Raw genomic sequence first — 128654 nt, 5'->3', positions numbered from 1 at the left:
TCCGGGTATTGCACAATTTATTGTTTATTTATTGTTTATGTTATTGTATTTATTGTTGCAATTTATTTATTGTTCAATGAGGATTTATTCTGTAGACAATCAAAAATAAATATTGCTAAATGGGGGCTAATAATATTGACCTTAAAATGTTTTTTTTTTTTAATTAAAAACTGCTTTCATTCTAGCCGAAATAAAACAAATAAGAGTTTCTCCAGAAGAAAAAATATTACAGGAAATACTGTGAAAAATTCCTTGCTCTGTTAGCCATCATATAGGAAACATTTGAAAAAAAAAAAACATTTACAGGAGAGTGAATCATTTTGAAATTTCAACTGTATTCCTTTCAATAAAGACTAGATGCATCAATCAAATATTGTTTTGATGTCTACTGCATTATTTTATCACTATGTGTGCTTTAGGGTTTAAACAATAGCAACTTTGCACTCAATCAGTCTGCAGATGAAGCGTCACTTTTACTCTCAAGCATGGTGGCGATCGGTAAGCCTGATGTTGTGTCTGAAGTGTTAAGCCTGGATATCGCATTTCCCTCCAGCGCTTCAGTGTTTGGCTTTTCACCCAAGCTGAACACACCTTACAACAGCGGATGAATCCAAAGGTCTTGAGCTGAGGATTCCTGGCATAACCACAGTTCTTCTGGCAGAGCAAAAAGCCACTTTGTTCTGGTATTGACAGTGGCTTGTTAAATGGCTTGGTAGTGTGTGAGCGATTGTAAAAGCAGGACAAATAATCATAACCCTGCAGGTCACATATGTGATTTCTGCGGGTTTCTTTCATGACTTTGTTAAGGCTTGCTAACATTTCCTGCCGTAAATTCACCCATGAGTTTTTATTCATTGAAAGCATATGAATTATTGTTACACATTTTAAACTGTTTTAGTCATTTCTACTTATTTCAATCATTGTTATATTGTTGTTTCTTTTATTCCTGTTAATGTAAAGCACTTTGAATTACCATTAAGTATAAAATATACTATATAAAGAAACTTGCCTTGCCATTATAGCAATTTTCACTAGCCAAAATGATAATTATTAATCAGGATATTAATTTTCGATATTTCGATTTTTGATATAATATAAAATTTTTGCTAGATATACTACAAGCAATGACTATTTTTTATATCAGCAATTACATTTCCAGAATATAACAAAAAAATTATATATTTATATATGTATAGAACTGTTGCCTTTCTATCAGCTGGAACCAGTATGGCCATTCTCCTCTGACATTAACAAGGCATTTGCGTCTACAAAGAAAAAAGTCGCTCACTGGATATTTTCTCTTTTTCTGACCATTCTCCGTAAACCCTAAAGGTGGTTGTGCGTGAAAATCCCAGTAGATCAGCAGTTTCTGAAATACTACCAGCCCATCTGGCACCAACAACCGTGCCATGCTCTAAGTCTCTTAAATCACCTTTCTTCCCCATTCTGATGCTCGGTTTGAAGTGCAGCAGATCGTCTTGTTCATGTCTACATGCCTAAATGCATTGAGTTGCTGCCATGTGATTGGCTGATTAGACATTTGCGTTAACGAGTAGTTGAACAATGGTTCACTTTAAGACCATTCATTCATTCATTCATTCATTCGGCTTAATCCCTTATTTATCAGGAGGTCGCCACAGCAGAATGAACCATCAACTATTAAAGAGTGTGTTTTATGCAGGGGATGCCCTTCCAGCCGCAAACCAGTTCTGGAAAACACCCATACACTACAGCCAATTTAGTTATTCAATAGCGCATGTCTTTGGAGCATGCAAACACGGGGAGAACATGCAAACTCCACACAGAAATGCCAACTGGCCCTGTCGGGACTCGAACCAGCAACCTTTTTGCGATTATGACTTTAATTGAGATTTTTCTGAATGAAATGCCTACTTTACTACATCTAATAAGCCGAGGCCACTGTTTTCTTATTTAATATATGTTATATTAAGTAATTTATATCTTGTGAATGAATTAAAAAAAAAAAAAAAAAAGTCAAAACTGCTTGCCTTACATTTTCTGACAGTGACTGTAAATGATTGTGAGAACACATGTAAACACAAGACATTTGCTCAGACCCAAAGCTCATTGCTGAAACACAAGAATCAACAAATCTATTGCCAGCTTACATTATCCAACCCCAGAACGTGCGAGTGCTTGTCACTTTCTTAACTACTGATAGTAAACATGGTCTTTTTTTAAGCGAGCCATTCAAATTCCAGCTGCCAAACAACTGCAATATCAAAGTAAAACATACAGTAGTGACTTTAGTAGAGGTTTGTTTATGGCTCTCCGAGGTTAACTCAATGTCATTTATAGTGAGAATGTTAATTTATATTTTGTGTTAACATTTTAACATACCAGAATCAGACTTATTTAAAAACATCAAGTCACAAATATACGGGCTTTCACCAGAAGATGAAGATAGAAATATAGAAAATCTCTGAAGAGTCAAAATGACATTAAAGTCATTAAGACATGCTTTCTGAAACAATCCCCTCTATCAGTGCTGAATGGATGATAATTGTTGTGTTGACTTTATTTAATATATTATTTAGTATTGTTTAGATATTCTAATGAGTCATGAAACCGTAGCATTTATAAGAAACTCCAGACGTATCTGATCACTGTTACCCTGATGAAGGCAGTTCTTTGCCGAAACTCATAGGTTTTTTAAGGATTAGCCATGTAAATAAAGGTATTTAAATATTTCTTCCACATTTGAGCGCCTTGGACTGATTTTCCATGTTTAATCAAAAACGTTTGTTTAAAAAAATCTTGTCATGAGTAAAGATTTTGTTCTGTTTGGTAATATAAACAAAGCATTTCATTATTCTATTTTAGCCATTTTGTGTTTATGTTTTCACTCTCTTTCATTTGTGTGCGCAATTATACTAAAATGTATACATAATGTTTAAAAAATTGTTTATTAAAATCCTATTCTGTCATGTTGCTCTCTAAAATACTGGGTAAAGTTCAATCTCAAAAATAAAGGAACAACTAATTTATATTAAGTGGCCCGAACTGCTACAGTGCATCTGGAAAGTTTTCATAGCGCTACACTGTTTCCACATTTTTTATGTTACAGCCTTTTTCCAAAATGGATTAAATTAATGTATTTCCTCTAAATTCTACACACAATACCCCATAATGACAATGTGAACAATATTTTTTTGAAATTGTTGCAAATTTATAAAAAAAAACTAAAAAAAAAAAAAACTGAAAAAAAAATAAATAAAATCACATGTAACATAAAAATGTAAAAAATGGTATCTTACCTATGAAGTGTTATGCCTTTGTTTATTGCCTTTATGTTTTGTTTGTTTGCTTGTTACTACACCCGTACACAGTGCTAAAGTACAGCATCTTCAGATTGGCTTTAGTCTTGACTACACTCCCAGAAATAAATGTACAGAAGCTGTCACTGGGCAGTACCTTTTTAAAAGATACATATTTGTACCGAAATAGTCCACAAAAAAGGTGCATATTAGTATCCAAATGTACCTAAAAAGTAATTTTGAGGTACCATTATGTACCCTTCAGGTACAAATATGTAAATTTTGAAAAGGTACTGCCCCAGTGACAGCTTCTGTACCTTTATTTCTGGGTGAGTGTGTAGTTCGGAATGACTTCTGTCCTGGGAGCACTGTACAAATATGGCAGCAGTATCGACGCATCCTCAGGGTCTGTATGCGATATCTATGAATGTCAATGAAGAACAGTTTTGGTTCCCAAAATAATTTATTTCAAGTATTTTCAAATTTTAAGTTCAAGGAACCATTTTTTTCATAGTGCAGAAAACAAACAAACAAATTCATAATCTAAAAAACCTTTATAAGAACATTTTGTGGAAAGAAAATCTTAAAAGTTCTTCATGAAACCACTGATGCCAATAAAGGACCTTTATTTTGAAGAGCATCGCTTCAATCATTTAGCCCATAGATGAAAGGAACAGAACATTAAAACATGGAAAGGCTAAATGTGCTCATGTGGTTATTGCTATTTCAGGACCCCCTTCTGTGAGTTTGTACTCAGACTCTCTTTTTATGGATCAAGGGCAAGGCTACCTCACTCTACAGTCGTGTGAATAAGTTAGGACACCCTATTGAATTTCATGGTTTTCCGTATCAGGACATAATAAAAAAACTATATGGTCCTTGGCAGGTCTTGAAAGGAAACACTGGGTATCGAGACTGCAAATGGTGTTCCTATTGCCAACACAACAACAAATGGCAATACAAAACATTGATATGTGGCTGGGGGCGTTTAACCTGCTGTCAGTGTGAGTCCTAATGCCCCAGTATAGGAAAGTGACTCTATACCGTTCGGCGGAGCACCATTTTTTCGCAAGAGATAGAGGTCCTGCTTCTCTGTGGTCGTTAAAAATCCCAGGAGGTCTTTCAAAAGAACAGGCATTTAAACCCCACATGCTGGCCAAATTCAGCATGGTGGCTTTGTGGTTAGCACTGTTGCCTCACAGCAAGGAGGTCGCTGCTTCGAGTCCCAGCTGGGCCAGTTGTCATTTCTGTGTGGATGTTTGCATGTTGTCCACATGTTTGCGTTGGTTTCCTCCGGGTGTTCTGGTTCCCCTCCACAGTCCAAACACATGTGCTATAAGTGAATTGGGTAAAACTAAATTGGCCGTAGTGTATAAGTGTGTGAATGAGTGAGTGTTTTGGTGTTTCCCAGTACTGGGTTGCGGCTGGAAGGACATCCGCTGTGTAAAACATATGCCATAATATTTGGCTGTTCATTCTGCTGTGGCAACCCCTGAAATTTTTCCTCTGCCCATTTCTTCCACTTCCTCTGTCCATCATGGCCTCTAACCATCCCCATATCTTAATTGGCTTCATTACTCTGTCTCCTCTCCACCAATCAGCGGGTGTCTGGTCTGGCGCGATAAGGCTGCCCTCGCGTCATCCAGGTAGATGCTGCACACAGGTGGTGGATCAGAAGATTCCCCCCAGTAATGTGTAAAGCACTTTGAGTGTCTAGAAATGCACTATTTAAATGTAAGGAATTAATAGGCAACCTCAGTTTGCAGTGTATGAATATTATTACCAGTTTCAACTCATCACCAATGCAAGTAGATAACTTGATGATCAATCAAAAGAAGAACATTCATTTTCACGTTCACGATTCAAGAGTCTTTCAGAAAATCACTAGCTTTGCTTTACCATCAAAACACACATTTATTTATGCTATAGTGAAGATCACAGAATCTAATATATTATATACACATAACCCAAGCAGGACAACTGGCAGTCCAGATATATACGACCGCTTTTGGGAATGCGTTGGCCTCAGTGTGCCAAACTCTGGATCTCAGGGTTGAGTGTCAGCCTTTTCAACATCAACAAACCTAACGCTTCAGCACCTCTTTATGTCCCATGACCTCCGGACCACAGTGATAAAAGTAAACAAACACTGTCTTACCTGGACAGGTAACATGAGAGGCGCTGACTTCCGTTAAGAGCTCAGAGCCAGCCAGTCCTGCCATTAAGGCTGTGCCTTCAGGGTGAAGAGCTTTACGGGACAGGTAGATGGAGAGGCCTGATAATGGACTTTACATGCATTAAAGCTGAAAGCAGGAGCTGAAGGGGAAACGGGAAAGTTGGAGAGAAGAAAGGAGATTTAGGACGAGCGTGAAACTGGATGGTTTATGGTAACCAGTATGCATGTAGTAATGCAGAAATGTAAATTATTTTTCAAATATTTTCCAACTACATTTTAATGAAGAGAATTTTTCAACACATTTTTAAACAATTATATACGATATATAATAAAAACTCATTTCTAATAGCACATGTATTTTCTCTTTGCCATGATGACAAATTTTGTGGCTAACAATATTGAACTTTTAGCAGCCAATTTAAAGAAATAAGTGTCATAAGTGTCACTTAAAAACACATATTTATTTACAAACACTCACTTCAGACCCTGGAACCGCATGAATTCACAGGTTGACAATACCGAATGACAATTAAGACCATACAAGTATCTAAACAAACACTGGCATATTTATACATTACAAGGGACATAATGACTCTGATAACACACAGGGGAGGAACACAGGTGAAACTCATGAAACTAACTAGTGGCGGGAAAACAGAACAAAGGAGCACATGATCATAACAAAAGCACACAGAATAACATGCAAGCACAAGGAATAACACATGGGGAAGTCACATGACACAACAAACACAGGAACAGAACGTAACAATAAGACTTTCTCCATTATTAAAATATAATGGAAAAACAGGAAAACATTCCTTGCTCAGTTAAACAGCACTAATATATTTTAAAAATTATATATATATATATATATATATATATATATATATATATATATATATATATATATATATATATATATATATATATATATATATATATATAACTGATTTATTTTGTCTTTGCCTTGATGACAGTAAATAATATTTGACTAGATATTTTTCAAGACACTTCTATACAGCTTAAATTGACATTTAAAGGCTTAACTAGGTTAATTCGGTTAACTAAGCAGGTTAGGGTAATTAGGCAAGTTATTGTATAACGATGGTTTGTTCTGTAGACTATCGAAAAAAATATATAGCTTAAAGGGGCTAATAATATTGACCTTAAAATGGGTTTTAAAAATTACAAACTGCTTTTATTCAAGCCAAAATAAAACAAATAAGACTTTCTCCAGAAGAAAAAATATTATAGGAAATACTGTGAAAATTTCCTTGCTCTGTTAAACATCATTTGGGAAATGTGTAAAAAAGAAAAAACATTCAAAGGGGGCTAATAATTCTGACTTCAACTGTATAAATATTTCACAGAAGGGCTAATATCATCAAAAAATAAACCCTAATATTACAACTGTTTATAGCAAATACGTACCAGTAAATGTTTATCAAAACATCATGTTGAATATATTTGTAAAAAAGTTTATTTTAAAAGATACTTAAGATATTTTAAGAAATTAAACATGTTTTCACCTCTTACTGGTCATTTATTTTCTCTGGATAATTATGTGTTTGAGTACATTAAGGACATTTTATTAAATGTTAAAATTTAACACTAAATCTAATGTAGAATGATCTAAAAATAAAACAAACTATACTTGTTTTGAGCTGTGTTTATTGACATATATAAGAGAATAATAGATCATACACAATTTCAACTTCATTCATTTCATCATTGCAACAGCGGAATGAACCGCCAACTTATCCAGCATATATTTTACAAAGTGGATGACCTTTCAGCTGAAACCAAGTTCTGGAAAACATCGATACATCCATACACACTCATTCATACACATACACTACGGCCAATTTAGTTAATCCAATTAACCTATACTGCATGTCTTTAGGCTCTGGGGGAAACCGGAGCCCCCGGAGGAAACCCACGTAAACACGGGGAGAACATGCAAACTCCACACAGAAATACCAACTGACCCAGCCAGAACTCGAACCAGCGACCCTCTTGCTGTTAGGCGAATTTATTTTTGCTGCTTGGTCAAACTATTCATTTGTTTATTTGAGCTGAAACAACACAACTCTTGGAGGGTATTTTTGAGACAGCTTAATTGTTTTATGTTCAATCAACTTAAAAGTTGTAAAAACTATTACATTAACTTAATTGATTTGTGTTGGGACGACATTAAGGAATTGTGTGGAAGCCAGAATTTTTTTTACAGTGTTTTAAAATGTAAAAATGCTGGGATCCACACAATCCATTTGTGTTGGGACAACATGAAGGAATTAAGTTAACGTATTCGTTTTCACCAAGTTGTCCCCAAACAAACTCAAGAATTGTGTTGTTTCAGCTCATTTTAAATAAGTAGTTTGAACAAACAGCAAATTTCATATTTTGAGAGTTTGATTTATACACATACACAGATTTATTAGTGTAAAATAAAACCAACTACTTATTTTGAATTGTGCGTATGAAAGTATATAACAGAATAATGGAACAAACTAAAATGTAATATACTTTATATTATAAAAAATTATAAATGACAAAGGGGTAAAACCAACTGACATGCAGTATATCAGCTGAATTAACTGTTTGACTGTTGAAAGTGAATACTTTGAAAACACACACACACACACACACACACACACACACACACACACACACACACACACAAGCAGATGATGCATGTGTATATTATACATCCGGTCGTGATGACTAATACTACTACTGTATTATCATGAAATCCAAAGGTATTTCATCAGACCTGTGCTTAATGCACATTCAAATCAGATTTGTGTGATTATCTTGACAAGAGATGATGCAATTATATCAAAACGCTTAGATTATAAGACGTTGTGATGATTAAAGCAGATTAAGTGCACAGTAAATGATGAAAGATCTATTTCACATTTTCACACATACACATGATTATATGTGCTTTGCATACAGTGAGATCATCAACTGCTTTAAATTAAAATAGGAATGCATGAGGGGAAAGTTTAAAAACATTGACATTATTTGCAGTTCATTTCAATTGTTTTAAAATATTTGTGAATTAGCAGTTTTCTGTATTTTGTTATGTCACGACTAACCCTCATAATTCGCTGGAAAACAATCACTTTCACTCGGTCTACAGTTCAAACTTTAATGAACTACAAATGCCATCATGCACTTCACTCACACACCTGGTCCAGATCCCCCTATGATTGCAAACACACAGTTGAAGCTGTTTAGGACTAATTACACAGACAATTTATACACTCTCAAACACATTGCTGAGTCTTGTTTGGTCACCCTGCAACATTACGAAGTGTTCTTCTAGTCTAATCTTTCCGTGTCTGACCCTTGCCTTGTTTTATCATGTATCCTGCCGCCTGTATCGATCATTTGCCTGTGACCTAATTACACTTCTGGATTTGTCTGCATGTGCCCGTTTACCCCTGTGTGTGATCATTGCCTGTACGTCTACTCTTGTAATAAACTGCACGTGGATCCTCAACTCCATTGTCCCGCGCCATTGCATTACTGTACATCATATTATGTTTATGCTTTTGAATTGCTTTATGGGAACTTGATCTTTCCTCCAACATCTTTTCATCTTGAAAAGCTTGAAAATTTGACATTTATTAAATTTTATTTATATTTTGAATATTTTTATATATACTGTAATATATATACTGTAATATATATACTGTTATTATATATATATAATAACAGTATATATATACATATATATACTGTTATTATATATATATATATATATATATATATATATATATATATACATATATATATATATATATGTTGTCTGGAGCTATGTTGTAAATTACGGTACAAAAATCTGGTAATAAACTGCCAGCTGTAATTTTACGTATTTAATTCTCTACATATTATTTATTTATTTATATATCTAACACATTTCCCAGTATGGGTTGCGGCTGGAAGGGCATCCTCTGTGTAAAACATATGCCGGAATAGTTGGCAGTTCAATCCGCTGTGGTGAGTCCTGATAAATAAGGGACTAAGCCAAAGGAAAATGAATAAATGAATATCTTACACAGGATATTGTTTTTAACAACTAAAATGTTTGTTAAATTTTCAGCATCAAATGTCAACAGAGCAGAGATAAAAGTCCCAATGAAATAAAGGGAAATTCATAAGTAAATAAAGGGAAGGCACCAGGAAACTACAAAATAAAAAACTGTTAATTAACGTATATTTTTTTTACATTGTAGTTAACGCAACAAATTACACTCTAAAAATGCTGGGTTGTTTTAACCTACTGTTGAGTCAAATATGAACAAACAAATTTTGGCAAAAAATTTTTTTTAATTGAATTTAAATGACATTTTGGGTTTGTCCATATTTGACCCACACTGTAAAACATGTTCTTATTTTTTCCCATGTATTAATGTTTTGAATTGCATTATGGGATCTTGATCTTTCTTCCAATCACTTTTAACCTTAAAAAGATCAAAAAAGTGACTTTTATAAACATTTATAATAGTTTAAAGGGATATATTGCCTGGGTACAAAAACTTTGTAATAAACTGCCAGTACATTTTCTGATATTTTATTTATATAGACTTTATTTCTCTCTATATAATTTTTTCATTCATTAATTTTCATCCACTTTTCCGGCGCCGGGTCATGGGGGCAGAAGTGAGACTTCCCAGACTTCCCTCTCCCCAGAAACTTCCTCCAGCTGCTCCGGGGAAGATCTCGAGGCATTCCCAGGCCAGCCGAGAGACATAGTCCCATCCAGCATGTCTTCCCTGAGGCCTCCTCCCCGTGAGACATGCATGGAACACCTTCCTAGGTAGATATCTAGGAGGCATACGAAACAGATGCCCGACCCACCTCAGCTGACTTCTCTCGATGTGGAGGAGCAGCGGCTCTACTCCGATATTATTTCAAAGCACTAAAATGTCAATAAAAGTCGCTTTGTTAAACTTGAATTTTCAACATCAGAAGTCAACAGAGCACAGATCAAGCTCCCATAATGCAATTCACAACCGTAAATAAACAGAAGACTCTTGTGAATCACAAAATACAGAAACTATTAATTAACAGATATTTTGTACAGTGCAGCCTTGAGTTAACACAACCCAGCATTGTTTAGTGAGTCTGTCAATTATAAAGCCAATAAAAGAGTTTCTGGACAGGTTATTTTACTGTAAAAAATTCCAAACTAATCCTCCATGTTTTCCCAACACAAATCGATTAAGTTAACTTAACTGTTTTAACAAATTTAAGTTGATTGAACATAAAACAATTAAGCCACCCCACAAAAACCCTCAAGAATTGTGTTAATCTAGCTCATCATAAATAAGTAATTTGAACAAGCAGCAAAAGTTGTATACTCTTTTACACACTTATATCTGGTCATACTAGATACTAGACATAAACAGTAGCTCGTGTCATGAAAGTGCACACGTAATCTGAGGCCTGAAAAGCACAAGCGGCCAAACCACGGACTGTCACACACGTAGCCGGAGCACAGGCCTGGGACAGCAGTGCCAGGAACAGGTGGGCATAGCGGCTGTCAGGCGGGCAGAGATTGATGTGATGGGTGACAGTGCTGTGGGGTTTCTCTTTTCCGCACGGACAGCTGTGCTGGACTGAAGGGAGATGTGGTGTGTTGTGTGTGTTCAACAGGGACGGACTCACTGGAGCCCATACAAACACCGCAGGCTGTTTTGACCACTCAATAAAAATGTTTGCTGTTTGTTCAAACTACTTATATAAAAAGAGCTGAAACAACACAATTGTTGAGGGGTTTTTTTTTTTTTTTGGGGGGGGGGGGGGGGGGGGGACTTAATTGTTTTATGTTCAATTCACTTAAAATTGTAAAAACTAAGTGAAATTAATTCCTTCATGTTGCCCCAACACAAATCTGTTGTGTGGAGCCCAGCATTTTTTACAGTGATCTAAACATGCACTGATAAAAATCCTTCATTGCATTTACTTTTTCAAAGGTAAGTGGATGCAAACAACTTATATGGGCTGGGTTTAAACAAACAAATTAAGTTGAACATTAATAAATGTAACTTGTTTGATATTTGTTTGATTAAATTGTTGAAAAAAGGAAGACCCAAACCAGAAGACTCGACAAACAGAATTCTTTATTGAGACGTGTTGGTTGTTCAGCAGTCAAACAGCATCTTCAAGAAACAAATGAGTCTGACAAAAGTCTGAAACAAGTCTATAATGGGTCTGATTTGAGACACAGTTGTCCAACATCGGCTCATTCTGAAAACCTAGCCCTATATACATATATATATATATATAAATATAGCTGTGTGTACCAGCAATAAAAAGTTGTATTGCTTGATTAGTATGGTGTATGGGCCGTTATTGGTACCTCCTCTTGGCGATTAGTACCACACTTGTCACTTTTTTTAAATATTTCACATTTTATATTTGACATGTTTATTTTTTTGAGGGTTTTCACCTTTAATGTATAGGACAGTAGAGATTATTGACAGGAAAGCATGGGGAGCAGAGAGAGGGGAAGGATCAGCATATGACCGCGATGCGGGAATCGAACTCGGGTCGCTTTGAGCACCGGAGTGCATGTGTCGACGCACTAACCACTACACCACTGGCGCCAACTATATGACTTGTTTTATTAACTGTTTGTTTTTCAACAGTGTAAAATTTTACATTTGTTATAAATCAGGAACTAAAGCAGAGCTTCCCAAACTTTTCAGCCCGCGACCCCTAAAATAACAATGCCAGTGACTGACCCCCAAAGGTGGTTAAAAATATACAAACGTTGCACACACAACAATAGGCCTATATAAACACAAGCATATTGACAACACAAAAAAGTGCAGCAGTCTAACAACCATATCTTTTTATAGTCATTAATTAAATTGTTTAATTTAATATTAACCTCAACTAAAGAGAATGGTGGGCACAATGTTTTCAGCACACGTCTATACTGGGTTTAATTTTAGAGACCGCCAATCAGAGATCATTCTCAATATTCAGTTGTGGCCTGTATTTATTTTTAATGTATTTGATTGCCATAAAGGTGTCGGAAAGGTGTCGGAAAGTTAAACCTGGTGCTATAAAATCTATCGGCTGACACTGTTGCTGTGTTGTTAATTAAACGTTGTAAGAAATGTTTTTTTTTTTTTTTTTTTTTCTACTATTGCGCTCAACAAACAACCAAATGAACAGAGATGGGTCCCATGACTTTAAGGTTAACTTTACACCTTTCTCCAAATTTCAGGAGGTAAAATATTGACCCTCAAGCATGACCATATGACCAGAGAAGGGTCTCAGGACCTTAAGGTTAACTTTCTCCAAATTTAAGGAGGTAGAATATTGCTGTGTGTACCAGCAATAAACAGTTGTATTGCTTGATTAGTATGGCGTATGGACCGTTATTGGTGCCTCCTCTTGTCGATTAGCACCACACTTTTCTCACTTGAATAAACACAAACCATACTAAAACCTTTTTGGTATGCTGAAACATTTTACATACTAAAACTTGGGGCATATTAAAATCACCGTAAACACACAATCCTATATAAAAAAATTATTTAAAGGCTGATGGCTTATCATTTGCTTGTTGTTTTTTACCATTAAAACTAGTATTTTTATCTTCTGTGACTTATGGTTAAAATATGATAATTCTAATAGTTTTGTAAATCACAGAGTGACCCCCTGTCACAAATTGACCCCCCCCCCCCCCCCCCCCCCAAGGGGGTCCTACCCCCTACTTTGGGAACCACTGAACTAAAGGGACTAAAATCAGAAACTATGGGACTAAAATCATAAGGACATAGTCTTCTGAGACTGTTGTTTTCTGGAGAATCTAACTGTATTCAGTAACAGAAATTGGATTATCAAATGTAAATAAAAAACACTGTATCGTCTTAATTGTATTAAAAATTAAATACAGGGCATCGCTGTTAAAGCTACAAATATGATTTCTTATACAGAAATGGATTAAATCAGCTTGAAATCTTGCAGTCAAGCAAATGAAAAGCGTACTCTATTAAGGTTAAACTTCACAATGAAAGTGAATGAATTCGCAATGTTCTGAACTGTGGTGCTGATCCACTATAATCCCGGTTCGATATTGCATATTCTATGATGTGACTATTGATACATTGCGATATCTATGCAGAAACTTTATACTGTGTAGTCGTATGTCTGACCTTGTCCATCTCTTTATGTTCACAGTGCAGTCACCTTGTAAAGGCTATTTACAGCAGAATAAAGTGCCATTCCACAGAGCTCAATCACCTCAAAATGGTTTCTTGAACACGAGAATGAGTTCACTCAATGGTAGAGTTGGGTACAGAAACCCGGTGCCATTATGGCACCAGTACCTTTGTAACTGGTATCAGCATATGAATTTCGGTACGTAATTCCGGTGCCACTAGTGCTGCGACAAGAGTGTAAGAAGCATCAAGGGGTGCATCAAAGGCACACATATTTTGTGAATCACACATGGATTAGCTCTTCAGTATTTGGACTCTCAGTAGTGATTTTTAAACCACACTGAACTGAGCTAAACTGAACTGAACTTAAACACTACAAACTGAACTAAACTGTTCCAATTTACTATGACCTTTTATGTAAAGCTGCTTTGACACAATCTACATTGTAAAAGTGCTATACAAATAAAGGTGAATTGAACTGAATTGAATAAGTACGCGTTGTGTCACATCATCTCTAAATGTTTAATTCTTAACAGCTTTGAGGGATACGGACACCGTCAACGCGATGTCAGGCGTTTGTTCTTGTTGCTTATAGAAGTGAGTGTATATAGTGTATATAGTGTATATAAACAAGATGCAGAAACTGTGGAAACCCGCTAAGTGATGCACTGAGTGTATGCTTTACTAAACAGATAGGTCTTTAATCTAGTTTTGAATTGGGAGAGTGTGTCTGAGCCTCGGACTTTATCAGGAAGGCTATTCCAGAGTTTAGGAGACATAAATGAGAAGGCTCTACCTCTTTTACTCGACTTTGCTATTCTAGGTACCAGAAGCCCTGGTTTTCACTCACTATATCCTTAAGTTAGAGGGCGCTAAACCATAGTTCCTCACTTTAACCAAAGTCCCTTTAAGGCAAGTCATTTTACTCTGCGACCATCTTTGAAACGCCTCTCGGGCAGTATGCTTAGGCATTCTGTTTAAATGGGGAAACATCAAATTCTCCAAAACTGTTTGCCAAGCTTACGATTGAATTTCATAATTGAAATCACCAATAAAATTAAACAACTGTCTTTTTAGTTTCATTTCTAAACGTCCAAGTCACACAAAATCTGCAGAAACTCACGTCTGGTCCGAGCCCCTTCCCCAGAGTATTGTCAGTCTATAGCAATCGATGATTGGCCCCTGTACTAGTAGGTGGGGCTTTATTTACCATATTGACAGTTACACTTTTCCCCATTCAAAAAGATACAAGTGACAGTTGCCTATGGGAGAAATGACTAGAAATAATAAACAGCAGAAAATGGTCAAACTACTCACTCTACAAACAAGTGTTTGCATGACTATACATAAAAAGTAGAATAATATAATAAGAAAAGATGAGTTTGCAACATAAAGCAGCATTACGAGCTGTTTTTAACATCTAAAAATGAATGGACTTGAATGAGACCGGAAGTCTCGAGCCAAAAAGATTCAAATGGCTGCGCCCGCTCATACGCGAAGAATAAGGTATAGTCTTTGCTTTAACATAGGAGCAGTAACAGTACGAGGAAGCACCGGCGTCTTTCAAATCTGCGTTGTGAGGACATTTCGGTTTTGCCATTTAATATAATGCCAATGACAAAAAACGATGAACAAAAAATTACTGTGTGCAAGCATTGTTTTACACATATAACCATGACTGCACATCTGCAACACCATCACCCAGCAATATCACTGTCTGAAGGCAAGATAGCAGAGAAGGCATTAAAGTCCTCCAAAAAACAACAATCCCTTGCTGAATCCTTCCAGCAAACATACCTAACTGGTTCCGGGACACATAAAAATAACAAAGGCAGTGGGGGTGTTAATTGCTAAAGATTTCCAGCTGTTTAGATGCGGGCTTTTGTCATCTTATAAAAGCACTCGATCCGCATTAGACTGCCATCTCACACTTTTTTCAGCACCGAGAGAATTAAGATGGTTTATTTCTGTTTACTGAAGTACAAATATGTTTATTTGAAATAGTCAATTTGTGTTTATTAACTTCACATGTGTTTATTTTTAAAGTGTAGGAATTTATCTGTTCCCCAGTTTGTACATAGGCTACCAGCAGCTGAGATTTCAGTATTAATTTTTTTTTTATACAATACACCAGGAACTAGTGTACTTTTTTGGCTTTTAAGTAAAACAAAGGTGTATTGCCATAAATTGTTTTAATTTTTTCTCCTTAACCTCGTACTGTTCCTATTGCCTAAGCATAGAATAACAAAAAAAAAATGGGTCAAGCCATCAGAACCAAACCGAACCGAACAGAAAACCGTGTTAAAAAAACGAGGTATGTATTGTCCCATAGGCTAACTGTTCTGTTGCATCCCTAATGAACACCAATACTCTGATTTTAATATGATTAAGACAATACTCTGATCAAGAGTCTACCACGTAAACAGTGATTTGCGAAGGAAACATTTATTGGCTGGGGATGCAATGACGTTAATGGATCTATGTGCTATAACATGTAACTGGGAATCATGTGTGTAACATTCAAAAAGCAACAACTGAATCATATTATTGGTGATTGACAGGTGATTAATAATTATATGGTCACAAGCCCCAAACCCAAAAAGGTGTTCCCTGATTTTGATGACAGCCTTTACACAGGTCAGTGGTAAGCTAATGTAATGTTAATAGCATAATGCAAATCTAACAAACAAATGATCAAAAGAAATATATTAATGTCATTCTAATATATAAAATATGAGTTGATGTTTACTTTAAACTTATTATAAATATATATATATTGTTCAATTATGATACATTTTTTTTTTTTTTGTCAAATAATTTTGTGGCTAAAAAGTATCAGTTCAGGCACCGTTTTGTCACTGTTACCATTTTAAAAGTATTGATTTAGCACCGGTATTGAAATAACCCCAAACGATACCCAACCCTACTCAATGGTCTCCACAGGAACCGGATCTCAGCACAATAGAGCATCTTTAGAACCTGTTTGATCTGTCTGTCCATCTATCTAACTTCTCTGTTGGTATGTCTATCTATTTGTTCATCCATCTGCCCCTCTGTCTGTCTATCTAACTACCTATCTGTCTGGCTGTTTATCTGTTAGTCCATCTGTCTGTACCCATCTGTCTATCAGTCTGTCTATCAATATATGTCTATCTATCCTTCTGTCAGTATGTCTATATGTCTGTCTGTTTATCCATCCAGCCATCCGTCTGTCTATCTATCCCTCTATGGGTTTGTCTGTCTGCCTATCCGTTTGTCTATCTATCTGTTTGTTGGTCTGTCTGTCTATCTATTTGTGTATCCATCTGTTTATCCATCCATCCATCAATCCACCCGTCCGTCTGTCGATATATGTCTATCTATCCCTCTGTCAGTATGTCTATAAGTCTGTCTGTCTATCAATATATGACTATCTATCCCTGCTTATCCATCCATCCATCCGTCCGCCTGTCTATCCATCCGCCTGTCTATCCATCTATCAGTATGTCTGTCTGTTTATCCATCCATCCACCCATCCATCTGTCTGTCTGTCTATCAATACATGTCTATCTATCCAGTCAGTTTGTCTATTTGTCTGTCTGTTTATTCATCTATCTGTCTATACATCCATCCATTCATCCATCTGTCTGTTGTTATGTCTGTCTGTCTATCCATCTATAGATTTGTCTATCTATCTGTCTATGGGTCTGTCTGTCCATCTGCCTGTACCCATCTGTCGGTGTGTCTATCAGTCTGTCTATCAATATATGTCTCTCTATCCCTCTGTCAGTATGTCTATATGTCTGTCTGTCTGGTCATCTATCCATCCGTCCGTCTGTCTGTCTGTCTGTCTAGCTATCCATCTATCAGTATGTCTGTCTGCCTATCCTCCTATTGGTCTATCTATCTGTCTGTCTGTCTATACTTTTGTCTATACATCTATTTGTTTATCCATGCATCTATCCATCTATTCATCTGTCTGTCTGTGTCTATCAATATTTGTCTATCTATCCCTCTGTCAGTTTGTCTATCTATCTATCTATCTATCTATCTATCTATCTATCTATCTATCTATCTATCTATCTATCTATCTATCTATCTATCTATCTATCTATCTATCTATCTATCTATCTATCTATCTATCTATCTATCTATCTATCTATCTATCTATCTATCTATCTATCTATCTATCTATCTATCTGTCTGTCTGTCTGTCTGTCTGTCGGTCTGTCTGTCTGACTGTGTGTCTATCTATCTGTCTATTTGTCTATGGATCTATCTGTTCATCTATCCATCCGTCTGTCTCCCTATTTGTCTGTTCGTCTGTCTGTGCCCATCTGTCGGGGTGTGTCTATCGGTCTGTCTGTCTACCAATATGTCTATCTATCCTTCTGTCAGTATATCTATATGTCTGTCTGTTTATCCATCCGTCCTTCCATCTGTACGTCTGTCCATCTATCAGTATGTCTGTCTGCCTATCTATCTGTCTATTGGTCTGTCTATCTGTTTATCCATCCATCCATCTATCCCTCTGTCTGTCAGTCTATCAATATATCTCCTTCTGCCAGTATGTCTATATGTCTGTCTGTTTATCCATCTATCTATCCATCTATCCATCTGTCTATCGGTTTGTTTGTCTGCCTATCTGTTTGTCTATCTTATCTGTCTATTGGACTGTCTGTCTGTCTGTCTGTCTGTCTGTCTGTCTGTCTGTCTGTCTATCTATCCATCCATTCATCCATCCATCCACCCATCCTTCCGTATCTATCTACCTGTCTGTTGGTATGTCTATCTATCTGTCCATCCTTCCATGTGTCAGTCCATCCATTGGTCTATCTGTCTGTCTGTCTGTCCTCTATGCTACACAGTGTTGTGTTTTTAATGCACATTCAAACCTTCTTTAACAGCTTAAATACAAAGTCAGGAAAGCTTGAAGTTATTCCTCTTTGCTGTCTTTTAATTAGCAGTGAAAGGCAATTTGTCCTCAGCTTTGTGATATTGTCTGACAACAAGGTGTATCTGCTATGGATTTAATAAAAATTCCATCTGGTTTCAATCAAAGTTGAAAAGGAAGAAAGTACACAGATGTTTTGCTACTGTAATTGAAGATCACCTCTGGCTTAACCTTCACAATAAACCAGAAGGCCACTGCATAGTGGATGGAATAGAAATATATTAAAACTTATAGGCATAATTGGAAGGCAGCATATTTGTAGAACATAAAGGACAAGCAGAAGAAACGCTTAATGTTTTGATGCTTTTAAACCCAATTTCAGCACCTTGAAAGCAACAAATAACCAATTTCTGTGACATAAACACATCTACACATTCTCGTTTATTCACATTATTAATAACCGGAGTGTATTCATCGCTGAGCTGAAATTAAAATGAATTTGTATACGAGCCAAAAAGACAAAAAAAGAGGGCAAAATAGGTTATTGTAAAAAATTTGACCATGGAGTCAATTGTCTCCATCTGAAACAATTCACCAATGGTTCCCAAGGATTTATAAGACTCGCAAGGATATTAATTGCCATCACAACAGAAGTTGAAGCGCACCATCCTTGGACTTTCATTCAGTGTAAGAAAAGGTGTCTTAAATCGTCAACCCAAACCGGTTTCAGCTCAAACACCGGTTGTATGTACAGTTTTCTTTGTTGGCGTAGAATAGCTATTATCCATCAGGAACCTTGAACCAGATGAAGGTATAGTGATTTTTTTACAGAGCGCGACAGCATGCATTTGGTTTCGGAAAATGGAGTCTAAGGGTTTTAGAAAGCATGAAAGTGAGTTCTGTCACCTCTCTATGTTTTTCAAAAGTGTTTCAGATGTCTTTGAACCCTCATCTTGAAGTCCATTATAAAGTTGAAAGGCAATTAATAGAGTAAAGAAACCCTAAATGCTTGCCCTGCTATATTATTTGAAACAGTTTGCTCACGATTCTTGTACATTCTGTTACTTTGAACATTCAACACACCTCGTGTGAGAAAGAAGAGAGAGTGTAAAAGAGTGGGTTTTTCTGAATTTTGCCTTGATGCTTTATTTTTTTTTAATTAACGAAAAACTAAATTCTCAGAGACATATACTTTTATTTACAGAGTCGTGAAGACAACACAATGCACAAATATTCCAATGGTTGATGCTTTGGATGGCAAAGGCATTGGTGTATTTTAAAATAATAAAAAAAATATTCCTCTCAAAAAATGAGAGGAAGTGTGTGGTAAAAATGCAAGCTTTTAAACAAGTTTTCTTAACATATTCTTTGATTCATGTTTTTTTTCCTATTTATTTATTCTCTTGAATTACATTTTGCGACCTTGATCTTTCCTCCAACAACTTGTATTCTTCAAAAGTGTTTACAAATGTGACTTAAATTGACATTTTTAATAGTTTGAAGTGATAGAATGTCTAAATAGTACAAAACCTGGACCAGTACTTTTTCTGTTGACTTACAGAATTATTCTATCTTATTCTAGAATTATTTGTTGTACAACATGTTGTTTCAAACTACAACATCAAATCAGAAAAAGTTGGGACAGTATGGAAAACGCAAATAAAAAGCAGTGATTTCTAAATTTACTTTGATTTGTATTTCATTGGAGACTATATGAAAACAAAATATGTTATATTTTGTCATGGTTGACTTCATTTCATTTGTAATTATTCATCCTTTACTGTCATTCAGACCTTGCTGACAGATTTTGGAGCACACTATGCCTCCTTTTCCATGCATATTTCAACAAGACAATGCAAAACCACATTCTGCACACATTACAAAGTTCTGGCTGCTGACTGGCCTGCCTGCAGTCCCGACCTGTCTCCAATAGAGGATGTGCATTGCATTTTGAACAAAGCCCCCGTACTGTTTCCTACCTTAACACTTGTTTGCAGAAAGAATGAGACAAAATTACACTTGAAACACTTCACTTGGTGTCTTCAGACTCTAAACGTATCTAAACAAATGTGTAGAAAGAACCAAAATTGGAATAGGTGTTTATTAAAAAAAAAAAAAAAACAACCACAATAAAAATCATGAGGAACACATTAAATAATTTTTGTTGTATTGTCTGCAATGAAATACAAATCAAAGTAAATTTAGAAATCACTGCTTTCTTTTAGGCCTTAGTGTATAAATAGACTTAGTATATAAATATTAATAATCACAGTGAAGTGACCAAAATGACTTTAGATGAAATATAATCACAGAAAGCATGTGTAAAAAAAACAATCAAGCAATCATGTATAACTCATTCATTCATTCAGTTTCCTTCGGCTTAGTCCCTTATTTATCAGGGGTCGTCACAGTGGAATAAACCAGCAACTTATCCAGCATATGTTTTACGCAGCGGATGCCCTTCCAGCCGCAACCCAGTACTAGGAAACACCCATACACTCTCACATTGGCCAGAATTTTTAGTTCATTCAATTCACCTATAGTGCATGTCTTTGGACTGTGGGGGAAACCAGAGCACCCACGGAAAACATGCAAACATGCATGCAAACATGCAAACTCTACACAGAAATGCCAACTGGTCCAACTGGGACTCGAACCAGCAACCTTCCTACTGTGAAGCGACAGTGCTAACCATGCAAACTTAAAAAATATAGAAACTGATCATTTGTATAAAACCCAGTGCTCAAATATGTAGTATTTTATTAGTCTGAATAATAGAAATCACGTTAATCAATCAGCCTACTATATACTGCATCATATTTTGCAGACAGACCGACTGACCGGACATACCAGACATACCATAGCTTAGGTTAGGTTTTGTCTTGCAGTGTTTTTATATCTATTTTCAGAATCTGTGTGCAAAATAACACTACTTGCGAATGAGATTTTATGCATGCATATAACAACTCTCATAAAGTGCCATTTGCTCAGTTATATTATAAAAATAAAGATGACATCATATGCTATGACAACTTGGCATAAACAAATACATCACAACCTGTTTTTTTTTTGTCTTTGTCATGACAACTTGACTTTACCAAGACAACAAACCTGTCAAAAATCTGTCATAATCATGATTGCCATGCCATGATAAATATGTTGTGAATTCATAATATTTTTTGACTTCAACTACAGTGGTACAAGCTGAATTATTTATTATTAAAATGCCATTAAATATTGAGGCTCCTAAAACACAGAGTAATGGCAATTTTTAATGAGACATTTTAATGATAAGTACAGTTTGTTCCACTAAAACATAAGAAAAATATTCATGGCCTCATGACAATCTTTTTTATGACAGATTTATGACAGCTTAAGTTGTCATGACTAAGTTGAAAACAGGATGTGATGTATTTGTTTATGTCTAATTGTCAAATCAAACAATAGCTGTCTCATTGTATGCCTCATGTATTTGAAGCGCGCTGGGTCATTGCGGTGCGAAGAAGGCTGTCTCATTTTTAAAAAAAGAGAAAACTCCTTCACATGCAACCTTAAAATGTGTCCTTCATTTCCCAGATAATGAAGGATTCAACTGGTGGACCCTTGCGGCCTCGAACATCCCAAAATTCATAGGGCGCTGATAACGGCAGGACATTTTTAATAGAAAAATCTGGATAAAATATATGAATTACATTTGTTTTACTTGGATATCTAAAAACATGTTAAAAAACAAAAAGAGTATGACATGTCTCACTAAGAAGTGATTTTATAGACAGTTTACATTTTTATGTGTACATGTATGGATCAAAGGAAATATATTTCCAGCTTTTGTAAACCTTGCTTTGCTTTCAGATCACTTAAAATAAGTTTAAAAAGTCATTACAAATTTTATTACCGCTTATTAACGACAGCTGTTACGCTTGCCTGGTGACGAGATCTGTCCTCTGTCAATCATCTCATTTCAAAATGCTCAGTTCGGCCTGAGTGGACTTTGAAGGACTCACCTTCCTCTGAAATGAGACACAGCTAATGTCATCCTTGCATTTAAAATGACTGAGCATATCACACTTGTTGTTATGCACAGGCATAAAATCCAACCCAGGCTCATTATTGATACATACCCTATATACATTTCTGGAGATCATGAAATACATCACAGGAGCTACAATTTTTTGCAGTTTTTGTTTTTGTGAATCCACCAGAGGTCGCTGTGTACACTTAAGGGCCTACTCACACTATGCTATCTGAACAGTGCCCAGGCCCATTTCCCGGATCATTTGAGAAGTGTGAGTGCTCTGAATTGGGCTCAGGAACGGTTCACTTGGGCGGCCCTGGCCGAGTTGAAAGAGGTGTGCCTGAATGCGATTCACTTGGGCTTTGGCGCGGTATGCTTGTGTGTGAGTGCAAAACGCGCCTAAGCTCGAAACTGAAAGCGAGACGTGACATTTAAGGGACTGTTTCATATAGATTCATTAATCAATCTTACTGTTCAATGAACACAAACTGTCTTAGTTTATTAAAGACGCAAACCCCTCACTGCACGACAGCTGCGCACCTTCAACAAACCTCCTAATTCCTGCAGCGCGAGGACTTTATGACTGTTTATGAGCGTCAAAAGTGGCTGATCTGTTCGGCTATTTGACCGCGTGTCACTTCATCACAAACCACTAAACCGATATAACTAAAGAAATCTCCACTGTGCTGAGCGAAAGCGCTCACTGAACAACGCATCATCGATGATGTAAGCGTGCCCAGGACCGAATGTAATGTGAGTGCGGGCCGTCGGGGGAAACGGGAAGGGGACAAGCGTGCTTTGGCCCAGTTCAAGGCCACTGTACAGTGCGAGTACGCCCTTATTTCTCTTGAGAGTGCTATTCACGTTTGCTGTTCTTGCATAAATCTACCAGAGGGTGCTGTTGACTGACTGACTGACCGACCAACCGACCGATATCCCCACCCATCCCCTTCCCTAAACCCATCTGATAGTGTTTTCAAAACCAATCCTGAAAAAGAAAAGCCCTTGCCTGGTTTTTACCATCTTTTAAGATCTTACCACATTCTCACCCTGTTATTTAACTGTTTATGTTATTTTTTGCCTTTTGTTTTACCTGCTTTCTGGAACCGTTCTTCACCGGACTAGAACCCCGCCATCGCGGTCAACTCCTCTCTGCATCTCAAGTCCACCGACGTACATGGCAGGTTACTGAGCAAACTGGTAACAGCAGTAAAGCCGTCCACATGGAGGTAATCAGTCCGCTGGTAGTGCGAAAAGAAAAAGAAGTCATCGGTGGCATCATACCACCCCGTAGCGTTCGTTTAAAAGATGAAATGTAGCATTGGCAACATAATTCGAGCTCTCCAGAAATGTATACAAGGGTACATTTTCACAATGAGCCTGTGTTGATAAAATCTCATTCACACTCATGACATGATTTTAAAGGTAAAGATAGTCTAATGAACACCCCTTCAGGTAAATAGCTACACAAAATACTACACAAGAATACTCAAAAAGCTATTTTTCAAGCCTTGAAAGGAAAAGAAGGCCTTGGTAGATAATTGCAATATTTATTATAATAAATAAAATGACTTTAGGTGATTGCATAGACTATAAAAATAGTCTCGGCTACTGAGCAAACTGGTAACAGCAGTAAAGCCGTCCACATGGAGGTAATCAGTCCGCTGGTAGTGCGAAAAGAAAAAGAAGTCATCGGTGGCATCATACCACCCCGTAGCGTTCGTTTAAAAGACGAAATGTAGCATTGGCAACATAATTCGAGCTCTCCAGAAATGTATACAAGGGTACATTTTCACAATGAGCCTGTGTTGATAATCTCATTCACACTCATGGCATGATTTTAAAGGTAAAGATAGTCTAATGAACACCCCTTCAGGTAAATAGCTACACAAAATACTAAACAAGAATACTCAAAAAGCTATTTTTCAAGCCTTGCAAGGAAAAAAGGCCTTGGTAGATAATTGCAATATTTATTATAATAAATAAAATGACTTTAGGTGATTGCATAGACTATAAAAATAGTCTCCGCAAGCTTAAATAACTGCATCTGCGCAAAGCATGATGACCAAAAAGGTACCAAAAAGGATTTTATTTCAGCCTAAAAGTCAAATTCAAGGTCAGTACAGTTGATCAACATAAACCACGACCCATTGTCCCAAAATTTGGGACACTTAAAAAAAAGAAATAACATAAAATAAATCCCCATCTCAAAACGACTTGAATGATACTCCATGAACAAAAAAGCGAATGCACTGAAAAGCGTCTCCAATGAATAAGGCAATGTAACCTTGCCTTTCTGCCTCATTCTTCTAAATTGCTCTTTTACAAAAAAGGAGGAGTGTTTTTGGCCCGTCGTCAAACACTTAACATCACTCCACGCTCCTATAAACTGAATCGCAATACGCCGGCATGTTCTCAAAGGCAGAAAAGCCCAACATCGGTTTAAAACGATAGTCAATAGCCTATCCTTCATGTAAAAAGGGGCTACCAAGGTCTCACACCATTCTTTCTTTGTTATCTAGAGATGAAAACTCTCAGCTATTTCAGCAATCCTCTTATTAATTAAAGGAAAAATGCATCTCAAATACTCCAGTGCAAATAAGCACAGCTTCACTTTTTACCTTCCCGCTTTCTCTGTGTTCGCTATTATTTTAGCCTGCAAGTTCAAATCTATACAGTAAAAGTCCACGTTCGTAATAGTCATCCGAAGGTTGTGCTCAAATGTACAGTATGTGAGGAATGTGGTGAAAATAAGTAGAAAACCCACGCAAAGTGAAGTTAAAATGTCATCTTTAAAGTAGTGCGTGATCATACACAGCAATATAGCAATGAGAGAAAATACTAACCTCTGGCGCGTTTTTGTTATGCTTTGTTGTCATTGATAAATAAATCTGCATCAAGAGTGTTTGTTTGTGATGTCATCATCTGCAAGAGCGAGCATCCCGACTTTCTGCAAAAACGAAAACAATTTGACAAATCAGACATTGATTGTTGACTTTGAAAGAGTGATGTGAAATAAACAGGACTGGCGTTAGTAGTGTGTTAGTCTGAAGTGTGTTACTGCAAGAAAATAAAAAGAAAGAAGCAGGGTTATTGTGGGTAACTAACGGGGAAGCATACATCTAAGAGCATTATTTTGTAGTTACTTGAAATAAAATGTCAATATTAACTGAAATGAAATAAATAGCCACAGCGGAATACCCTCAGGGTACTTCGGTTTCCCTCACAGTCCAAACACATGCGGTTTAAGTGAATTGAATAAACTAAATTGGCCATAGTGTATGTGTGTGAATGAGTGTGTATGGGTTGTCACAATACCATAAATTTAGGCCATAGTACTATACCAGCTGAAGTATCAGGATACTAAGTAGTATCACAATTCTGCATTAATTCATAACTCAAATCTAAGAAATATAGCAAATTGTCAGAAACACTATAATACTTATGATTAAATTATGAGTATTTTACTTTTGCTTAACAGTTTGTGTTTGGGCCGCGGAAAAATGGCGGCTTTTTACACACGTCACTTTAAATCAAATGCTATTTGTTATACCAAACAAAATTTGTTACAAGAAGAGATTTTTTTCAACCAAATATGAAGTGAAAAATTATTGTTTTCTTACACTGTAAAACCCAAAAAGTTAAGGTAACTCAAACAATTTGAGGAAACTGATTGCAAATAACCATAAGTTCAAAAACTAATCCTAATGAGTACTGTGAACTTAATCCATTAGAGTAAATGAAGCAATTTGAGCACAGTAAAACCCAATAAATGAAGAGAACTCAGACCAACTGAGTACTGTAAAACCCAATAAGTTAAGGCAACTCAAACCGTTTGAGGAAACCGATTGCTACAAACCATTTGAGTAAAAAAATTATCTATATGAGTACTGTGAACTCCATTTAAGTTGAAGTAATGAGGTATTTAATTAACTCATTACCTTCAACGCTGAGTTCAAAACTCTTTTCAAATGAGTAGAATTGACTTTCAGTAAATTTTGAGTTAACTACTTATTAAAACTACTCATTTCATTTGATAAAGTTGATTGTTGGATTTTACAGTGTAATGTTTCCTGTTACTATTTTCAGTTTTTCTAATCTATTGTAGGTTTACAGTCTTACCAAGTAAGAATCCAACGTAATTCTAAATTTCACTTTAGTGAGTTTTAAGAGATGAGTTCTTTTTAAGAGAGTAGCAGAATAGGAGAATTTAAGAGAATAGGCAGACTATTAACATATTTGTGCCGGCACAAATGTGTGAGCATTTTAGTGACTTTTCCACATGCAACATTAACTATTTTAGAACCGTTAATGACGATACTATTTAAAAAGCACCGCCAGTATTTTGGTGCCATAGTATCGCGGTGCTGCCGAAGTACTGGTAAATCGCACAACCCTAGAGTGTGTATGAATTTTCCCAGTACTGGGCTGCAGCTTGAAGGGCATCCACTGTGTAAAACATATGCTGGATAAGTTGTTGGTTCGTTATGCTGTGGCGACCCCTGATGAATAAAGGGACTAAGCTAAAGAAAAATTAATGAATGAATAAGGGGGACAAAATTATTTAATTTGTACTAAAAAAATTAAATTATTTAAAAATAAAATATCTATTAATTTATTTATCTGATTGCGTACAGTGCATATTATTATACTATGTTATATTATATTATATTATACTATACTATGCTATATTATATTATACTATATAATATTAATCTTATATTTTATTATATTATACTATATTATATACTATATTATATTATACTATATTGTATTATATTATATATTATATTATATTATATTATAATATATTATATTATATTGTATTATATTATATTATATTATATTATATTTATTATATTGTATTATATTATATTATATTATAATTATAATTATTATATTATATTATATTATATTATATTATATTATATTATATTATATTATATTTATTGTATTATATTATATTATATTATATTATATTATATTATTATATTGTATTATATTATATTATATTATATTTATTATATTGTATTATATTATATTATATTATATTATAATTATTATATTATATTATATTTTATTATATTATATTATATTATATTATATTATATTATATTATATTATATTATATTATATTATATTATATTATATTATATTATATTTATTGTATTATATTATATTATACTATATTATATTTATTGTATTATATTATATTATATTATATTTATTATATTGTATTATTATTATATTATATTATATTATATTATATTATATTATATTATATTATATTATATTATATTTATTGTATTATATTATATTATATTATATTATATTATATTATATTATATTATATTTATTGTATTATATTATATTATATTATATTATATTATTATATTATATTATATTATATTTATTGTATTATATTATATTATATTATATTATATTATATTATATTATATTATATTATATTATATTATATTATATTTATTGTATTATATTATATTATATTTATTGTATTATATTATATTATATTATATTATATTATATTATATTATATTATATTATATTATATTTATTGTATTATATTATATTATATTATATTATATTATATTATATTATATTATATTATATTATATTATATTATATTATATTATATTTATTGTATTATATTATATTATATTATATTATATTTATTGTATTATATTATATTGTATTATATTGTTATATTATATTATATTTGTTGTATTATATTATATTGTATTATATTATATTATGTTATATTATATTATATTATATTATATTATATTGTATTATATTATATTATATTATATTATATTATATTATATTATATTATATTTATTGTATTATATTATATTGTATTATATTATATTATATTATATTTATTGTATTATATTATATTATTATATTATATTATATTATATTATATTATATTATATTATATTATATTATATTATATTATATTATATTATATTGTATTATATTATATTATGTTATATTATATTATATTATATTATATTGTATTATATTATACTATATTATATTATATTATATTTATTGTATTATATTATATTATATTATATTATATTATATTATATTATATTATATTATATTATATTTATTGTATTATATTATATTGTATTATATTATATTATAGTATATTTATTGTATTATATTATATTATTATATTATATTATATTATATTATATTATATTATATTATATTATATTATATTATATTATATTATATTGTATTATATTATATTATATTATATTATATTTATTGTATTATATTATATTATATTATATTATATTATATTATATTATATTATATTATATTATATTATATTATATTTATTGTATTATATTATATTATATTATATTATATTTATTATATTTATTATATTATATTATATTTATTGTATTATATTATATTATATTATATTATATTATATTATATTATATTTTATTATATTATATTATATTATATTATATTATATTATATTATATTATATTATATTATATTATATTTATTGTATTATATTATATTATATTATATTATATTTATTATATTTATTATATTATATTATATTTATTGTATTATATTATATTATATTATATTATATTTTATTATATTATATTATATTATATTATATTATATTATATTTATTATATTATATTATATTTATTGTATTATATTATATTATATTATATTATATTTTATTATATTATATTATATTATATTATATTATATTATATTATATTATATTATATTATATTATATTATATTTATTGTATTATATTATATTATATTATATTTATTATATTTATTATATTATATTATATTTATTGTATTATATTATATTATATTATATTATATTATATTTTATTATATTATATTATATTATATTATATTATATTTTATTATATTATATTATATTATATTATATTATATTATATTATATTATATTATATTATATTATATTATATAGTATTGGGTAACACCCATACACTCTTGTATTCAGACACATACACTACGGCCAATTTAGCATACCCAATTCACTTATACTGCATTTCCTTGGACTGTGGGGGAAACTGGAGCACCTGGACGAAACCCACATAAACACGAGGAGAATATGCAAAATCCACACAGAAACGCCAACTGGTCCAGTCAGAGCTCGAACCAGCGACCTTCTTGCTGTGAGGCGACAGTGGCGCACTAGGTAGTGTTGTAGCGTTTGGTGCTCCGGTTAAAAAAATACTTTTTATTTATTATTATTATTCAGCTCGTGAAATATGTGAATTAGCCAGTAATTTTAAAATTATATGTATGTCATTTAATTAGAAAAGTGGTAGTTTATTTATTTAATACATGGAAACAAAAAATGACCTTGAATATAGAAAGTGGTTTTTACTACAGTAAACAGGTGGGCTGAGCCTATCTGGCTTACTCAGAACTCAAATGGTTATGCCTATCTATGTAATACAGTGGAATACTAGTATACAAGTGTATTACTAACAAATTACTACTTTTAAATGTAATATTAGGCTTTTTTTTTTACCTTATAAGGAGCTGAGCCCCCCAAAAATGAAAATCCTAAAATCGCCCCTGCTGCCAACCCTTCACACAACTCCTTAACCTTAACTTTTGTCTGTAATGTAATGATGTGGACTTTTGCTAAGCTGCTTTGACACAATCTACAATGTAAAAGCACTATAGAAATAAAGATGAATTGAACTGAATTATTAAGCTGCTTTGGAACGATAACTATTGTGAAAAACGTTATTTGAATTTAATTTAATTGAGAAAGAAAGAAAGAAAGAAAGAAAGAAAGAAAGAAAGAAAGAAAGAAAGAAAGAAAGAAAGAAAGAAAGAAAGTGTTTTCAGTCATTGACAGTAACATGTACAGTATCTGCTCTGTTCAGACAGGTGTGGAAACCCGAGTGTGAATGAGATGTTATGATGTTTTCTGTATTACATTACAGCTCTTCATTCAGTCCATCTGACTGAGATAAATCAGTTTTGACAGTCACTTGTGCCTGTGTGTCCATAAACGTGCCAAAATGATCTGAGCCAATAATACTCCAATTTCAATCACACATAATTTTGTTACATACAGTACACATTTCAGACATTTTCATGTACAATTAAAGTCAGAATTGTTAGCCCCCTTTTGAATTTTTCTTATTGAAAATTTCTCAAATGATGTTAAACAGAGCAAGGAAATTTTCACAGTATGTCTGATAAATTCTGATAATTGTTTTCTTCTGGAGAACGTCTTATTTGTTTTGTTTTGGCTAGAATTAAAGCAGTTTTTAATTATTTTAAATCCATTTTAAGGTCAGAATTATTATCCTCTTTAAGTTAATTTTTTTTCGATAGTCTACATAACAAACCATCGTTATACAATAACTTGCCTAATTACCTTAACCTGCCTAGTTAACCGAATTAGCCTAGTTAAGCCTTTAAATGTCAATTTAAGCTGAATAGAAGTGTCTTGAAAATATGTAGTAAAATATTATTTACTGTCATCATGGCAAAGATAAAATAAATCAGTTATTAGAAATGAGTTATTAAAACTATTATTTTTAGAATGGGCTGAAACAATCTCTCCGTTAAACAAAAATTGGGGAAAAAATAAACAGGGGGGCTAATAATTCTGACTTCAACTGTAGGTGAAAAGCATTTGGCATAATCATCTACTTGTGTGTGTGTGTGTGTGTGTGTGTGTGTGTGTGTGTGTGTGTGTGTGTGCGTGTGTGTGTGTGCGTGTGTGTGTGTGTGTGTGTGTGTGTAGGGGTGTAGCATCCGGGGGGACGGGGGTTATCCGTCCCCCTCATTTATAGAGACAGACGATTTAGAAACAGGTGATTAATAATTATATGATCTCATACAGCCGTCCCCGCCAATTTTAAAATGTCCGATACGCCCCTGTGTGTGTGTGTGTTGTTCTACCACAACAGAGTCAAACTTTACAAATTCGCTCTTTACAATTACATAGTTTTTCTATATTGCTCCTAAATTATGAAATTATTTTCCTGCTGCCATTAGGAATACTTCATCTGTTGCCTGTTTTGAGAAATCTCTTAAAACTTATTTTCATTTATCTTCAGTTTTCTTTGATTAAGATGGTAATATTTTTTTCTTATTTTATTGTTTCTACTTTTGTAGCACCTTGAGTGAAACAAAGGTGCACTAATTATTCTCATTTATTATTAATTATTTTATTTTTATTATTTTTATTATTGCTTATGCTTCATCGGATTTACTATTTTATGTGGGCTGAGTTTAAACAAAAAAATTAAATTTAGTGATGTTCAACTTTTTGTATTATTATTATTACATAGGACTTGTATAACAACACTTTAACCTGCTGTGATCTTAAAAAGATTTCAGAAGACAAACAAATCAACATAACCAACAGCACCATCTAGCGGTATAATTAAATTTTTTTCGCCGTGTGTAAATATACTGCGCTCAGCACAAATCACAAATCTGTCTTTTAAATTATTATTTTCTATACATGATGTTATACAATATTATATTTGTACATATACATTAGATTAATCAGTACTGAAGGCAAATCTGGAGCTAATCTAACAAAATAACTTACGATAAAGGTCCAAAAACTAGTACAGCCAAATTTATATATTAGGGAAAATACTCCTAAATAACCCCTAAATATTAGTGAAATCGATTGTTTAACCAGTGTTGGTTCCGTTACTTTTTAAAATTAACATATAACATATTATCTTAAGTTGCTCAAAAAAAACCCCACAAAAACAAACAAACCTGCATTTGTTACTTATTTACATTTTAGAAAAGTAATGTGAAAGTATGTGACTTTAATGTACAGTTGAAGTCAGAATTATTAGCCCCCCCCCCCCCCCCCCTTAATTTTTTTCCCTTTTTTAAATATTTCCCAAATGATGTTTAACAAAGCAAGGAAATTTTTACAGTACGTCTGATAATAGTTTTTCTTCTGGAGAAAGTCTTATTTGTTTTATTTCGGCTAGGATAAAAGCAGTTTGCAATTTTTTTAAAACAATTTTAAGGTCATTATTATTAGCCTCTTTAAGCAATTTTTTTTTCTTTGATAGTCTACAGAACAATCCATCGCTATAAAATAACTTGCCTAATTACCCTAACCTGCCTAGTTAACCTAATTAGCCTAGTTAAGCCTTTAAGTGTCATTTTAAGCTGTATAGAAGTGTCTTGAAAAATATCGAGTCAAATATTATTTACTGTCATCATGGCAAAGATAAAATAAATCAGTTATTAGAAATGAGTTATTAAAACTATTATGTTTAGGAATGTGTTGAAAAAAAATCTTCTCTCCGTTTAACAGAAATTGGGAATTAAAATAAACAGGGCGGTTAATAATTCACGGGGGCTAATAATTCTGACTGTATATATTTAAGTATATTTTAGCATTTTTCTAAAGGTTATCGGCTTAAGATTGTAATAATATATATATATACTTTTTGTAACATATTACATTGTTTTAGATTGTAATATATTACTAATGTAATATATAACAACATATAATGTCTTTTGCCAGGTTAATTTGTTCATAAACAAAAATAATAAACTCATTATTTTCTAAAAACGTGATCTGAGCCATATTTGAAACAATGGCACTTTGTAATTAAAACATTACGCTTATGAATATGAAATATGAATATGTGAATATGCAAAATGTCAAAATAACGAATCCAAACTAATAGTACAAACAATGATGGTTTTCAATTATATAAAAAAAGATTAAAAAATAACAATGGACAATAGACAATGTCTTTATATATATGTAAGGAGCAAGATTGCTTAGTCTGTACTAATAAAATTAAATAAATGATCAAATTTAAAAAGAAAATATTTTAGTACCCTAAAGAGATGTTGACAAATGTGTTTGATCATTAATATCTCATATTATATTATATTATATTATATTATTCATTTGGCCTAGTCCCTTATTTATCAGGGGTGGCCACAGCGGAATGAACCACCAACTATTCCCGTATATGTTTTACACATCGGATGTCCTTCCAGCTGCGACTCACTACTGGGACACACCCATACACTCTCACATTCACATACACACTCATACTCTTTGGCCAATATAGTTTATTCAATTTGAACTGTGGAGGAAACCCACACCAACAAAGGAAGAAAATGCAAATTCCAAACAGAAATGCCAACTGTCTCAGCCGGGGCTTGAACCAGCGACCTTCTTGCTTTGAGGCGACAGTGCTGACCACTGAGCCACTACGTCCCCTATATTATATTATACTATTTTAACATTTTAACAGATTAAATAACTATTTTATTAGTCTATTGAATCACACGCATATAAAATAATACAAAATTCATCAGCTGGTACTGTGAATAAATTGTTGATGCCCTGAAACTGTGGAAGGAAAACTGTGGAAAATCTGTGGAATACATACTTAAATATGAATGTATTCTTTCAGATCAAATAAAACGTCAATGAAAATTAAGAAAAAAGCCATTAATAAAAAGAAATAATAATGAAACAACTGTAGCATGTCTTGTAGATTATGTAAACTGACTTTTTCTCCAGCAGAGAGCGCAATAGCTTTTGTTTTTTTATATGGTCACCTTTTGCATTTGTTAATATCAGATTCAGCTTATATCAGATCTAAAGCAGAAACGTTTATCATTTAACAAACGGCCTTACTGCATTATCATCCTTCTGATTTTTGCATTTTCATAATAACGTTACCAGACAAGTTGTAAAAGTTTATGGGTTGGCACAGATGTGATATGCTGTGTGTCAAGTCTATCGATGGCCATATGTTACTGGAAATCCACCGGTCACTGTATGGCATTAGGCTACATTAGGGTACTACTTTTAGTCATTGACTGCTTATAAACGTTCTCAGTCGAGCACTTGTCATGCTCGCGCTGTGTTTATCTGCACACTAACAATAATAGTTTTATACACACACTCACCACAGAGGAACCTTGTCATTGTGGTCATTTTTAAGTGGTAAATTGCATTTAAATAAATCCACCAGAGCTTAAATTATTGTTCGTTCTGCTAATAATTTCTAAAACAAGTTTGTTTTCTAGCTAAGGCTAATTTAGCAAACTTAGCAATACTTGTGTGCAGCGTAAGCCTATGGTAAATCTAAACAATTCAGTAGGCTAATATTTCAGTAATTTGACAAAGTGTGCATTATTTGAACAGATAAAAGCACGATTTTGAGTCGGTGCTGTATATAAATATAATATTTACCTTATTTTTTCTTTGTTTTCCCACAACTATCAAGTCATACACGAAGTAGGCCTACGGATATGGATGTTTGTGGGTACATTTCCGTAGAAAAAAATTTGATTGATCATGTGTAAAAAAAAAAAAAAAAAACACAAATACAAAATAATAATAATATTATAAATAAATAAATAAATAAATAAATAAATAAAATAAGGAAATTTGATAATCTTTTTCTCACAATAAGTGTAATATTTATCTTTGTGTATCATATTTCTTTATAGTTGATAGTTTAATTCATGCTCAATTAAAACTGGATTTGGGACCAGGGTAAAACAATGTTTGAAAAACATTTGACAAAGTAAAAAAACGAGAAAAAAAAACCTCAATATTTATCATTTATTTATTATTTTTATAATATAAACTTTATTATTTTTATGCTACAATTGCCTATAGATATATACCTGCCAAAAAGGAAATAAAAAATCATTATATCGATAAATTAGATGGTTTGCATTACAACAATAACCATAACGTTACGTTTTAATGGTTTGTGTGTTTTGGTTTTGAGGCAATGTGGGATTTAGAAGTTGTGACAAAAAATTACCCGTGAAGACCCATAGGGGTCGTTAAAGTTTTCATTAAAACAAATACAATTACCATAATAAAGCTTGCAAAATTTAGTAAATCTAAAATGAATTAACTGATTTCATTTAATTCATTTTAAAAATGAATTTATTAAATTATTAATTGATTTATTGCAGGATTACATTATAATATAAAACATACTGTTTAATGTATTAAAATATTCTATATTTAACATATTATTTACTGACCTCTGATGAATAAGCAACTAAGCCGAAGGAAAATGAATGAGTTAATATTATTTATTATTTCTATAATAAACAATATTATTTCTAATACAGAAAAACAACAAAAAAATAAAAATTTTATATATTTACAGAAATAGAATATTTATTTTATTTGTTTATTTATTTAACAGAGACAATACACTTGACATTGTGATACAAAGACAACCGATGCCACATACATAGGGCATATAGCACGAAGCATTTGCAGCCATCATCCCTGGTTAGGCTTTACATTCAAAAATAAATAAAAATCCACAAATAAAAAAAATACAACAAAAATGTACAGTATACACAGAGCCACAGACATAAAATGTAAGTCAATCTGCATACTAAAGAGAAATGTAAACCTGACCAACCTGAAAGAATAATACTTAATGTTCACATTGCTGAAAAGATTTCAAAGTTTCAGCTTTACAGAATAAAATGGGAGTTCTGTTTGTAACTTTAAGTCAAAAGGCATGTCATTCCATAGATATGAACCTTTCACAGAAAAGGTTGACTTACCCATAGTGGTTCTGCATCTGTGGATTTTACAATTCCCACTTACTTGCCTTCTAGTCTTTTCCCCATCACTGATGAATAATACAATAAAAATGATAAAAAGAAAAAACTCCAAATCTTGTATATTTAACATTATTTTTCTATCATATACAACATTATAACAAATTTTTAAAATGGCAAAATATTATTAACCATTTTTTTTTTTACAATTGCAATATTATACTATATTCATTCATTCATTCATTCATTTTCAAGCAACCGGAGGATACACACGCCAACATAAGGAGAACATGCAAACTCCACACAGAAATGCCAACTGATCCAGCCGGGGCTTGAATCTGTGACCTTCTTGCTGTGAGGCGATCGTGCTACCCATATTAAATATTTAATACATTATTTTTCTATGATATGCAACATTACTACTAATGCTAAAAATACCAAAATATTATTTACCATTATTATATAATTGCAATATTATACTACCAGTGGTGTAAAGTATCTAATTACAAATACTCAAACTACTGTAATTAAGTAGTTTTTCTCAGGAATTGTAATTTACTAAGTAGTTTTAAAAATATGTACTTTTACTTTCGCTTAAGTACATTTTCAGTGCAGAATTTGTACTTTACTTACTTTCTTTACTTACTTACTTTGGAATACTTTCCATCAACCTGCAGTCACTACTTTGATTTTTCAAATCCCCATAGACAAGAAAAAATTGTCCTGTGATTCCTGTCCAATCAAATTGCACAAAAAAGGCAAAATCGCATTATAATGAACTACCTCAAGACATGGGAGATTTATAATTGCAGCAAACTGTTTGGAAGCATTAAAAGTGTCCAAGAAGATGTCCAAAATCTTTACACACATTGACCCAGAGACTGTTTAGATGCACATCACTGATGAGAAGATAACGGATGTACTGTATCATGACAGAAACAGTCTTAAACACCCAGTACTCACAAGACATCAACATGACGTCAGATTGACGTTGTACCCCAACGTCATGGGGACGTTGCATTTTGTTTGGAAAAGAAAATCTGGTTGACGTCAGAATTCAATGTCAGACCAATGTCAATGTCCAACGTCCAACCTAAAACCAACCAAATATCAATGTCTAATGATGTTACAGCTTGAAGTTGTGTGGACGTTACCACTATGACGTCTATCGGATGTTGGATTTTGGTTGCTATACCTGATGAATAAATGTCAGTATTTGACGTCAATATGACAACAAGATGTTGGCTTCACGTTGGATTTTGGTCACTATCTAACAAAACTTAAAATCAACCAAATATAAAGGTCATTTCACATCATTATTGGACATCAAAATAAAGTTGTCCTTAGATGCTGACTAGACATTGAATTTTAGTCACCTGACGTCACAACCTAAATCTAACCTAATATAAACGTCTTTTGATGTTATGTGCCTGCTGGGCAGTAACTAGATGCACTACAGAATGTTACGTTTACACACATCCACAAATTATTTGTAAATGCATCAGCTATTTACAGCATAATACTCACTACTCACTGCTCTTGAGTACTTTTAAAAGGGCTACTTTTTACTCATACTTTGAGCAATATTTACAAGAGATACATTTACTCTACCTGCACTACATTTTTAGGCAAGTAATGGTACTTTTACTTGAGTATGATTTTTTCGTACTGTTTCCACCACTGTGTACTACATTACATCATTAATATTTACCATTAATATATCATTGTATCTTGTAGAATAAAGTGTTTATGTTTATGTTTGTTTGTTTTTTATATAATATTATCAAATTGATTAAAGATAAATGTTTTATTGTTAGCCTATAATTTACTTCTAAAAGAACAAATAAATAAAAATAAATAAATAAAATAAGTAAATAAGTAAATAAAATGGAAGATGCAACAAAAAATGAATAGATTAATAAAACTTTTCCAAGACATAAAACTAATGATATAAATAAAATAAGTAGATTAAACAAGTAAATAAAATGGAAGATGCAACAAAAGAATCTGATAGTTTAATAAAAACTTTTCTAAGACAAAACTGCATGACTCCTCAGTATCAGTTCCACATCTAATATCCATATTAACAGCCTGACTCTAGAGAGAGAGAGAGCCGTCAGACTGTCAGACTGGTTCAGTGACCGCTTGGTGCCGCCTGTGGGAGAAACACGGAAGAGAAAAGAGTTCATTCAAGGCGGTCGGGGATCCGCGCGGACACACACACATACACACACACGTACACGAGTTTCCCCCGGTAAACATGCTCCCGTGACGCTGCTCCAATGTGCCTTCGCGTTTTACTCTCATTCACCGCGGATTTAAGTGGAAATGTCTGGACACACCGTACTGTATGGACTGATTCTCTTATGTTCAATTCACCCGCTCGTGCTCGCCGAGAAACCGGGTAAGTGAACAATAAAAAAACACTGCAGATGATCGCAAACAAAAGGGTCTGTTTGTTGAGGCGTCAGAGGCTTCTGCTGGAGGACTTTGAGCTGTTTGTGTTTAACAATGTTTTGTGGTTTTATATTATTTTTCAATAATCACACAGCAGCTTCTGGGGAGTTATAATGTGTAAAAGTTTGTTGCTTCAGATTGATAATGTAAGCTCTCTTGTAAGACATTGTAACGTTAGTGTATTCAAATTTATCAAAAGGTGTGTTTATGTGGTACGTTAACATATAGGCTTAGCATGTTGACTTGGGATTTCTGTTTATGAACAGTTTCGTGTTGATTATTTTTTTCTGAGGAAAACCGAAGTAGCTTTTCCAACCAGGAAATCCTATAAACTCATAAAACTTGTATATCGTTAAACTTCAGGTTTGGTTGATTGATAAGATTGTTGGTGTTAACTTTGTTTCGGCAGAAAAATGTTGACTGTTGTAACAGTAGTTAACACAACATGTTGTCCATATGGGAAACTTTCCCTCACCTTCTCATTGGGACTGTGTTGCAGTCAAATGTGGTTTGGATGGTCTGAACTGCATTGTGAAAGAAAATTGAGGTACAGTACTTCATTACTATGGTACTTTGAATATTCGGTCTGAAATTACATGTGAGTATGACTTCAAAACAACATCAGCACTATTTATTTGACTGTAAATATAGTTGTACTTTGGTAGTCATTGGCTGCTATATTTCCCAGTTTTGAATGTGCTAAGAATACTTTTCTGAAACTATATTATTATGGAGAAAGTCAGAATGTGTGAATATAAAACCAACTTTACCTCAATGAAAAATGTTGACTGCAACATGTTGTCCATAAGGGGTACTTTTCATCACCTTCACACTGGGAATGTATTACATTCAAAAGTGGCTTGGATAGTCTGATCTGCATTTTGAAAAGACCTTGAGGTAAAGTGTGTTTTCTAGAGCATTCGTTCGGTGACAACTTCATTACCATGCTACTTTGAATAATTGGTCTCCAATCACAAGTATGAATGACTTTAAAATAATATCAGCACTATTTATTTGACCGTGAACATTGTTGAACTTTGGTAGTCATTGGCTGCTATATTTCCCAGTTTTGAATGTGCTAAGAATACTTTTCTGAAACTGTATTATTAAGGAGAAAGTCAGAATGTGTGAATATAAAACCAACTTTACCTCAATAAAAATGTTGATTGCAATATGTTGCCCATGAGGGCTACTTTTGCTCACCTTCACATTTAGACTGTATTGCAGTCAAAAGTGGTTTGGATGGTCTGATCTGCATTGTGAAAGGAAATTAGGGTAAAGTTGGTTTACATTTGTTCAGCGACGAGTTCATTAGCATGGAACTTTGATTATTCAGTCTGAAATCACATGCAAGTGCGACTTAAAACAATATCATATTTTTTATTTATTTATCATTATTTATTTACATATTATAGTATTTATTTGACTGTGAACAATGTTGTACTTTGATAGCCATTGGCTGCTAATATGATTTCACAGTTTGATATGTGCTAAGAATAATTTTCTAAAATTATATTATGAAGGAGAAAGTCAGAATGCGTGAAAATGAAAACCAACTTTACCTCAATTGAAAGAAACTCTTTTACTGTTGTCTGGGACTTAAGTATGGCTTAGAAGTCTGCTGGGATCTGTATTTGGTTTATTTTGTTACAATTACTTAAATTACCTTTTGGTTGAAAAGGTAAATTAACATATTACTTCAATTGTGGTTAATTTAATTACAGTTACTTATACCCAAGTACTCTACATATACTGAAATAGTTCAGATAAGCAGAGTAGTATATATTCATAAGTCAAAAGTGTCACTTTTTGAAAATTGAGACGTATTCATTATCTGTAAGTTAAGTAAATACGCTTTCCATTGATTTTTGGCTTGATAGGATTGGACAATATTTGGCCAAGATACAGCTACATGAAAATCTGGAATCAGAGACCTCAAAAATCATTTAAAGCTGACCACATTAAGTTCTTATTGATTCAAATTACTAATCAAGAATTAAGTTTTGATATATTTACAGAACTTTTACAAACTCTCTTAATGGAACTTTAATGATCTTTATTTAATGTTTAAACAATCTTTGCAATAAAAGAAAAATCGATAATTTTGACCCGCACAGTGTATTTTCCACTGTTGCCAAAACTATACCTATTCAACATAAAGCATAACATAAGTTTTTGTGGATCATGGACACGATTGCCAAGACAACTGCATACTATATGCTTAAGAAAAAGAATTATTGAGAAATGAGTTCATGACAATATAAGGTAGGTATACATTCAGAGTAATTGCATATACATATTTTGTTCCGATATTTTGTGTTATAACATGATTTTTGGGTGATTCTTTCTCCAATATTTCCAGTTTACATTTGAGTTACACTAGAACTTCATGATTTTGTTCACTAAATGTATAATCACCAAAAACCAACAAAGAACAGGCTCTCAGCACACTTCTGAATGACATCCATGAAACCTGAATGCAACATAGACCAAATACATCTAAACAAACAAAAAACTAGGCCATGATGTCACAATTGTAATAATAAACTGTGTAAAATGCTCTTGTCTTGATATTGCCTGATTAATTGTGAATTAATAATTGCAATATTACTCTGCCTTATTTACACAATTTATCAATTATTAACCTCTCAAATGATGAAAATACCATCACACATATGCAACCAGTGTGTTTAGTCCCAGTACACAGCATTGTTTTACTCACTCAGTGAGTTCAATCACAAAATGTACAAAATAAAAGCTCTTTTGTGTATATCTTTAGGTTCAATCATGTTAAAAAAAGACAGTGTGAATACTAAATGAACCAGGACTAAATGTATGTTTCTTTTTTTGATTCAGAACACATGAACCAGTAGAACCAAACTACAAATGTAAAAACACACTCAAAGTTTACTCATGAATTTGCACCATGAATTTATCTTGAAAACCTGGGCTGATTGAATGAAAAAGAGCAGGAAGTTTTCATTTTGTTTTTTCAAAAACAAAAGAAAGTCAAACTGGTTTGAAGCAACATGGAAGTGAATAAATAACGACCAAATCCTTGTTATTGTTGGATGAACCTTTCCTTTTACATTTCAGTCAAACATGCATCACTTTAATACTTCGTTTAAGAACTGTATACACAGCATTACTTCATGGCAGAATTCATGCTAAGCGCAGTGTTTTAAACCGAATGTTCTCAACTAGTGAGAATCCATATTTGGTGCATGATAGGAGATGGCCGCATTGTCTGTACATGCTGAAATCTCTCTGTTGTGAATATTTGTGTTGTACCCCGAGGCAGACGACAGCCAGGTGTTCCTCAACATGCTGAAAAGCCTGATTTTGAATCACTTTTGCCTTTTTGCCTGTTGGAATCAATACAAAAATGAACTAAATCAAGGCTGCACAATGTTTGAAAAAAAACTGACATTGCAATATTTTGCTTTCCTGCAGTATATTTTGAACTAAGTTCAGTATATATTTTTCACCAAATGCTTTAAATTCTCTATTTGGAATGCATCTAACAAATTACTATGAAAGATAAGTATAGTAGAACAAAGATACAAAGTAAACAAACAGTGCTTTATGGTTTTCCAGAGAGTCTAATGGTACCAAATTAAAATAATCTAATCTAAAATAACACTTCATTGTATAAGTAATTAAATACAGGTTATCTTTGTTAAAGCTACAGAGATTATAATTTCTTTATTTGATTTAGATTTCTTGCCTAAATGCTTCAAATTCACTTGAAATGCTCAGTCACAGGCCTTAAAGATCCTATTTACACCCTTTTTTGCAAGATGTAAATTAATTCTCTGATGTCCCTATAGTGTGTATTTGAAATATCAGCTAAAAATACCACATAAATAATGTTTTATAACTATGCCCATTTTAGGCTTTGATGGTAATTGTTCCATTCTGATGACTGTCGCTTTAAATTCAAATGAGATTGTGCTCTTTTTCAACAGAGGGCGTAGCTACAAATGCCTATGTGTCAGTGTTACATGTTAATGTTTTTATATAGGATAAGACGTAACATTAAGTGAGTTTCTACTGGTGCTGGGAAAAATAAGAGAAAACACAACAAATGGATATGTGAAACAAAAATAAAACTTTTTCATTAAACAATGATATTAAATAATGAATATAGGAATTTAGAATGTAATTTAAATAACTGAATTAAACAAAAAAACAGGAATGTTGCCAAAACAAACACATAAATATAACAAAACAATCTAACTAAACTCAAAACCACTAAACTAACTTACCAAAGAAAAAAGTTGAAACAAAACCGTAATCTTCAGCGTATTCGACGCTTAACTAAACTACTTAACTATTCAAAACATAATTACAGGCATGGCAACTCCTCCGTAAGCTAACTAACACAAAAGACTATTCTACTCAGAATTACTGGAGTTTTCGGAAAGTACATCTTGTTAGTAATTAGCAAAACAAAAGCTTATCTGATAATCCAATTCTCATAAAGATTGTTCGACTTCCGAACAATCAGGTAAATTGTGCTACAAAAAGCATATCTTAACAATAAAGCACTTCAATGAGAGACAAACCAAACAGAAAATAATACGAGCACAAATGGTTGACGCAAGTGAAGAGTTTGGTGTAGAATTAAGTGCTCCTGCTGGAAAGTGCAAGCAAATTCTTTTTAAACAATGCGGACCAGCTCCCGATTGGTGCACCGAGTGGCGTCAATTTGATGAGTGATGGTCTTCTCGACCAATGGTCGCACACCTGGGGAAGAACAGAAAACAAAGCAGGGTAAAGGGAGAGAAAACGAACACAAAACACCACAAAACATACGTGGAACATAACAGTCAACATAGTGGCAGATACAAAACAAGACTACACATCCTATGCTAATGACCGTCACTAATGGGCGGGACTTTCCCCCTCTGATGACACGTACAATGTTTCTGTACTTTTTTTTTACTATTTACCAACTCTTAAACAACTGTCTAAACCCCTTATAAAAGTGATTTTTGCATAATAGGTCCCCTTTAAAAAACGCATGCACATGATATACTTTTACTATATTATGGTTAAACTTTGCAACAACTCCACAATTCTCATTTGTTCTGAAATGTGGTGCTGATCAACTATATCCTGACTCGACATTGCAGAACCTGCGATGGGACTATTGCAAATGCACCAGCCAATACGAATGTTATCACTCTATTGAGTGAATGTTATCAGTGGTTATCAGCTGATATATATATATGGGCCAGTAGGGACCTTCTGCGCCTACTGGTAGGCTCAGAGGGCTGTTATCATCATCCACATACAGCTGCGGCCAGAAGTTAACAAAAAATATTTAGATTATTTATTAAATATCCCTTAATTGTATTTTATTAACGTCTATCCCTACCCCAACCCTAAACCCAATCTTCACAGTAATGAAAAACAGATCTGGATCTGGAGTCTTCTCTATTAGTATAGCTGATTAACCATGTGGATGGAGGATAACAGCCTGATAAAGACCCCTACAGGCTCATATCAGCTGATAACCACTGATACCGCCCATTCAGTCGAGGGATAACATTCGAAGTGGGTGAACGAACACATTGCAATATCGATGCTAAAACGATATATTGTTTAGCCCTAGACTAAAGCTGCTTTGGGTGATTTAGCTTAGATGTTGTTATTGGCATTGACAGCAACTACGTAATCCTGAATTTTGAACAAAAAAAAATTATGATTATTTTCTAACTGTGTAGCCGTTTGTTTGAATGGCCACGATTAGCATGCGATGTCATTCCCCAACACCTGCCCTGAGGTTTCCGTCTGTTCGGGGTTTTTTTAGCACCGACCCAGCCCAACATCTGGATGAAGTTCAGACGCTGCCACAAAGGCCACTGTGTGTCCACTAGTATGTAGCACTGACGTAACACTAGCTAAGGTCAAAGAAAGCTTTTTGTTTAGCGAGGCCGAACTCTCCCTTAGAAACACACCAGCGCTATTTATAGCATTCATTCCTCGTATCATTTAAGAATGCATTCAATGCGGTAAAACTTCTGGGGTCTCTTGAGTTTGTTATGTGCATACATCAGCGCCAAGTTCCTGCGTGACTGTTGGAGACTCAGCTGTCTTGAAGGAAAGGAGTAGTTGGTGGTACCATCACAGGTGTGAGTGCCTTTACCGTGGGAGACAGTGGCATAGCATAACTGCACAGTAGCTCTTGACAATACATGCACAAATGCACATATACATGCACTAACCCCCCCAGCGTGGGAGCTCTTCAGCCTGGGATCTTCCACAAGACTTGTGTCCAGCAGCTGACGCTTTCTGACGCCACCTTTGTCACTGATGTATGGAAGCTTGTTTTTGACACTGATATGGGTCGGATGTAGGGCTGCATGATATATCGAAGAATTGTCATTGGTGGTAGATGCAGTGTGACAATCAGGGGGGTCAACTTTTTTGGCAATGTTAGTTTGTGTAATACAGTACGTGCTTCAATCATTTATGTATTTATTTAAATGACATCTAATTTATTATCATTCATTCATTCATTTTCCTTTCGGCTTAGTCCCTTTATTAATCTGGGGTCGCCACAGAGGTAATGAGGTATTTAACTAATTACCATCAACACTGAGGTCAAAACTCTTTTCAAATGAGTAGAATTAACTTTCAGTCAGTTTTGAGTTAACTACACTCCACTTTATGTGCCAAGCATTTGTGTGCAACATGCTTTGGTTGCTTTTACTGATTAGGACTGCACGATAATAAAATTCTGACATTGCGATATTTTGTTTTTCTGCGATTATATATTTCAATATGAATACAATTTCACCAGATTACTTGAATAGCTCTTTTGGAATTTGTTCACAACTTTCTCTGTGTTTCAGAAAATGGTGACAAATCTGATATATTCTGTGAAAATGCTTTGGAAAATTCAACATTTTCAAAAACTCAACAATACAATGGGCAAATGTACTACCCTTTTGTTATGTTGGTGGCTGTTTTTTCCTCATTGACTTTCGTTATATCAACATATTTTAATGGCAAAGCCATGACACAATATAATCATGCATTCTTGATTGTTGGTGGTTTTTCCTGTTGGGAAGAGGGTTCGTTTTTTTTTTTTTGTACTTTTGGTTTAACTAAGTTCAGCAGCATTCAGGTACAGAAATCTAATAATAAAATGTAATGTAACTGTAAAATTACAGTTGCAGTGTAGTTGTCAGTGTATTAGTAATTGAGTAAAATTAATATTTATTAAAGTTATGAGTTGATTTTTTTTGTGCTTAAACTCTCTTGAAATGCATTTAAAACAATGCAATTCACTCTATTATGATTATGATATGAACTCTGCAATAACTCCGCGGATCCCATGCATTCTGTACTGTGCTGCTGATCAACTATAATCCCTCAATAGCTCAACATTGCAGATCCTGCAATAGATGTGATTATTGTGTATACACGCATTACAATATCGATGCTGAAATCTGACCAGTCGGATGGGGCATTTACTATCTTCATCCCCTCCTCTCCAGTATAGGTGCTTTTAAGGTGAACCTAGAGCTGAAAATAAATATTAATGTTGGGAGACAAGAAAAATGACAACAGCTGTTTTTCTTTGACATTAATTAATGTATTAATTCTTTTGAAGCAGCAGACGGTATTATTCCAGTCGTCTGCGCTTTGCTGTTTGTTTTCTTTTTTTTTTTTTTTTTGTGGGCGTTCGGCATAGTTCGGTTGCGCAATTCTCATTGGGCAGAACAAAAGTATACTCACTCAATTGGCTAGTAAGACTGTCATACACAGACGACAGTCACGCATTTGCTCTGGGTAGGGGAAATTTAAAAAATACTTAAACATTTCATATCGCAGCCTCTTGTGATTTTAGCTAATCACAACGTTTTAAATTGCTGTTACCATTCGATTTCGATTAATCACACAGCCCTACTTGTTTATTTTAGTATGGTAAAATTTTATTATAATTTTTTTTTAATTGCTGATAAAATTGTGTTTTGCAAGTTAGTTATATTGCAACACTCAACAATAATATTACATATTGCATATTTTCCCTGTATCGTGCAGCACTAGTCGAACTAGTCTTTGGCATATAATGAAAAAAGAAAAGTAATACTGATACTTTATTTCACAATTCTTTGAAGTAAAATCTGGATTGTTGCATATAAATTTAGAATTCTGAGTAGAAATGTCAGAATGTTGAGATTAGAGATCCCAATTACCTCTAATTAACCCACAATTACCCACAATGTATTCCTCATTGAAAAGAAATAAACAAACTACAATTTCAAGAAAATAATGTTAATATTTATTTAAAGAGACCATTCACCCAAAAATGAAAATTCTTTAATTTATTCAACACTACTTGTTCAAAACCTATTTAATTTACTTATATCTGATTTACAAATTTTTATTTTGAAGAATGTTGGAAAGCCACAGCCATTGACATTCATAGTGTTCTTGTTCTTATTATGGATTTCAGTGGCGGCTGCTTTCCAACAAAAAAATTAATTTATAAATGTTTAGAAGCACTTGAGTGTGTATAAATGGTGAGGAATTTTTGGGCGAGCTATCATGCACTAAATCAAATCAAAGTCTGTTTTGTTATAATGACAGTTTAGATTATTATATTAAGATTATATTTAGACAAAGATGGCAAAAGTAGACACATCCTTTACTCAAGTAGAAGTACAGATACTCATGTTTAAAATGACTCCAGGAAAATTTGAAGTACTAATTGCACTTTTGTACTCAAGTAAAAGTAAAGATGTACAGCCTGAAATATGTACTTAAGTAAAAAGTATTCATTATACTTCCTGAACCTGAACTCATTTGAAACAAAGGAAATAAATCTCAATGCACAGCGTATTTCTACTTATTTTATTGCTTTAGTGCTATCCGTACAAACGTTTACAAAGTTTTTCTCGCAGTATTATATTGAAAAATCAGAGAAGTACAGTACACAATGGTCTGAATTGGACAAAAGACTTTAACCCCATTTAAATGCCAGACTTGAACAGGAATGTGTCTCTTGTTTTACCTGTGATCCGATCAACCAAAATGCATTTTATTACCTGGTATAAACATGACATTACATCGTGGACTTCCTCTGTCTCATCCACGTTATCCGTTCCCATGGTAAGCATAAATAAACAAGCCTACGGTGCGGAAAAATCAAAAAGCTGTTCAAATTGCGCAATGACAAGAAATAATATAGATTGTGCCACCAAACACATGAAAATGAAAGTAACGAGCCCGATTTATAAATGTAAGGAGAAGAAAGTACAGATATTTGTGTAAAAATTTAAGTAAAAAGTTGTCATAAAAATAAATAGTGGAGTAAAGTAGTTGTACTTTAGTATTTGTACTTCGTTACTTCCCATCTCTGTATTTAGATATTTAAATTATTCGATAATTATAGATGTAGTTTAGATTATTAATAATATTTCCCATATTTGAATTTTTTTCCCACAAAAAAGTATTAAAATAGATGTTAATGTAGCACTATTTTATTTGATGCAAACACAATAATGGGACGTCTCTCATGTCTCTTCTCATAAACGTCGACAAACAGTGGAATTAATTGAACTTTCATGCTGATCATTGAGCATGTGCTATGATAGCGGCGTTTCCTCTCTAATACGAGTTCAGTATCATCTTTTGCTTCTAATTACGAACCATATACTTTTGTCTAAGTAGAGGTTTCTTTCGGAGCTTTGACTTGTCTTAGGGGCATGTACATGTTGAAACATTGCGTTAATTAAACTCTCCGCTAGCTGATATAATATTATTTGGTTCATGTTCGATTGGCATGCATTGGCTTGTCGGGTTCATTCAGTCGTTTGTTGCAACAGAATCAGGCATTCTTGTGTGCTTGGAGTCTAGATGCTGTTACATAACAGGTTGGATAACTATTTGCATGACACAAATAGCTTAACATGTCTGGGATCAATATAATGTTGTCGTTGTTTCTCAACCACGTTCTTGGAGGACCACCAGCTCTGCACATTTTTTCATGTCTTCTTAACCAAACACACCTGTTTCGGATCATCAGCTCATTATCAGAGACTGAAAGAACTTTAATGGGTGTAACAGAGAAAGGAGACATCCAAAACATGCAATGTTGGTGGACCTCCAGGAGCGAGGTTGAGAAACACTGGTCTAAAATGGAAGGATTAAATGTAATTTTATGGTGGCCACTTGTGACGAATTGTAAATATAGGGTGTGCTTTTCTTCAGTGTCATATGATTCTTTTAACAGGCTGATTTGGTGCTGCATTACATGTAAACTAGAGCTGTCCCTGACTAAAGCTTTTATTAGTCCACATTAATTTCTTTTTGTATAAAATTGCATAGTTTTATCTCCGTTTTGGCCTATTGTCCGCATTAAGACAGTATTTTTAGCAAACAAAAGCATATCTTTTGTTGAAAACACAGTCCTAAGGGAATGAAATTTGAAAACCCCATTTTCGAATTGGAAAGTAAATAAATGTCAGGCAGATATCTGAAAGCATTTTCAGTCATTGTAGTTTGGATGATGGAAAAAATTGAAAATGATAGCATTTACATGGAGCTTTTCAGTAAAACAACGTAAGTTCAGTAAAACAACGTAATGCTTGCATGTCACGTCAAAATAAAGGTTGTTTCATTTAAAACATGCTAACAAAAAAATAAATATATAGCCTATACCCGGCCCTTATACAAGAATGTCGTCTTAATGAGGAAAATATGTCTGAACAAAATTCCGTTATCACAAGAAAATAGCTTTTATTACATTATTAAGTGAAAAAAAAAATAGCCTATGGTAGGCTAGCCTGTATGTGGCACCATTGCGTCACCGTAAATGAGTCGGCCTATCTGGTTTTGGAATATAAAAAAAAGCCTTTATTCGTTTTTGTTTTCTGGTGATTTTATTTTTGTTATTCGAAATTAAAAATGAAAATCAAATCATTTTTAAATTTAGCTTTTTCGTTTTTCACCATGAAAAAGAAAAACGCCTCATTTCAATATTCGTTTTTGAATTAAAAAAAAAAAAAGTCTCGTTTTTCAATATCCGTTTTTTAAAATGAAAATCCAATACCCAAAAGATACTCGGACCTTTCACACCTGTAGATTGATTGTTTTGTTCCGAAACTGGGATTAAAGTTGGTTTTTTTTGTTCTTGGTTCGGTTCGCTTTCACACCGCAAAGTTTCTAAACGGACCAAAATAGCTAAAACAAGTCACGTGACAGTAAACTCTCCTCACATTGGTCAGAGTTCCTCGGTTTATTATTCAGTCCCGCTCAGCCGTCATGCATCCTTATTTTAATTTATGACAACGGGCAATAAGACATTATAAGCGAAAAGATGTGCTTTAATTTTGAATGGTGACACCCACAGACATCATCATCAAATATAAATCAGAGGTAAAACTTTCTCATAGCCTTGGCTAGAATTATGCATTATAGGCTTTACAATACATAGAGAAATAACAGGTAAGCCAAGACTGCAGTTAAGTAAATTTTCCTAATGGATAAACAGTTTTCGGTAATATTTCAGCATGCTTTCACTTTCGTATTCGTCATGAAGTTGTAGAAATGATGAAAAAGCGTACATTTAGTTGTAGAAATGATGACTTCCCACCCAAATCATCATTCTCTCTTCATATAGCCATATATATGCCTATTACATATCCATGGTACACTATGATATAGGCTGGTTCGTTGGATCGTATTGCTTTCTCCTTACAATCGATCTGCTTCAGAGTTCATTTCAATCAAGCCGAGACCCCCTCATTCAGCCGATCTCAAACCGATTGTTTTGGCGCAGATCCGAGCGTGGGTTTCACATATGCCAAGTGAACCGCGCTACCCGGGGAAATGAGACGGGTTCCGAAACAAAAGTCTAGGTGTGTAAGCACGCTTAGACAAAAATGCCGTTTTCAAATTTATCCGGATTATTGTAGACTTAGGCTTGGTCAACCAGTAGTTGATAATTAAAACCACTAGTCAACCAGTCTCCCATTTACTAAATTAATTTAAATAGGCCTACTTAAGCAATGGGGAATGATTGAGAAAGGCCTGAGAATGAATGTCGTCTGTAACATTGTTTCATATTGTACAGAAACACAATAATAATAATAATAATAAACGTTAAAATTTGACATTAAGTACTTGCACACGCATACAGCGGCACCAACAAATCATATGAATGTGTTGGGGAAAAAATGACATGTAGATTTGCTAAATATTCGTTAATAAAATGAAAAAAAAAATCAAAATAACATTCAGCATTAACATTCAAACAAATTCCAACGTATGAGCTTTTTACCAATGAAACACACCGTTTCGTAAAGTAAACGCATCCAATGTTTCTCTTTAAAACGATAGACTTTCCATGATTAAAGTATTAAATGTTATATAACGTGTGACACCTGACTGAGTCTCCTAAATGTTTGTGAATTTTATTTATTACTACAAATAGTTAGGGGTGTAGCGATACACCAGTCACAATTCGATACGTATCTCGATACTGAACTAGCGATACAACATTATCTTGATATTGTACGTTGTAAAAAAAACATTTCATAGTAGTACTATTGTTTCTCAATCCTATAGTAAAAACAACAACAATAATATTTTAATATGTAGACCTACTATGAGTTAAAATGTAAAACAATTTTCTAGACTTAAGTACATCCGCTCACATGTGATTTCGCAGCCATTGTGCAACATAGTACATGAAGATGAAATCGACATTTTTGGATGAATTATCATATTAAGCTCAATATTACTAGTCATATCATTTAAATCAGCAATACGCATTGGTGAATTTTTATTTTGTGCTTTTTTTTCGAATGTATTGTGCCATAGCTTTACACCCCTACAAATAATCTTCATTTCTTTTACAGATGATGGCTGTGGTCATTATGTTTTGGGACAAGAGAGTGGTGTCCTGTCCTCCAGAAATTACCCAGGAACATATCCCAACAATTCCTGGTGTGAATGGCGGATCCGTGTACCCATCGGCCACACAATCATCCTCAAGTTTGGAGACCTAGACATGAAGAAGAGGGACTGCGAGTCTGATTATTTGAAGGTTCTGAAGGGATCCTATGGGGTAGAAAATGGTAAATGTTTTCAATCACTTTTGTCATGTGATAAACATTGATGTATTGTTGCTCTCTCAGCAATTGCCCAGTGTTCACTTTATTGTTGGTTTGTTGATGAAAACTAGATGCTATTAGGGCGACTTATGCCATTGCCTTTTTTGTTTTAAGGGGTTCATCTTTTGACAAAACACATCATGGCTTTATAGTTTGACAGTTGATTTGTTGATATGTAATTATTATTTTTTCTTTTCAGTTGAAACTTTAGTCCATTTCTCAACAGGTTTTGCTGTTCAGGAGTAACACACATTGGTTTAATGAAGCTGATGCTGTTGGTTGTATCAGTGTAACAGAATCCTGTTGGAAACAGGGTGTATTTACAAATCTAATTTTAAGTCTATTTGTAATCTCTTGCGCAATCATTTTAGTCAGTTAAAACTCCTCTGGATCACATTACTCTGAGTAAACATGAGTAAAGCACATTTCATCAAAGCTTTATCATGAGTCGCCACCAGTCATGCATTGGTAAGTTTACTGTAAACCTAGAGGAAACCACAAAAGCCAGTTTGTCGGAGGATGTTTCTGAGTTTTTTGTCAAATGTGGACAATCCTGCCTGCTTCTGAAAGGATTTAGTCACTTATCACCTCTTTTTTTTTTAACAAGCTTACTGGGTTTTTTTTTTGTTTTTTGTTTTTTACAAATTTACAGTAAATTGGCAAACAAATGTGTTTGTTTAGAGTTGTGCAATGTTTATTGCCTTCATTAATAAAACAGCTCTTATTTTTGTAAGTAAGTAAGTCACTTTATAGTTATATAGTTTAAGCCAGTGGTGGGCCGTGGATCAGTTGGTACCCAGCCGCAAAAGAAACGATTAATTATTTTAGTTTTATTTATTATTAAAAGTCTGAATGATTTTTTATTTTATTTTGAAAAACCTTTTATTTTGAAAAATGTTCGTTCTTTGTTACATTTTCTGTCAATTGACCACCAAAATTTAACCCACAAGCTAGCGAAATGAGTAAAAAACAAACGTCCTTGGAAAGTTCCAGGCACACTTAGTTGAAAACATCTTCAGAATGCAGCGAGCGCACAATGAACTTGACCAATCAGGAATATATGGAATATACACATTTCGGTAAACTAATTATCTCAGACAAACACTGCAGTGCTTTTTAATTTTCTCCATGAATAAAACTTGTATCAGAGTTGCAGCAATGTTTTGTCACCATGTCATCATCCGAGAAAATGGTTGATGGTTGCCTAGCACCCCCTTCCCCGGGGCATGGTAAAATTATCAAGCATTCAGCGGTCTGTGGTGATAAAAAGGTTGGGGACCACTGAATTAAGCATTATGCTTTGTTTTATTCATCAGCAGACCCTAGTAAAAGTAAAAAATTCACTGAAATAATGTATTATGTACAAAAAATAGGCTTTTCTGTAGATCATGGTCAATCGTTGTACATTTTTATCCAGTTAATGCATATTAATAGACTTCAAAGCAGCTTAGTTATAATTATTGTATATACTTAGGGCCAGACAGAATTTTTTTGATATTTCTGCAAAAAAAAAACTTGATATAAGAAAAGAAAAAATAATACCTTTTTAACTTTTATTTAATTTACAATGAAATCCCAATTCTGTCCACTTATTTGGAAAACAAAGCAAGTCTGTCATGTAATATATCTACTAAAAGACAGAATATATGACTTTACAAACATTTTCATATTGGTCATTAATATTACTGAAATTAACTAGAAAATGTAATAAATTTACACACAATTAAATAAATCGACTCAATGATGGGCTAAAAATCGGCGTAAATAACTCAGATCCAGTGTGGATCCTAGGGGCCTAGTAATATTCGAGTGTATTTTAACCAGAATGTTTCAGAATGGAAATCTAGCATGTTTGTTTTAAAAAAAAAATGAAAATAATTTTTTTAATTTGCCAATGTTTGTTTTTTGCTTGATTTAATTCATCATTCTAATGCCGCAGTCACACTAGAGTTAAAGCATGCGCAATTCGGTTGTATGGTGCTGCAAAAAGGGCAGTGATTAAACAAGATGATTAGACATTTAAAAAAGCAAGCGATTGGTCCATATTTTAAATTTCTGTACAGAGAGGTCATGTTTTGATCTTTGGTTGCTCTTCGTCAGAGTTCACCAAGATTCAACTTTCCAATGCAGCGAACTGCAAAACTTGTCGCACAAGCTTGCATTTCCGGTCAGCTTGTTTACTTTTCAAAAAATGTTAACCAATTGTAGGGCTCCCATTGAAGTACTCATTGGAAAACCCCTAAAGTGTTACTGGGGGTTATTACAAGACTTATGAGAATGAGGGAAGTTACCATATATGGTTCTTTGCCCAATAAACGGTTAAACTCTGTACATTGAGCTTCATGCTTTCTTCTGCAGTTATCACCACACCCTGGTAAAAATTAAAATGCAATTAAAAATATATTTTCCATAATGAGATTAGGTGAATATCTCAATGGTTGATTCTTTACAATCAAGAATTGGTTCATAATGGTCATGGATATGTGGATTGGTTATATTCCAGTGTAATTGAACTAGAATGTGTCGGATTGGAAATCTAGCCTGTTTGTTTAAAATAATTGGAATTTCATTTTTCATTTGACTATTTTTGTTTGATCCAGTTCGACATTCTTAAGCTCATTTACAGTTCAAATATGTTACCCCTTTGAAGGGTACTTGTTGAAGTACCCATTGTAAAATCCCTTAAGTGTTATTGAGGGTTGTTTCAAAACTTTTGATCTTTTATGACAATGAATGAAATTACCATATATGTTTTTTTTGCCCAATAAAGGGTTAAACTCTGTACATTGAGCTTAATGCTTTCTTCTGTAGTCATCACTACACCCTGGTAAAAATGATAATATTTAAAAAAAATATATATATATATTACACAATGAGATTAGGTGAACATCATTTTGCAATGAAGACTTAAAGCATTTCATGTTTTGAGGCAATTAATGCGGATGCTGTGGCAGCTAAAATAGGACTATTGGTTGAGTATTGGGCTTGAATGTGCCGGAATGGAATTCTGGCAACTTAAATTCAATGAGGCAAAGGCGTTTTGAATGAATTCTGTTTCCTGTATTTGCCAGTTTGGTGTTATTTGATCTATTCTAACACCCTAAGCTCCTTTTAAAGTTCAAAACTCTTTAACGCTCTATACATTACACATTATGCCGTCTTCTAGTCATCAGCAAATCATGGAAAATTGAAAATCAAATGAATAAAAACTAATTACTGCAGTGAGATTAAATAAAAGTGGTTTCTTCCACACAATCAAGAACTGATTAAAATTGGATTAATTTCTGTGTGCATGGTCAAATATTGCATTTTAATCATTTGAAGTTCTTTTTATTAAAACATTAGCCATTAGTATGCCCACAGAGAATCTGCACCCAGAGAAATCTGCAAAAAAAACAAAACTCTGCAGTACTCCATAGATGTTTGAGCCATCATTCAATCTATTGATCTACTTATGTGTAAATATATATTTATTGAATTTTGATAATAATTTCATTAATATTGTTTAATAATAATAGTAATAAAATATTTACTTGATTTATTTAGTACAATACAGTTTTTAAACTAACACTTTCTGTTTTTGTAGGTTTATTATACACTGTAAAAATGCTGGGTTTCCCAATTGATTTGTGTTACCAAACAAGTGGTTCAAATTGGATTAGCAAAACCTTAAATAAATCTTTTATTTCTTGTGTTAAGTTTTCAGCTTATATTCTCTCAAAATCATTCTGCATAAATCTGCAGATTTTATTTAACAAAGTTCTACATAGCAATATCAAAAAGGTGAGCAGATTCTGATTCATTGAATTTACAAAAAAATGTTTTAAGATAAGTGGTTGCAAACAATATAGGAGCTGAATTTAAACAAACAAATTAAATGTAGCGATGTTCAACTTATTTTTTGTTTAAATTCAGCCCATATGAATTTGTTTGCAACCACTTACCTTTAAATGATGTTCAATCCAATGAATCATTATTTTCAGTGCAATATAACCCTAGGTTACACCTGTACCAGTGTGTGAATGGATGTTCCCAGCGCCTACTGCTTTTTCAGTGATAGATGGGAAGGAAAAAGGATATTGCGGTTTAGGTGAATGGACTCTACTGTCTTGTTATGCTATCATCTTTCAGCACTGGACCTGAGGGCTTTCTTGGTCATCCTGGCCAGAAAAGAGTGACTGCTCTTTTTTTTGTGCGTGTGTGTGTGCGTGTGTGCGTGTGTGTGTGTGTGTGTGCGTGTGTGTGTGCGTGTGTGTGTGCGTGTGTGTGTGCGTGTGTGTGTGCGTGTGTGTGTGTGTGTGTGCGTGCGTGTGTGTGTGCGTGTGTGTGTGCGTGCGTGTGTGTGTGTGTGTGTGTGTGTGTGTGTTTGTGGATAATTAAATAGATGTGCTAATATTTAATAATTCAATATATCATGATAATGAACATGCATAGTACTGATTTCATGGGCACTTCAAAATACCCTGAATGATTATTTATTATTGAAACCTTTAGAGTGCCTTTTAGCTATGTCAAATTGTCGTATTTGCAGTGGTTGTTTATCACAGCACCAAATGCTTAAACTCTCAGATTATTTTTAAACATTCAAACAAGTTTATCTGGCCTACAGCACTGACAATTATGTGACTATTTATAGACCCATTGTTCATTAACTCTGTACAGTAAGGTTTTATTAATTGATTGTGCTAAAGTCAGCACAATGACAGCTAAAAGCATTTATTAATCTAGATGATGGTCATTGTTTTAATGCCTAATAACGCATTAAAATCAAAAGTTGCAATCTTTTGATTAAATGGAGTTAACTAATAAAATGTATTTTTTTAAATTATTATCTTATCATGTAATTATAATATAGCTAATGTTTACTAATGACTTAAAGTGTTATCTATCATAAGGTGTACTTTATAATCCTTTTGTGATTGTAATTAGTTTAATACATTTATTTATTCTTAACATGTATATAGAATAAAACAATACACCAAGGTTTTTTTTGGTTATTGTAGCTCTTAAAGTATTTTTTGCAGATAAGGTCAATGGACCCTTTTCACGAGACTGGTATTACACATACAATGGTCATCAGTATTTTAAATGCTTAAAAGTTTGAAGTCTTTTTTATTTTTTTTTATTTATTATTATTTTTATTATTTATTTATTTATTTATTTATTTATTTATTTTTTAACCTGAACATTTATATGTATTTATTTCTATAAAGGTTTTTTTTCTACTGGCCCGATCAGGCCAGTTATTCATATTTTACTTGCCCTGCCAAAATTTTCACTGTCTCCACCAAAAAGGAGAAGTTAATAGCTATTTCTTACCCACGTATTTTAAATAATGTGTCAAAAGCCTGTAAAATATATATTTGTATACATATTACATACACTTTTTATTGAGCGTACATTTTCTTTAAATACAACTGACAATTGAAAAAATTACAATTGCGATTTAATAAATTTTCCTAATGGATAAACAGCACTCTGTAACATTTCAGCATGCTTTCACTTTCGTATTCGACATGAAACGCACATTTACCGGTAGGAATGACCTCCCGCTCTACTCATGATTCTGTCTTCATATAGCTGCATATGTGGCTATTACACAACAATAATACACTGTGAAATAGCCTGGTTTGTTAGTTCATTGGATCATTTTGCTTTCATTTTGCTTTTGCTTTGCTTTCACTACTTGTTTTTGTGCAGATCCAAGCGCGATTCACATATGCCGAACAAACCGAGCTAACTGGCCAAACGAGACCGGTTCCCAAACAAACGTCTGGATGTGAAAGCACCCCAAGACTGTATTTGCATGCAGTTGACAAACAGTCGCAGCCAAATTAAACGTTAGTGACAAGGCAGCACTGCCCCAATCAGGCAAGTAACGATCCTGTCTACTGTCCCGTGCGTCTCGCACACTGACCCCAGGCCATCGGGCAGTCCTTCTTGTCAAGCCCTGTTGTAATATATCATCTTTGCATGATTTTACAAAAAACGATTTACTGCTTATGCAAGGCATTTTTAATGCAACATCTATGGGGCAGGACAATAAATTACACATTATTTTCTCTTCTGGCCTCCGTCATCAGTCTCGCACAATTTTTTTCCTTTCTCAGAAAGTCTTGATAACACCATCGTAGAGTTTTTCTTTTATTATTTCAGCAAATAGGATAAAAAAAAAAGTTCCACTCTACCAGCTTTGACGACATCTGCTAATGAGAAATTTGGAAATGTGAAAAGGGTTTATAACATGATAAAACCATATTCTGTCATAAAAGCTTCAGCAAATCCCAACAAGTAAATCTGATATAGGTAGAAACCTACCATTAAATCATTAACATAGAAAGCTTATTCTAGTAAAATAGAGTGGTGTGTGTGTATTTTTAAAAATTCAAACCAATGCATTAATGATCAGTGTACAATACTAACAGCATTAGCAGAAGAGCCTGCAGCACATGAATCTTCCCACTCTGGGTGCTCCTCTGGCAGCCCTTTAACCACAAACGCTGTCATGTTGTCAGAGTCGAGCCTCCGCCACATCCACTGATCAAAGCGTCCTGCCGACGAATGGCTGGAATTCCTCTCCCAGTGATTTTTAAATTGCGGTTGAGAGACGGGATGACTGAAGCTTTGTGGTGGTGCAGAGTTTGACACTTGTGTCATTCACACTTCTTGGTTTGTTGAGCCTTTGGTGTGGACGGTCATAATGATTTATAGATGCAAGTGTTTTATTCTCATCAGTGCTCATCAGCATGTTATTGAGGCTGACTGTGTAATTCTTTAGTGTTTGCACCTGTGTCAGAAAAGTCTTTCAAAGATCATTTATAAATGGATGTTTTTTGCAGACTTGAGGTCACCTGGGAGCTATGCTTTGGGTTAATACTTATTTTTGTTTTAAGTTTATTGCATTTTGACAAAAATACAAAACCCAAATGCTTTTCTTTGTTGAAATACTGTTTTTATTTAGTTTCATCATTTATATGCTGTCAACTTGTAGGCAAATGAATAGTCAAAAAGCAATTTAATTTATTCGTTTTCATTTAATGTAGGGCTACACAATATATGGATACAGCAGTGATATCGCAATGTGCACATCCACAATAGTCACATCGCAAGATATGCAATGTTGAGTCTGAAATATACAGTTGAAGTCAGAATTATTAGCCCCCCCTTTGAATTTTTCTTTTTTGAATATTTCCTAAATGATGTTTAACAGAGCAAGGAAATTTTCACATTATGTCTGAAAATATTCTTTCTTCTGGAGAAAGTCTTATTTGTTTTATTCCGGCTTGAAAAAAAAAGTTTGAAATTTTTTAAAAAACATTTTAGGGACAAAATTATTATTCTGTTTAAGCTATATTTGTTTGTCAATAGTCTCCAGAACAAACCATCGTTATACAATATCTTGCCTAAGTACCTTAAGCCTTTTAATGTCACTTTAAGCTGTATAGAAGTGTCTTGCAAAATATCTAGTAGAATATTATTTACTGTCATCATGGCAAATATATATTAAATATTAGAATATTAGAATTATTAGAATATTAAATATAAGTTATTAGAAATTAGTTATTAAAGCTATTATGTTTAGAAATGTGTTGAAGAAAAACTTCTCTCTGTTAAACAGAAAATGGGAAAAACAAACAAACAGGGGGGCTAATAATTCAGGGAGGCTAATAATTCTGACCTGTAGTTGACAAGGAGCCACAGAACGCATGTCATTTGTAGAGTCACTGCTAAGGTTAACCATAATAGAATGAAGGTTTATCATTTGCATGTGTTTTTAAGGCCTGTGACTGAGCATTTCAAGAGACTTTAGAACATTTGAGCACAACATATTATGGTGTATGGAGGTGTAACAGAATTATTTAATTATTTGCACAGAATTGCTATGAATTATGCAAAAAAAAAAAAAAAAAAGGTTTTCTTATTTCTTAGTCCAAATATCTACATTTCAAAGCGAAAACAAGATTTTACCTACCATATTTGCAGATAATTTAGCTTGTTTTAAGGAAAACCTTAATTTTTCCTCAAAGGTGAAATTTAAACTAAATTTTTACTTTATCTAGGAATTTTTAGATATTTGGACAAGAAATAAGACAAAGCAAAGGAAGAAAAGCATTTTCTGCATTGTGATTAATCAGTTTTTGTGTCTAAATACTGTTAGACTCTCCAACTGCTAAATAAAGCTATTCAAACTGTCTGTTGAAACTGTTTTCCTATTCCAATATGCATCGCAGATAAACAAAATATTGCAATATCAGATTTTTCCAATATCGTGCTGCCCTAATTTAATGTATAATGTATTTTTTTATTTCCCCCGCCCAGAGCAAATGCGTGACTGCTGTCTGTGTTTGACAGTCTTACTAGTCAATTGAGTGAGCACAGTTTCGTTCTGCGAAATATTAATTTTCAAAAGGGGCTGTACTTATTTATCCAGAGCACTGTATCTATATATGTTATATACATTTTTAAATATAAACTGCAGCACACATTATACGTTAAACATTAAAGGAAAATAAATCAAATAAATTACTCATTCACTATACATTTGCCACCAATTTATGTCAATTTCATTCAGATTTTATGTTGATGTTAACTGTTGACTTCCATTGTATTTTTAATCTGGGATGGTATAATTTTTTCCACTGCTTTTGTAATGCTGCGTTCACACCAGATGCGAATGAATCGTTAAGCGTGAGTAATTTACATGTTAAGTCAATGCAAAGACGCGAATAGACATCCTGCGGCGCGAATGAAGAGGCGCGAGTTGAGCGTTTTGCACGTTGATGCGAATCCAACTTCCGAGCAAATCTCATGATTGTTCGCTGTTTGTTCTGTTGTTCTTTGTATTGTTTCATTGTTTTGTCTGTCTTTTTGTCCTTTATTCTCTGTTTGTTTGTTTTCTGTTTGTTTTGTCTGGCTTTTGTTTTGTTTGTTGTCTCTCATTTGTTTTGCCTGTCTGATATTTGTTTTGTTTGTTGTCTGTTATTTTTGTGTTTTATTAGTTCTGCCTGTCATTTGTTTTGTCTACCTGTCTGTCGTTTGTTCTCACTGTCATTTGTGCTATCTGCTTTCTTTGTCATATTCTCGAAGATCTGTCATTCATTCTTTGTTGCTTATTCTTTCTTCTGTATATGTCATTTGTTCTGTCTGTTCACTGTTTGTTCTTTGTATTGTCAGATTTTTTTTTGTCTGTCTTTTTTGTCTGTAATTAGCTTTTTGTCATTTGTTTGTTTTTTCTTTTTGTTTTATTTGTTTGTTTTGTCTGGTGTTTGTTTTGTTGTCTGTCATTTTGTTTTGCCTGTCTGTTATTTGCTTTGTTTGTTGTCTGTTGTTTTTGTTTCGTTTGTTCTGCCTGTTGTTTGTTTTGTCTGTCTGTTGTTTGTTCTGTAATGTTCGTTCTCACTGTTGTTTGTGCTATCTGCTTTCTTTGTCATACTCTCAAATATTTGTCATTCATTATCTCTGTCGCTTATTCTTTTTTCATTTTTGTCTGTCGTTAGTTCTGTCTTTGTCATTTGTTTCATCTGTCGTTTGTTCTGTCTTTGTTGTTTGTTTTGTCTGTCCTTTGTTCTGTCTTTGTTGTTTGTTTTGTCTGTCCTTTGTTCTGTCTTTGTCGTTTGTTTTGTCTGTCCTTTGTTCTGTCTTTGTCATTTGTTTTGTCTGCCGATTGTTTTGTCTGTCATTTGTTCTGTCTTTGTTTTTGTCTGTCGTTTGTTCTGTCTTTGTCATTTGTTTTGTTTGTCATTGATTTTGCAAATTGCTCAAGCTGGAATCTTCAGCGGACATTCTCGCCACGTTAACCAATCATGAGCTTGCTCTATTAGAGGCGTGATTATGACGTAGCGCCTACAGTTGGTGTCCTGAGGGGAAATCCTCTTGCAGTTGCCGGAAAACAGCTAATCAAACTGGCCTCGGCTCAGTCTGAAGCACTGCTGAAAGCTTCCATCATCCAGGTATAGTTTCTGGAGGAGTTTATGAACTCACAGAGCTGGATGCACCTCTGAAAAGATCTCAGACACTGCGCCGAACAAATCAAGCTTTTTTCAGCCTTCCTAAAGCACTGCTACTATCTCAATAAAATCCATGTCAGCCATTTAGCAGCGAAGCTAAAGCCATTGGGCAGACAGAAGCCCTGCCCGTGATGCGAGTCAGCGTCTATTGTGAAGTGAATTTCACATGAGAATGAAGCGAATTTGAAGCGTCAATGAAGCGAGTAAACTCAAAATGTTCACTTGTCAAATAGCATGATTTAATCCCATGTGCTGCATCTGGTGTGAACACAGCATTATACTTCAATATGATTCTGATTACTACTCTTAAATTAATTGCCCTTCACTTGATTTCATTTCTCCTAGTGTACTGGGAATACTGTGGTGATTCGATGGCCAAACCGTCCCAGCTTCACACAGACTCCAATGAGCTGACCATTCGCTTTCGCAGCAGCCAACACATCACTGGAAGAGGATTCCTTTGTCCTACTCCACAGAAAACCACAAAGGTAACCATACTGTAAAAATTAAGTGTGAATCACCTTAACGTAACATTGTATGTACATTTGTAGATTACACAAAGTTTAAGTCAGAATTATTAGCCACTTCATGTCTCTTGATTAACCCTCATGTAAACCTCTGCACCGTGGCTTGTTCCCTTTTCGTTCTTGACATGCTTGTGGATCCTTTTGGGATGTTTCTTGAAACGACATGTTAGAACACCACAGAGGGATGATAAAAAGATAATTGATGTAGAAATGAAAAGGCTGTTGAGGTTTATTCGCCCTCATGTTGTTCTAAAGCTGGATGACTTTCATTGTCCCATGAAATGCAAAAAGAGAGGAATGTCAAGGTCTATCTGTGATCTTCTATCTTTATTTAGTTCATTCTCGTCATTCTGTCTGTCTGTCATTTGTGCTATCTGCTTTCTTTGTCATACTCTCGAAGATCTGTCATTCATTCTGTCTGTTGCTTATTATTTCTTCTGTATATGTCTGTTGTTTGTTTTGTCTGTTTGCTGTTTGTTCTGTTGTTGTTCTGTCTATCTGTCCTTTGTGTTGTTTGTTTTGTCTGTCTTTTTTTGTCTGTTATTTGCTTTGTCATTTGTTTGTTGTTTTTTCTGTTTGTTTTGCCTGTCTGATGATTGATTTGTTTGCTGTCTGTTGTTTTTGTGTTTCGTTTGTTCTGCCTGTCGCTTGTTCTGTCTCTCTGTCGTTTGTTTCATCTTGTTCGTTCTCAGTGTCAATTGTGCTATCACCTTTCTTTGTCATACTCAAAGATCTGTCATTCATTCTGTTTGCTGCTTATTCTTTCCTCTATTTATGTAATTTGTTCTGTCTGTAGTTTGTTTTATCTGTTCTCTGTTTGTTCGGTTATTGTCCTGTTTGTCTGTCCTTTGTATTGTCTGTTTATTTTGTCTGTTATTTGCTTTATCTGTTGTTTGTTTGTTATTCTGTTTTATCTATTGGTTGTTTGTTGTCTAACATTTCTTTTAGTTTGTTGTTCGTAATTTTTTTGTTCTGTCTTTGCCATTTGTTTTGTCTGTCGTTTATACTGTCTTTGTTACTTGTTTTGTTTGTCGTTTGTTCTTCTTTACCATTTGTTATGTCCAACATTTGTTCTCTTTGCCATTTGTTTTGTAGGTTGTTTGTTCTTTGCCATTTGTGTTATTTGTTGTTTGTTCTGTCTTTGACGTTTGTTCTGTCTTTGCCATTTGCTTTTGTCTGCCATTTATTCGGTCTTTGTCATTTGTTTTGTCTGTCGTCTGTTCTGCCTTTGTCATTTGTTTGTCTGTCTTTTTTATACGGTCTTTGTTATTTGTTTTGTTTGTAGTTTGTTCTTCTTTACCATTTGTTTTGTCTGTCATTTGTTATCTTTGACGTTTGTTCTGTCTTTGCCAGTTGTTTTGTCTGTTGTTTGTTTTGTCTGTTGTTTGTTTTGTCTGTCATTTGTTCTCTTTGACGTTTGTTCTGTCTTTGTCTGTTGTTTGCTTTGTCTGTCGTTTGTTCTGTCTTTGTCATTTGTTTTGTCTGTTGTTTGTTTTGTCTGTTGTGTCTGTTGTTTGTTCTGTCTTTGCCATTTGTCCTGTCTTTATCGTTTGTTTTATCTGTCATATGTTTTGTCTGTGGTATGTTTTGTCGGTCGTTTGTTTTGTCTTTGTCATTTGTTTTGTCTGTCGTTTGTTCTCTTTGACGTTTGTTCTGTCTTTGCCAGTTGTTTTGTCTGTTGTTTGTTTTGTCTGTCGTTTGTTTTGTCTTTGTCATTTGTTTTGTCTGTTGTTTGTTTTCTGTCGTTTGTTCTCTTTGACGTTTGTTCTGTCTTTGCCAGTTGTTTTGTCTGTCATTTGTTTTGTCTGTCATTTGTTCTTTTTTTGCCATTTGTTCTGTCTTTATCGTTTGTTTTGTCTTTGTCATTTGTTTTGTCTGTCATTTTTGTCTGTCGTTTGTTTTGTCTTTGTCATTTGTTTTGTCTGTCATTTGTTCGGTCTTTGCCATTTGTTCTGTCTTTGTCATTTGTTTGTTCTGTCTTTGCCATTTGTTCTGTCTTTTTTTCTATCTCTTTTGTTTGTCTGTGATTATTTCTGTCTGTAGTTTTTTCTGTCTGTGTCTCTGTCTGTCATTAGTTTTGTCTGTAGTTTTTTTCTGCCAATTTGTTTTGTTGCCCTCTTTTTTTGTTGCTGGTTCTTTCATCCTGTCTGTTATTTGTCTCAATTATTTTGTCATTCTGTTCTGACATTTTGTTCTCTTGTTCTTTCTATATATAATTTGCTTGCTCTGTTGTTCGGTCTCTGTCTACCACTTGTCTGCCTATTATTATTTTTTTGTCATTCATCTGTTTATTTGTTCTGACACACACTGTTGATCTATCTGTCATTTGCTCTTGATTTGTCATTAATTTTGACATTTTTTTTGTCACTCATTGTTGTTGTTCAGCCTGCCGTTTGTTGTGCATGTTGTTCATTTCATCAATTATTTTTTAAATGATCTGTTCTGTCTCTTCTGTTTGTTTGTTTGTCATTCCTTCCATCTTCCGTTCACGCTACTCATCTGTCATCTCTTTTGCTAATCTGTTTATCATTTGTTGTAAAATTTGTTATAAAATCTCTTATTTTAAAAACCAATCTGTTGTGTATTTTTATTCTGTTGATCTTCTATTCATTTGACAGATCTATTGTCTGCTCTATCATTCCTTTTATTGTGCGTTCTATCTATAGATTTGTCTACCAGGTGCATATACACTTTTGTCCTGTATATAATTAGGTTTTTAAGTGCTTTACACTCTATGGTCATTGTCTGTGACCGTCTCATGTTAGAATGAGTTTGGGTTTAAGTGTGTACATGTTTCCAGCTCAGACGTGGAAGTGCAGGAAGTGGTTCTGTCATCCTGTTGTGATGCTCATGTCCTGTTGTTCTTGTTGTTGTTGTTGAGTCGAGGCCTGTTTCCTTTGTGGAGACACTTCTCATCTGCTCCATTTTTACCCTCATTGTGATTGTGTCCTCCTGCTTTCTCCTCAGAACTGCTGACATGCTTGGACAGAGGCAGTCATTTTACAGCAGCAAAATACAGGTGAGGATATGAAAGAAAGAAAGAAAAAGATAAGTTTACACAAGAGAAATAAGTAAGATAATGTTATTGTTATTTATAATGTATTGTAGAATTTTTATTTTGAATGTATATATTTTAAAACAACTTTATAAAAAAGTAAATATGTTTGATTTTCTTTTTTTTATTATTAAACAATTCACAGTATTACTTTATTGAATTTTTGTATTTTGTATTTCTCTTAACAGGGGTTATTATTGAAATATGCATGCATTTATGTTGTTTACAATAATATGATTATTATTTTATTGTCTTTAAAAAATGCACAGTAATATGTAATTAAATCATATGATGATGATGTGGATACTTAGGCAAATTAATAATAATAATAATTACTATTAATCATAATAATGGTTTTAAATTAATGACACTTAATAATAATATAAAAATATAATATTCATATAATATATTCTAAAATTAAAATTATATTAATAAGTTAATAATAATTGTATTTCTGTTGCTTTTGGCTGAATAAATATTTTTCAAAGCAAATTTTAAAATTAAAATATGCATGCATGTACAATATTTACAATGACATTAAATAATAATAACAATAGTGGCCCATTTCCACTGAGTAGTACAGTACGGTACGGTATGGTATGGGTCGTACGGGTCGCCTTTATCAGGCTTGCTTTGTTTTCAGTCTCCTGGCTTGTGCACGAGCTAGTGACATATCTCTGTAAACCAATAGTGTTCAGCTGCTCGTCTAGTTTCACCTTTTGGTATCTTTTTTGTCGTGCTAGGTACCCTTTGCAAGGGTACCCAAAAAGTGGTTTGGTACGGTTTGCTTTTTGGTGACTTTTGACAGTGGAAACGGCCATAAAAGCGTATCAAACCATACCATGCCGTACCACTCAGTGGAAACGGGCCATAATACAATAACAATACATTTTTATTGTCTTACAATAATACGTAATCAAATCATATGATGATGATATTGATACTATATAGTCAAAAATAATAACAAATAATAATAATATTATTTAATAATATTCTAATTATTAATATTAATGAGTTTCAAATAAATAATAGTTCATAATAATACAGGGCTCGAAATGAACCTTTTTGCTTGGTAGCACTGGTGCTCCTAACTTGAAAAATTTAGGCGCACCAGCCAAAATTTAGTTGCATCCACCAATAATGAGCACAGTTACTACAATATTTATTGCATTTGAAATCAACACTAATCAAAACTAACAAGAAAAAAATATAAATGCATGCGTGAGGAAAATATGACTCAACGAAATCCAGTTTTTCACAAGAAAATACATTTTTATAACATAATTAAGTGACCTAAAGAGACATGGACCGCTCACCGGCCCTGCACACACTGCTTGACATGAATTAATCTGTTAATAATAACTGTGCTGTGTTCTCACGGGTGGTGTCTGATATTGCACAGATGCTTTTGGCATATACCTTATTATTTGCATACCTCATTTTAAATAATCATTTTTTAGGGGTTTTCACCTTTATTGTATAGGACAGTAGAGAGTATTGACTGGAAAGCATGACTGACCACTACACGACTGGCGCTGACAGCATACGCCATTTTAATAGAAATACCGGTCTTTTCATGAGCTGCAATATTAGTTTAATCTTAGCAATGCAAGCCTTTTTGCGATGGTGTACGAGGTGTTACATTTTACATATAGCTGCCACTTGCACGGCTGACAGCGTCTGGCGATTAAATGAAGGATTAAACAGAACCTCTCACGCTTAAAATGTGTAGATGTGGCAAACAGTTACCTGAAAATTCTGTCCCACGGACTTTACGGTGAATGCTTTAGTTATTTTCAAAAGCAGACTTGAAGCCGCTGGAAGTCTTTTATCCACACTTCGAAAAATATAGATGGTGGATTAACATTCACCACATGATCAGTAATCAGATGTGCCATTATTTGTAGCTTTAGGTGGTTTCTAAAACAAAATCTGTTAGTGTTGTTTTCATTCTCATCTTCAGCGCTTTACATTTTCGCGGTTGTAGCTCTCCCTGTCATCTGAAGGCATTGACTAAGGGATTGAGAGCTGATTTTAAACCAATCTATTCGCTTTCAGTTCTAGAGCATTGTTCCTGAGCGCTGCGTTTTAAGTGCAAAGATGCATTCTGCGTGAATGTGTCCAAAATCTGCTCGTGCGGTGAACATTTTGCTGTGAAAACTGGTCGCATGCAACAATTTTATGCACTCGCACAAATGCTCCCAAATATATTTTGAGGTCGCATAGATAAAATTTCAGGCACATATGCTACCAAAAAAAGAGCCCTGTAATATGCATAATAATATACATTTATAATATTAAAATAATATTAATAATAGTTTTTGCTATAATTTCTATTTGTACTGCTATTATTCATATTATTTATTATATTTAAATGTAATTTAATTAAAAAAATGTTATATAATATTGTTATGTAATAATAAATAGTAATATAAATATAATAGTGTAGTATAATATAAGGTCTGGTTAAAAATAGTCCAGGCTCAAATTACAATAATTCATTCACAATTCCATGCATGAGTCAAAAGAGAATTATGAAAACCAGTCAAATGACACACTCAAAAAATAACATGCATTTACATCATCTCAATAGCATGTTTAATATATAGTGAATATTCCACATACATCACACTGAACACTCCACAAACTACTCAGCTGAATTAAATCCAACCCACAAGACATTACATAATAAACAACCTAACCCGAGGTAATAGTCCAGCTTTCCAGACTGTATCTCATCACTCCTTATAATTTAGTTTCTCACTCATCTATTATCACGCACCATCCGCCTGCTTTATCTCCCCAGAGCCGCCAGCTATAATTAACATGTGTTGTAAGCAGATATTTGTCTTTGTTTCTGGCCCGTGTAGGAAGTACTGTCCGGCCGGGTGCGCGGCGCTGACGGGAGAAGTGTCTGGGGACATTTCCCTGGGCTACAGACATGTGAGTAGCGGCTCATTGTTTTCTTCAGGTGTGTCAGACAAGCATCGGCTCATTCTGCAGGAAAACGTTAGCCAAGCTCGCAGGGTTATTTACAGCTTCAACATGCATCCAAGCAGATGCTCAGCGGGGAGCTTCCCCAACAGGTTTCGCATGTAGAGAGTCAGCCAGGAGAAAAAAAAACGGCTTCTTTTGTGCTGCATTATGCAAATCTTTGTGCTTTTCATTTTTAGTGTTTGTAGTCATTTTGGCTTCTAATGCAAACATACAGTTGAAGTCAGAATTATTAGCCCTCCTGAATTATTTGCCCCCCTGGATATTTTATCCTTAATTTCAGATTTTTAAAAATATTTTGTTTTAATAACGGATTTATTTTATCTTTGCCATGATGACAGTGCATAATATTTAACTTGATATTTCCAAGATACTAGTAATCAGGGGTAGAGCTTTCTCTGTGCCGGGTCCTGTTATGGAACACTTTGACCCTTGAGATTAGAATGGCCCTATTTATGTGCCTATTTAGCTTGGCTTTTAATATTATATTAATCGTCCTTTCTACTGCTTCATTTTTTATTATTTCTCATTTGTTTCCCTTGGCTTATTTTTATGTTTTTGTATTCTGTCTTTTTATTTTACTTTGACTTATGTACAACACTTTGGTCAGTCTTGTGACTGCTTTTAAATGTGCTTTTAAATGAATGAACTTGTATTCAGCTTAAGTGCAAAGTTAGTGTAATTAGGCAAGTCATTGTATAACAGTGGTTTGTTCTGTAGACAATCAAAAATATATAGCTTAAGGGGGATAATATTATTGACCTTAAAATGGTTTTTAAAATATTAAAAACTGCTTTTATTCTACCCGAAATAAAACAAATAAGACTTTTTTCCACAGTATTTCATATGTTTTTTCTCCAGAAGAAAAAACATTATATGAAATACTGTGGAAAAAAAAATCCTTGCTCTGTTAAACATCATTTGGCAAATATTTGAAAAGGAAAAGAAATCACAGGAGGACAAATCATTTTGATTTTAACTGTATATAATAAGCAGTCCTTCTGGACAAATTTGTCTTTTGAATTTAAACATTATTATTATTTTTAACACTTGTGCATCCTTAAATTCATTAGGCGTATTCATTTGTCGGAAATATTCCCATGTTAAAAAATAACTTCAATCTCTAGTTGTGTCAATCACGTTTACACACTGCTTGCGAAACTTTGTATGTATACAGAAGTGGACAAAACTGTTGGTAAACTTAAATTTTGTCCAGTCCTGGGTAAAATAATAAATGTTCAACAACTTTGATGTTAGTCTAGGGTAAAAGGAATAACGATAGTGGAAGCAAAAAACAAACAAAAACATAGACAACGGAAAGGCCAACAAAAGTGATTTAATTTAGAAAAGTGCCCAAATATTTACACATAATGAAATAGTTACAAAATGAAAAAGATTATAAAAAGTTCAAAAAGAAAGTACCAAACAAAAATAATAGGCCAACTTGGGAGTAAGGGGACACTTGTGACGCCAAACAAAAGAAAGAAATATAACAAAACAATTCTAACTCGACGTATTCTTCTATTATTTATCTATTGGATAAATAAAAATAAAAGATGGTCTCTTACCTGGTTTTATTAGTTTGTCTTTTTTAATGCTTCTGTTGGGCCACAATTACAAAAATTATTATTTTTATTATTATTATTATTATTATTGTTCGTTTATCGCAACTTTTTGGATGTTTCTGATATTGTATTGTTTTTGGAGGGCTTTAATACACACACACACATACACAGACATACACAAACACACACACACACACACACACACACACACACACACAACACACATACAGCAGGGAGAAAAGGGAAGTCACCATTTTTTCAGAAAACATATTTCTAAAGGTGCCGTTGACTTGAAAGTTCCACCGGATGTTGGTAACAACCAAAGAAATCCATATATTCAAAGAACACAAATCTAATTAATTTACAGATTAAGTTCTGTAATAAAATGAAAAAGTATTGAACACATGAAGAAAGGGAGGTGTAGAAAGGCAGTGAAAGCCCAGACAGCAGCTGAAATCTCTCAGTAGTTCTTCAGCAACCCTCTGCTCTTTCTCAGTGTAAATAAATATCAGCTGCTTCAGTCCAACATCGGTCCAAGATGAAATCAGGGTGGACATTTCAGCAAGACAATGATCCAAAACACAGCCAAGGAAACTCTCAAGTGCTTTCAGAGAAAGAAAATCAAGCCGTAGAATGGCCCAGCCAATCACCTGACTCGAATCCAATAGAAAATACAAATTAAAGCTCAGATTGATAGACGAGACTCGCAGAACCATCAAGATTTTTACACTGTTTAAGTGTAAAAAATTAAGTGTAACACTTTTTTTCTGCATATAAGCACTGTGGTCCAAATTAATGGCAGTCATGGTCATGGCAGTCACTCGACGCAAAAGTATAAATCAGCCTAAACAGTGAGTTAATGAGACAGAATTTTTCATTTTTAGGGTGAACTATCCCTTTAAGAAGGTTTTCCCACAGGTGGACGAGCCTCTGTTGTTTGTATTTTTTCCATGGGAAATGTTTCGCGGGACAATCAGTCGGGGGTGGAATGCACTAATGCCTCGTCCCATTGTCCAACGGCCATTTGTTTTGACAGGGTTTGTGTGTGGATGGCCCGAGGATACGCGGTGACAGATCATTGTACGGCTCCATTGTTCTCTCTGGTCACTTAGTGGGCAGTGAACTCTGAACGAAGAAGTTTAGTAATTGTGGCAAACCTCTGGGTCGCCGCTTGGCTTTTCTCCAGGGATTGGCCGATGGATATTTTGATGTGGAATGAATCATGTGCTCGGGCTTTGAGCTATAATTCAAAAAGTTAAGCATTGTGGTGAAATCTCTTCCTGTTGTGAAAGTTAATCTGGCCGAGCTTTGTGTGTGTCATTGATTTGATTTTGTGGAGGTGCTTGAAAGGATCTTTTCATTTGAATCAGATGTTTTAAAGTATGCATGTGTGGTAGTTTAACCTCTTAAAGGGATATGGTTTTCCCCCAAAATGAAAATTCTGTCATTTACTCTCTTTTCACTTGTTACTGAACCTAATTGAGTTTCTTTCTTCTGTTGAACACAAAAGAGATATTTTGGAGAATGTTGGAAACCTGTAATTATTAACTATTGTTTATCCTTCTATGGAAGTCAATGGTAACAGGTTTTCAGCTTTCTTCAAAATGTCTTTCTTTTGTGTTCAGTGGAATAAAAAAAAACACTTGACAATAAAAAATTAGTACATTTTCTTTTTTGTGTTGAACGATCCGTTTAAAAAAACAAAAGTAGAGTAAAACTAATTACTGAGTGAAGGGAAATTATGTGTTGGTGGTCCGAAAGTGTGAAACATAGTAAAAAATACTTCTGTTTTTCTGTTTTGCATATTTAATTGAATTCTCTTTTATATTATTATCATGTCAAAGATCATTTTAATTGAAATTTAATTGAAAAAAGAAAATATATCAAAATAAAAGATTACACTTACAAATAAATATATAAATTATATAAATAATAAAAGATCAATTTAAGGAGTCAATGTTCCCTTTTTTCAATAGTTACAGTCCTATTAAAGCTTATTTATTTACTTGATATTTTATTTTACTTTACTTTTATTTATTTTATTTTATTTTGTAATTATTTAATTTAATTTATATATAATTAATTATATATATATATATATATATATATATATATATATATATATATATATATATATATATATATATATATATATATTAGTTTTTTTTATTTTCATTTATTTATATTATTTTTATTTTCATTTAATTGTAATTTATTATTTTTTATTTTATTGTATTTATATTTATTTAATCTATTTATTTAAAACATTTTTTATATATATTTTGTTTATATTTATATTTCATTTATTCAATGTTAATTTATTTATTTATTTATTTTTTATTTATTAAATTTTTATTATTATTTTTTAATAGAATTTTTAATTTAATTTTTATTTATTTAATTACATTTTATTTATTTTATTTTATTTATTTATTGTTTTATTTTGTATATTACTTAATGTATGTATATTGAAAAATGTAAATGTATATCACTTAATGTTGTTTCAAACTTTGAGTTTCTATGTTCCGTTCAACAAAAAAATAAAACATTTTGAAGAATGTTAGCGCGGCAACCAGCATTTAAAGCTTTGCCCAGCACTTAAAAATACTAAAAATAAAAAAGTGAATTCCCGAAACACATAAACACAAAAGCCTGCAAAAGACGTTCAGAGGCATATCAGAGCACTACTATCTCTCTGTATTCTCCACTTTTCCTAATGGTACATTTCCAGAGACTAAAGCGATCGTTCTGCCTCAGTTCTCCAAACCCCCATCACGGATCACAGGATTTCAAGAAAGACAACAGACACAAGGCCCCAAGCTAAACACTCACACAACAGGGTCTTAACCCACAATGGCGCGCATTCCACCCTGCCGCCGCCAGCTTTGATATGCGAGCGCGAAGGGCTTTAGAAAAAGCTGGAGCCTTTGATTACTTCACATTTGGCTTTTGTGTAGGGCGGGTGGAGCAGTGATAGATAATGCCGCCTCAATGAGGGTGTGGATCTGCCCACCGCAACCATTCAGCTTTTATTCAATATATTTCCCGCCTTAATCTCAGTTACAGGTTAATCAATGCTTAAGAGTGAATAAATCAAGTGAATCGTATTTGTTTGCACGGATAGCATCGCGTCCTCTCATGCAAGTATATGAAACTGACATTATTTGGTAGCTTATTTGAGATTAAATGTAATATTTATGTTTCAAAATGACTGTTGGAGAACGTCTAAGCTACACTACTGTGATTGTATTCTGCTGTTAGTTATATAAGAAAATATACTACTGTTTAAAATCTAGGTTTCTGTATTATTTTCCAAGTCAGGATGCAATAAATTAAAAAAGGTGAAAAAGTGGCTTAATTTATGTATATTTAGCACTACTTACTTCTTTATGCAAGTACATTGGGGGGAAATAAATGACAGCAGCTTAAAGACTACTCTCGTGTGGAGAATGAAGTTTCATGCATTGCTCTGGTGTGAGTTTTTCACAGACTTCAACAGAGTGTAAAAATCTTGATGATTCTGTGAGTCTCCTCTATCAAATTCTGAGCTTTAATTGTATTTTCTATTGGATTTAAGTCAGGTGATTGGCTGGGGCCATTCTTCAGCTTGATTTTCTTTCTCTGAAAGCATTGAGAGTTTCCTTGGCTGTGTTTTGGATCATTGTCTTGCTGAAACGTCCACCCTTCATCTTTGTCATCCTGATAATGTAGATGTTGGACTGAAACAGCTGATAATAAATTGCAATGAGGAAGGGCAAAGGGTTGCTGAAGAACTACTGAGAGATTTCAGCTGCTGTCTGAGCTTTCAATGTCTTTCTACAACCTCCCTTTCTTCATGTGTTTATTACTTTATTCCTGTGTCAATTAATTTTATTACACATAACTTCGTTGTAAAACAAGTCTAATATGAATTAAAAATAGCTAGATGTGAAATAATATTAATCCGTTTGTATGGCAAATCAGTTGTATTATTGAGACTTGAAAAAAAAAGTAAACCGTATCAACCCCAAATTAAAAAAAAAATGGAGCTGTGTGTCTTTGTTGTGAGCAGGATGTTTGAGTGGTTCCTGTAAGTCTTCTGGCTTTATGCTGTGACCTGTCCTGCATTGAGCAGATTTGACTTAAAACTCCTCTGCTCTCTCCTATTGAATTGGTCATTATGCAAAAGTCTTTCTAAGGACGGTTAAGAATGAGGACTACAGGTTTGCATAAAGAAGTTACATAACGAATGACAGCAATACCAGTCAGTTAATATGCAAATAAGCATCGAAGGATACAAATCTGGATGGTAGTGCTTGCCAAGTTTCTTTGGCCTACTAATGGGCATTCCTAAAGCAATCCCAGTCTAATGGTTCTAGAGATCAAAGGAAAAAAAGAGACAATTTGACAAGATCTTTGTGTATTTTTCACAGCAAAACACAAGAATTAAAGAAAATAATGCTTCATGTTTGGTGTTTCTATTCCTAGCGAAAGGAAAAAAATATTAATGCTGTTTGCCTTATTTAAACAGCCAAATTGATCACAAAATGTAGGCAAAACAATGTCCCTAATGACGCACAAGGATTAAATATATATATTCTGTATACACAGTTGAAGTCAGAATTATTAGCCACCTTTGAATTTTTTTTAATTTTTTAAATATTTCCCAAATGATGTTTAATAGAGCAAGGAAATTTTCACAGTATGTCTGATAATATTTTTTCTTCTGGAGAAAGCGTTATTTGTTTAATTTCGGCTAGAATGAAAGCAGTTTTTAATTTTTTAAAACCCATTTTAAGGTCAAAATTATTAATTCAGGGGGCTATTAATTCTGACTTCAACTATATATATATATAATATATATATATATATATATAATATATATATATATTATATATATTATATATATACATATATACATATATATACATATATATATTATATATATATATATATTATATATAATATAATATATATATATTATATATACATATATATACATATATTATATATATACATACATACATACATACATACAACACACACCACACCACACCACACACACACACATACTGTTGTTTGTGCACCTTTTTTACCAACCAAGTTTGTCTACACCATTAAAGCGACACAGATCACTCTGCCTATTCAAAAGTGATTGACAGGTGGTCATTTGTGTGTAACTTTATTTATGATTTGATTATGGGTAAAACAAAGACCATGTGGGTCAGGTAGTTGAAACTGTAGGCTACAAATAATTAATCCATTATATTAATTCATTATTCATAAATGATTAATTTCACCGCTGCCTACGACGATGATCGTCCATTGCAATGTTTTACTTTAGACATCGTATGCCAAATTGGTCGACATCGCCAAACCCTAGTGTGGATACATCCTGCTACTCAACCCTCCAGTGTATTCATGTTGCTATCTTGGTGTTGTTGTGCTGGAAATATTATTCTGAAGTCTGGATACACAACACGTCAAATGTTGTGTTTACAGCAGACACGGATGAAGCGTCAAGCACGAGTGATTCACATGTTAAGTCGATGCAAAGATGCAAATAGTTTGATGCCAACCCAAGTCTATTGTTAAGTGAATGTGATGTGCTAATGAAGTGAGTAACTCAAAATGTTTGTATGTCTGTTTACACGTGCTGTGTCTGGTGTGAACATGGCATAAGAAGGTGGAATTCAAGCACACATCCACCGATTGTGTAGTTGTCATGGACTAATGGCAGCTCAAAGTTTGCTTTGTTGGGCTGAATCGAACTGCTGAAACAAACTCAAAAATAGCTTAGTTTTGGATGGATTTTGTTCTTGATGTCATTTCAGGTTTTTTCTTTTTCTTTTTCAATTTAATTTGAAGTATGCCTGGGCCTTAAGACTGAATATTATTGAGATTTGGGGTAGAACTTAGTAATAAACCACCCCAAACACAAATTTACACTTGGTATTAAGATGCATTTTAAATTATCACATCCCAAGTAGATGATAGAGACACATTCCCATTTACACCCGCTGTTGTAGTCCTTCTTTTTGTGTTCACTTTCAGACTCTTCACACCTATATTTAGAATCCTCCGCCTGTGATTTAATTGACAAAAAATGTATTCTAATACCAGGTATAACCAGAAACCGCAGACTGTAGCAACATGCTTAAATCCGTACATTGGCATCATTGCGGTAGTGAGTTTTTGCATGGACCAGCACAACTTTAATGCATCATAAATCAGAGGCAGAGACTGTTCGATAGGCCTGTATTTATGGCCCTGACTGGAGGAGACATGTTCAGGTTAATGAAGCATCTCAGTCTGAATGCACAGCAGCTGTTTCTGCTGATAACACACAATACGTCTTCTGTTGCCTCATCACAGTAATGATTTGCTAGTAAGCTAATGAGGCTCAGTGTAAAACACCAGACCACCCTAGAGAAGACTCTGCCCACTTTTTTCAGTCTAGTCTGTAGCTATGTTTCCATCCACCTTTTTTTATGCTCATTTTGGATATGCGCATAATAAACTGTTGATGGAAATGCCAAGACGCACATCCATTTTGAAAAATGCGCATCAAAAACATATGCACATAACTGAGTAGGATAAACTTTTTATTCGATAAAAAAAAATTGGGAATAACTACGATGGAAACACTTTTATTAAACAAATTCCAGTATGCGCATTAAAAAGGTCATGTGATTTTGTTATGAGAGATCATGTGATAATAAAAAAAGTGTGTGAATGGAGAAACCTGCAGCCTGAGCACATTGTAAAGCATCTGAAATGTTGTTTTGGTCATTCTAAAATGCCTTAACCATTTCAGTATTAGTGTTATTACATTAATTACCTCCAGAATAGTCAAGAGCGTCTGTGCTCCGCGTCTTACAGCTTCAAACGCCACCACACGCTTATTGCGTGTTGGCATTTTCGTATGAGGCTTAAGTCATTTATTAAATGAAGAAAACATTCACGCAGCTTCTCTTCGCAGAAAATTCAGTTTTTACTGTATATTTTTGGGGCCCGTTAATCAGGAAATGGTGATTTTTTTTTTTTTTTTTTTTTTTTTTTTTTTTTTTTTTTTTTTTTTTGACTTGTTGGATGGAACGCTGCTTTATTTGCATGTCTTTTATGCGATAAGCAGATTTGCGCATAAATTTAATTCACATTTTTGGATAGAAACATAGTTTGTGTTGTGTGTTATTAGAAGGATGGACATAACAGTAAGATTTTTCTGGTGCTGGATGAAATAAAGAAATAACAACAACCGATATGTGAAACAAAAGTAGTAATGTATTAAACAATGATGGGAGACAATAAATATAAGCATTAAGAATGTAAATTAGTTAGTAACCGAATCAAACTGAAAATAGGAGTGTTGCCAAAACAAGGAAATAAATAAAGTAAAACAAACAAACTAAATCCCAACTAAACTAATTAAATTCATTCATTCATTTTCCTTCGGCTTATTCCCTTTATTCATCAGGGGTCACCACTGCAGAATGAACCGCCAACTTATCCAGCATATGTTTTCCTCACTTTTAGAGACAGACCATTTAGAAACTGGTGTTTAATAATTATATATACGTATACTTTTGGATCTCATTCAGCTGCACCCCCCCACACACACACTATTAAAATGTTTGCTTGGCCCTGAAATGGATCAATAACAAAAAAGCTTTTAAAAGAAAATTGCTGGTTAATATTTGTTGTTATACATAAATTGCACATTGTAGTTGGAGTTTTTTTAATCACTTGTTAAAAGTTTAAAAAAATCTGCTAAATATGAAACGTTTTACTAATATTTGCAGATGAGCAAGTATTATTAGCCCCCTTGTATATATATATATTTTTGCCCAATTTCTAGTTTTAATAACTGATTTTTCTATCTTTGGTAATGATAGTACATAATATTTTACTTTTACAGTACATATAATTGCACTTTAAGCTGTATCGAAGTTTTTTGAAAAATCTCTAGTAAAATAGAGATTTTTCAAAGTACTTCTATACAGCTTGAAGTGCAATTTAAATGCTTAAGATAATTAGGCAAGTTAGGATAATTAGGCAAATCATTGTATAACAATCAGGCTTGTCACAATATCTATTTTTTGTTGTACGATATTTTGCATCAAAATATTTTGCGATAAACGATATTATTGTCATTTTAAGACAATTTTATGTCCTCAATATATAATGCCAGAAGGACAATAAATCTCATCACAATGCAAGTGCACTCTTTCAAAGAACACAAAATATTTCATTCTTAAGAATGTTTAATTGAATTATATTAAATTAATAACAATTAATTAACAATTTAATTTTAACAATTTAATAATTATGCATTAGAATCAGAATGTGAAAACACATATCCTAAATAAATAAGAAATGTTAACAAAAATGCAAAGTAAAAAGTAACAGAGGCTGCAATATCTGCTAGCAGATCTATTTTCAGCTGTCAGACACCTACATAAACATATACTGTAGTAATTGATTGTAAATGCTACAGTGTTTTTAACCATACTGACACTAAGACCTCCTATAGAGATGGAGATGTGGCACAATCAGCTAAAATGTTGCTAGAATTATGTATAGGCGATATATATTGCATCAACAAAAATGATTGGGGTCATGTCCATGTGTTGTGCGATAAGTCCATATTGATTATTGTAGCAGGCCTAATAACAATTTTTTTTGCAGACATTCAAAAACTAATATTGCTTATAAGAGCCAATAATATTGACGTTAAAATGGTTCTAAAAAATAAAAACTGCTTTCATTCTAGCTGAAATAAAACCGATAAGACCAAAAAACAATAAAACAAAAAAATATTATAGGAAATACTGTGAAAAATTCCTTGCTCTGTTAAAAATATTTTGGGAAATAGTTAAAAAAGAAATCAAAATTCACATTTTGACTTCAATTGTACATTTAAAAAAATGCATTCAAAATGTAATAACATGTTTTAAGTAAGTAAATCACAGATCTTTTATTCAGTTGTTGCCTTCACCTCATCTAGCCTGTTGAATAATGAAATCTGAATAAATAATTAGTGGTTTTTGAAAGGTTTTTCATGCTACGGAAGGGTTTACTGTGACAGGTCTAGCATTAGTGGCAGTAGCTGAGAAATGCTAAGAATTTCCATTAGCTGCTATAATTGCTGTTATTTTGGCTTCGAAAGGAAATTATAAAGCCCCCTCAGACTAAAACATGCATGCCATATGCTCTGTCTTTTATAATTATGAAATGCCACAGTCAATTGCATTAAATGCCTGTGCTAGCAGTGTTCTTATGAGCGCTTTATGGTAGTTGAGAATGTGCTCACAACATCAATGCAGTCTTGGTTTTGTGTGTCAGCTTTCCACAAGGACATTATTTGCACGTGTTGTTATTATGCTGAAATTGAAAAATCTTTGGTTTGTGTTTTAGGGATGCAAAATAATAGTATAGAGTAGGGCTGTATGATAGTGGAAAAAAACGGACATTGCGATATTTTGTTTTTCTGTGATTTGTAATGCGATGTGAATAATTTCAGAACATAACTTTAGTAACTATTTGGAGAGAATTCACCAAATACTAGTTTAAATCTAGAAAATTATCCCAAAATACATCAAATCAAGACACTAAAGCACGGATAAAAACAAAAGAACAATGATGAAAAATAAAATAAACAGCGCTTTATGGTTTTGTTGGAGTTTAACAGTATTGAGGTAGAGAAATTCAATGATCAAATGTAAAATAACACCACATGTAGTCTTAAGTGTATAGATAACACAATCGTTCTCTGTAAAAAAAGGCTAAATTTATCATTTCTAGCACCCAAATTGTTCAAATTCACTTGAAACCTTCATCACAGGCCATGATAACGCATCAGAATAAAATATTTCACAGTATTATATTAGGGTTAAACATTACAATCAATCATGTGCTCTGAACTGTCGTTCCTGGTTAATTATAATCCCAACTTGACGTGAAGATCTTGCAATTTGACTATTGCAGATTCGCACATTGCGATATCCATGTTGTTATTTTATTGCATATAAAATGCAAAACTACATTAAAACTATAGTATAAAGTCTAATTCAATGTACTTTTTCTTTAGTTTTGATTATTTAAATGACTATCATTGATATCTACCATTTTGTAATTATCCGCTTTTAGGGAAGCAACGATTAACCCATTTCACTATTATTAACGATTAACCGATTTTCACTATTAAAATCGAATAAACAGTTTATAAACGTTTGTGGTCCCCTGACACGTTTTTGTTGTGGTCTGTGCTGTTTGCAGTGCATTTCTCTATTTGCATGTGTTGTGAGTATTTTCATGCATAACAATCTATAAATACAATCAAGACATGATCTACAATAAAGTGTTTTATCATTTCCCGAGTCTAACAGGATTCAAGTTCAGTAACTGAATGATAAAAATAATTCAATAAAATTAATACAAAGTTAAGGTCACAAATGGTACAATTTATTATGCCTGAATGTTTTTAAAATCATCATACAATCACAGGAATCAAAAACACATGCCAATGATAAATTATAATACAACTCAACATTGCATATCCTGCGATGTGACTATTGCAAATTATCACATTGCGATATCGATGCTGAATGATATATTGTGCAGCCCTGTTGTACACCGAGGCTAATACGCACGCACACTCTCGATTAACTATGGCTGAGGCTATTAACTAAGAGTCATTTTCATGTCACGTCTATAGTTCGTTATTTCTTTTCTTGCACGCATATTGGGAGTGACGTGTACGCGACGCAATGCTGACGATTTCCTGCCGCACCTAGTTGAAAGAATGGTGCGAGCGCACTGCATCACATGGCAAGAACTAATCGATCAGCTTCATTCTTTATATGGACATCTCTACATACAAGCAGCCTTTGACTACATTTGTTCTCTTTAAAAGAGAATAAATATTTAGTTAATATGCAGCTTGGACTTACATTAGACAAATACAATTTTTTTACAATTCATTCATTTTCTTTTTTGGCTCAGTCCCTTTATTAATCTGGAGTGAACCGGCAACTTATCCAGCATGTTTTTTTTTTTGCTCTTCCAGCCGCAACCCATCTGTGGGAAACATCCACACACACCATTCACACACATACACTACGGACAATTTAGCCTACCCAATTCACCTGTACCACATGTCTGTGGACTGTGGGGGAAACCGGAGCACCCGGAGGAAACCCACGCGAATGCAGGGAGAACATTGGCCAACTGACCCATCCGAGGCTCGAACCAGTGACCTTCTTGCTGTGAGACGACAGCACTACCTACTGCGCCACTGTGTCACCCATTTATTTGTTCATTGTTTTGTCATTTATTTTCAGTGTAAAATGATTACTTATGTTTAAATGCCTAAAACTGATTTTTAAGTCTAAAGAGTAATGAACTATTGTTTGTTTTTTATTGTTAATTTGTGTTTTGTTAATTATTAACTGAGCTGCAGTAAATAACACTTTAAAATAATGATTTTTCATGTGAGATTTTTAAACTGGTAATGTTTTGAAATGAATGAAAGCATAATAATTGTGATAACTGTGAAACTGTGATTATTCCTCAGACTATAATTGTACAACAAAAGTCTATAATCGCTACATGCTTATCTATATTACAATAACCTCTAACATATTGTTTCGTTTTTTTTTTCGGCTGTATTTGATTTTGGTGAAAAGCTCATTTCCACCACAGTATAAGAATATAAAAAAAATTAGTTTCTTGTCATATTGCACACTCTGACTGTTGCGATTTGGAGAGGGGAAAAAGGTTGAAAATTTGCAAAATAAACATAAAATATTTACAATATAGCAAACTTTTTACAGATGTATGCTATTTATCCAATATAATCCCGTTCAAAGTATAAAAAGTTAGAAACCCAAAGTTTTTTTGGCAAACGCTGTGAAAACTGACATCAAACTCTGAAATGGAGATGGTGGAAATGGGCTCCTCATACATTTCAGTCTAAAATTAATAAACCAAAAACACTGATTCATTTTAAATGACGGTTTTGATTAAAAACATAAGATAACACTAAACTGACAATAAATCCTGACAGTTGAGGATGAGGGAAAAACCTGCATGTTAAGTCTTGCAGCCTTTGTCTTATCTCTGTCTGTCATTGCGTTATTAACTCTGCTTATTGTCTCTACTTTCTGTTTCAGAATTCAGTTTGTGCAAAGCAGCGGTGCATGCTGGGGTCATTATGGACCAGTTTGGAGGACCAATCACGGTGGAGAATCGTAGAGGGCTCAGTTACTACCCTGCGGTCAGAGCCAATGGCATCCAGTCAAAAGAGTGAGTTTTTGCAGTGGTTTCTGTGGTCTTTCTTTACGCCTGAAGCCTCAGATTTTATCTGCTCAACATGCACATTGTGAATGCTTTCATATTCCAAGCGAGTCAGCATGTGGGCTTTCATTTCTTCTATTAAAGGCGCAACATGTATGTTTTTTTTTCATTGACAATACCAGCTTAACATAAAAGTTCTAGTACATTGAAACAGCATCAGTCCAGTTTTTAGAGTTTCAGGTTTGTTCAGTTCAGTGTGGTTTAATTTCACTGCTGAAAGTTCAAAACACTGAAAAGCAAATCCATCGATGCGTTGCTCCACAAGTATCAAACCAAGAAAGCCAGTGCGAGGGAACAAACTTCATCATTGAAGAAACTGAAGGAAAAAACCTTGGAAAAAAGCAGTGTCAGTTGGGCACTACCAGTTCTCCTCTGGCCAAAATTTGCTGAGTGACACTAAAATATTACTATATAGTAATTTATATTACATTACTAAAAGTTTACTATATTCTAGAACAGTTTTACATACTTTGCTGATTTATGTGCTTGCGTTGTAACGAAATGTTTTGAAGAATGTTTAAATGCAGAGAAATAAGCAATTTCAACTATCGTTGTGGAATGTGTTTCGGATTTAGTTTTAAACAAAACAGAGAAATGCCAAAGACACTTGAATATGTTTAATAAGTCAGAGCAGCAGTATATTTCTGTATTTAGTATGATAAACAGCTCTGCTTCTTCTCCAAGTGATCACGAGTAAACCGGGAAGCGGTTAAATGTGGCATAATAAAAGCTCTACTGCTTTCATCCTGTCACATTCGTCTCTCATCAGCAATTGCTTTAGCGTTCTTGTTTGCTTCTACCACTTTCAGCCTTACTCCACTTCATACTACCATGATAGGATGAAGTGAAAACAACAACTCCCATGATTCCACAATCAGTCAGGGCATCTTTAAACTACACCTTTGTTTGTTGTGAATATGCACCTATAGTGGTGAAAATTACATATTGTCCCTTTAAAACATCTGACAACGTCCGACACGTAAAGAACATGCACCTTGTTATATACAATGCATTTATTTAATTGAGCTTTAGTTGATTTGACTTCTTTGCTAACCAGGTGGCATGTGATGTCTCGGGGTGCATATAGAGAATTCACTAAGAGGCCAGGATTAGGTTGAAAACAATATTTTTTTTCCTCATATATATTTGTTTTTAGTGTAAAAAATATTACCATTACAAGTGAAGCAAAAGCAATGCATTAAAGCAGTGTTTTCAACCACCAATGCAGCATGTTTTGGATGTCTCCTTTGTCTGTCACACGCATTACAAGTCTTTCAGTCTCTGCTAATGAGCTGATGAGCTGAATCAGGCGTGTTTGGTTAAGGAGACATGGAAAATGTGCAGAGCTGGTGGTCCTCCAGGAATGTGGCTGAGAAACACTGCATTAAAGAGATAGTTGACTTAAAATGAAAATTTGCTTACTGTTTTCTTTCCTTCAGTGGTTCCAAACCTTAATAAATCACAAAAAATGTTTTGTGTTCAACAGAGAAATGAAACTGAAATGGGTTTGTGGCAAGTGAAGAGTAAAGGGGTAAAGGGAGGATAAACAAATTATTCTGTTTTAAGTGATTGTTGTAGGATTGCCAGATTAGATTAGAAGAATGGTTAAATTACAGTTTCAAAGCTTGAATTGAAAGTCTGTCTTCTGGTTCCCCTAACAAGTCACAACACATGTATTCCAGGACTTCAGCAAATGGCTCGATGTGACATTGGTTGGTTCTGTACAGGAGTTATTATTAAGTGGTGATTTCTGCTCTCTTTTATTTTTGTGATGGACAGTTCAGATACCTATAAATGTCAGTGACACTCTGTTTGGACAGTTGCTCTTTCACAGGTTTGTCAGTGGGGAATGGGGGGCAGGTTGAGGAGGAAATTGAGATGCCTCTCGTTATAGTCTCTGAGGAGTGCTTGAAGTGTCTATGAGGAGTGATTTATTAGGACTTTCCTACAGCCAGAGATTATACTGCTGTCCCATTTCAAACCCGCTGAAACCTACAGGACAAATCCACTGCATGTCATTTATTTTCTGTTTCTGTTTGCTTTCTTGACGTGTTTGTAGTGCATTACTATGTTGTTTCTCTGGAGCTTGTTTGGGTATTGCTGTACAGTTTCACAAAATGTCTAAAAAAATGTTATGTCCATTTTAAATTTTTTTTAATCATTGTAAGGTCAATATTATTAGCAATATTTTTTGGGATTGTCTACAGAACAAACCACTGTTATACAATTACTTGCCTAATTAACCTAGTTAAGCCTTTAAAAGTCACTTTAAACTCTATAGAAGTGTCTTGAAAAATATCTAGTTCAATATTATGTCATCTTGTCATCGTGGTAAAGATAAATGAATTCAGTTATTAGAAATTAGTAATTAACACTATTACGTTTAGAAAATCTTCTCTCCATTAAACAGAAATTGGGGAAAAATATACAAGAGGGCTAATAATTCTATATATTCTATATATATATATATATATATATATATATATATATATATATATATATATATATATATATATATATATATATATAGATAGATATAGTATATAGTGTCCTTTTCCAAGTGATGAATTTAATAAATTCTTTCAATCTCTAAAATGGCCCAGTTCGGCCCCTTGTAAGCCCTGGCTTACCCCATGACAGCGAAAAAGTGTCTAGTGATTAATTAAAGCCCTGTCATGTGAAAGTAACGCCTCCAGAAGCCAAAAGGGAGATTCCCATTGTCAGTCCTGTTGTGCTGCTAAATTCAGTGGACCTCCCTTAGCGTGTCCCGCATCTCTCCCTGTGACAGCAGATCTGGGGTACAGCTGGGACGCTCAAAAGAGCAGTGTGGCAGTAATTAGAGGGGGAACAGGCTTGGAAATTGCATCTCTGTCAACCATTACTTAAAAAAACCTGTCATTTTCACAAGCTTCCTGGATCTGATTATTTTTTCATTACTTTTATGACAGCCGAGCTGAAACGGTTTCAGAGTTCAGGGTACAAAGTGGTTTTACGACAGCGTGAATAAACCAAAATGAGATACAGGGGATAGTGTGCCAACAAACCAATAAATAAATAAATAAATAAATAAATATACATCTGCATCGTGGGAATATAAGCAATAAACTGCTGGTGACAGAAATACAATCATATAAAAATTAACAATAAAATGTATCCAGTGCTGATCAGAGTCACCAGACTGGAATAACTGTTTACGTGCACGCAATAAAACGTGCAGAAAGCCTGAGATCAAAACCCTGAGTAAATGTAATTACAGGAACTGAACTGATATTGACTGTCGTTCCTGGTAAGGTTAAAGCGGACTCTGAGGATGTTACATTAGTAAAATCTACTTAGAGCGGAGGTGATGGATTTAATTTGACTAATCAATTGGTTTTGGGAAATGAAGGGCTAATCCACCAGTGCAACATCACCAGCTTCATATATGAGATTTTGTAGTGTTTAAAAAAAAAAGTAACACATTGATATTCCTTATATGCCTTAAAGTGATTTGCTGTAGTTAAAGTGAGTGAGTGAGTAAACCCACAGGAAATTTAAATGTATGTCAATTGAAACAATTAACGTACTGTTGAATGCAAAATTAATGGCCTTTCTCTGTTTTTTTATTATTATTATTATTATTATATTATTTATTATTAATATTCTTTTTCAAATATTTCCCAAGTGCAGTTCAACAGAGCAATGATAGTATTTCACTGTATTATATAATATATATAATATTTTACTTAATTATTTTAAGTTTACTTTGGCTGAAATGAAAAAAAAAAAATTGTATTAGCCACTGAGCTATTAGTTATTTAAACGTCTTTACAATGTTTCAAAATATGTTAAAAAAAAATCTCTCTATCAAACAACACTTGGGAAATATATTAGGGTGTAACAGATCACTGTTGATCCGTGATTTGTACGGATCACAACCCACGGTTCAGAACACACGTGACCCATGGATTAATATATATTTTTTTTAAGATTAATTCTACATTTTTAATGATCACAAAGAGGTTGCCTCTCACGTCATTCAAATCACATGTATGAAAGTATTTAGGTTTCCTGTAAAATATAATGATGACGGAAGAAGTTGTGGTAGGTTTTTAGGATGTGGTGGGTTTCTTAGGTTATTAAAGGTGTTTTCTGTCACTACTTGTTTAACCTGCATTGATGCATTCAGTGTAAGCTGCACAATTAATCATTAAAAGATCGTGATGTCAACAACCACGAAGCAAAATTATATATGATGGTGATTTGCATATGTTTATTAATCCTTCCAATCGCTGCACTCAAATCTGTGTTTAAAAACTTAAAAATCAAGAAAGAGATTCAGTCTTTAGTTTACAAACAGTCAAATAACAGAGCTGGGATAACAGTTTATAGTTAAGATAAAACCACTGATGTTTATGGTGAAGATTAAAATCACCATCATATGCATTTAACTTGACGCTCAAAAATTAATTTGTAGGCAGTAATTACATTATTTAACCAATAGGTGGCAACCAGCCATCAAAATGATGCTACTTTAATAATTCTTCAAAAATGATCCATCTAGCAATGAAACATGAAGTTTTATGAGTGAAAAACTGAATCATTTATTGAAAATGAGACTAAAATAAATATGGGATGTACAAATTATGTTAGATTTCTACATTTAGCATCAGCAGCAACAATAGTAGTAACTGTGAATTTTTCATAGACTTAATATTTTTAAATTTATTTTTATTCAGCTGATCATTTCTTCATTTTATTTTTAATAAAATTACAGGTTTTAAGTTCTGTTTGTTAAAACCAAAAGTGTCTTGCAGTGCTGTTTTCGTAATAAATGGAAAGCAAATTACATTTGTCTCCTCCCCTTTTTCTGATCTGTTCAGAAAAATGGTCTGATTCGTGACTCAAACCATTATGTGATCCGAACCGTAGGATTTGTGATCCGTTACACCACTACTATATACACTTAGCATAAATTATGCAAGAAGCGCATTTACAGCTATGCGTTACGTATACAGCACCAATTTTGATTGTTTTGCACAGGAAATTTAAATGCATGTTAATTGAAATACAAATGTATGTATTGTTGAAGGCAAAATTAATAGTCTTCCTGTGATTTTTTTTTTTTTATTTTTATTTTTTTATTTATTTTTTTAAATTAATTAATTTAATTTAATTTTTTTTTTTAATTTTCATTATTTCTTTTGTTCAAATATTTGCCAAGTGCTGTTTAATATATCAAGGAAGGTATTATAAATCTTATTTATTTTACTTTGGCTGGAATAAAAAAAGTTTAGACTTTTTTTTTAAAGCAATTTCAAGGTCAATAATATTAGCCACTTTAAGAAATAGTTATTTAAAGAAAAATAATAATTGAAAAAAATCTCACTGTTAAACAGCACTCAGGAAATATTAAATAATAATAATAATAATAATAATAATAATAAGTAATCCGTTTCCCATAAGGGGCCAATAATTTTGACTTTATCTAAATATTTGGCGCAGCACGACAGCCTGTTAGCTTAGAAGAACCTTAGATTAAGCCTTGCTACTGAAAGTAGACTCTCTTTAGGTCTCCATAGTGGAAAGTAGGCATTACTTTCCCATGACAGGGGCTTTAATTAATCACAGTAATAATGATGATCTTTTTGTGTCTAAAACGCTCACTGATGTCTGTTTTTCTTGTCTTCCAGTGGCTCGTTGTCTGAAACCCTCTTCACATTTGTGACCAACGGTAAGCTGTTTTTTTTTTTGTGTTGGTTTTATGGTTCAATGGTAATGTGAATTGAGTGCACATATTGGTGTAGGATTAATCCTATTATTTCCTGACATGATTAGTTTTCACCACCTGCTGTTATTCCTGCTGTCGCTGTGTGTTATACAGTTTTGTTTGGCTGGTATGTTTGCGCCTTTGTGGAAAAAGGAAGTAGTTTAATCAGCGATTGGTAGCCAACAGGTTTTTTATATATTCATTTCAGATATTGGGAAGCTCTGTTTGCTCTTTATCAGCGTGAATGGACTGAGTTTGTTTTTCTCTGCCCAGTCTGGTGTAAAGCAGTTGGTATTTACCTGTATGGACTTGCCTCATGTGACGAATGAATGATTGTGCTGACTAAATTAATATACACTCAGAAAATTATGTTTGCTGTTTGTTCAAACCACGCATTAAAAATGAGCTCAAACAACACAATTCTTGAGGTTTCTTGGGACAACTTAATTGATTTATGTTCAATCTACTTAAATTTTGAAAATATTATATTAACTCAATTCCTTCATGTTGTCCAGACACAAATCTATTGTGTGGAAACCATATTTTTATAGTGTAATAGTAAATCTTTTTTTTATTGATTGTGTTGATTTTTATTGAAGCATTTCTTTATTTTATTTTAAAAATAAAAAATAATATGTTTATTTTTTCCCAAGTCTGCCGTTTCGATTTTCTTTTATTAAGTTTTTCAGCATGTTATTTTATTGGTTGATTTAATATTTAATAATCAAAAGCTGGTCTAATCAATGAATGTATAAATCTTTAATTTCACAAAATAATTACACTGTAAAACCCAAAAGTTAAGGTAACTCAAACCATTTTAGGAAACCGATTACAACAATCCATTTAAGTTCAAAAACTTATCCTAATGAGTACTGTGAACTTACTCCATTTGAGTAAACGAAGCAATTTGAGCACAGTAAACCCAATAAATGAAGAGAACTCAAACCTACTGAGTACTGTGAAACCCAGTAAGTTAAGGCAACTCAAACCGTTTGAGGAAACTGATTGCTACAAACCATTTGAGGTAAACTAATCTATGAGAGTACTTTGAACTTACTCTGTCTAAGTTATGAGGTATTGTATTTACTCATTACCTTCAACACTGAGTTCAAAACTCTATTTAAATGAGTAGAATAAACTTTCAATAAATTTTGAGTTACTCATTTCATTTGATAAAGTAGACTGTTGGGATTTACAGCGTATTAAATAATTGTAATTTTATTAACATGTTGACAGTAAAATCTGGCCTTAGATTTGTTTCCACCCAAATTTAATTGTTTTAAACTTTTTCTCTGCTGTAATTCAAATTAATGTGCAGATAAAGCAGCTAAGGAAGCCCCTAAGTCGGAGATTACAGAATGTAATGTCTAATGTTAAACCTCTTCTAAATCTGAAAAAATTAATGAGAAATGTATGAAATGAATCCATTTGTAATTAAAAGAAATAATTAACATTTCGAAATAGACATGATCATGTTGTACACACAAGATGTAGAATCGGCCACTCAACACTTTTACACTCATTGAAAGAGGAAGAAAAAGCTATTTGTGACTTGTGGAAGAATATTTTGATGATAAACATGTTTTAGTAGAATTGGAATTTTTAAAAGATATTAGAGAACGTTTTTATTCAGGAAATATTTTAAGGGAAATGTTTGAAAGGTGTCTTCTGCAGCAATTTTAGAAGATTGTATGACTCTTTTTAGTGTTGTTGCTATTTGTTTGTTTTTTTGTACAATGATGTTTGTTAGAAACTAATATGATTGTATGTTATATATTGTATATTTACGTAGTATAGGTTTTGCAATGAATGTAGCCACGCTACTGATATAGCACTAAAACATAAATAAATAAATTAATTAATTCTGTAATTTGTAAATATTATTTTGTTATTTTATAATATATAATATAATATATATAATATATATATATATATATATATATATATATATAATATATATATATATATATATATATATATATATATATATATGTATATATATATATGTATATATATATATATATATATATATATATATATATATATGTATATATATATATGTATATATATATATGTATATATATATATATATATATATATATATATATATATATATATTATATATAATATAATATATGTGTGTGTATGTTTTTCATTTATAATACAGTAATAATAATTACAATGTCATTGAAAAATGTCTAATCATTGAAATTTTTAAATGTATGCAAAATTATTTGGTCTAAAGAAGTTCCCCAAATGTCTTTTTAATTTTAATCGATCGATTTAAAGTTAAATTAAGTTCCTCTCAGATGGTAAATTCTAAACAGGAGCTTTTTTTTGGGATTCCATATTTTGTCCAATTGACCAAAATAAGATATTGAGTATGCTAGTTATACATTACATTTCAGTCTTTTTTATTCCAATTATTATATTTAATACAGGATTGTTTGCATTTGGCTGTAATTAATTGTGAATGATTTAATTGTGAAATCTACTAGCAAATTGAGTGAAATAGTTATTTCTGCACCATCTTTCTTCAGTGTACATTAATTTCAGTCTTTTATTCCAATTTACATGTTTAATACAGTATTATTTGCCATTTGCCTTTAATTAATTGTGAATCTACTAGCAAATGAGTGAAATAGTTATTTCTGCCACCATCTTCTTCAGAGTACAATAAATTTCAGTCTTTTATTCCAATTTTCATGTTAATACAGTATTTGGCTGTAATTAATTGTGAAATCTACTAGCAAATTGATTGTAAATACTTCTTTCTACACCATTTTTCTTCAGTGTACAATCAGTGTCAGAATTGTTTATTGCAATTTTCATTTTAATACAGAATTATTTGCCATTTGTTTGTAATTTTTGAGTTTCTTTCTACACCACTTTCCTTTAGTGTATGTTGGGTGGACAAGTAGGAAGTGATCTTTTGTACTTCTATCAACAACCTGAACACATTAACTGGTTACTCTTTGCTTTAGCGATGCTTCAGTCAGTAGTTGTTATAGATTTCTGTAAGTCTACTGATCGATATAAGCCTAATCTCTTTTGCTCAGAAGTGGACCTGCATTGAATACTGACCTTTGATATATAGCATGAGCTCCTGATAACAGGAGTTGATGGATGTGTGGACATCAGTCAATGCATCTCTATTGATTCCCATTAATTCAATTAGCTTAAAGCACAGCAATGACTGCTGCCGTTACCCACACTAACCCCTAGCTTGATGCTACCGCTCACTAACAGAATGTGACTATGACTCTTGCATTAAAATGCTATTTAAACCTGAAGTCTGCATGTTCTGCGATGCAGTTTTGTTTATGCACATATTTAAAGCTACACTATGCAATTTTGCCACTATCAGAAACTGCATGATTCTTTTTTCATGTCTAATCCATTGAATTATTAATTTGAACAATATAGGAAAATTAAGTAACATTTGGGAAGGAATCTTAAACTGATTTCAGGGAATTTGTTGTTTGATCATTTTTATAAATTGCTGTTTCATTATTTCACCTAATTAGACATCAATTTGGATCGCCAAAATTTAATTTGCAATTAAATATAATCCAGAAACATGTAAACAAAAACAGAATTGAATATCTAAAAAAATATTATTTGGGGAAAAGGTAATCATAAGCTTGCTATCCATTCAAAACGAAATAATAATAATAAAAATAATTATAGCTTAATAGTAATAACTTAAGTCCTATTTTTGGTCATTTTAATAGTGTTGTTAATTGTACATAAAGCCTCACCCAGCATAAAATTTCAGGATTTTACTCAAATTGTCAGGATTACTGTAATGTATTTTGCCATTAATAGGAAATACAAAGCAAGGAATTTGGGAAGTAGCTTTGATTTTATCGATTTAAATTTTTTATTATTTATTGATTTTATTTATTATTATTTTTTATTACATTTTTTACAAAACAGTAAACAGTACAGAATATCATTATAAATTACATGTCATCATAGAATATTATCCTCAATTATTTAATATGTGCTTTCCCACTCCATCATTTAATTAAACTGAAAAGAACATTAAAAATTAATTATAAAGTAGAATACTGTGAATAAAATAAATTAAATGATTAAATACATTTTTTAATTCCTATTTAAAAGGGGCTGCACGGTGGCTCAGTGGTTAGCACTGTCACCTCACAGCAAAATGTTGTTGGTTTGAGTCCTGGCTGGGTCAGTTAGCATTTCTGTGTGGGGTTTGCATGTTCTCCCCGTGTTGGCATGGGTTTCCTCCGGGTGCTCCGGTTTCCCCCACAGTCCAAAGATATTCGCTATAGCTGAATTAGATTAACCAAATTGGCCGTAGTGCATGAGTGTATGAATGTGAGAGTGTATGGATGTATTCCAGTACTGGGGTTGAAGCTGTGGAAGGGCATCCGCTGCATAAAACATATGCCGGAATAGTTGGTGGTTCATTCCGCTGTGGCAACCCCTGATAAATAAGGGACTAAGCCGAAGGAAAATGAATGAATGAGTATATTTTAAACAAAATATTATATTGAATTTCAAATTACAGTCATCTTTGCCAATGATTTTATCCATTTTATCTATCTGATTATTAATGCCCTGATTCCACTGAGCGGTACAGTATGGCATGGTACACTTTTTTTCATCCGTTTCTACTTAAAGGTAGCAAAAAAATCGAACCATATCATACTACTAACTGGCAGAAAGGAGTTCTTTTTTTAAATGCATCTACAGTAAAGTTTTGAAAATTTCATTTGTTGACTAAAAAATCCCATTTTAAGCTGAAAATAAACATTTTAACAAGTGCTGGGCGAAGATTAATTGCGATTAATTGCATCCAAAATAAAAGTTTGTTTTGACATAATATATGTGTGTTTTTTATTTTTATTTGTATGTGTATGTGACACACACTCAAACATAGAAACAAATATATACAAAAGTTACATAGATATATAAATGCATATAAAATATATAAATTAAGCATAATTTGTGAAGATGATAAATATAATAAAATTTGTATTGGCAGCATGTTGGCTCAGTGGTTAGCACTGTTGCCTCACAGCAAGAAGGTCGCTGGTTCGAGTCCCAGCTGGGCCAGCTGGCATTTCTGTGTGGAGTTTGCATGCTCTCCCCGTGTTGATGTGGGTTTCCTCCGGGTGCTCCGGTTTCCCCCACAGTCTAAAGACATGTGCTATAGGTGAATTGGGTAAACGAAATTGTCCGTAGTATTTGAGTGTGTATGGATGTTTCCTAGTATTGGGTTGCTGGAAGAGCATTCGCTGTGCAAAACATATGCTGGATAAAGTTGGCGGTTCATTCCCACTGTGGTGACCCCTGATGAATAAAGGGACTAAGCTGAAGGAAAATGAATGAATAATTTGTATCATATCACATCACACATACTTTATTTCTAAATATAAATAAACATTTCTTTTTTTCTTTTATTTTGGATTTTTTTTTTTGCCCAGCACTAACTTTAATTACTTTAAGTCTAATTTCCGTAAAGAAACATCTTAGTTTAACTATTTTTTCCGTTAATAATAAAACAATATGCTAGTGTTGTTGACAGACTTTTGAAGCCCACTGTTATGAGTATGCCGAAACTTCAATCAGGGATGTTTCTGACCTCACGCAGAGATTCTCCTCTTGTCTTTTCCTCTGTTTCCTTTGCCTACATATGCTCAGCGTGAGGAATGTGATCGCGTTGGCCAAATCGGGGCTCAGCAGCAGCAGGATGCATCGTCTCTGTTATTCTCTCTTTTTAAAGGAAGCGGCTGTCTTTCCCCCTTCTTTTATTGTTATATCGTCGTGTTCATAGCACATGCGTCTCCATTTAACTGTACACATGGTGGGTATTTTAAGAGCTCGGAGCTTCCTGTTGAGTCAATGTACACGTAACTGCGTTTGTGCTCCATATGTGTTTTATTAGATCAAAAGCAAGCGTTAGACACGACTAGAGCTAACAATACTCTCTTTTTAATGTTTTTAGAGCAGGGGTCAGGAACCTTTTTTCAGCAAAGAGCCATTTTGAATTTTTTTGGCAAATGCATTTTTTTAAAGAGCCATTAGGGATATAAATGAAGCATCACATGTTGAGCAAGCCCATGTATTAATAAAGGACAATTTGTAGAATTTCTTTCTTTTCACCACTCATGAACATTGTTTAAATTTTATGGTGCAAAGTTACCATCGAAATGTAAATGGCATGCCCTTTATTGGCATCGCGAATTTAAGTTAGTCCACAGCGCCGCACATGCACATTGGTTGAAACGTCCTTTTATTCTTATTCATTTTTGCTGTAAAAATATACAATAAAAAGGTAATTTTAATTGTATTTTCAAGAGGAAACTGATTTTAGTGACTGTTTTAATTTTTATTGAAGGGAGACAGTTGGAGAGCCACATATTTTTGGTCAAAGAGCCACATGTGGCTCCCGAGCCATAGGTTCCCTACCCCTGTTTTAGAGCAATAGTTCAGCCCAAAATCTTTCATGTTAAGACCTGTTTAAGTACATTTCTGATGAAAACTATAGAAGTTAGCCATTGATCTCTGTAGATATTTTTTCTGAATGTCTATGGCTTTCGATTTTAACATTCCTATTAGAAAAGGGTTTAAATCTCTGAAAGGTTTGTTTTTTTCTATCTTTAGTTGAATTATTTTTTTAATGTTTACCTTTTTCAGATGTGCCACAAATGTGTGTGCAAATAATGCACTATGCAAATAATATTAACTGATAAATACACCAAAATACACTGTAAGAACTGCTGGGATCCACACAACTCCACAAATTGAGCTCTTATTTAGCATCTTATTAATAGTATGTGAGGTACTTGTTAGGTTAAGGTTTTGGGTAGGATTGGGGATGTAAATAATATCATGCTTTATAGCTACTAATATTAGGGATGTCCTGATCAGGTTTTTTTGCCCTCGAGTTCGAGCCATTTTATTTTGAGTATCTACGATGATATCTACTACGATGAATTAAGTTTTCAGTGGAAAACTTAATTCAGTTTAAAAATTATTATTATTATTATTATTATTATTATTATTATTATTATTATTATTATTATCAGTCCAAAATAGAGTATTTTGATTTTCTTTTGTACTGAAGGCGAGGATCGTATCACAGGCTATACAGTAGACATCAGAAGGTTAATTTGTTCTTGCAGAAATTGAAGTCAAAACTATAGATTTAAAAAAAATGAACATTTAAACAGTGGAGTGTTTGATTTAAAATGTACTGCTATATTCTCTCTTTCCTACAGACTGCAGCCAGCAGACTGCTCTTCAACCTGCATTCATTACTACAAGTTTGTCATCACACAATGTCTCCTCTGAGGGTTCTGAAGTCGACTGGCTTCCTAACAGCACCCGACCGGGTATTTCCGAAGACCTCAGCAATAAGCATCCACTGTGGTTGCAGATTGACCTGGGAGAAAAAAGGAGGATCACAAGTAATACTTGCACTCATTTACATGTCTGTTCATAACCATATTCATCTATTAATTGACTGATTGTGTCTTTTTCTTCTTTGATTTTTCCATGTGCAGTTTTGCATGATTGAAAATGAATCGCACTCTAATTCATATAAATATGTCATTTTAAGCACTTCGACGAGACTAATTCTGCACTTCAATGTGGTAAAAATGTCTGTTAATTTAGTGTTTCTTAACCACGTTCCTGGAGGACCACCAACACTGCATGTTTTGGATGTCTCCTTTGTCTGTCACACCCATTACAGGTCTTTCAGGCTCTGCTAATAAGCTGATGATCTGAATCAGGGGTGTTTGGTTAAGGAGACATGGAATATCTGGAGAGCTGGTGGTCCTCCAGGAACATGGTTGAGAAACACTGTGTTAATTAACATTTGCCTGTATTTCGTGTTTCATGGGTGTTTTTGTTTTCTATTTATTTATGTTTTGAAAGTGCATTATGAGATCTTGAACTCAGGTTTGACAACGTTTCATGTGGGAAACATGTAACTGTGCAATAGTATTTTGTGCTCCCTTGTGTGGTTTCAAAGCTTTTTCATTTTCTTTATTTTGTTGAACACAACAGAAGATATTTTAAAAAATAGCACTATTTAAAAAGAATTTATAGTCACGCTTTATTTTAACATCCACTTCTCGCTATTAGCAAAGCATTAACTATGACTTTTCCTTCAATAAACGAACTCCTAATTTGCTCATTATTAATAGACATTAAGGTAGTTTAGATATTGGGTTAGGGATGTAGAATAAGATCATGCTGAATATTTAGTTTATAAATACTAATAAGCAGCCAATAACATGCATACTAATAAGCAATCATTTGATTGGTCCCTAAGTGTTACCAAATGTATTAATTTTGATTGATGGAAAGCTAAAAGTGAAAAAAAAGCAGTGCATCCTTTGTGGTTTTGTACTGTATGTATAGATGTAAAATTACACTGCAAAGTCTTTATTGTAAAAATAATGCAATAAAATGATACTTTATTAAACTTCCAATTGGCACATGGTCTTGTGCCTGAATTCTTTAATCTCTCTCAGGCTTAAACACAAGCAAACTATAAAATTTTACTCCGGTGTGGTTAAAGACTGCAGTGGACTCCACAAATCGAGTTCTGAACTGTGACCCTTGCTCAAACATATCCTAACTCAACATTGCATATCTATACGATGTGACTATGCGGGTGGATACATTGCGATATCAAAGCTGTAACGATTAGGCATGGGCCGGTATACGTTTCTGATGGTATGAAAACTTTGGATAAAATATCCAAGTTTCACGGTATAAGTTTCACGGTATCATGGTATTGGGATTACTGCTTTAAAATATTTTGGAGCAGTAAACATGTCAGCTGAATATTCACAGGAATGATTGATTTCTGCTGCCTTCATTTGTTTCAAAACACAGATTTTTTTTACAACTTAATACGGCATCTTTGGAGCACTTTTCTGCTGGAGATACTGCTGTCCTAAAAAACAAACAAAAAAAAAGGAAATAAAAAATCTTACTCATACCTTAGGAATGGTATAGCAGAAAATGTTGACTGTTTTAAAAACCTTGGCTTTTCCAAACCGCAGTATACCTTGAACACGGTTATTGTCCCATGCCTAGTAACAATATATTGCGCAGGCCTAGTGCTTTATTGTTTTCAAGGCAGTCAAACAGCATTCAAGTGCAGAAATTGAACAATCAAATGTGTAAAAACATGGTAATCATTGTATAAATAATATGATAGTATATTGCATAAGATAATATGTTCAGAAGAAGTTTATTAAACACTTTTATATTAAAAGTACTAAGTGTATGAACAAGTAAAAAAAAAAACTTATTCCCATAACCTTTTAGTTTTAAACAGTTGAAATATTTATTTTAAATCTCAACTTAAATAGTGTAATCAAATTACATTTACAGCCAAAAACATTTGCCACTGCCAGGACATTAACAGTTTGCCAAGTTTGTAATAGAAATTAAGTTATGCTCAGATCTGAGGCTTGCTCACAGTTTCCTTGGCAAATCTCATTGCAATATCAATGCTAAAACCAGGGAGTCCACAGGATCTTAATTAGTCTTCATTTTCCTTTGATTTACCAACATGGTTTATTATCTTCCTTACATCATTACAGTAACATTTGTTTAAAAGTTCTCTATGCATTTATGCATTTTTTTAAAGAAAAAGTTATGCTAATATTATATATATATATATAATATATATATTATATATATATATATATATATATATATATATATATATATATATATATATAGATAGATAGATAGATAGATAGATAGATAGATAGATAGATAGATAGATAGATAGATAGATAGATACCTGTATATATAAATATATATATACATACAGTTGAAGTCAGAATTATTAGCCCCCCCCCCCCTTTTTTTTCTTCTTTTTTGTTTATTTCCCAAATGATGTTTAATAGAACAAGGATTTTTTTCACAGTATGTCTGATAATATTTTTTCTTCTGGAGGAAGTTTTATTTGTTTTATTTCGGCTAGAATAAAAGCAGTTTTTGATTTTTTTAAAAAACCTTTTAAGGGTAAAATTATTAGCCCCTTTAAGCCCCTTTATATATTTTTTTGATAGTCTACAGACCAAACCATCGTTATACAATAACTTGCCTAATTACCCTAACCTGCCTAGTTAACCTAATTAACCTAGATAAGCCTTTAAATGTCACTTTAAGCTGTATAGAAGTGTCTTGAAATATATCTAGCCAAATATTGTTTACTGTCATCCTCACTGTCATCAAAGATACAATAAATTAGTTATTAGAAATGAGTTATTTAAACTATTATGTTTAGAAATGTGTTGAGAAAATCTTCTCTCCGTTACACACAAATTGGGGGAAAAATAGACAGGGGGCTAATAATTCAGGGGGCTAATAATTCTGACTTCAACTGTATGTATCTAACTAGAGTTTGCTTGTTTTAACAAAATATATTAAATAATGGGGCTAAGAAATAATTGAATTTTAATTTTAATGAGGCAAGTAAAAAAATCCACTGGCTATTACAAAAGAAGTCTGAAATTTCATTGATAATGGTCTTAAAAAGTTAAATTTGACTTATTGTAACCTGTAGAAACCCTGTAAAATGATACATTGCTCAGCCCTAGTTTGGAACCTTTTGAAGGTGAGTAAAAAGTGAGTACTATCGGGTGAACATCCCAGACACAAACATATCCGGAAGACCCAAGCCTGCCTCCAGAGGGTTGTTAAGAGGGTTTTTATCCTCATAAAAGGTCTTCCTCGTGATTGTTCTGTGATTGTCCAGCATTACACACTCTGAGAGCACATGAGCATTCACCCCTCCCCAACAACTCACTGCTATCTGCAGCTTTTTGAGCAGTTCCTGGTATTGCATAAAGACAGAGAAAGGCCCTCTCTGTCCATTCACCACACGTTACAAAAGCACATTTAAATTTAGGAAGATGCCGGACATGCATTTATTTTGAGCATGGTTGTGTGTGTAGACAGCACAGTCGAGTTAATTTCATACAGCTCGAGGAGCGAGAGAATGCTCACTTTGTGTCCTGCGGGCAATCTGTGCTTTTGGACACGATGTCCTTAAGTGAAACCGACTCTCCTCAAAGAGGAAGCTCTGTTTTCGTTGAGGCCATGGTGTAAATAAGACTAGAGACAAGGCATCTTTATATTTGTGGGGGTCACTACTCTGCATTCACACGATGCTTTCTGAGAGAGCTTTTGTCAACAAGGATGAAAAATTCATGTTTCACTTTAATTTGTTTAACCAAGTGATTAGAATGAGCCAGGACAGACTTTACAAACTCTCCACAGCACTGAAAGTATTCCCAGATTACCTTAGAAGAAGAACTCGTTCTGAAGGATGAGAGAACTCTGAAACTGAAGATGCTCGCCGCATGTCTGGCCATGATGTGAGATTTTTAATAATAAAAAATAAGGCTAGTGAAAAGGCATCTCTTTATTTGTGTGTCACTACTCTGCATTCACACGATGCTTACTAATACTGTGTTCACACCAGACGCAGCATGCACAAATAAATCGCACTATTCACCCAGAAATTTTGAATATACGTGCTTCGTTCACGCTTCAAATTCACTTTATTTGCGCGTCAAATTCACTTAACAATAGACGCGGATTCACGTCATGGGCAGGGCATCTGTCTGCCCATGAACTTTAGCTTCATTGCTAAATGGCTAACACTGGTTTCATTGAGATAGTAGCTGTACTTTATGTGCTTTAGGAAGGCTGAAAAACACAGTAGGTTCGTTCGGCGCTGTGCTTGATCCACTAGATCCGTTCAGAGGTGCACCCAGCTCTGTGGGTTCAAAAACTCCTCCAGAAACCAGGGGCTCTAGGGCTCTGTCGGGTCTGTGTATATCTACAGCACGGAGAATACAACTGGCCTCTGAGCAAGCTGAGAGAGGATCACGTGAGGTCTTACTGGCTGTCTAACTCCTTTGGCTGTCGCTTAAGAACATCGCTCTTCATTTGCATTAAGTTAAAGGATTCTGAACTTTGTTGCATCGCTCAACATGCCCACCTAGTCGCTAAAGGTCGCTGTCGCTCACGTAGACACGGTCGATTGCTCTCTGTTGAAATGAATAGTTGTTTGTTGCTTTGCTGCTGAGAGTCGCTCGTAGTGTGAATGAGGTTTAACGCAGCATAAGAACGCACACCATAGGATAACTTTGTCAACAAGGATTAAAAAATCATGTTTTTTTCTCTCTCAAAAGACAAACAAAACTTGCATGGTTAAATAGATTACAGTAATCAAGGTAATAAAGGTGCATAAGGTAAAATTGTACAATAACTGTAAAATACTATGGTGTTCTGAAGATTTAGTTGTGATTTCGTAGTGTCAGAATTATTATTATATATTTTGTACTCTCCATCAGAAGTTTCTTTTTGCTGGTGAACACAGAATTAGATTTTATGAAGAGTGAAAGGCACCATTAGCTATGTTTCTATACAAAGATGCAAATTAACTAGAATATTGCATGAAACATTAGCGAATAAAGTGCTTTTTACTGCAATTAGTCAAAATAATCACTTCCCGGTAAACTGGCGAGAAATATCAAAAAGAAAATTGAATCTGCTGTGGTAGGAGAAGGAACTGTGGGATTTTTTTGTTACAGTATATAGTAAAATATTTGTGCCTCAGAAGACAAAAACGCATTAAACCTGATGTGTATTTTGGAGACGTAAGGCTATCTTAGGGAGCGCAGACGCTCAAGACTGAACCACTTTGATGATGGACTTTGGCTGAGGAATTTTACATTTTACATTTACACTCATTTTTTGAGTGCCTTGGACTGATTTTTGCTGAAATAACATTTAAGATGTTTTACAATATGGTCGGTCTGCTCCATTGTCTATTAATGTTGTTCAATCATGCCCTTTTTTGTTATAACATAATCTGTTATATCAAAATCACATGATTTTTTGATGTGTATGCTGGATTTTATTTGGTAAATGTGTTTTCATTGTAGTTTATTTCCATTTTTTCTTATCGGATAAAACGTTATTCCTACTCAGTTTTGAGTATACCTTTTTTATGGGCATTTTCAAAGTGTATTTGCATATTTGTGTTTCCATTTAGGCAGTTTTAAATGTGATATTCCATAAAGCGCATAAAATACGTGAGTGGAAAATAGCTAATGATATCCATAGTAAGGAGGAAAAATTGCTATGAAAGCCAGTGGATAGCAGTTTCCAACATTCTTCAAAATACCTTCTTTTGTGTTCGACTGAAGAAAGAAATTCAAATAGGTTTTGAACAAGTAAAGGGTAAGTGCAAGATTTTTAATGTGAACTATCCCTTTAATTGATATATTTTAGTATATTTAGGGTGTCAGAGATATGAAAGAGTTTGTTTTTCCACAGGTGGTTTGTCAAGTCCACTCGCCTATGTGAGGCACACTCAAGAAACTGAACGTGATTTGCAACTTTATGCATTTTATAATTCACACTAACAGCTCTTTAGTTTCCAGCATATTCATCTTTGTACACAAGAAGAGACCGCAGTGTCTCTTGCTTTGATTTTGTTGCTTTGATTATTGACTTTTCTCTCAGATGTGCTTTATATAGTGGCATCTCCTTGAACTCTTCAAGCTTTTCTCTGATGATCACTAACTGCCTTTCAAGTCCTCACATGTCAGTTTCAAAGCTTCACACTCTAAATGGCTCATATAGTCTTCGCGCCAGTGATGTAGTTAATGTTAGCAGGAGGTAATAACAGGTCTCGGGTCTCTCCAGCGTCTGCTAGGAAACATCCACTTGAGTGTTTCCCTCAGGAATGCGCTTTGTAACTGAAGAGGTTTTCCACTGTGATGCAGATGACAGGGCCGCACTATCAAGTGAACTCTGTAGCCTACATGCTGACACATTCCTCAGCTGTCTGAGCGCTTGCATCAGAGAACGATTGAAATAGCAGATTTTGTAATCGTACTGAGTCATGTTTTTTATGTTGTAGGTATTCTGACCACAGGCTTGACCATCGCAGGCTTTGAATATTTTGTGAAGAATTTCAAGATCGAGTACAAAGAGAGGAATCGCTGGCGGACATTTGTCCAGTATAATAACTCTGATGATAGGGTAAGGCTTTGTCTTAATATTACTCCTTATTCATGTTTAATACAACTGAAAATAGCATTTAGGAAACTATGCAAATTAGAGTGAAATAGAATAATTAGTATGATATCTATTATTAATTGTAATAATATTGATCACATAATATTGGAATAATTTTTTAAAAATGTAATATTTAATGTCATTTTTTTCTATATTATCTATATTAATATAGTTTTTGTTATAGTAATGTCTGTTTGAGTACATGGTGGTGCCATAACAGGAAAGAATATTGTATAAATATGCAACTGTTAATCTGATTGACTTGAATCAGATTTGGCATGTAGTGTCTCTGTCCAAGCTGATGCTTAAGTACTTTGAACTATGCATTTTTGTTCAATGTTTGACCTGATCTCAACCAAAATATGAAGAGAGGGTGGGACACCGTTTAGCTCCTCCCCTTTTTAAAAAGCAGCCAATAGCATTTTGTTTGATCACAGCTCTGCCAGTGAGAGTGGATGAGCTCAAGTACATCAAATGAAAAGCAAATGAGAAGCGTCTTGAAGGGGCGGGGCATGTCAGATACTAGAGAGCATTTGATTGGTTATGATTTGATGGGGGACTGAAGTATGAGGTGATGTGAATAAAATCATTGACAAACTACAAGCGTTACATGTTTATATCAGTTTTATATCTAATAAATGTGAATTTTGTCACTGTTTTGAAGCACACTAGCTTATCGATATCTTAAACCTAAAAATACTGATACTAACATCTAAAAAACTTTATTTTAATTTCACGGGACCTTACATTTGGGCTTGTGTATGTAAAAACCCGGCCGCCATTTGACCACATATTATGCAAGGTTAATGGTGGCCCATTGGAACAAAATTTGAAGTGTATGTTTGACATGTTGTCTTAGAAATTTCTGTGAAATGTCTGAGAAATTTGAAAGGAATCAGCCTCATGGTGCACCATCAAGCCTAACACCTCATATCACACAGCATTTTATGCATTTACACGTACGTCATGATTTTGCTAAGTACGATTAGCATTAACATCTGTGTTGATCCTGGAACCTCATTTTTGCTTGAAATACCTATTCCCTACTCTTAAACCCAACCATAACTGTAAAGTATCCCAAAATCAGAGGGGAATAATAGTTGTATATTAATCATGTAGAAGTGCAAAACCTAAGCGTAAGCCTTAACTTAACATAAACTGTAGACATATCCCTTAGTTCTGATTGGCTGATTAGAATTTTGTTCCAGGATCAACATAGATGCTAATCTAGGAACATGTCTTACTTGGTAAAATCAGGTTGGCGGCATTTACACAATATATTTATAACATGTTAGATCTGATCATTCTATAAAACTTCAAACCTCTGCTGTCAGTTAGATTGTTAATTGAATGAATATTTAAGATTATTAAATTAAAAAACAGTTTCAAGAAGTTAATTGGTGAACTAGTCCTACGTAGGTGTTCCACTTCAAGTCAATAAAACCAGTGCTGTACAAAGCTCTGGTCTGCCTGCATCAATAAAGAAACTGAACTTTTATCTTTGGACAACTATAATAGGGCCATTTACAAAATGGGCCAGTTTATGCAAATGCATCAAAACAAAGTAGTAAATATGAGATTAATGACATTTGGTTCATTTGTACAATGTATGGGCTGCATCCGAAATTGCTTACAACTTGAGTTTGTACTACATTTGAATTAAGATTGACTACACGGTTGTTAGTAAAATAGTATGAATGCGAGTAGTATAAATGGAATTCGTGGCATTCGGGGGAGGCTCCGGTTGCACCTGATCGCTGTTGCCCTGGTAGGGACAGCTCTCTGCTGAGACGCGTAGGTTTTTTTTAAGGATTCGCCATGTGAATAAAGGCTTTTTAATATTTTTTTCCACTTTTTTGAGTGCCTTGGACTGATTTTTGCTGTTTATTCTGATAAATCCCTTGTCCAAAGAGCACCGACACAATATTTAAGCTACCCCTGAGCTTTTTGTTTGATTTTAAACTTGTGAATATTATTAATATTGGTTCATATTTAAATGTTTATTATTTATTTGTATATCAAATTGCACTTTTGATTATATGTTTTTGTTTGCTTAGGCTTTAGACTGTGGGAAGGGTTTCAGGTGAATTGTGCTGCTTGTTTAATTGTTTGTTTGTTTTGTTAGCTGCATGTTTGTTATGATTCATGTACCTCTTAGGGACCCCCTCGAAAATGAGATGGTTCATCGAAAGGGGCTATCCCATTTAAGAAATTTAAAATTCAGATTTTGATACTACATCTTCCATTTGTCATTATCATGTGACCTATCCGCATCAGTTGCGTCGCTTCACTCCTATTTATGAATTCTCTCACGTGGCATTATGGGATCGCGTATAGCGTACATTGACTTTCCACTTCAGAATCATATTGGAAGTAGTAGGTCATCCTGATACTTCTCACCAACAATTTTTTGAATACTATGAATTCCGACAGACTACTGTTCTCGCATACTGTTTTACAGGTTCTATATAGTAGGGTAGTATGCGATCACAGCCATGATTTCCAGAAGTTTGTGCACTTTATTAGAAATTATGAGAAAACGAAAACCGGCATGAAGCCCATAAAGTATTTGAACCCAGTCAGCTATTTATTTATTTATAATAATAATAATAATAATAATAATTATTATTATTATTATTATTATTATTATATGAAAATGGCATCAGAAATTATCGTTTGGCATCATTTCAAATTATTAGCACTAATGATTCACGCACAATGAGAGACCAAAGACATAAACTGTAATTTCTTATTAATCTGTCTAACTCTGTCATTCATCTGTTTTAATGCTTCATGTTGTATATTTCCTCAGGTTTTTGAAGGAAACGCTAACAGCCACCACCCAACGCGCAACACCTTCCATCCCTCCATCATATCACGATACATTCGAGTCGTACCGCAACAGTGGCACCGGACGATTGCCATGAGACTGCAGTTACTGGGCTGCTCGTACATCAAACCCATCCCAGGTATGTTTCTGACTCTTCACAGCCTCATTTTTCTCATTAAAACAGTTGACTAATGCTCATTTTCTCCCTGTGTAGTAAATGCATCATCTCAGGTGACACAGGAGGCTCAGCCTACACAGCCCATCCACAATAACATGACCAAACCGGTGGCCTCCCATGCAGATTTTGGTATGATTTTAAGAACACACACTAACTAGTGCTCATCAATTAATATAGGTTATGTTAGAGATGAATTGAAAGAACGTCAGAGGATATGCATCTCATTTGTGTCATCTCATTCTGTCATTCTCTCTGTTCTGTAGTTCTGTCTGTTGTGTTCTGTCTGTCGTTCTCGGTTGTTCTCTCTGTCTGTTATTCTCTCTTGTCTGTCATTCTGTCTGTCTGTCATTCTGTCTGTCTGTCATTCTGTCTGTTGTGTTCTGTCTGTCGTTCTGTCTTGTTCTCTGTCTGTGGTTCTCTCTCTCTCTATTTCTGTCTGTGGATCTGTCAGTTCTGTCATTCTGTCTGTCATTTTGTCTGTCTATCATTCTCTCTGTTCTGTCATTCTGTCTGTTTTTCTGTCTGTTGTGTTCTGTCTATCGTTCTCTGTTTGTCGTTCTCTGTCTGTCATTCTGTCTGTTGTGTTCTGTTGTGTTCTGTTGTGTTCTGTTGTCTCTGTTGTTCCCTCTGTCTGTCATAATGTCTGTTTTGTCAATCTGTCTGTTGTGTTCTGTCTGTCGTTCTGTCTTGTTCTCTGTTTGTCGTTCTCTCTGTCTGTCATTCTCTCTGTTGTGTTATGTCTGTCATTCTCTGTCTGTCATTGTCTTTCGTTCTCTCTGTCTGACGTTCTGTTTGTTGTGTTCTGTCTGTCATTCTCTCTGTCTATCTGTCATTGTCTGTCGTTTTGTCTGTCTGGCTGTCTTTGTTCGGTCTTATTCTTTGTCTGTCATTCTATTTGTCATTGTCTGTTGTTCTGTCTGTCTGTCTTTCTGTCTGTCTGTTGTTTTCTGGCTGGCTGACTGTCTGTCTGTCTGTCATTCTGTCTGTTGTTCTGTCATTCTGTCTATCTGTTGTTTTGTCCTTGTCTGTCTGTCTGTCTGTCTGTCTGTTCGGTCTTATTCTTTGTCATTCTATCTGTCATTCTATATTCATCTGTCATTCTGTCTGTCATTGTCTGTCGTTCTGTCTGTCTGTCTTTTTCAGTCTGTCATTCGATCTGTCTGTCTGTCTTTCTGTCTGTCATTTTCTGTTTGTTCTGTATGTCTTTTTGTCGTTGTCATTCTGTCTGTCTTTCTGTCTGTCTGTCATTTTCTGTCTGTCATTCTGCCTGTCGTTTTATCTGTCTATCGATTGCTTAGCAGATTTTCATAGTATACATCAGGGATTCTCAATCTCAGTCCTGGAGGTCCGGTGTCCTGCAGATTTTAGCTCCAACTTAACAAGTGTCCAATCAGACACACCTGGGCTAGATAAGCACATTTTAATAGGCTTTCTAAAAACATCCTTGCAGGTGTGTTTAGGCAAGTTGGAGCTAAAATCAGCAAGACCTCCAGGACCGAGTTTGAGAACCCCTGGTATACACCGTGTAAATAAATATAAAGAGTTTTCTTCCTGTTTTTTTCTCTCGCTCTTCTCTTTTTAGTTAATCTGATTGTAATAATTGTGCCCACCATTCTGCTTGTGGTCCTGCTGCTTGTGGCAGTCTGTGTTGTTAAAATGCTTTACAGGTGAGTCAGTTTTCTTTTCTTTTTTTAAATTCTTATTTTAATATTTTCTCCTCAAAATTCCCCTCATTCTGGTTACTTTCAACTAGAAGCATACAAAATAAAATAGAGCACAATAAGACTTTGTATTGACAACATGATAGGTCAGTTTTCATTTGGAAAGAAGAAAGCTTGAACCTTACAAACGTTTTGTCTTTATTCTCTGTTATGTCTGACTTTGAAGGGTGGTTGGATCAAATATGTTTGCATTCATTGGAGCAAAGCCATCTTATCTCTGTTCACTAGTCCTGTTATCAATCTCAGCAGACATGTTTGAGCCCCAGTGATTCCCAGCCTACCTCAGTAGATGCTTTAGATGTGCTGATCCACAATAATACAATATAATGGGATATTAAATATGTTGTTATCACGGGCCAGGGGCATTGACAAGGAGCTCTACTGGGGCACAACCCCCCTTAAAAACAAAAATAATAATGATACAAAAGAAAATTATTATAAATAAAAGTATTATTGTTATTCTACTACAAATATTATTCTAAATAAATGACATAAATTATTCCTAAATGTAACTGGAAAACAATCTAAAGACACAGTTGCAGTAATAATACGATAATTTAAGAAATCTATTGCATGACTATTAATTTCATTGGAATGAAATTCTATAGAATACAAAAATGATTTATAGAATTATCTGTTGTCTTAGACTTGACACATGGCTAAGAATTAGGTTTATTAAGTCTTACCTTCCTGACTCATCATCACTCCTTTCTGCTTCATGCAAAAAATCTATCAGGAGCCAAGATTAGTCTAAATAAGATCATCATATTATTTAAACTTTAGTTTTGTTGATTTTGCTAAATTCACTGCGTGCCGATACCTCTACAAAAAAAGGCTGTTATGCCGGTTTCACAATGTATGAGCATCGCATGAGCAGTGCATATTATTTCATCATGCATGTTCACAACCGGGACTAGACAACAGGAGGTGGAGCACTTGCGTCAGTTTGCTTTTTGATTAAACTACATTACTTTTGCCAGCGTTGGTTCAGTTGCACATAGAGAATAACATCTTTGTTCTGGAATTACCACTCTAAATGAATACACTTGCATACAGGGGTGTAGTGGACATTTTAAAGGTGGGGGGGGGGGGGCAGCCAAAGGTTTACATTTTTAATCACCTGCTTCTAAATGGTCTGTCTCTAAAAGTGCGGGGGACGTATCCCGCCCGTCCCCCTCGGTTGCTTCGCCCCTGCTTGCAAATAAAGTAAATCGTAGCTCAAAGCATTTACTGGGGCATTGGCGATATTTACTGGGGCACGTGCCACAGTAAATTGGGTGTAGTGACACCTCTGTTACGGGCACTACATAGATGATGCTATTAAGGAAATTCATATTGTTATTCACAGTTGTGTTAAGCATCACAGCACCAAACGCTTCAATAGGCTACTTATTTTTAAACATAAACATTTTTACATGTTAAAATTTGCCTCTGACATTTCTGAGATTTTAATTGAAAATGGTCAAATTATGTTTAGACCTATTGTTCAATAACACTTTACAATAAGGGTCCATTTGTTAATATTTCTTAATTAAACTAAACTGACATTAGCTGGGTTTCGATCACCTGGTGTTGATGCACATTTTGACGTGTCGCATGAGAAACAAGTGGTTAAAATGCCAACTTTTGAATAAAAATCTCTTCTTAATTCACAAAAAAGATTTTCTTAGTAGCTTAAGGTAGTTTTGGACTTGCATTTGCTGAATTAACTCTCACATGGCAAATGTTACACCCACATGTGCGCATCTAATTTACATTTGGATTTGTTTTTCTTCTTTTTTGCAAAATTTATCAAGATTCACTTCATGTTCACTGTTGATGTTATAGATCTTACAGTAAAGTGTTTCTTATTGTACTCCACAATCCTTTTGCAATTTAATTAGTTTGCATCATTCGTTTTCCCTCAATATTTACAGTAAATACAATAATTATTTTTCTTTATTACACGGCTGTCTGGAATATTCTCGTTAATAGCAACATTCCAATGCATGTTAATCTCGGATAAAAACCGCTAAATAACATCTTGACCATCAGTTAATACTCCAGCCTCGGGCACCTAGACTGCAGCTCCACACAGGAAGTTTGGCCAGAAGAATTATGGTCCAACAGAGCCTAGTCTCTCTCAAGGTTTTTTCCCTTCACTTCGTCAATTGGTGAATTTTTTTTCCTCGTCACTGTCACCACTGGTTTGCTTGGATCGGGACTTGTGGAGCTGCGCTTCGGTGGATTTTCTCTTCAGTGTTTGAACTTTCAGTAGTAAAAGTTAACCCACAGTGAACTAAACTAAACTGAACTTCAACTCTGAAATCTGGACTTTACTAGAACTTCTATGTTAAGCTGCTTTGACACAATCTACATTAGAAACTACTATAGAAATCAACATTTATTTAATTAATTTATTTAATTAAATTAAATAATACATCCAAATACTTTCATGTGCATTCATATATATATATATCTGCTTATCGGTCACACCACGTTATTTTTTCTTGTGAATGAATAATATATAGGTTAGTAAATGCTTTTTTCATCCAGTAATCACCGGTCAGCTTTGCATTTTTGTGTTTGACGCCATCTTGTGACTGAATAATGCGCAAGTTAGTGTATACTCCATTCAGCTGTTTTCATTTCTGTCAGCTTTGGGTTTAATTAAAGAATTAAACTAAATTATTACGGCTCAAAACTGTGTTTTGTGTCTAATTTTTATCTTTTGTGGCTAGTAGCCGTGTAATAAGCAGGATAAAATAGATTCACCACGGTTGTCTTCGCAGAATAAAGCCACTTCTGGGATATAGACATTCAAAATAATGGCATTTTCTGTTTGTGCAAACTGTATTTCAAATGAGCTAAAACAACACAATTTTTGAGTTTTTTTTTGGGACAACTTAATTGTTTTGTTCAATCTACTGAAATTGAATGTAATTAATCTAATGTTAACTTAAATCCTTCATTTTGTCCCAAACCAAATCGATTGTGTGGATTCCAGCATTTTTTTTTACAGTGAATCTCCTGGATGTTATCCCTAACTTATATTATACCTGCTAAACTAAGCAAAAGCAGCTTATGTGTCAAAACCATGATAGTACAATAAATCATGATAAAACCTACTATCATACACCTGGTTGAAGCACCCTATTCTTTGAGCCTGCCTTAATAGAGTTGCATTCAATAAAAGAGTGAGCGTGAGCTGATATACTCGTTTTGATTCCTCAGCCGCACATTGGATTGCAGTTCAGAAACGTAAAGCATTGGTTTTGGGGGGAATAGAGGAGGTTGGGGGTCAGAGGTCAGAGTCAGGAGATGTGCATTATTCTCCAGAGATAGAGCTCAGGGATGGGGGATTGTGGGGAAATGAGGATGAATGAATGTGAAGCTCTTACGGAGGTGTTTCATGGCAATTGTAAGGCTTCTTGTGTCGTTTAAGACTGATGAAGATAGTGAGAGAGTCTAGACTCAGCCACCTGTGTCTCTAACACTGATGCTTTCCATTGCTTCACAGTAAGAAGACAAAGGAGAACACATACGACTCTGCGGACACACATCATACAGGTAAAACTAACTGAGCATTTAAAGTCCACATTAAATCATATCTAACCAAATTATTTTGTTAGCTCTCATTGCTAGTTTTGTGGTGAACAATTCATCTATGCGTGTCATTAAGAAAAAAAAAATAGTTTGCCCCTGTAATCTTTAATTGAAAGCTGAAAATGCACTTCCTGTTTGTTAAACTCTCAGATTACATCTGTCTGAGGTATTGGGCGTGGCTAACATACTTAACCACACCCCTCCAACTGTCATTTTTGACAGCCAATAGTAATGTGAGAAGGTGTTATAATAACTCTTCCCAAACCCTTTTCCTGATCTTTCTGATTAAAATGCCTACTTTACTTCATCCAATCAGCTCGCAGTAGAAAAAACAAGCCACGCCCACTGTTTTCTCATGTAAAATTCCATTTCTCTAGGAACTGTCACAATATAAAAAAACAGTCGCAGCTTCTGGTTCATGCAGACTTTAATTTTTTCATTCAAAAGTGAAACCCTTTCTTTAAAATGAACAGTTTTTAGGTTTTGTCCTATTAAAGCGATATGATAGCTTTTAAAACAGGCTATGTATGGTTTGATCAGTTTTTAAACTATGATATGCTTTTTGGTTTGTTAGCATAAAGCTATTAAATAACCTGAAGAGAAAAACAAGAAAAGTGATAGATTCTTGGAATATTGTGATCATTATTTTGTAAATATCACGAATACACAAGTCCTCCTTTCCTCTTGCTATATTTGTGTTATTTATTTATTTTTAGTTAAAAACTTTCTTCCTTTTTTACTGTTTTATATGCAGAGTTGGGTGTAACGCGTTACTCTAAGCTAATCACAATTTTGGGGAATGCAGCAGTGTAACGAATTACATTTTAAATTTATGTAGTTTGATTACAGCTACTAAAGTCTGTGTAATTGCGTTACTTGCATTATACATATAGTTTTTAGAAAACAATATATGTTTCTTATATATCTGCAAACATGTGGTATTTTTATGCTTTAGAAGAGTCAAAAACTTATACATATCACCTTTAAGTAACTTACCCAACACTGTTTTATACTGTATTTATAAAATAAATTAACTTGCTCTGTTGAGGTATTATCATTGTTACTATCACTGTCATTTTTTCTGTGTAGGTTCGGTTTTGTGTTTGTTATTAAAGCGTCAACTAAACAAATTTTGTAAAACATTTACCATATTTTGTTAAAAAGAAATCACTCCTGGCATAGAAATTTGGACACAACTCTAACAAACACGTTAAAATACGGCTTGTGTTCCTCTTCCAAACGCACTCTGGTGCTATTTGACTGAAGTGTAAACTCAACACAGACTAAAGACAACCAAAAAAGGGTACATGATGATGTCACAAGGTGGAAAAGATCTTTGTTTGTGTGAGGAATTCACAGACACACACACACCTTGTAAATGTCCCCACAATAATAGCAATACCAGTACATTTTGGCCTTTTGGGGACATTTTTTTGGTCCCCATGAGGAAAAATAATACATAAAAATTGTAGAAATGCAGATTGTTTCCTGTGAGAGATGGGGGTTTGGGTAGGGGGTTATACAGTTTGTACTGTATAAAAATCATTATGTCTAAAGGAAGTGCCCAAAATGATATGTGTGTGCGTGTGAGTGTGTGTGTGTGTGTATGGAACATGAAGAAGATAAAAAAACACCATTTCTCAATGATTAAATGTCTTTTTTGTTTACTTTTATCACTCTCCAAGTTGTCACGAAATGATTTCAGTCCTCATAACATATCCCTTCTTTCAAATATATGTTGCGTTCTGCTTTCCCAGACATGTATAATTTAAGGCTTTAGCTGCTCGACTCGCACAAAGATAAAACCATCTTTCACAGAGCGGCTGACAGTTCTGACTGATTCTCGTCTACAGGCTGTTGGCGACAGATAAAACAGCCATTTACCAGACACCAGTCCACAGAGTTCACCATCAAATACAGCTCTGAGAAAGACCCCATACAGAAGCTGGACCTGGTGACCAGTGCAATGGCAGGTACGGTGAACTAAAAACTAAACTGCTTATAATTTAATCATTCCAAAGTTGCCAAATTCGATGTGTTATAAATCACATTGGTCACACTTTACCATGAGGTTTCATTAGTTAATGTATTTATTAACATGAAGTAATAATAAAAATATATGTACAGCAATTATTAAACATGTTGTTTGTTCATTATATGTTGTTTTATATGTGTGTTTCATGTTGTTTATTTTTTAAATGTTTGTTCCTATTAGTAAATGCAATAACTAATGCAACCTTATTGAAAAGTGTAACCAGCACATGTTATGACTAGATTAGGACTGCATGTTATTGGAAAAATCTGTCATTGGGATATGAATACAATTTTATCAGATGGCTTGAATAGCTCTGTTTGGGGGTGGGGGAGAAAAATCATTAATTAAGATTGATTGGGTTGATTTTAGGTGACACGGTGGCTCAGTGGTTAGCACTGTCACCTCACAGCAAGAAGGTTGCTGAGTCCTGGCTGGGTCAGTTGGCATTTCTGTGTGGAGTTTGCATGTTCTCCCCGTGTTCACGTGGGTTTTCTCCGGGTGCTCTGAGTTTCTCCTACAGTCCAAACACATGTGCGATATAGGTGAATTGAATAAACTAAATTCTCAGTAGTGCATGTGTGTGAATGAGTGTGTATGGATATTCCCAGTTCTGCGCTGCAGCTGGAAGGGCATCCGCTGCATAAAACACATGCTGGATAAGTTGGCGGTTCATTCCGCTGTGGCGACCCCTGATAATTAAAGGGACTAAGCCGAAGTAAAATGAGTGAATGAATGAGTTGATTTTATAAGGGTGTGAATCACGTATAAAAAATAATAAACTCATTTTTAAGCAAGAATAATTACAACAGAGCAAAGAAAAATAAAGTAAAAACAGTGCTTCATGGTTTTTCAAATAGCATTCAGGTACAGAATGTGAATTAATGAAGTGTCAAATTATTAGAGCCTTTATTTTACCAGAAAAAAACACATTGATACAGTTCACATGGGTTTAACTAAAGAAAAACAAACAAAAAAAAAAACAGATAACATCATTTATCCATCAAAACACACATAAAATGACAATTAAAACTCGTCCGAACTTCCACAGGCCTATGTTTCAAATCATTTAAAATATTTTAAAAGTATGTAGTGAAACCAACTGCAACTTTGTTTGGAGGGTATTCCATGCAAGAGGCGCTGCATATTTAAAAGCCTTTTTTTCCTATTTCAGTACACATCAAATCAAATTCACTTAACATTTGAACACTCAGCAACATAAAATACACTGTATAGTCTTCATTGTATTAATAATTCAGTAAATGTATTGTTCATTAAAGTCTTCATTACAAATGTTGTATGTTATTGTTCTGGAATGATTTCAACTCTTAAAAAAGCCATTATAACACATACAAATGATAAAGTTTCATATGCTTATGCTTATACTTTGCAATGACATATTGAAATCTCATACATTCTCAATTGCTGATCTATTACAAACCCTACTCAACATTGCATATCTTGCGATGTGACTATTGCAGACACACACATTGCAATATCGATGCTGAAACGATATATTGTGCGATTCTGTCTGTGGTTTTCACATTGTGGATATCATACATTGGTGAAAACATTGTTAATGTTAAATACTCCCTAAAACTGAATCAATCTACCCTCTGAGATGGGATGGTCACAGAGCTCAAGTGACCCGCAAAATGTCTTACAGCTTCAGTTTCCATGACACACTGTAGTCTATGCAAAACCTCCTTAAAATAAAGAGATTTGATTAATCGTTGGGTGGCATGGTGGCTCAGTGGTTAGCACTGGTTTCCCTCACAGTCCAAAGACATGCGCTGTAGGTGAATTGGATTAACTTAACTTGTCGTAGTGTATGAGTGCGTGTGTGAATGTGAGAGTGTACGGGTGTTTCCCAGAACTGGGTTGCGGCTGGATAACTGCATAAAACATATGCTGGAATAGTTGGCGGATCATTCTGCTGTGGCGACCGCTGATAAATAAGGGACTAAGCTGAAGAAAAATGAATGAATGGATATATCGTTTTATTTTGTTGCTTGTCATGCCCTGCTAGGACATTGTGTGCAAAGAAAGAGCTTTCATTTAATTCAGGACACAACACACTTTCTTGAGATAAGTCCATTGTCTGATGAACTTGTGGGCTAATTTATCTGCCTAAAACGTGCCAAGTAAGTAAAAAAAAAAAGCCTCATTCAAATGGTTGAATGTTTGCCAGATGGAAACTGCCTGCTGATATTTAATTGGCAGTTTTCCCCCTACTCTCCTTAAGGCCTGTAATTATTGATGATTCAGGGTTTGTGCAAGACGTCAGACAGATTTTAAACCAGCACTTTATTTCTGGCATGGCACAACCTTAAAGGCTTAGTTCAGCCAAAAATTAAATTCTTTTCTTAATTACTCGCCTTCATGTCATTCACTCCCCCGAGACCTTTATTCATTTTTTAGAACACAAATAAAGATCAAATTAATTTAACCCCCAAGAATGTACATAAATATTACAGATATACTTTTATATTAGTACATTTTAAAAAATGAATCTCCCACTAATCCCAGAGTTCTCTTTAGAACAACAATTTTATATCCAATTATTTCCCCTCCTTGTTTTTCTTCAGCAGAGTACCAACAACCGCTGATGCTCGGCACGGACACAGTGTCCCGAAAAGGCTCGACATTCAGACCGATGGACACCGAAGCTAAAGACATCGAAAGTTCTCACTATGACCACCTGCAAACAGGCATCCAGTACGCCTTGCCACTGACCAATCAGGAGCCAGAATACGCCACGCCCATAATCGAGCGCCACGCCTTCCGCAAAGACCCCTTCATTCCTGACGCTAGCTATAGTGTGCCAGGAGTGGTGCTAAACAAAAGCCCATCATTTCGGGCAGTCGAAGGCGGTAACTGCAGGAAAGTGATCGGAGGGCTGGCCGGGGGCTACCAAACACCTCAAGTAAAACCAGACCGAGGGAATTACCCAGAGGACATCTATGATAGCCCTAAAATCCGCAAAGCTGTTGTCCCGAATGGCCCTGAATATCAGAGACCCCAGATTAAATCTTTGGATCAGGAGTGTTATTCAACTCCCAGAGATTGTGTTAGATTGCCTTTCTCCGGATTGAGACCAGATCCTGAAGGAAGCCGGTCTGAGCCTGAAGGCAGCAGCTCTGATGGAAGCTGAGATGAGTTTTACTGCCATTTAATGTACCTGACTCAACAAAATCACCTCTTCGTAACTTATTTGAGTATTAGCGACTTGTTTTTAGTAAGTTCGCAGGAAAGGACGGTGGAGGCCAAAATTGGTTTGTTGTAATTTAATGGTTTTTATACGAGATTTTCATTTTTTTTTGTCTTGACGAATCATTATTTTTAAAATTGTGCTGTTGTTTTTTTTTTATTAATATGCAGTTTGTTTATGTTTGCACGATGCACATGTTCTCTACTCGAACTCAAACTGTGAATGCGAGACTTAATGCTTTTACATCAACTTATCAGACTCTGATTATGCTTAAAGGGATGGTTCACCCAAAAGCAAACATTCTGTCATCATTTATTCATCCTTCACTCGTTCCAAACCTGTTTGAGATTCATTGAACGCAAAAGAAGATAGTTTGAAGAATGTTGGAAACCTGTAACCATTGACTTCCATAGTATTTGTTTTTCTACTATGGAAGTCAATAATTACAGGTTATCCTTCAATGAATCTCAAACAGGTTTGGAACGAGTGAACACAAAAGAAGATATTTTGAAGAATGTTGGAAAACTGTAACCATTGACTTCCATAGTAGTTGTATTTCTACTATGGAAGTCAGTAATTACAGGTTATCCTACACTCGTTCCAAACCGGTTTGAGATGCATTGAACACAAAAGAAGATATTTTGAAGAAAGCTGGAAACCTGTAACCATTGACTTCCATAGTATTTGTTTTTCTACTATAGAAGTCAATGTTTAAAGTTTATTATTCAATTATTCCAAACCTGTTTGAGATTCATTAAACACAAAAGAAGATATTTTGAAGAATGTTGGAAACCTGTAACTATTGACTTTCATAGTGTTTGTTTTTATACTATGGAAGTAAATAGTTACAGGTTATTCTTTACTCGTTCCAAACCTGTTTGAGATTCATTGAACACACCAAAAAAAAAAGAAGATATTTTGAAGAATGTTGGAAACCTGTAACCATTGACTTAGTAGTAGAAAGACATACTATGGAAGTCAATGGTTACAGGTTATCCTACACTCATTCCAAACCTGTTTCAGATTCATTAAAGACAAAAGAAGATATTTTGAAGAATGTTGGAAACCTGTAACCATTGACTTAGTAGTAGAAAGACATACTATGGAAGTCAATGGGTACAGGTTATCCTACACTCGTTCCAAACCTGTTTCAGATTCATTAAAGACAAAAGAAGATATTTTGAAGAATGTTAGAAACCTGTAACCATTGACTTAGTAGTAGAAAGACATACTATGGAAGTCAATGGTTACAGGTTATCCTACAATCGTTCCAAACCTGTTTCAGATTAATTAAAGACAAAAGAAGATATTTTGAAGAATGTTGGAAATCTGTAACCATTGACTTCCATAGTATTTGTTTTTCTACTATAGAAGTCAATGGTTAAGTGTTTTCAGTTTCAACTGAACAAAAAAACTCATTAACATTTGGAAACACTTGAGGGAGAGTAAAAAAATGAGTCCATTTTCATTTTTTGAGGGTGTACTATCCCTTTAAAATTAAAAATTGCTTTTAATTTATTCATTCCCAGAGATGTTGGTGAGGCATAGAATATTACCGAAAATATTTAGTTCAAACTGTGGTTCTTGGTGTTTCATTAGTTAATGGCTACTGGCTCTTTGTCAATTAATAAAAGCAAAAACAGGTTAAGCAAAATGAACAACCAGGGTAATACATTCAAATCTAATCAAATGAAATGATTGGTCCATGCAAAACACTGAATATTATAATTGGTATTTTAGATGCGTTCAACAGTCTAGAGTGCAAATAATCAATTGGTTTTGCTGCATAATGATGCAATGCTATTCTCAAGAGCTGCTGGTATTCATTGTTTACATGCTTATTTTTGTTTTACTCTGAAAGTTTCTATTATGAATCACCAATTACCACAGTTCCAACCTATAATCTTCTTTTATTATTATAATGTTTAATGTTCTGAATGGAAAAATAGTCTCTAGTATCTTATATGAGGGAGAGTAAATTAACACGTTTTCATTTTTAGGTGAAAAATTTCCACCAACTTTGACATATTCGCAGTTTTAGAAGTATATGAAAGTAAAAAATTTACTTTTTTCCCAGCATGTACATCTTTTAAAGTAGCCTGACACCATATAAACTGGAAGCAAGCCATGCGTTGATGTAAAATGTTTTACTTGATCTCATAATGCAAGCGAAAAGATGATCTGGGTTTAACATGCTGCTGGTTTTCTGTGTATACTAGGGTGTAAGGGTGTTCAATTCAACCATTCTAGATCATTTTTCATCTCTTGTTCTGTTTCATCTCAGCGTTTTTTCGAACTTTCCTCATGCTGAATATTGTGCAAATGAACTGTTTAAAGCAATAACAGACTAAAATTGTATATTTGATCATGTTTTTTATTGTAATGTGCATCGTCTAAAGGATATGTACAGTTTTGAAATGTGTATTTAGGGAGAAAACAAAACAAGATGTTACTGTGTGCTGCCGATGATTATTTTAAGGGGATAGTTTACTCAAAAAGATATATTTGAATGAGTAGAAATGATCATGCAGAATCCTGTCGTTGAAGAAAAAAAAGCTGGAAAAATCATGGTTTTGAATTGAGTAATTTTTTTTTTTTTTGGGTCAACTATTCCTTTATGCACCCAGAAGATCTGTGAGTTGCTGCTGTTTAAGGGACAATCCCTGTTAAAGATTACTGACAGGTCTTCATTTCTGTGAAATGTATTTTAGGGGGATGGTTAATGTTTGATATGCTGATGCTGGTGTGTTGAAGTGCTTTGCTCTGAGATTCTCAGTGCTGTTTGTTGTCTAAACTCAGATTAAAAGCACCAGCATTTCAACATGTCCTGTAGGCTGTTTTTTTTCTTCTTTTTCTTCTTCTTTAAAGTCCACATGAACCGGAAGCTTTTTTTTGTATTGGGATGCACTTCCTAGAGAAACGGACTTTAAAAGGGTCATGAAACCCTCCTCTTTCAGTTCAAGTCTACCTCAGAATTTTAAAAAAAATGCTCCATGATGGGCGTGGAGCGCTGTTTGCAGAGGGAGTCGGCAGAGCAGGAGAGAAAGAGGGGGACGCACGAAATCACACACGATTTTATAGTTTACAAAGATAAAATCTAAAGAAATAAACAGTAAATGAGGGTGACGCAGTGGCACAGTAGGTAGTGCTGTCGCCTCACAGCAAGAAGGTCGCTGGTTCAAGCCTCGGCTGGGTCAGTTGGCATTTCTGTGTGGAGTTTGCATGTTCTCCCTGCGTTCGCATTGGTTTCCTCCGGGTGCTCCGGTTTCCCCCTCAGTCCAAAGACATGCGGTACAGGTGAATTGGGTAGGCTAAATTGTACGTAGTGTATGTGTGTGTGAATAAGTGTTTATGTGTTTCCCAGTGATGGGTTGCAGCTGGAAGGGCATCCGCTGCATAAAACAAATGCTGGATAAGTTGGCGGTTCATTCCGCTGTGGCGACCCCAGATTAATAAAGGGACTAAGCCGAAAAGAAAATGAATGAATGAATAAACAGTAAATGATTTAATTCTCTGCTACATATAGGTTATTTGTAATTTCATATGTAACCACAATTTGTTATATCATTATAAAGATAATCGGGTTTATATAAACACTATAAATGAGAAGGACTTCTCCTGCAAATGGGATGCCGGAAGAAAACGTAAAATAACGGCCGTTAAATTACAGACATTTACCGTGAAATAATGGCCGTTAAATTATAGACATTTACCGTAAAATGATGGTCGTTTAATTAGACATTTACCGTAAAAATAACGGTCATTAAATTACAGACATTTACCATAAAATAACGGTCATTAAATTACAGACATTTACCATTAAATAACAGCTGTCAAATTACAGACATTCACTGTAAAATAATGGTCGTTAAATTAGACATTTACCATTAAATAACGGCCATTAAATTACAGACATTTACCATTAAATAACGGCCGTTAAATTACAGACATTTACCATTAAATAACGGCCATTAAATTACAGACATTTACCGTAAAATAACAGCCGTTAAATTAGACATTTATCATAAAATAACAGCGGTTAAATTACAGACATTAACCATAAGATAACGGTCATTTAATTACAGACATTTACCTTAAAATAACAGCCTTTAAATTATGGACATTTACCATAAAATGATGGTCGTTTAATTAGACATTTACCATAAAAATAACGGTCATTAAATTACGGACATTTACCATAAAATAACGGTCATTAAATTACAGACATTTACCATTAAATAACAGCTGTCAAATTACAGACATTCACTGTAAAATAATGGTCGTTAAATTAGACATTTACCATTAAATAACGGCCATTAAATTACAGACATTTACCATTAAATAACGGCCGTTAAATTACAGACATTTACCATTAAATAACGGCCGTTAAATTCCAGAAATTTACCATTAAATAACGGCCATTAAATTACAGACATTTACCATTAAATAACGGCCATTAAATTACAGACATTTACCATTAAATAACGGCCGTTAAATTCCAGAAATTTACCATTAAATAATGGCCATTAAATTACAGACATTTACCATTAAATAACGGCCGTTAAATTAGAGACATTTACCATTAAATAACGGCCGTTAAATTAGAGACATTTACCATTAAATAACGGCCGTTAAATTCCAGAAATTTACCATTAAATAATGGCCATTAAATTACAGACATTTACCATTAAATAACGGCCGTTAAATTACTGACATTTACCATTAAATAACGGCCATTAAATTACAGACATTTACCATTAAATAACGGCGGTTAAAATACAGACATTTACCATAAAATAACGGCGGTTAAAATACAGACATTTACCATAAAATAATGGCGGTTAAAATACAGACATTTACCATAAAATAACGGTCGTTAAGTTACAGACATTTACTGTAAAATAATGGTCGTTAAGTTACAGACATTTACTGTAAAGTAATGGTCGTTAAGTTACAGACATTTACTGTAAAATAATGGTCGTTAAGTTACAGACATTTACTGTAAAATAACGGTCGTTAAGTTACAGAGATTTACTGTAAAGTAATGGTCGTTAAGTTACAGACATTTACTGTAAAATAATGGTCATTAAATAACAGATATTTGCTGTAAAATAATGACCATTAAATTACAGACATTTACTGTAAAATGGCGGTCGTTTAATTACAGACATTTACTGTAAAAATAACAGTCATTAAATTACAGACATTTACCGTAAAATAAAAGCCATTAAATTACAGACATTCACTGTAAAATAACGGCCGTTAAATTAGACATTTCCTTAAATTTAAATTTCTGGAAAACTTCTGTAATTTACTGTCTGTTATTGTAAACGTCTGTAATTTAACGGCCATTATTTTATAATAGATTTTTTAAATTACAGATTTTTACTTATTTATTTTTTACAGTGTAACAGCTATGCTGTATCGGCCCTGTCAGTATCGCAGGGAATAACATGCTTCAAATCCTGTGGATCATGGAAACAAACACATATGACCCTTCATGAACAGCTAAATACTGCGTGTAGTGCACGGCCGCCAGGATAAGAAAACTCAGCTATGAATAATAATGAGAAACCGACAGTGACGTCAGCCAAATCAGAGTAATTTATTAGCTAAAGAGAAACAATCGCGAGAGGCAAATATTTGTTTATCTTAAAAACCCAAACTATGCCCAAACTAGGGCCTGTGGGCCAAAGTTGGCCCATGGTCACGTTTTATTTAGCGCGCCATCTCATTTGAGAAGAGAGGAAGAATGATGGGGAGGTTTCACGATTGTCAATTCAAATTTAATACCCTTTGTTTGTTTGTTTGTTTATTGTTAAAAAGCTAAATGAAATTAAATATTTCAATTAAATGGTGTAAATAATCAGATTGAAATGTACATACTGCATATAATGTATTAAGCATTGAACTCCACTGTCTTATAAATGTGATGTGTTTGTTTTATTGCAATACCTCATTAGTTAATACAATTTAAAGTAATGTTTTCCATTTATTTTGAAAGATGAAATAAATGAGGAAATTAGCCATGGCAACTTTAATGTAATATAGTTTGGTGTATTTAGCTTCGGCTCACTGCTCTTGATGACAAATTGTTTTTTGGCCCATCATGCGCAAAAGTTTGGGCACCTCTGTTATAAACAGTGTTGGGTAAGTTACTTAAAAAAGTAATACATTACAAGTTACTGATTACTACTGGAAAATTGTCACTTGATTACATTACTAATTACTTGGTGTAAAAAGTAATCAGATTATTAATTACTTTGAAGTTACTTTAAAAACATACAAAACATATTAAAAATACAAAATAAACTGCAGCTCTTTCAGTCATTTAATACTCACCAACAGCTGCTTCATAAACTCAAAAAGTTTAAAGTGATAGTTGGACCAAAAGTGATGCAGTTCCTAGAGAAACGGAATATTAAATGAGCTAACAGTGGGCATGGCTTGTTTTTTTTCTACTGTGAGCTGATTGCATGTAGTAAAGTAGGCATTTTTATTCAGAAAGAACGGGAAAAGGGTTTGTCTAGAGTTATTATAACCTAACACCACCTCCTCCTCCTCACTTTGTGTATTTGGTGTCAGAACTGACAGTTGGAGGGGTGTGGTTAAGTATGTAACCCCACCCAATCCCTGTCGTTTGACACATAATCTGACAAAAATCAAACAAACAGGAAGTGCATCTTCAGCTTTTAATTTTAGAATACAAGATGGCAAACTGTTTTTTTTCTTCATAATGACACGCACGGATAAATTGTTCACCACAAATCTAGCAATGTGAGCTAACAAAATCAATATTGTTCGTTTTGATTTCATATGGACTTTAAAATATGTAAACTATCAGCACTATTGGGTAAGTATTTAGGGAAAGCAGGATGTCACACACGGTGTCCCAGCTGGAGAGGGGTCAGGAATGTACCGGTGGGATGTTAGTTATGGGACAACAGCTGATGGTGACCCTGCTGTTAATTACCATTCAGGCCCCTCTGTATCACATTTCCCACCCAAAGAATGTAGTATGATACAACACAACAGTGAATCTTTGACCTGGAGCTGGTACCGTGAAGCTGGATTAGCTGGCTAGCTGGTTAAATTTCAGTTTAGTTTGCATCAATCTTGGGGCAGCTTGACTTGAATCACTTTTTGTTACCATGGTATAAGATGTAGAAGTTAAGCTAAGTGATGTTCAAGGTATCTAAAACCCAGAATTGGTGCAAAATAAACTGAAATTTTAACTGGCTATGTAGCTAATCTGGCTTCATGTTGCATGTACAATCATACAGGTATATGAAACAAAAATGACTATATTTTAAGCTAGAACAATTTAAGTTCTAGCTTAAAATACGGTCATTTCTGTTTCATATTAGTGTATCCAAAAAAGTTCTTAATGAGCTATAAATATCAGGTCCATGACTAAAAGATTTCACAAACCTATTGAAGCTTTTTGCAACTATGGAGTTATCAAGATATAGTTTGTTTTGCATTAGAGCAGGGCTTCTCAAACTCGGTCCTGGAGATTTTAGCTCCAACTTGCCTCAACACACCTGCAAGGATGTTTCTGGAATGCCTAGTAAGAGCTTGATTAGCTAGCCCAGGTGTGTCTGATTGGGATTTGAGCTAAAACCAGCAGGACACCGGACTTCCCGGACCGAGATTGAGAACCCCTGCATTAGAGTATAGGAAGTTTAACCGTGAGATTTGTTGTTGTTGTTGTTGTTTTTTCATTTACTTATTTTAATTATTAACTTAACCATTCAGTTGTGTTTATACCTACCCAACCCTACCACTGAAAGTAATGTAAAACAGCAATTGTTGTATTGTGTCAAAAATTATGCGATATTGATGTGTATATGCAGCCCTGTTTTAGGGAGCTTAAACAGTCTTGCTAGATGAGGAAACGGTTTTTAAAAAGGTCAAAACACGTAGATTTTATTAAAACGCCTAATCGCACATTAATATTAAAGAGTTAAATCGTAGTAAATATATGTGTATATTTTTATAGGATAAATATTTTGCCTCTCGCGACCGTTTCTTTTCAGCCAATAAGTGACCGAACGTCACCGTACGTAATTAATATTCATGAGCGCTCCTCGTTTTCTGCGAGCCCTCGATGAGACCGTTTATGTTTTATCTGTAACTTACGTTTATTACGTGTTTATCAGTGATATCCAGACAGTCACTGAAGCCATCATTCAGAAGAACCCTGAGTGGCGGTACATACAGTAGGTAAACTTTCTCAGTGTCTTGGGGCTAGTCAGGAGAGGCCAGGTGTGTTGATTATTACAGAGACATACAACTTCATACAACCTTCACTGTATCACTATTTTCTCAATATAACAAGAGAAGGTTTCAATTTGTATATTTTTAGGAGTATTGTGATTTAATTAATAGTTTTCTGGTTTTGTTTTTAATGTGCATATATATGACTTGACATGTGTAAACGACGTAACCTTAGCGTTATCGGAATCTCAGAGAAAACGGCTTGTGCATATATTAACTGGAGAAGAGTATGGTCTTTACCCTAGAAATTCCTAATGTACAATAAAATCCATTAAATGTCTTGTAAAATAATACATTGATAGGTGCTACCCTACAAAGGTTATTTACATAGGTTTATTTCTGAAGATTTTGATGTAAATTGTTCCTTCTGTGGTCACCAAACTGAAGATCTGTCTCACCTTTAGGTATATTACGTGGTATAATCCCTGATGTTATGTTGAAACATGAAAATGTTATTTTAGGATATAACCATCAGAATGAACATCCAGAAGTTTTTATTTATTTATTTAATCTAATTATATTTTTGGCCAAATATTTTATACAGAAGTGTAAATGTTGTATGCGTAAACCTTTCTTTCAGATTTTTCTTGAAGATCTAAATCTTTGTGTGTCATTGATTTCCAAATCTACTAACAAGAAAGCTGTAAAAACTGTGAATCTGTTTAAAAGATACATTTCTGTTTTGCTCCCTTGCGTGTAATGTGATGTTTTCGTTCGTTTCGGCTTGGTCCCTTTATCAATGTGGGGTCAACATATCAAAATGAATTGCCAACTTATCCAGCACATGTTTTACGCAGAGGATGCCCTTTCAGCTTCAACCCATCACTGGGAAACATTCATACACACTCATACATTACGGATAATTTAGCTTACCCCATTCACCTATACCACATGTCTTTGGACTTGTGGAGGAAACCCGGAGCACCCAGAGGAAACGAACACAGGTAGAACATGCAAACTCCACACAGAAATGCCAACTGACCCAGCCGAGGCTCGAACCAGCGACCTTCTTGCTTTGAGGCGATTGTGCTACCCACTGCGCCACCGTGACGTCTGTAATGTGATATAATGAAATGTAAATGTTTAATTTTGTTAACATAAAAAAATAACGGCTTGTGCCAAATACAGTAACAACAGTCAACATTTAAAGTAGTTCAAAAACTTTTCTTAAAAAGTTGTCCTAAAACTACTAAGCAACACCCATTCTTTTTTTTTTTTTTTTGCAAAAAAGTTTACGTCACAAAACAGGAAACAATTAACATCGCAAGGCATGTGTACAAAAAATTTTTTTTAAATTTAATTGTTACAACTGCAACAAGGAGCAAGGAGCAGTACAAAAGACCTACATCAAAGGAAAAAAAAACATTATAACAATAAATATTCTGAAAATGCAGTACAGAGAGCTTCAGTTATTTCACTTTGGTTTCTGAAGTATTTGAAGCTTTGAGCCACTTTCTCTACCTCAGAAAGAAAACATCTAAAAGAGGGTCTGCGTTTTTCCACTTACAACAATGAATATGATATTTACCCATTAGTAAAATAAACTTCACAACATCAGAGAAAGAAAATGTAAATCACATTTGTAAAATAAAATATCTTCTAGAACAATAGGGGGGACTGAAATCAACTTTAATGAAAGCCAAGTATGGATGTCAAACCAGAATTATAAAGTAAATTCACAAGAAAAAAATAAGTGATCGAGTGTTTCTGGAAAATTTGAGCAGAAGCTACACTTGTCGACATCCAAGTTAAATCTTTTTTGAATAAACTCATTCACAGGATATATCCTAAATAAAATTCTGTAATGAGTTTCCTTAACCTTAGGTGCTATAGGATATTTAAGATAAAAGGTAAAAGCTTTGTCCTCTACTAAGCATTCAACAACTCCTAGATGATAACACTTAAAATCACCCATGATAATGCGTTTAAATTCTTTGTAAAGAAGCTTGTTGTTACATTTACTATCGAAAATAAATAAAATGCCTTTGTTGTACTAGTCACTTTTAAACACTGATTTTCATTTAATAATAACAGCCCTATTATTCTAAAGAGTGGATTTATGAGGGGAAAATTATGGGTAAATATCATTTTCCAATAAAGTAGTGCTTGCTTATGAAAATTAAACAGCTTCAAAGGAAACACCCATTCTTGCCTTAGGACAATCTTGAAAACATTTTTTCAATCCACTTCCTATTCAGAGGCTTAAACTGAGTAAATTATGCAATTTTAGGGCAGTTTCTGATATTAATACAGTAGCTATATGTGGCCAAACAGGAGAATCTATGGTCACAGTTTACAATAAAGTAAAATTTGTTTATGTATTTATTATTAACATGAGAAAACAATGAAGAATACATTTAATGCAGTGTTTGTTAGTTAACGTTACGAAAATAAAGGAATTAATTGCTTGTTCTTGCTAACTCGTTAACATTTTTAACTAACTTGCTAACATTTAATATTGAACTATGCGCTTTATAAATGCTTCTCAAGTATAGTTCATTCTCACTTCACGTTAGTAAATACATTAACATTTACATTAACATTTAACTAGTGAAATCTTATTGTAAAGTCTGACTCATTTGATGACAGCCTCCAAAATCTATCCGCTATCCTTCAAACCACTGCTCTGACACTTTTGTTAACAAGTAACCTTAATCAATTACAATGTAATGAAATGTATTATAATAATCACTTATAAGTGTATGCATTTTTATAAGTACAGGTCAGATTATGTATGTTATTTAATCGTTACAAAAACAGTATATTTGTTTGCTGCATGAAATATTATTTAACTCATATGTTGTCATTATTTAATTAAAAATAACATGTTCAATAGGCTTTGTAAACGTGTAGGATCACATAAAAATGTACTCTTCTAAATTTCTAATGACGTTTGTATAATCAAGTAATTAGTCCTAATATTAAATAAGACTCAGTATGCTTTATATTACATGTACTGTGAATTCGTTCCATCAAGTTATAAGCTGTACTGCCCCCTACTGTTTAAATATGACAATGCAATTTATTTTACTTCCTTTTTGTAAGCCCTGTACTTTTACTATGATCACTATAATCTTCTATGTGAAGCTGCTTTGACACAATCTACATTGTAAAAGCGCTATAGAAATAAAGGGGAATCGAATAGAATTTTAACACCACAAAAAACAGTCTGGGCAAATAAATTTCAGTTTATTGAAACATCTCATGTCATACATTAATTACACATGGAACATTTATTCCCAATCTCCTGTATTTCAGAAGTACATTTCCTATGACACCGAAACAACAGTAAAATAAATCACAAACCAAAAAGGCAAAAAAAAAAGAAGCAAATGTTCCTCCAAAAGTGAAAAAATTGCATCTGTGCTGTGCCTGGCAGTGTGGGAAGCATTCAGTGCCTGTAGACACGTATCATCTCCCAGATTAACCCATCAGTAACAAGAAAAACAAAAGTCTACCGAACACAAATAAGAAAAAACAAAAAAAACAACATCGTCTGATTGTCCGAATGTCCTCGCTTGCCTAAACTAACACCTGTGACGGTTAAAGGGGGGAGATATTTAGCAGACTAACAGTGCGAAATAAGCAAAATCCCTTATTATGACTATTTTGGTACAGTAAAGATAGCATTAGTTTATGCTACTCAATGTATTTTCTAACAAGAACAAACAATACTTACAGCATTTATTAATCATAGTTCAACATTTACTTATGAATTATTAAAATACATCCAAAATTAATAAATTGGTTAATGCGCTGTGAGTTAACATGAACGAACAACTTTTTTTTCATTAACAAAGATGAATAAATACTGTAAAACAATGTAATATTCATTGTTTGTCCATGTTAGCAGATGTATTAAAGCGATAGTTCACACAAACATTAAAATTTACTCCTTATTTACCCTCAAATGGCTTCAAACTTATACTTTTTACCTGTTTAACACAACAGATAGTTTAAAGAAATCTTTAAACCGGTAACCATTGACTTTCATAGTAGGAAAAACAAATGGAAGTCAATGGTTCCAGGTTTTCAACATTTTTCAAAATATCTCCTTTTGTGTTCAACTGAAGAAAGAAACTCAAACAGGTTTGAAACAAGTAAAGGGTGAGTAAATGATGACAGAATTTCACTTTGGGGTGAACTATCCCTTTAACTAACATCAGCTAATACAACATCATTGTAAAGTGTTACCAATAGACATGCTTCATTATCCATAAAATCTCCAGACAGGCTAATCACCTTGTACAACCTTGTGTTTAGGGAATGTTTTATTGCTACGCAGCCCATATGTTTCATTTAAATACAGAGTAGCAATCAGTGTACAGACATTGGGATTATGTGATGAACACCGTTCTGATGATATCTGAGATATGTTCAAAATAACTCAACGGTGGGAATAGGAAAGCAACACTGATGATTAGTGATCTGTACAGTAATGATCTTACAATTTACAGGTTTGAGGCACTATAGCCAGCTCTACTGACTGAATAGGGCGAGTTGTTCTTGATTTCTGTACCCTTTTATATTTTTCGCAGAATATAAAGAGTAAATTGGCTTGGATTAAATAGGTTATGCTACATTGCGGTGTTAAAAATTGCAAGTACACTTCGCTATTTAGTTAATATAGTGAGTGTATATATAGTTAATACAGTAGGTTCAATGGCACTATCGGGTGTGGACAGGTGTGACATTGTTTAGTAAAAAAGCTGAGAAATACTT

General features: G+C 33.7%; 1 protein-coding gene across 1 annotated transcript; it reads left to right on the top strand.

Moving 5' to 3' along the window:
* Window positions 1–38315: 38315 nt before the first annotated feature.
* Window positions 38316–116521, top strand: dcbld1 (discoidin, CUB and LCCL domain containing 1). Its single transcript, XM_056481472.1, is given in 17 exon segments — window positions 38316–38561; window positions 51496–51714; window positions 62103–62213; window positions 62216–62245; window positions 65252–65303; window positions 68210–68282; window positions 71849–71856; window positions 82058–82183; window positions 87907–87947; window positions 95243–95431; window positions 101938–102059; window positions 104908–105064; window positions 105140–105232; window positions 106686–106770; window positions 110324–110373; window positions 112263–112382; window positions 115030–116521. Coding segments are annotated over 17 exon segments (2118 nt in total). The 5' UTR covers window positions 38316–38485; the 3' UTR covers window positions 115596–116521.
* The last annotated feature ends 12133 nt before the right edge of the window (window positions 116522–128654 follow it).

The sequence above is a fragment of the Danio aesculapii genome, chromosome 20 (genome assembly GCF_903798145.1).
Source record: "Danio aesculapii chromosome 20, fDanAes4.1, whole genome shotgun sequence".
NCBI lineage: Eukaryota > Metazoa > Chordata > Actinopteri > Cypriniformes > Danionidae > Danio > Danio aesculapii.
Note: the sequence above shows the minus strand (reverse complement) of the source record. Positions and strands in the feature narration are given on the sequence as shown.